At 49.6% G+C, this 138,209-nt stretch overlaps 6 protein-coding genes across 20 annotated transcripts in view; 5 read left to right on the top strand and 1 right to left on the bottom strand.

Annotated features, from left to right (window-relative positions):
• WDR81 (WD repeat domain 81) overlaps window positions 1–8,160 on the bottom strand; it is an 11,637-nt gene extending 3,477 nt beyond the window's left edge. For 2 of the 3 annotated variants that reach the window (XR_010318426.1, XM_023556263.2), the window contains exons 1-7: window positions 4,260–8,160; window positions 3,371–3,478; window positions 2,932–3,122; window positions 2,615–2,805; window positions 1,950–2,115; window positions 1,695–1,860; window positions 85–788 (exon numbers count right to left, since the gene is read on the bottom strand). Coding sequence is in view for 2 of the 3 variants with exons in the window: in XM_023556263.2 (XP_023412031.1) it covers window positions 85–788; window positions 1,695–1,860; window positions 1,950–2,115; window positions 2,615–2,805; window positions 2,932–3,122; window positions 3,371–3,478; window positions 4,260–7,920 (5,187 nt within the window). In the remaining variant the exon portion in view is untranslated. The remainder of the gene's footprint in view (window positions 1–84; window positions 789–1,694; window positions 1,861–1,949; window positions 2,116–2,614; window positions 2,806–2,931; window positions 3,123–3,370; window positions 3,479–4,259) is intronic. The other variant, XM_064271515.1, reaches the window with a different exon arrangement.
• A 6,529-nt stretch (window positions 8,161–14,689) lies between these two features.
• On the top strand, window positions 14,690–23,104 carry TLCD2 (TLC domain containing 2). Its single transcript, XM_003416812.3, has 4 exons — window positions 14,690–20,160; window positions 20,370–20,452; window positions 20,663–20,745; window positions 21,293–23,104. The coding sequence occupies exons 1-4, from the start codon at window positions 19,985–19,987 to the stop codon at window positions 21,743–21,745; spliced, it is 795 nt and encodes a 264-aa protein (XP_003416860.1). The 5' UTR covers window positions 14,690–19,984; the 3' UTR covers window positions 21,746–23,104.
• Window positions 23,105–34,602: 11,498 nt separating this feature from the next.
• Window positions 34,603–64,307, top strand: PRPF8 (pre-mRNA processing factor 8). Of its 2 annotated transcripts, none has more exons than XM_003416811.4 (43): window positions 34,603–34,701; window positions 34,882–34,992; window positions 35,533–35,701; window positions 36,794–36,958; window positions 37,045–37,263; window positions 37,389–37,601; window positions 37,691–37,816; window positions 37,907–38,012; window positions 39,019–39,209; window positions 39,374–39,493; window positions 39,581–39,770; window positions 39,919–40,038; window positions 40,149–40,283; window positions 40,624–40,753; window positions 41,163–41,359; window positions 41,487–41,693; window positions 41,807–41,970; window positions 42,122–42,248; window positions 42,370–42,562; window positions 42,807–42,994; window positions 43,132–43,370; window positions 43,551–43,697; window positions 43,856–44,066; window positions 44,250–44,366; window positions 53,600–53,847; window positions 53,947–54,126; window positions 54,332–54,467; window positions 54,583–54,752; window positions 54,923–55,052; window positions 55,162–55,308; window positions 55,503–55,663; window positions 55,945–56,136; window positions 58,440–58,677; window positions 58,815–58,943; window positions 59,840–59,953; window positions 60,036–60,209; window positions 60,507–60,700; window positions 61,408–61,647; window positions 61,746–61,887; window positions 63,074–63,214; window positions 63,383–63,522; window positions 63,600–63,802; window positions 63,972–64,307. In XM_003416811.4, the coding sequence occupies exons 2-43, from the start codon at window positions 34,893–34,895 to the stop codon at window positions 64,124–64,126; spliced, it is 7,008 nt and encodes a 2,335-aa protein (XP_003416859.1). In that variant the 5' UTR covers window positions 34,603–34,701; window positions 34,882–34,892; the 3' UTR covers window positions 64,127–64,307. The 2 variants fall into 2 exon arrangements, with proteins under 2 accessions (XP_003416859.1, XP_010594787.1); XM_010596485.3 differs by having other exon boundaries at window positions 34,606–34,708.
• Window positions 64,308–64,426: 119 nt separating this feature from the next.
• Window positions 64,427–69,209, top strand: RILP (Rab interacting lysosomal protein). Of its 11 annotated transcripts, none has more exons than XM_003416976.4 (8): window positions 64,427–65,309; window positions 65,381–65,474; window positions 65,569–65,675; window positions 65,770–66,015; window positions 66,306–66,451; window positions 66,807–66,929; window positions 68,335–68,418; window positions 68,678–69,209. In XM_003416976.4, the coding sequence occupies exons 1-8, from the start codon at window positions 65,082–65,084 to the stop codon at window positions 68,805–68,807; spliced, it is 1,158 nt and encodes a 385-aa protein (XP_003417024.1). In that variant the 5' UTR covers window positions 64,427–65,081; the 3' UTR covers window positions 68,808–69,209. The 11 variants fall into 11 exon arrangements, 9 of the variants coding, with proteins under 9 accessions (XP_003417024.1, XP_023412026.1, XP_023412024.1 ...); XM_023556258.2 differs by having other exon boundaries at window positions 68,335–68,414; window positions 68,678–68,915; XM_023556256.2 differs by having other exon boundaries at window positions 64,427–65,675; window positions 68,335–68,414; window positions 68,678–68,915.
• A 398-nt stretch (window positions 69,210–69,607) lies between these two features.
• On the top strand, window positions 69,608–81,094 carry SCARF1 (scavenger receptor class F member 1). 2 transcript variants are annotated; one of them, XM_064271516.1, is made up of 11 exons: window positions 69,608–69,714; window positions 70,051–70,112; window positions 70,342–70,443; window positions 70,982–71,507; window positions 72,680–72,898; window positions 73,326–73,454; window positions 74,463–74,566; window positions 75,002–75,122; window positions 76,080–76,201; window positions 76,282–76,428; window positions 77,107–81,093. In XM_064271516.1, the coding sequence occupies exons 1-11, from the start codon at window positions 69,614–69,616 to the stop codon at window positions 77,964–77,966; spliced, it is 2,493 nt and encodes an 830-aa protein (XP_064127586.1). In that variant the 5' UTR covers window positions 69,608–69,613; the 3' UTR covers window positions 77,967–81,093. The 2 variants fall into 2 exon arrangements, with proteins under 2 accessions (XP_064127586.1, XP_064127587.1); XM_064271517.1 differs by lacking the exon at window positions 70,051–70,112 and having other exon boundaries at window positions 77,107–81,094.
• Window positions 81,095–92,419: 11,325 nt separating this feature from the next.
• SLC43A2 (solute carrier family 43 member 2) lies at window positions 92,420–136,407 on the top strand. The gene is made up of 14 exons (XM_003416810.4): window positions 92,420–92,496; window positions 93,362–93,569; window positions 102,588–102,795; window positions 104,070–104,125; window positions 104,942–105,018; window positions 119,277–119,369; window positions 120,879–121,012; window positions 121,101–121,303; window positions 121,961–122,107; window positions 124,905–125,043; window positions 126,430–126,559; window positions 128,763–128,836; window positions 130,084–130,207; window positions 130,940–136,407. Exons 2-14 carry the CDS (start codon window positions 93,410–93,412, stop codon window positions 131,099–131,101), a joined length of 1,707 nt encoding a protein of 568 aa, XP_003416858.1. The 5' UTR covers window positions 92,420–92,496; window positions 93,362–93,409; the 3' UTR covers window positions 131,102–136,407.
• Window positions 136,408–138,209: the final 1,802 nt, after the last annotated feature.

Here is a 138,209-nt window from a genome sequence, read left to right as displayed (position 1 = left end):
TTATAGCCCAACCCTCCCCACCTTCAGGCCCCATTCCCAGAGGCCTGGCAGGGCACAAGATGGCAGCAACAGAACAGGCCTCACCTGGGCCGGCTCACCTGTGAAGGGGTCCCAGACGTGCACAGCCCCGTCACAGCTCACCACATACTGTGGGGCCTCGAGCTGGCCCACGTAGAAGACACTCTTACGGTGTTGGGCATAGACCAGGCGTGGGGCTGTCTCACTGGTACCGTCCCCATAGTTGTAGAGTGGCCAGAGTCGCACCGTCCGGTCTTTGCTGGCACTCAGGAAGAAATCCTCGCTGTTCAGGGGCGCCACACATTTGATGGCCCCCGAGTGGCCAGGGAAGCTCTGCAGGCGGATCTGGTGGAAGTGGAAGTGAGCATCCTGCTGGCTCACGCCGATCTCATACTGCCAGTAGGCCAGCCAGTTCCCGCTTAGCCCATGCGCACTGCGTGGCAGCTCCCGCTTCAGGGCATTGTCCTCACTGCCGCTACTGAGGCCCCTACTGCCCACCCCGGAGATGGGGCCCAGAGGGCCAGGGCTCTCAGGCTGTGAGTCTGTGGGGATCTGGATGCGATTCCCAACGAGGACACTCCCAAAGGTCCCCGAGTGGCTGTCATCCTGGGGGCAGCCCCCGCCCTGGGCGTCCCACTCAGGGCCGGTGCTGGGCACGGAGGGCTCCACACTGGCAGGGCTGCAACTGCTCAGGCTGATGCTCTCCAAATACAGCCTGGCCAGCTCCCCGACCAGCTCATGGTTGGGGACGATTTTCTGGATGATGTCACCTGGATGGCAGCAAGAGAGGGCCTAAGATTAGGGAAGCCAGCAGGGAGCTGCCTCTACCAGGCCAACGGCTTGGGAGCCACAAGAGACAGGGCAGGTACTGGCTGTGTAACTGGCTGAGTGACTTCATCTCTGAGCCTCCCCAGTAAATGTGGCTCCAGTCATTTCGTACAAGTAAATACAGAAGTGTCTTCTATATGTGCTGAGTACCATATTAGTCACCAAAAAGAGAACAGGGAACAGGACAATTGGTTCACTACCCTCACAGAGTTACTTTTAGCAGGCGGATGAAAATGGTACCTGACCACATAAAAAACCATATATGGGGCACATAAATACTCAGCAGTGTCTGGCCTGTATGAAAAAAAACTCTTTGCCATTGAGTCGATTCTGACTCATGGCGACACCATGTGTTACAGAGTAGAACTGCTCTATGTTGTTTTCTTGAGTGTATTCTCTACAGAAGCAGATTGCCAGAACTTTCTTCCACGGTGCTGTGTGTGGGTTCAAACTGCCAACATTTAGGCTAGCAGTTGAGTGCAAACCAGTTGCAGTACCCAGAAACCTTAGCCTATACAAGGTCTACTACATGGTAGCTAGTATTAAGGGGCTACTCATTCCCTCCCAGACAGCTCCTAGAAACTGTCATTCATCTACTGACTCCCCTGCCCCGCCCCAAGGAGACTCAACACTATAGGCTAGCTCTTGTGTCTTTCTTGCTAGCTAAACCTCAGTCCTTGTTTATGTCACCTTTGGACTCAGAATGTGAGGTCAAATCCCTTTGCTCTGACCCGGAAAATTATACTTAACACCCACTGCTGCTTCTGGGGGTAGGGGAAGCCTTGGGCCCTCCCAGGGGAAGAGAGGGAGCCACAAAGGCTGTCCAAGGGAGAACAATGGGGCAGTACCCAGCAGGCAGGAGAAAGGCACGTAGATTGTATACGCCATCTCCAAGGTGAACACTTTCTGCAGCTCATCCAGCAGGCTAGGGTCCACTGGCCGCTGCTGCCCATCAGAGAAGGTCACCTCTGGCAGCTGGCCCTCAGTGCTTCCCACAGGATCCAGCTTCAGATCCTGGTGGCAAGAAGCCCAGGGAGTCAGCCAAATGCACCCCTACTGGCCCCGCCCTGCCCCAATGCAGCCAGGCAGGCAGGTCTGCCCACCTGGTGCCGAAGCTCATGCAGCCAGGGGAAGACTTGAAAGAAGGTGGCCACGGGTTCACTCAGGTGCTGCTGGACCATCTCCTGGCCAATGCGCAGGCAGATGAGGGCAATGAGGCTGATAGTTTTCATACACAGGATGGTCCGGGCCTGTGCTCCACCTGGGAACCTGGAAATAGAGCTCATGAACTCAGTGCCCACTCTGCTGGACTTACCCAGTAGCTACCAAAATCTTTACAAGACCACCTAGTCTAAACCAGATGAAGAAACTAAGGCACAGAAAAAAAGGGGTAGGTTGCTCAGGGTTGTATGGTCAGAACCAGAATCTGGGATTTCTGATACCCTGAAAACAACCAAGCCAAGCCTGTTGCTATCAAGTTCATTCCGACTCATGGGAACCCCCTGTGTTACAGACTAGAATTGAGCTCCATAGGGTTTTCTCGGCTGTAATATTTAGCCAGATCACCAGGCCTTTCTTCCATGGCACCATTTAGTGGGTTGGAACCACCAACTTTTCAGTTAAGAGCCAAGTGGGAACTGCCTGGGCCAATCAGAGACCCTCCTGATACCCAGTCTAGTGTTACTTCCTTTCCCCTAAGCTTCCCAGCCCCTCCCGGGGAGTTCCCCTGGCTGGCTGCTCCCGCCACAGGGGCTGGGCAGAGGCCTACCCCGTGATGAGGGAAGTAAGGAAGCTGAGCACGGGCAGCAAGACCTCATGGCTGATACGAGGCAGGATGTCCATGAGGGTGGTGTCCGAGAGGTACACAATGATCTTCTGAGTCAGTGTCACCGCTGCCAGCAGCCCTGCCTCCTTGCGGCTGTTCAGTCGGCTGGGGCCTGAAGTGCTGCCCGGGGCCACCTAGGGCCACAGAGCAGATGACAACTAGGCTGCCCCAAGGTCCCTCTTTGACCTCCAGAGGTCCTGGGCCAGCCCTGAGGCTCCTCAGCCGCCCCTTCCCCCGGGCTTGCCTGATTGGTGACTGACCAGGTAGCTGATGTAGGGCAGGTACTGGTAGGTGAGGACGGGCTCCCCATACAGGTAGGCAATGTGGAGGAGGCAGCTGAGCACTGGCCCCGACACCATATCACCCAGCACCGGCCTCTTCTGGTAGATATTGCCAGCACTCAGTGGGATGCTCTCATCACTGCTTGCCATGAACTGTTGCCCGGTGGGCCCTGCCAAGGAAGAGCCAGCAGCCTTGAGTAACTAACAGAGGGCAGGAGGGAGGTTGACCTTCCAGGGACTGTGGTGGCTGCTCCTGCTCGCTCTAGCCTAAGGTCTGCCCCACGCCCCACCCAAGGAAAGAAGGAGTGCACACACTGGGGCCCAGGACCTGGGAGAAGGAAAGAGCCCCTAGAGGAGGCTGAAGATGAACAGAGGGCCTGGGAGGAAGCCCGTCTCTAGCACTAACCACAGGCCTTACCAACATAACAAGATGTCAGCAGGCGGAGCAGGTTCCGGGCCACGTGGCGAGAGGCCACAGTGGGGCCGAGCTTGGCAGACAGCCAGCGTACCATCTTGCAGGCTGTATCTGCAGGGCAAGAGCAGACCCTGAGCTCATAGATAACAGTGGCTCAGCACTCCCCCCGCTTCACTACTCCTCACCCAACATCTCTGGCTGCAGCTCACTGCCCAGGAGCCCCACCTAACCCTCATCACCCCACACTACCACCCTAAATTTTGCAGTGGCAGAAGGTGCCCCAGGCCCTGGCCTTCGAGACTCTGGGTTGAGGCTGCTCTGGGCTCCTGTCCTCAAGCACACTTGCAGGAGGATTTCCTTTCAGGGAAAATCCCCACATTCTTTCACGAGGCCTGGCCTGGCCTGGCCCTGGCTACCTCCTCCTATGGCCTCTGCTCCCTCCTCTCTTCCTTCTGCTTTCTCAAGTCTACCCATGCTGACCTTTTACTGATTCTATCATGGGCCCAGGACAACCTCAGAGCCTGGCACATGCTGTTTTCTCTGCCTGGAAGCCTCCTCCCACTTCAGACCCTGCCATTTTCACCTGGCTGCCTCCTATTCCTTAAACCTTAACTGATTCTATTTTCAGGGAGACCGTCTATATCCCTGAAAACTACAACTACCCATTTTACATCCCCTCCTAGTAACCGAGAGTAGTTCATCATAGTACTAACCCAATCTATACTGACACACTACTCTTTCACAGAGTTGCCTACAATGTTACATCTCCTCTGTGTTCCAGTCTACTGATGGGACTCCAGTCAGCGTGGGAGAGAGCAGGTGGTCAGCAAATGCTGCTGTGTGAAAGGGAGGACCCGCGTTGGGCCAACATCTCCCAGGCCTGAGGACTCACCAAGGAGGATCTTCTGTTCTTTGCCCTCCGGCTGCTCAGTCAGCGGCTCCTCCTCTTCCTCCCCGTCTGCCCCACTGCTGGCCACCACCGTCTCCATGGACAGCACCGTGTCGGACAGAGTGAGTTCAGATGCCCCAGTGACCTCATCCTGCTCCCCCTCCTCCTCCTCCAATACCACACAGCCTTCCCCCTCCTCCTCTTCCTCCTCTGAGTCCTCACTTTGCTTCAGGTCCTGGCTGCTGTCCCCTGACCTGAGGCTGCTCTTGTCCACAGGGGCACCCCCCTCGTCCACAGCCTGCTCCTCGCCCAGGGAGGTCTCACTGGTACTGCTCTTGTCGCTCAGCCGGCCCAGGCTCACAGCCTCCGCCTCCTGGGACTGTGGTGACTCAGCCACATAGAGCCCGGCTTGGAAGTCCTCGGTTTCGGGGAGGTCAGCCTGATCGTGGAAGCTGACACCAGACGTGTAGTCTGGCAGCCCTAGGCCTGAGGATGCGGCAGGCTCCCCATGCATCTGAATCTCCTCCCCGAAGGCACAGGAGCCCGGTCCAGCCCCTGGGAGCCCGCTCTCCTCATCCTCCACAGCCCCTGCCAGACCCTTGCTTTCCTCCTGGGAGGCCTCCACACCAGCCAGCACCTGCAGGACATGGGGCAGCAGGTGGACGAGGAAGGCCTGTAGGCCCAGCCGTACTATGAGCTGGGCCACAAAGCAGTCTGTGTACAGGTAGAAGCGGCCATGGAGCCGGCAGGCACTTTCATAGGCACCGATGAGAGGCTTCAGTAGGTACTTATTGGCATTTTTGGGACCCAGTGCCTTAGCAACAGGTTCAAATAAGTACCAGGCTGCGTAGACAGCCGTGTGCTCCTCAGACATGAGGGACAGCACAAAAGGTAGCAGGATCTCCAGGCCCTCGGGGGTAATATCACTCAGCACCGCGCCCAGCTGCTGCCACAGAGCAAACACCAGCTCACGTCCCTGGGCCTCGTCCTCCACGCGCCTCGCCTGGTACAAGAGGATGAACTTGTGTAGCGCTGGGAAGTACGGAGGGAAGGGAACCATGGAGCTGAAGGGGCTGAGCAGCTGGGCCGGGCAGGGTGGGGGCAGCCCCTGGGAGATAGGCCTGTACTCAAACAGCAGGTCCAGCTTGCCCTTCTCCCCACCCACAGGGCTTTCAGCCCCACTCAGCTGCAGAAGCGAGTCCAGCACAGGCTGCAGAGACACAGGGATCTCCTTGGGGTAACGTGTGCAAAGCCCACGCACAGCCTCAAAGCGTACCCACAAAGGCGCATCTGGCTGCAGCGTCCGGACCCTGGTGGCAAAGACCATCTCGGCCAACAGGACCCCCAGCGCCTGCATGTCCCGATGGAAGAGGTCCCGCAGCTGCACGGGTGGCCGGGACTGGGGCTGGTCAGGCACCTCCAACTGGCCACCTAGGCCTTTGGTCAGGAAGTTGCCCAGTTTCTCCAGCTCCTCCAGAGCCTGCATGGGGTTGAAGCCCTCAGGGAGAAGGATCTTCCCCTCCTCACTCTCCCCAGGGTCTATCCCAGCAGCTTTGCTCCTGCGGCCTGGGCGAGAGGCTGAGGTTACTGAGAAAGACAGGAGGCCAGGAGGCACCTGGCTGGAGGCGGAGGAGCCCAGCTGGTCACCTGCCTTCCCAGCGAGGGAGATGGAATCCAGAGCTTCCGTGGCCTGCTCCAAGTCATCTTCCCCCGCAATGGGTCTGTCCCTGGGCCAGCCAGCCTCATAGGGAGTGGCCTCCAAAACCATCCTACCCACCCCATTTGTCAACTGTCCTAACAAGTCCTCCCGGCCTGTGGTCTCCTGGATGGGCTGGACCAACAGCCTGGGGATGAGTGGAGGTTCAGGGGTAAGGGCAGGTGCACCAGCCAGGCGCTGCGGGTGTGGCTGGTCAAAGAGCTGCACCACGCCGTAGCTGGTCAGGTGAGTGTGGGCATCCACCAAGTGCAGACACACATTCTTCTCCTTGACAGCCTCCTTGCCCTGGAGTTTGTAGCCGAATGTAAGGTCGATCCAGTGATGCAGGTCCTGGGATACCTCTCGGCTCTCCAGCAGTGCCCGGTGGGCAGCCACGAAGTCCTGGCTGGAGCTGCACCAGGCCGGCACATCCAGGTCAGGCATGTCAGGGTGGATGGAGCAGAAGATAGAGGGGTCAGTGTAGAACTCGGGGATGCACTCATCAGGGGTCCAACTCTGCATGCGCTCCATGCTGGCAGGGTATTCATGGGGCTCCCACTGCGCCCGGACATGTCCACAGAGCACCGACCGGGGTGTGCGCCGAGCCTTGTACACGTAGTATGTGATGTCGGAGAGCACATCTGAGATGTGGTGAGGCACGTGAGGTGGCTCCCCGCCACTCGCACCGCCTGCCACGAACGCCTGCCGTGTCATCTCATACGTAAAGTCCAGCTGCTTATCCCCCTTGTTGAGGCGGAACTTGGACTTGCGCAGGTCTCGGAAGCGCCCGTGGGGCATGGTGAAGTCCACTACCCAGGGCAGCACTGGGTGGTAGTTGGGATCGCCCTGCCGCCGACCTGCCAGTCGATTCAGCTGCATGAGGTAGTGGAAGTTGCTGATGCGGCCGTGGACCCAGTCTAGCACAAGGTTCCTAAGTTCCTCCTGGCAGGTGAGACACCCAGGCCCCTCTCTCTGCTCTTGCCCAGGCTCAGTGCCCACCCCATCCCCTGCTGCAGGGGTCTCTTCATTCTCATCCTCCTCAGGCCTCTGGTAAGCACTCAGGTCCAGCCGAAGCTCGCTGCAAAGCTTCTCATCCACAGCAATATGGTGCAAAGATAGGGCCCCGCAGGCCAGCCCCTGGCGGTGACAGGCATCCATGGCCTGCAGCACACGGAAGAGAATGAAGAGCACCTTGGCTTGGCTGTTGGTCAGCTTGGCAGGGCTGAAGGTGACCACATCATGCAGGGAGAACTGTACATAAGGATGTACTATGTAGAGCATCTCTGGCGACTCCAGCAGGGCTTCAGCTTGCAAAAGACTGGGGCAGGGTGGGTTGCCTTGAAGGGGACAGGGACCATCTCTGACATAGAATGGGCACTGGGTAGCTTCACCCACTGGCATGAAGGAGCAACCATAGACCTTTTGCAGAGCCTGCCTTACTGAGTCCAGAGCAGGGACAGCTGAGGGGGCAGGGCTATGACTATAGGGCTGTCCATAAGTGTGATATGCATGGCGCCACAGGTTGCGATAATTCTGGGCAGCCACATCCTGCATGAAGCCAGTGAGGGTCTCAGGGCTGTAGGACTCCTCCTCAAAGGGCAAACCCCCGCCCAGAGGGTAGGAAAGTCTCCGTTTCTGCAGCCCGTGCACCTCCACGCGTGTCCAACCTGGGGGCAGCCTCTGCACCGAGCGTTGCAGGAGGGTCCTGACTTCCGTCTCGCCCAGGCCCTCGGCCCGGGGACAGGATCCCAGAGGCAGTCGGCGCTCGCGGAGGCTGGCCAGCCAGCGCACAGGAACTAAGGCCACCACGTGGGTGCCCCCCGGGGCGGGAGCCAGCTGCCGTGCATCGATATTCAGGTCCCTCTCCACGCTCCGGAGCAGTCCCTCCATGTCGGGGCGTGGGGGCGGGGACCAGCCCTCAGCCGGGGTGGTAAGAGCGACTTCCCGCTTCCTGCTCCCCTGGGGCATCCCCTCCGGGCCGCCTGGGGGCAGCCCGGGGCTGAGCCCGGCCACGACCCTTCTCGCGACGGCTTCCGGGGTGCCAGGCCGGGTGGAGTGGGATGGGCGAGGAAGAAGGGGTGGGGCGGAGGCGGCTGGGGTGGGCCAGGGGCAAAGGAGGGCAGGGCGGGGGTAGCTCTTACCCCTCACAGGATGCTGAGCTCCGGAGCGGCAGGGCGGGGGCTGCGGGACGCTAGCACCCGGCTCCACCGTGACCGGTCAGCTGACGCGGATCACGTGATCGCCCCGGCACGGAAACAACCGCACGTGGCTCGGATGGGACGGGCGGGACCCGCCTCCCGCCGACCTCAGCGCCCTCCCTTCCAGCTGCTCTGGCCTGGTCCCGGCTTCACTTCCTTCTTGGGCTGGGCGGGCCTCCAGGTGGCCCCGATGGGTTCAAGGGAGGGAGATGCTGAGCACCCCACGAGACCTCTCTTCCCTTCCCTGGTTCCTCCTGCCGCGCGCCAGAAAGCGGAGCTAGGGAGACTTTTCCTAGATATCCCAGCCTGCAGAAGGCTGATCCCCACCCTCTGGTTTTGTGATAAGAAAACTGAGGTCCAAAAAGGGGACGGGTTAGCCATACAGTCAGCGGCAGCGCTGGGACTTCACACATTGAGTCCGCTCAGCACCTCCATGCTACCTTCCAAAACGAGCTTTTAATTTTCCAAAGCATCTCATCGGTAGCGTTCCATTTGGCCCTCACAACACTGTGTGAGGTAGGGAGGGTGGTTATTATTGTTTATCTTTTACAGCTCATAACCAAGAGATGCCAAAGAGGCTTCCCCAAGTGGCAGATTGGAGGCTAAAACATTGGTGCCCAAACTTTTTGCCCTGGGAGCCCTGCCTCCTGACAGCCTTCTCACAGTCCTTTAAAACAAACAAACTGGAAGATCTGAGGGAGAGAAATGGCCCAGGCCCAGAGTCCTGGGGTTCTTGGAAGGCAGTGTCCCCCCAAGGCTTCCTGTTGAAGGTCTTCTGTCTCTGTGGTGCCACAGAGCCTGCCTGCTGCGGTCAGAGCCTTGCAGATGCCACGGTGGCTGGGGAAGGATGCAGCACAAGATAGGGAACGGAAACCAGAAAGTTGGCACCAAAACTACAAGACTCCTTCAAGGGGTCTTAATTGGGACTCATTTCCAGGACAAATATGCCATTGTCTGCAGTGAAACTACTGGCTCTGTTTTTTGTTTGTTTTTTTGAGTCTTCTAGGAGTGTTTGTCTCATGTAGGAGTTTCATGTAGAGGTGTGGGGGTCCCAGAAAGGCACTTAAGAAAAAGTCAAGACTGAAAGAAAACCTAAAGGGCAGTGATGGTTCAGTAATAGAATTTTTGCTTTCCATGCGGGAGACCCAGATTGATTCCTGGCCAATGCGTGTCATGAGCAGCCAAACCTGTCTGTTAGTAGGGGCTTTTGTGTTGCCATGATGCTGAACAGGTTTCAGAGGAGCTTCCAGACTAAGATGAACTAGGAAGAAATGCCTGGCCATCTATCCCACTGCTGTCAAGTTGATTCTGACTCATAACAACCCCACAGAACAGAGTAGAACTGCCCCAAATGGCTTCCAAGGCTGTAATCTTTATGGAAACAGATTGCCACATCTTTCTCCCATGGAGCTGCTGGAGGGTTCAAACCACTGACCTTCCAGTTAGTAGCCAAGCAGTTAACCACTGTGCTACCAGGGCTCCTTGCCTAGCCATCTACTATCTGAAATCAGCCAGTGAAAATCTTATGGAACACAACAGTCTGATCCCCAACCAATTATGGGGACGGTGCAGAGCTGGGCAGTGTTTTGTCCCATTGTGCATGGGGTCTCCATGAGTTGGAGGCTGACTCCAGGGCAGCTAAGAACAAAGACCTGAAAAGAAAAAAGACAGGAATGGCTTAGCCATGATCTGTTTCCTCTTCAAGGGACACCTGAAGCCTCTAATGTGTTTGGTCACATGACCTTGGGCTGTTATAACTTAAAAACATCCTTTATGGAGCACTTACTCTAGGGTCACTATGAGTCAGATTAGATTCCATGGCAATGGGTTTGAGTTTATGATACCAGGAGGCAGGCACCACACTAAGCACTTTACATACCTTGTTTTGTTTAATCTTCACCACGAGAAGATACTTTTATACCCATTTGGTAATGAGGTAGCAGACTACCTTAGGTAACCTGCCCCAGGTCACATAGCTAGTAAGTGTTATCAGCCAGTATTTAAACCCAGGCCTATCTTATTCTAAAGCCAGTGTCTTCTGTATTCTTTGGCCATGTGATGGCTATGCACTATTGTTTTCTCACCTGGGAAATGAGGTGCCCTGTGATAATTCCTCATCTCTAGCCTTGGTCTGAGTATTTGAGACCAGGGGGTGGGTTTTGATGGTCAGGAGGTAGTGCCAGCTTCAACTGAGTGTCAGTGTGATTGGGTTCACATGGTCCTTTCTCTGGTCTCAGTTTACCTAGATCGAGTAAAAGGCACTACCTTTTATTTCCGCAAGTCTGCGTGTGCCCTGCCCTCTAGCGGTTTTGGCTTTCACTGCAGCAGTGACCTTGGCTGTACCTGGCCTTACTTACCGCTTGAATCCTCTTTTCCCTCCCTTGAATAGGGGTGTCCTTGCAATGCAGGGTACACTAAGATTTCTGGAACACCAACACCCTCTCTGGTCCAAACCCTGGAGCAGTGGTTTTCACAAACTTCAGGGTGTACTTCTGATTCAGTACTCTGGGGTAAGACCCATGAATCTAATGTAGGCAATCTGCAGGCCACACCTTGAAAAGTAATGCTCTATAAAATCCCTATAATTTCCCTCTCCCTCCCCACACAAAGGTGTCTGGGTGGCCCAAATGGTTTGCAGTTCAAACCCAACCAGTGGGGCCGTGAAAGAAAGGCCTGGCAATCTGCTGTCATAAGGATTGTTGTTGTTGTAATTGGGTGCCTTCAAGTTGATTTTGACTCATAGCAACCCCATGTGACAGAGCAGAACTGCTCCATAGGGTTTTCTTGGCTGTCATCTTTACAGAAGCAATTTGCCAGGTCTTTCTCTCGCAAAGCCCCTGCACGGAGCTCGATTCTACTCTATAACACATGAGGTTGCCATGAGTCAGAAGTGACTCGACAGCAATGGGTTTGTATTTTTTCTGTCCCCACAAAAGCTCCTCCTAGATTTTAACCCAGGAATCCTTGGGCTTTGGGGAATCTGAGACCAACTCTTTTCACCACCCTCAATACTGGGTTTCGTGGAGGTCATGGCTTGGTTAGTCAGGGAGGGAGGCTGCAGCTGCTCCGGCAGTCAGCCCAGGCTGAGTGAGGTCAGCTCTTGCTGATCTGGCAGGGAGAGAAGTAAAGGATACTAATATTTACTGCACCAGCTCTGGGCCAGTGTGCCAAGTACTGTGCTAGGTATTTTCAAACAATCTTTTTAAACCCTTAAAACAAACCGTGAATGTATTATGCACTCAATTTTATAAATGAAGAAATTGAGGCTCAGAGAGGTTAAGTATGTTTAAAAAGTTCACAGCTGGGATTTAAACCGAGGCTGTCTAACTCTGTGGTTCTCAACTGGGTGTGGATTTGGCCCCCAGGGGATATTTGGCAACATCTGGAGATAGAGATAATTAATTGTCCTGTCTGGGGAGGAGGGGTTGTTTCTGGCATCTACTAAGTAGAGGCCAGAGATGCTTACTAAAGATCCTACCATACACAGGACACCCCCCACAACAAAAAATTATCAGGCCCAAAATGTCAATAGTGCTTGAGTTGAAAACCCCTGAGTCAAAAGCCTGTGTTTTTTGGAAGGGAGGAGGAGAGTGGGCAGAGCAAAATGAGGAAGGGCCTACCCTCAGGGCCTTGGTTGGGAAGGGGATGGGATTTCCATGCTAGGATAATGGGGAATAGGGGCAGCTGGTGAGACTTGGCCAGGGCCCTGCTCAGTTTCCCCCAACCTTGCCAAGTCAGTCCTGGGACTTCACACTAAGTTTGTCCTGGAGTGACCCTGACGCCTGGCTCAGGGCTAAGGGAAAATATTTACCTGAGTCTTCGTGCAGGAGTTCCTAGTCAAAGTCCCTGGCTCCTGGGGCCAGCGTGTCCCACCTGCAACCCCTGGGAAGCACCACCTTAGCACGTTCACTATAGAGGAGGGAGGGTTGGTGGGCAAGGTATCCATGAGAGTAAAAAATGGAGCAGCCAAGGGCCAAGTGGCTTCTGAGAACAGTTAGAAGTGGAGTGAATGGACAAAACCAGGAGATCCCCTTAGCAGGCCTGTGAAGAGGAAGAGGGGAACTTGAGCAGATAGTAGGGGGCAGCAGGGTTCTTGCCCCAGGGCTTGCTTTCCACAACCATTCCTCTCCCCCAGCTAGGCATGGTCACCAGCTTCATTGTAAACCACCACCCCCTACCCAGTCCTGCAGCACCCACACACTCAGCCAGCCATCTATGTGGGCCTCCCCACTACTGGCCGGCCCACTAGACCAGGGAGGGCAGATCTGAGTTGACCATACCGACAGGAAATACCTCTTGTTCCAAGCTCATGAACCTCTGAAGAACTAATAAGCAGATGGGGCAGGAAAGAGAAGGAAAAACTATCAGGTCCTTCATATTTGGGGTCCCATCACCTTCCTTCCCTCACCATTTATGGTGGGGGTAGGGGGAAGGATAAAAGGATGGAGGAGGGAAGACAGGGAGGAGGATGTGGTAACAGCTGATTCGTCCCCTGAGGTCACACTTTCCAACAATCAGCTGTTACTGGGGCGGATGGCAGGAAGTTTCCTTAAAGGCACAATGCTCCGAACGCCGGCTCAGAATTCTGGAGCTTCAAGGAGCTGTAGCCACAACTGGGTTGGGGTTTTTTAAGGAGCTGTAGCCATTACCTAGCAGAGCCGGTATTTAACCCAGAAGGGACTCTCTCACTCTAGGCTCCATCCCTCTGGCTAAGTCAAGCTCACAGCCAATTTCGAGCTTATGTAAAAGTCATGGATGCTCGTCTACACTTTCTTCCTAGTTGATGGAGGCGGTGGGGGGGTATGGGGGAGGGCAATGATGAGGGAGGACCCAGAGTTTCCCCTTTAAGTAAGCAGTTCCGCAGCTTTTGCTAAGTCATTGGGTTCATTTCAGTTTTTGCCCATCCCCCGCCCCTCTAGGCTCTGATTGGTCCCTGGGGAAGGAGCACCCTCCTCATAGGTCTCCACCTTTGAAATCGCTTCCCTAAGTAGGCTTGAGTCAGTGAAAAGCTTCAGGAGGGCGGGACCGAATGGGAGGCTAACCATAGGATGGGGTTACTGACCAACAGCACTTTGGCACCGTCCTTGCCTGAGTGACCAGAAGTCTTCCCTCTACCCTCAGGTGAGGACTGTGCTATATATCTTAAGAGACTCTGGGCTGGGTCGTCTTCGTCTGGAACGAGACATCTTCTACAAGAAAAGGCTCCTTTGGCTAGGAAGGGGTCCCCTGGAGGAGAGGACTAGGACTCTCCAATGAAAGCTGAAGCTGGGCGAGTCGGGCAATCCTTTCCTTCCCCAAAAGCCCTCAGAAGTTCTCATCCAGTGGAGGTGTCTCTGCCGCCCTGGGGGCCGATTTCCACCTACTACTCTCCCCACTGCTGCTGCTTCGCCTGCTCCGCCTTTCCGTTACAGAGCTCGCCTCCTAAGGAGGCCAGCGAGTCAGTTTTGGGGTCGTCTAAAAGAAGCACTCACAGCCCCAAAAAGGAGGGGCCGTAGCCCTTTAAGGACTTCGCCGGGATATACCCAGAGCTCCGTTTAAAAATGCCAACTCACATAGCGCGCTGGATTCTGGGAAAGAGGCTGTCAGACCGAGAACTACACTAACCAGTATGCATTGCAAATACACACGCCTTTACTTCCTTCTACTCCTCAGAGCTCTGGTTTGACGTAGCGCTCTTCAAAGCAAGTAGCTTAGGCGGAGGGCTCGGCCACACCCTTTCACCTATTGGTCAGTTCGTGAATTGATGGGCGTGGTTTAGCGTAACTCCACTAGGCGAAGGGGTGGCCTCCTTGCCAATCAGGCAAAGACAGCCGGAGGGGCGGGACCAAGGCGAAGTACTGGTGCCCCCAAATGGGTGTGGTCATGCTGCCCAACAGTGGGCGGTGATTGGCCCAGGGTGGTGCAAGCGCAGCTCGTGCGTCACGACGCCGCCAGCTGATCGGAGACTGGAGCCGGTGTGTTCTGGGCGCTGGGAAGAGACAGCGCCGCCGACCGTGGGGAGTGGACGTACTGGTTTGCTCCGTAACCTCAGCACCCCCCCACCCAGCACCAGGTGGGTGTGAGCTGGGGACCCGGTCGCACAGGGGGGAACTGGGGTAACAGGATGATGGGGGAAAGTAGGGTCCTGGCGACCACACCCTGCCCTTCTGGGGGAGGGGAGAGGGGGCGGCGGGGGCAGGAGCGCTCCCGGGGAGGGACCTGGGCTGGCTGGAGTAGTGTGTCAGGAGGTTGAAAGAAAGAGTCCGGGACATGAGTCGTGGCAGGCGGTCTTGCAGAATAGCTGGGAGGAAGCCGAGGGGCAGGAGGACTGGGGGAGGCTAACCCCGGCCCCCTCCGGCCATAGGCTTCAGGAATTAGCCTCCCAGCCTGGGAGAATCTGGACTGGGTGGTTGGGGGGAGGTGCTTTGCCTCTACCCGCGCTCCCTGGGTCAGGGCCAGTTTAGCGCCCTGGCAGGGAAGGGGTCGCTGGGCGGGCCGGCCCCTCCTCTCGTTCTCTCCAGGGGATGTTATGTAAGGGGGGAGGGGAGAGGAGTAGGGGGCGGCGGTGCGGGGGCCTTATGCAACCCAAAGGTTAGGGTTTCTCGCGGTTGAGGGGGGGAGCGGGCAGGAGGAGGGCCTGGAAACTCTAACCCCCTTTCCCCAGCCTAACTGGCCGTCTTGGGCTGAGGGAAGGTCACCTCTGCACCTCCCCCCAGCCTGTCCGGTTGTGGGGCCCCTAGTCCAGGCCTGGCCCTGACGGCCTGTGAAGCCGGCTGGCTGGGTGGGGCGCCTGGGTTAGTCATCACTGGGCTTTCATTCTCCCCCCCCTCGGCCAACTCTTGGCCCCTCCCCACGGCCGCCGGCTAGGCTATCCCCCTCTGCCCTCCAGCTTCCAACTCTTTTGGTCTGTCATCCCGGTTGTCAGACTGGGCTAAGGGCTGTCAGGATGCCAGCGGGTTGATGGAGCAGCTGGTTAGAGGGTCAGTGCCCTGGACCCACCCCGCCCTGCAGCCAAGGGCACCTGCTTGGCACAGACTTGCCAGCCGCTGAGTCCTGTGGGCTGAACAGAGCTGTCTTAGACAGGGGAGTCAGGCAGAGTTGGACCGGTCACCTGAGGGAAGAAAAATACCACAAAGTTCATCCCTCCCAAGAGGGTTTTGGGATTTGAAAGTCCCCACCCCCACCCCCACCCTAGTCTTTCCTCCCCTCTGAGTATAGAGATTCCAAGGCAGGATCACATTGGCCCCTCACTCTGGCATGGGCCATGCCCTTGGACTGAGTGTCAGCATAGATCCGCCCTCCCTAGCTCACAGCCCTCAAGCCTGCCACGCCCCCAGCCCCCTCCCTGGGCCATGCTGCAGGGCCTGGCTTTTCCTGCTGATTCATGCGTTGGAACTGTGGGGGCGGGGCTTGGAACTTGGAACAAAGTTCAGACATGGAGGGGACGGCAGACAGCCTGGAATTCATACCAGATGTACCCGGAATGCGCAAGCGGAATGCCTGGCATCTGAGAGTCCTGGGGAAGCTGCCCAACCACCCTACCCATACTTCCCTCCCTTCCAGCCCTTGGTCCACTGTCCTCTCCCTCACAGTCCCAGGAGTCTCTGCTGACCATCTTCCAAACTCTAGACCTCCTCCCTTCCTCGCTCCTTCCCAGATTTAGGCCCCCAAAACTCTCCTTCCAGCTGAATTCTCTGGGAACAAGTCAGCTGGGCTGATCACTGAACTCAAATTTCTGGACCTGAAGTATAACTTCTCACCTACTGTCTGGGTAGCTGGTGATGTCCAAGGTCTCAGGTCCTGCCCTCTCTGGCTAGGAACACTGAGGAGGCAGGGACCTTGGTGAATTGCTGGGGCAGTGGGGTGAGAGCAGGCCTGGGATTCTGTAGCCTCCATTTCTGGGAAGAGGAACAAGGGAAGTATGCTTAAAGCTTCCTATTGCTTCTCCATGAAGCTTAACAGCTCTTGCAGGCCCAGGTCAGAGCCAAGAACCCTCATTACCAGGTTGAAGGTCTGCTGGGGTAGGCTTTGATAGGCAGTGGGACAGTGTCCCTGTGACATGCCCTGCTCAGGTCTTTCGCATTTGTCTTCTCCTTCCTTCTAGGACCCACTACCTCCCACATCCTCACCTGGCTGAGCCGCAGTAGTTCTTCAGTGGCAAGCTTTATGTCCTGACCCAGCTAAAGCTGCCAGTTGAAGAACTGTTGCCCTCTGCCCCTGGCTTCAAGGAGGAGGAGGAGCTTCTTTTCCATCATCTGGAAGGTGACAGAACTGGGGCTGAGAAGGTCTGAGCAGTGGGGGTGATGATATGTTTTGAGGATGGAAACTCTACTCATTTGAGGAGCCTTCACCCACATTGGCCCTGTAAGAGAGCAGTTTGAGATTGGAGACCCTAGCTGAATTGGAGAGTAGACAGCTCTAACTACACAAGGTTAGTCAATCTTTGGGTAACAACAGGAAGAAGTAGGGAGAAGAAATCTGTCTACTCCTTTACCCAGATTTCCTTCTTGACCCTCCTCCCTTATCCCTCATTCTTCCCCACTGGCCTTTCCAGTGAGGTCCAAAAATAAGTGTATGCTTCAAATAAAGGTGATTCTGAAACTCTTATGTTACCTTTTTCTGTATTTCTTTAGACTGACCCACATTAGATTCAGAGGTACTCGTATACACCTGGACCCTTGAGATGGGGAATCACACAGATGAGTATGCATGAGAGAATCAGAAGCCCAGTTGTCAGACTCAGAGCCTGGGCTCTCCTCCCCCTGTGGATGGGAATAAAATAGCTTTTCATGTAAGCTATTACCCTCCGCTGCCCCTGACCCTGACCCCAGGAGCTCTTAGGGCAGTGGTGCCCAGGAGTAGAACAATGGGGCTAATGGAAGCTCCATCACTATGCTGACTTCCTACCCTGCAAGGGTGGTCCCAGGTTTCTCCTGCTACCTAGAGCACGACCACAGCCCCAGATGGGGTTCCAGTTGCAGCTGCTCTGTTTCTTCCCTCATGTTCCTTTCCAGGATTGTGTGTGAAACTCAGCGTAGGCCTGTGCAGGCAGGAAATTCTCACCTCCCTGCTGCCCCCAGTTCCTCTCACTCTCAGGCTCAAGCTCTGATGTGATTTAGCCTTAGCCCAGTCCCCCTACCTGAAAGCGGCCAAGTTCAAGGGCTACAGGAAGCTTTGTTCTGTTTTGGGGGAGGGAGGTTGGAGGTGTGCAGGGAGCTGGGTCCTAATCTTCAGAAACTGAGAAGTTGAAAGGTTTAGGGGAGAGTAGACCATTGAACTCACCCTAAGCTGAAGGAGAAGGACCTGTGTGTGGGACTGTGGGAGAGTGGGTGGGTAGACTGAGGCTTAACAAAGATTGCTCTGTCCCTGGACATTGCTTCTGTCCTTTCTTCCCCTCCTCACTTCACTGGCTGCAGCGTCTTTCCAGCCCTGTGCATGTGGCCCTGCCATCTTGACGCATCGTGGAGCAGAGGTGTGGAGGGGCAGCCTGGGAACACAGAGGCAGGCAGAAAGCCAGTGAAGCACCAGACCTGGAGAGCACAGGGTCCTGCCCAAGCACCCCACAGAGGGGGCCCTTTAAGGCCATAAACACCCCAGGAGGGTCTTCCAGTCATCTCCTACTTCATTCCCCACTTCTCTCCAGTCTTTTTGCCTTCCTGAGGCATGGAACCAGATTAAATAAAGTGTTCTCTAGCTTCACCTTCCTGCTTCTACCTCTTCCCTGTAATTTTTAAATGAGCAGCTCAAAGAGCAAGAGCCAGCTGTAAAAGGACATGTACCAGAAATTCTTAAAAGAAATTCAAATGAGTAAAACCACAGGGAAAAAAAAAAAACGTATGCTTCATTAGTGATTGAAGAAAGGCAAATCGGCTTGAAAGCATTTTTCCCTCAGCAAACTGTAATAGAAAAAAAGGAGACCCAATGTTGGCAAAGCACTGCTGAAATGACACTCCTTTACATGTCATATGGGAGTAGAAACTGGGACAGCCTGCTTGGATAGAGGTGTGGTAATATGGATCAAACGCCCTAAAAGTTCCCAGGGTCTTTGACCTAGTAATTCTACACTTGGGAATTTAGCCTAAGAAAATAATGAAGGTTCTAGGTATAAGGTGTTCATCTCAGCGTTGCTGTAGAGAAAAATGGGAAGCAACTGTTTGGGAATTCATTTCTGTAATGAAAATTTGCAATAGGGATTGCTTAAGTAAATTATTGTATATATATCCAGATGGTGAAGTACTGTGCAGCCATTAAAAGTCATGTAGAAGAACATTTGTCTAGGAAGAAAAATGTTCCTTGAATATTAAAATGGTTATAAAAATAGGGTGTATTATGGGATCTAAATTTGTTTTTAAAAATACTTGTATAAATATCAAAAAAGACTGAGGATATGCTCCAAAATGTTAATTGTGGAATAAAGTAATTGTAATTTTCTTCTTTGTGTTTTTCTTTAATTTCCAAATTTTCTACATTAATCATGTACAGCTCTTGTATAATAAAATTTTTACAAAATCAGTGTTAATTTTTAAAACCTTTGAAGAGGTGGGTTTAGAAAAATGGAGGGATGCCCCTGGCCTCTTGGTCTTATTGAGTGTTGATGGAGGAAGGAGGTTATGAGAATGTTGGTCTTAGTGGGTTTTGATGGAGGAAGGAGATTATGAGAATGTTTTTCGGGGCGTGGCTATTGGTTTATGCACTTAATTCTTTTGGAGTAGCTGGAACCCACCCTCTCACAGGAAATAGCTTTCTGAATTGCTGCCTGTCAGCCAGCTAAAGAGGTGTAGAGGAAGAAAGGAGGAAAACATTGAAAACTTGCCACCCTTCAGGGGGTAGGGAGTTGGGAGAGGCTGAAGGGTTCTAGGATCCTAACTGTCCTACTGCTGAAGGCAGTGTGGGCCTTTGTTTTTCTCTCCTGATTCTGCCCCCACCTGGTGACGCTGTGCAACCTTGCCTTGCCCCCCTTAAATTAGAAGAGAGATTTCTCTTACCCACCTAACAGGTACCAAACCGTGGTGAAAGGGGCACCTTTCAGGACTATGGTTATGAGTGATTTCCTTTTGCCTTCCCCTTCCTCTTAAAGCACCCCTGTAGGACAAAAAAAAAAAAAGATTGGGGGAGATCCCCAGTGGGTCTCTGCTCCAAAACAGGGAGCTGTTGTTGCATTTCAGAGGTAAAAAAGGGTAGAGCTCCTGGAATTGTGGAGTGTATTGTGGGTCTGGAAACGTCGGGAGGCCGGTGACTGTAGAACTGAGGTGCCACTTCCCCCAACAACTGGCAAGGTGATGGGGGACATAGGATGGCGAGATTTAAGCAAGTGGGATGGGTTGCTCTCGCCTCTGCCCTCGGGGCTGTAGAGTAGGATGGGAGGGACGAGCAGCAGGTGAGAGGTTAGGAAGTGAAGAAAGAAAGTGAAAAGTTGGTGGTGTGGGGCCCTCGCAGCGTCTGGCAAAGCTAGACCAGTGATCCATTTCTGGAACTCCATGGGGCTCCGGACGCTTGGATTTGCGGGGAGACCCCTATCGACAGCCCGGGAGTCCCCCTGAGCCCTGAAGTTGCACGGCTGGGGCCCCTGGAGCCCCCAAACCGATCCTCCGCTAGGGCGGGACGCGATCAGTTGCCGTGGCTCCAGGGGTGGTGGCCCCACTGCTGCTCCAATCACCGCTCAACAGAGGCATGGGGGCGTGGCTGATCCCCGTAAAAGTTACCGCAGATTCCGAAGGCGGGGCAGGCGGGGGAGCCCCGAGACGCACCCCTGCAGGGAAGCGAGCGCCCACTCCCTGCGGGGGTTGTTGGATGCGCCCCGGCGGAGAGCTCAGGGACAAACGGGAGTGGTCCAAACCTAACCCGGCCGCCACGCCATGGCGTCCTCGGGGCTCCTCGTGACAGGCGCGTCCTTCGCCGCTTTCCGGGGGCTCCACCGGGGGCTGCAGCTGCTGCCCACGCCTGGATCAGCTGCTCAAGACCGTTGGAAGTGGCAGAACATCTGTCTCTCTCTGGTGCACAGCTTGCTCGTGGGGGCCAGGGCGCTGCTCGGGTGCGGAACTTGGGAGTTTGGGAGGCACCAGGGCGGGGATAAAGAATGGAAGACTGAGATTAGAAGACCCGGCAGGCGCTTGTAGAATTGATGCAAGACCTTGAGAGTCAGACGAGGGTGGAGGAGTGGATGGGTGGGAGGGCGTGCACAACGGGAGAATGGGGTCAAGGTTTCCGCAACACTGACCATCGCTTCCCCATCTCCCCCAGGCTGTCGCTGTACTCTCAGATGGCCACCGACCCAATTCATAGCCACCCGCCCTGGGCCCTGGCGCTAGTGGCTGTATCTGTGGGTGAGTCTTCTGGGAAGGGTGGCCTGTGGGGGTGCGGGGGCAGAGGGCAACCTTCCAGTGGTCATTTCAGATCCCCTTCTTCCTCTCCTACTGGTGTTAAATGGTTTTTTTTTTTTGGCGGCTTTACTGAGGAAAACTGAAGAACCAGAAAAAGGGGAGTGGGAATTCCTCTCCGCGCCTGATGCCTTCCCCATTCTCTCATGCCCACAGGTTATTTTCTGGCTGATGGAGCTGATATACTGCAGAACCAGACCTTGGGCCAGGCCTGGGACCTGCTCTGTCACCATTTAGTGGTGAGACTCTGAAGGGAGAGGCAAGACAGGAAGGGAGGCATGCCCAGCTTGGGGCCCCCAATCTCTCTTCAGCTTTCTGCCCTCTGGCTTCCCAGAGAGCCTCTGACCCTAGCGGAGTTTGATTCTTACCATCTTGGGCTGAATTGGGTGAGGGAGAGGGGGTTGTCTGCCAGCCACAGCTGGGAGTCTGAGCACTGCCTAAGAAGCCTGGATCTGGCACAAGTGTCCAGCCAATTGCGGAAGCATTGAATATAAAGTTTTTTTTCTGAAAAGAGGTAGCCCCAGGAAGTGGGGATGGGACATGAAAGCCAGAAATGGAAGTTAGGGGGTACTGAGCAGGTGCTACAGCCTCAGGGCGAGGCAGCCCCTTGCTGCTTCCATTCTATGCAAGGATTGTTCCCTGAAGTGAGAATAAATAAAGGCTACATACTTTGGGGGGGGGGTCCCTCAAAATGCTTGGGAGCCCCTTTCATAAAGGCTTGTGATATTGGGATACAATGGGTGGCAGGGCCTGAAAGATCGTCTGACTTCTGACCTCGGCTCCCAGGTAGCAAGCTGCCTCAGCACCACTGTTCTCTCTGGCCACTGTGTGGGCTTCTCCATGGTGTCTCTACTCCTGGAGCTGAATTCTGCCTGCCTGCACCTGCGCGAGTTGCTACTGCTTTCTCACCAGGCCCCATCCTTGGCCTTCAGCGTGGCCAGCTGGGCCACCCTGGCTACCCTGGCCCTCTTCCGCCTGGTGCCGCTAGGGTCGATGAGCCTGTGGCTGTTCCAGCAGCACCACCAGGTGCCTTCTGCTCTGGTTGTCCTTGGTGGAACTGGTCTGGTCACTGTGGGCGCCATGAGCATCACGCTGGGTGTCCACATTCAGGTCAGTGATGACCTGCGGTCTCAGCCCTGCCCATCCACCCCTGGGCACAATGAAATCAGAACATATTGTGATGATGAGCCTACCAGCCCTGACCACAGGGACAATTCCACTTTCAGCCTGAAAGACTAGAGAGAAGCCACAGGCCTCTCTTCTGCTAGCCCTGGTGGAGGAGCCACCAGGACAAGGAGGTGGTGGTCTTTACTGTACATTCCCCCATTGGGGTAAGGGCTGGGCTGGATTTTCAGTGTCTCAGTTCCTCTTCCAGCTAACTCACACCCTCCCACATTCCTAGGATCTGAGAAGAAAAGCTAATGTTTGTAGGTGGGCAGGAACCTGGGATTTTGTTCACGGGATTCTGTCATCAAATGACCACTCTTTCCGGCAGACTAACTCAAGAGGTACAGCCAGTGCCACCACTAACGGGTGGTGGGAAGCATGAAGCTGGAAGAAACTGCCAATGGGAATGGAAACCTTTGCATTAGTATAGGGATAGATGAGGGAAGATGAGGTTTTGCTAGGATCAGACACTTCTGGTATAAAGGGGGAGGAGTCAGAGGGAAGAGAGACCTCGCCTATGGCCAAATCCTGGCAGTGGGAGGAGGGCACAACTAGTGCCATCTGCAGCCAGTAGAGATGGAAGTAATAGTTGCCAAGAGACAGAAGAATCTGGGCCACAGTAATTGAGGGTGATATTTCTGGTCCTCAAAACCATGCTATTGTGTTCGTACTTAACCCTAGTCCTACTGTGTCCAGCAACTAGCTTTTTCTTTTTCTTTTAGCATTATCTGGCCATTTCAAAGAAAATACAGATTCTTAGAGAGGTGAACATGAGGCTAGGCCTGCCCTCTTAGCATAGTATCGAACTCCAAAGCCATAGAAGGGACTTAAACACCCATCCTGGGTGCCCAGTGTAGGATCTTTCTAGTCCTGGGATTTCATGGAAGAATGAGGGCAGAGGCAGAAGCTGTTGAAGGAAGACTCCCTCTTAGTTTCGGAGGGATTAAGGAATAGCTGACCCTCTTCTGGGATTTACCCAAAAGCTCTCCTTCCCCCCTGCCATTTCTACTACATTCTTTCTTATGGGTGAGACCCCACCTTCTTTAGGCAGGACATGGAAGGTATAGAGCAGATTAAGTTGCTGTTCTACTGAACAATGGATAGAAAAGGATAACCCTCAATCCTCCACAGAAAAGATACATGAGCAAAACAAGACACAGGAGGATTAAAACACATACACACAAAACCTGCCAAGGAGCTGAGGCAGAGAAAGACAAAGGGAATGACAGAAACAGACAGACATAGATTGAGGGGCAGATAGAAAAAGAAGGATTAATTGCATAGGGGAGACAGGGCAAAAGAGAGAGAATCCTGGGCACAAGTATCAAGAAAGACTGTCATAAATGCTGAGAGAAACCAAAGTCATAAAATTGGTAAAATCGTCATAAACAAAGATGACAGGAAAAATAAAAATAAAGATTGACAGGAAGGGGCCCCCAAGGGTGGAAGGCACAGATAGTCTATACAGTGCAATAATGAGAGTGAGCGACAAGGAAGAACAGGCAGGCTCAAGAGAGATGGAGGTATAATGGTGGCAGATAGAAAGATTAGCAGAGTGAGAGAAGAGAGGAGGTGGAAATAGAGACAAGGTGGGATTAGTCAGAGGAGCTAAGAAGCAGAAGGCGGAGGCGGTGGTCAGGGGAAAGATTCATTGACAGAAGCAGCCAATACGTGGCGTTAAAGACAGGCAGAAAGAAAGACAAAGGACAAACAGCTACAGTGCAAAACACAAAGACAGAGGCTGCCAGTAGCTGATAGGCAGAGACTGGTAGGAAGACAAGGAAAAGTCAGAATCAGGGATGTAAACTGAAATAAAAGCAGAGGCAAAGGGATTAAAGGAACATCGCAGACAGAAAAAAAGGGGGGAAAGGCAGAATACTTAAATAAATATCCAAATGAAGGAACAAAGAAAAAGAGAGAACACGGAGGTGAAAAGAAATAATGGAGACATGGGGGAAAAAAATGAGAGAGAGGGATTATGGGGGATCCCAGACATGGAGTCATAAAAACTGAGGCACCAAGGGGAGAAATAACAAATAGAGACTGAGGAGAAACTGCAACAACTAGAAATAGATAAACCCTGGCAGAAAATAAGACCAGAGCCTTAAATGTAATGAGACTAAAACTACAGAGGCAAAGATTGGAAGTTGAGTTAGAGTAACAAAACAGAATTTTGTCAGAGTTTGTTCTTAATAGAAGTAGTATCTTCTAACCTCAATTAGCAATCTTAACTGAATGCCTGGATTAACAAAAATGTTGTCTGTCTTGAGTTTTCAAAGAAAAAGAAATGTAACAAATCCATATCCATGTGAGGAATCTGTCCCATAAGAATGTGTTGAGATCAATATTAATTTATTCCAAGCCCTATACCTTTTCTTTTGCCTCTGTTGTAAATTTATGGTCCAAGTGAAGACCTGTCTTGGAAGTACTTGATGGCATCAATTCCCCCATTAGGGAAATATGGTGGTTTCTGTGCATTAACTAGTAAAACTCATGCAGGAAGGGTGAGATTAGCCACCAGTGGGGGCAAGATGTAAGTGTACAACGGAACATTTTTGGGTCATACCCAAATTTCCATCACCATGACCCAGTGAAATTTCGGGAAGGTAGGATTGGATTGTGCTTATAATTGAGGAAGTGGGAATCTCATTAGCTGGCATGTAGATCAGATAAAGATTATATGAATCAAAGAGAGATGGTCAGTAGGGACCCTAGAAAAGGAAGACTCAAAAATACAGAGTTTCTGGGATCAAAATAGAGGGTCCAAGACAGAGCAGGAGAAAAGTGTAGAACAAAAAAAATCAAATTCATAAGAAAAGACGAGATTTACGGGCCTAATAGAGACTGGAGGAACCCCAGAGACTACAGCCCTAAGACACACTTCTGACTTGGAACTTTAGCCATTCCTGGAAATCACCTTCCAGCCAAGCAATAGACAGGCCTATAAAATAATAACACCTGAAAAGAACGTGCTGCATAGAACAAATAATTATTCGAGAGCAAAAGGGCAACATTTGCTCAAAAGTAAAGATGAAAAGACAGGAAGGAGTAGAAAACCAGACAAAAGGTAACAGTGAAGCCAGGGCAGAAAGGGGTAGAGTGCTGATACGGTATGCGCATTGCAACAATATCATGGAACTCTTTGTGTACAATTTGTTGAACAGGAAACTAATTTGCTCTGTAAACTTTTACCTAAAACACAATACAGAGGTTGGCAGGCACTATATTTGGTACAATGTGTCCGATCACCATGACAATGCTTTGTCAGACCTTACCATGGCCTGGTAAAGTGGTCCTCAAGACCAACTCTATGCCTACTGAGCTACTTGCTGTTGAATTATTTGTCTTCTGACATAGGGAAGGGGTTTTCCTGGATGGGGAACATTGATACTTTATGGTCTCAGAACATTATCTTGGCTATAAATTAATAAATTGCTATTTAAATAACTAATAAGCCTCTTGTGAGTGTGGTTACTTTGGGACAGTTTGCTTGGCTCCAATGGTGTCCTGATTTACAAGGCACTGGATCAGGTATGGAAACCCTGGTGGCATAGTGGTTAAGTGCTACCGCTGCTAACCAAAGGGCTGGCAGCTTGAACCTGCCAGGCGCTCCTTGGAAGCTCTACGGGGCAGTTCTACTCTGTCCGATAGGGTCGCTATGAGTTGGAATCAACTCAAAGGCAACAGACTTGGATCAGATACAGAAGTCCCTGGGTGGTGCAAACAGTTAATGTGCTCTACTGCTAACTGGAAGGTTGGTGGTTCAAGTCCACCCATTGACGCCTCAGAAGAAAGGTCTGGCAATCTATCTCAGAAAGGTCATACCCCTTGAAAACCCTATGCGTAGTTCAACTCTGAAACACAGGCAGTTGCCGTGAGTCAGAACTGAGTTGTTGCCAATTGGTTTTTTGTTTGTTTGTTTACCTAGTTAGCTGGTGGCTGAGCCTAGACTCAAACCCATTTTTTTTTTCTATCATACCACCTGTGGCAAGACTTCTGCCATTTTTGCATGTCCAGCAGTGTGGGAGTTTTCCTTTGAAAACCACCCTTCTTTCACTGTCCCCCTCATGGGCGTGTGACCCAGGCCCAGCCAATCAGAACACTATGTCCTCTTTCCCAGGAAGGAGCTTATGACATAAGCAGAGCCTATGAGCCTTGGTCCCTTGACTTCTGCTAGAACTTGTGGCTAAGATGCTGGCCTTGCTAGCCCAGTAAAATCTAAGAGAGCTTCCCTGACTGTAAAGCCAACAGAGAAAAAGAGGACTCAAGGAATGAAGAGAGATTTCTAACAGCAGTTGATGGCCTGAAGCCAGAGCCTTGTCTGTACCATTCAGTTACAGGAGCCACAAAACTCGCCATACCTGCTTAAGTGAGTATGGGTTGAGTTTTTTACTTGTAACAGTGACTCCTGATTAATACATCACCTTAAAGATTATCCAGTATCATCGTTACATTTTGCAGAAAATGGAAGCCTAGAGAGATTAAGTGACGCATCCAGGTAGTTTGTGGCACACCCAGAATAAGAATCCAGGTCTTTGATTTGATTTGGGGTTCCTTCTTATACACTAATTTGCATCTTTTATTTATAGAAAGGCTGAGGTGTACAGAAACTTCAAGGTAGAAATGTAGGAGCCAGCCGACAACTGAAGATCAATCAAGCCAGATAAATTGCCTCTGAAGTAGTATGTATAAGTCAGGATGCTTCCGTTCGAAAGCCAGACATTTATTCACCAAGTATTGATTTGTGCACTTTTCAGGAATGCAGCAACTGTGGAGGTCAGAGGTTCATTTCAGCTTTCCTCTGCAGATAACAGTGCCACTTAACTTGGCACTGGGGAGAGCGTTCGTCCCCTGTCTCTAAACTGCCTTCACCTGCCACATCTTCCACAGGACCAGGACACAGAAGTGATTCTCAGCTGAGCAAGGTCTGTCAACAGCGATGAGGGTGCAAACCGTGTGGGCATTAGGGGTAGAAGAATGGGAAGTCATTCATGTAATGAGATAGAAGGGTCCCTTAGAAAGGGCTCCCTGCCTGTCATCACCCACTCCCCCAAAACCAGATTCTGAGTGGTATCTGAGATTCCAGGGATAGTAAATGATTTCTCTGGGTTAATCTTTGCCCCATGCCCACTCTGTCCTGCCTGCCAGTGCTCTTAAGAGAACGTTCTCAGGTCCTTGACCTTCCACTGGTTGGCACTGCTAATCCCAGGCACTGAGTGACTGGCATGGTGGCTCTCTCTGCCTCAGCTCCCAAGACAGGGCACTGCTGGAGGAAGACAGAGAAACCCACAGAACTGAGATGCCACAAATTCCTGCTGCTGCCCTGCCCCAGACCAGCACTGCCATTCAGCTATTCACTTTCTCCCCTTAGTAACTATTCCAAACATTTTTTCAAGCCCCTGCCCTCCTTCCTTAACCCTACTCTTTGCAGAATCCAAATGTCTCCACCCTGGCAGTAAGTGGGGGCGGGAGCTTTGTGGGGTACAGGGGGTGGAAGGAGGGAAACAGGGGCACAGTCAGTCTAGGGCAGCTGCAGCAGGCGGGTCGTTGACACATATTGAATCTTAATTCCTATGAACTTTACATTCGACTTCAAAAGCCATTCGTATTTGTTTTAATATAAAATACCATTTGAAATAACTTTAAAATTATATTACCAGATTTTTTTTTTTAAATTTTACAAAATGTCAACTGAAGTTGTCAGTTTTACAACCCAGGAAGATGTGCTGTTTTATTCTGTGTCTCCAGGTATCACTAATATGCTTCATTTTCTTCATTTCTTCTTTCAACAAATATTTACAAAGGGCTTACTATGTGCCAAGCACATAGTAGGAGATACAATAGGGAGTAAATAAACCAGATCCCTGGCCTCAGGGAGTCTGAAGTCAGGATTTTGTTAAAGTGGGAAGTTAGAAAAGTAGGAGTCACCCAAAGGTGGGAAACCAGAGGTGAGGAATCTAGGAACAGATCACCCAATGACCTGCAGCCTAAGAAGAGACAACTTGTACAAGATGGGATTTTTGCATTCTGACATGCAAGGAATTGTCTAAAACTTAATCTGGATCTTTCCTCCTAAACCTTTACCCATTCCAGTATTCTCCCACTCTCCATAGCACCCACTGTGTAATTCAAGAACTTAAGAATCGTCCTTGACCCATGCTTCCTCATCTCCCACTGCATGCATAAATATTCAGTTAATCACTGAGTACCGAATGGCTTTTACACTCATCCCTTCCTTTCCATCTCTGCTTTCCCACCCTGGTCTGAGGCACCATCATCTCTAGCCTGGGAGACATGATGGTGGGCCTATAACTATCTTCCAGCTAGCAGGCAGGATATGATTGTTAAAATGCAAATCTGTTTACATCATTCCCCTACTGATACAGTCCAGTAGCTCCTCCTTCATCTTAAGATAAAGTATAACTCATTGTATGGCTTTCAAGGTATCTGCCCTTGTCTGCTCTACAGAATCATGGCACACTCAGTTTCACTCTTTATGTGACCTTTTCAATACCACATCGGAAACTGAAAGACAGTGGAGCAATGTCTCCAAAATTTGAAGAAAAATTATTCCATACTTGAATTTGATATTCAGCCAAACTATCAATCAAGTGTGAGGGTTGAATACAGGTATTACTAGACATGCACAATCTCAAAGATTCTACCTTCCGTGCACCCTTCTCAGGAAGCTACTGGAATGCATACTCCACCAAAATGGGGGAGCAAACCAAGAAAAAATAAGACACGAATACAGGAAACAGGAGATTCAACATAGAAGAGAGGAAAAGAACTTCCTAGGAAGATGGTAAAGGGTAGATCCTAGGAAGAGAGCTATATGCCAGACAGAGAGGGAAACTGGTATATGCTAAAGCAGGTAAGGACATTGTATGGAAAGACTTCTTTGGAAAGTAAATTTGATAGGTTAACTTATGTGTCTGAACATCTGAAAGGAGATTTAAAATTAGTCAACAGCCAGGGAGTAATTAATAATGACTCCATAGAAAAAGTAAACATAACTATAGTTGCAGGCAAAACAAAAAGTTGTTGAGGAAAGGAAATATAATCACAGTTTACTGCATGAATGAACCATTTGTATCGAGAAATCATTTGTATAGAGAGGCATTATAGTAAAGTGGCTTAGAGAATGGCTTCTAGAGTGAGGCTACCAGTTACCAGTTGTCGTTGAGTTGATTCTGACTCAGGACAACTCCATGTGTATCGGAGTAGAACTTAGGATTTTCAATGGCTGATTATTGCCAGGACTTTCTTCCATGGTGCCTCTGGGTCAACTCAAACTCTTAGCTACTCAGACAGCAGCCAAGCATGTTAACTGTTTGCACCACCAAGGATGGACAAAGGCAAGAATATAGAGACAGTGGAAAGCTTAGTGGTTGCCAGGGTTGCAGGGGTGGGAGGGAGGAAGGATGAATAGGTGGAGCACAAGGCATTTTTAGGGCAGTGAGACTGTTCTGTATGATACCATAGTGGTGGACACATGACATTATGCATTTGTCAAAACCCATAGGGCTGTACAACACAAAAAGTGAACCATTATGTGAACTATGGACTTTAGTTAACAGTAACATATCAACATTGTTTCATCGATTGTATCAAATATACCACAGGAATGCAAGAAGTTAATAACAGGAGAAGCAGTGTGCAGTGGGGAGGGAGTTTATGGGAATTCTCTGTACTTTCTGCACAAATTTTCTGTTAACCTAAAACTGCTCTAAAAAATAAAGTCCATTAAAAAAATGTGTTCTCCAGTTTAAAAAGAAAAAGCTTGGAAATCATTGTCAATAAGATAGAAAGTCAAAACTCAAAACTCTGCTTGATATTCAAGGCCACTTACCACTTGACCTGAATTTTCCCATCCGAATATCATCTGTGTCTCTCAGCATGAACAGGGACGATGATGTAGCAGCATGGTTAAGAGCATGAGCTCTAGAGCCAGCTGCTTAGGATGGGATGGAGATTCATGACTTACCGTCTGTGGGGCCTTTGAGCTTCAGATTCCCTGTCTATAAAATGGGGTATAAAAGGGTGGCGTCAGACCTCATCTTAACTTCAGGGAGAGAATGGAGAATCAACATCAGCACCAGTCCAAGGCTGATTCCTATGAGATGGAGGTCAGTTATACTTCCACTCTTCAACCATTTTAGTAATTCTGACACCTGCCATCCCTCCCATGGCATTCTCTGCTTCTTTGCTGGGTTTGATGATTTGTTGCAACGGCCACACAAAATTCACAGACCATACTGATGATTATGGGGTTTATTAGGGAAGTGATAGCTTACAATTCAGGATCAGGATCAACTTGGAAGTAACAGGAACAACTCAGGATACAGTTCTTTGATCAGGACAGCTTCTTGGCCATGCCCACTGGTAGGCCTCTGCCAGCCTGACCTCTGCCCTGCCAAGCAAGTGCTACGGCTCTTCAGCTTGCTGATAAATGCCCGGAGGCACCCCACTCTGCCAGGAAGCCTCCTGCCTGAAGGTGCTCAACTCTCTCACTCTATGCATCAGCCAGCCAACTGCAGCAGTCTGCCGGTCCTGTGCTGCTGCCATCTCATGCCACTGCCATCTCATGCCACTGCCATCTCCAGTGTTACAGCTCTGTCTCCTGGGTCTAGGAGGTTTTCAGCACAGGTATGCTTAGAACAAAGGATGGACTCTGCTCCTGGCTCTTCTTGATGGTAGTGAGGCCTCCCCTCAACCTTTGGGATTGGCTCTTTTCAAGCCTTTTTGTTTTTAGGATGACAAAACTGACCAATTCCCTCAAGGTTTCCATGCACTTTATTTGCATTAGCAGGCTGTCCAATATCCGCAAGGTTTCCATACACCTTATTTGCATAGTCCCAGCCAATCATTTTAATGGGATTTACAAGTCCATGGCCAGAAGACCATATAAAAGCGATTCATTGCACCGCATGAGGTAATAGTAAGACCAATCTCATTGGATTATTGTAACCATAAAATGAACTAATTCATGTAAAGTTGTTAGAGAGAACCTGGCACACAGTTCATGTAATTAGGCATGTTATTCACTTTTTGAGCTTGGGTTTCTCATCAGTAAAATAGGGATAGTAATAGTACTTACCATGTAAGATTGAGGATTTAATAAGCTTATTTATTTATTAACTTTTTACTCTGAAATAATTTTAGCTCACATAGAAGTTGCAAAAATAGCATGGAGAGCCTAAAGATAGGCAGAAAGATTAATAGAATAGTCCAGAAACAAAAGGTCAATTGATTTTCAACAAAGGAGCCAAGGCAATTCAATGGGGGGAAGAACAGTCTTTTCAGCAAATAGTAATAGGACAACTGAATATCCACATGCAAAAGAATGAATTTGGACCACTACCTCACACTATATACAACAATTAACTTGAAGTGAATTATAGAACTATATTTAAGAACTAAAACTGTAAAACTCTTAGAAGACAACATGAGCATATGTTCCTGATTTGTGTAACACAATTATTTCTAAGATATGAGGCCAAAACCACAAGTGATAAAACAGAAGATTGACAAGCTGGGCCTTATTCAAACTAGAAACTTCTGTGCTTCAAAGGGTACCATCGAGAAAGTGAAAAGACATTTAATAACCAAATCTCAGAAGTGCCATCCCACCACTTTTGCCATATTGTGCTGTTAGAATTGAGTCAGTAAGTCCAGCTACTTCCAAGGGAAGTAAATACTAAGGGGCAGGGAATACAAGGGGATAAAACCACGAGGTAGGAATCACTGAGAGCCATCTCCAAGGCTGCCTACTACACTGGAAGAGGGAGAGGGGAGTGGGGTGGCCATAAGGTTTATGAACAGACCAAAGTTCATGTTTTGGAGTGTCTGGGGATCTAAAAAGCTGCTGTTGGACAGGTCAGCACGAGGCAAGGATAGAGAAGCCAAGAGGTCAAATCACGCCATGTCTTGGCTGCAAAAAAAGAAAGTGAAAAGACAATTCACAGAATGGGAGAAAAAAATTTTCAAAATGTGTATCTAGAATATATAAATAAGTCCTAGAACTCAATAATAAAAAGACAATCAAATTATAAAATGGGCAAAGGATCTGAATGGACGTTTCCTGGAAGAAGATATACAAACGGCCAACAAAACACAGAAGAAGATGCTCAACATCGTAGAAATTAGGGAAATGCAAATCAAAACCACAATACGATACAACTGCATGTAAACCGGAATGGCTACAATATAAACACAGATAATAACAATTGTTGATGAGGTTACAGAGAAATCACAACCCTCATGAACTGCTGGTGGGTATGTAAAATGGTGCAACAGCTTTGAAAAACAGTCTGGCAGCTTCTCAAAAGGTTAAACATAGAGTTACCACATGACCCAGCAATTCCACTCCTGGATACATATGCAAGAGAAATGAAAACATATGTCTAAGCAAAAACTTGTATAAATATTCACAGCAACATTATTCACAGTAGGCAGAAAGTGGAAACAACCTAAATCCTCATTAACTGACTGGATAAATGTGCTATATCTATACAATGTAATATTATTTGGTAATACAAATGAATGACCTACTGATAGGCTACAATATGGAATGAACCTCAAAAGCATTATGCTAAGTGAAAGAAGCCAGTCATTTATATGAAATGTCATGAATAGGCAAATCTATAGAAATAGAAAGTAGATTAGTGGTTGCCTAGGGCTGAAGGGTATGAGGGGAAAGGAAATGGAAGTCAGTGCTAATGGGAACAAAGGTTCTTTTAGGGATGATGAGAATGTTCTGGAATTAGTGGCGGTAATTGCATAAGTGTAAATATACTAAAAATCATTGAATTGTACACTTAAATTGGGTGAGCTTTATGGTATGTAAACCGCATCCCAATAATTTTGTTAAAAAATAATAGAGAGAATTCCTGTATACGCTTCACCCAGCTTGATAACTTCTTACATAACCATAGCAGGGACAATCAAAACAAGAAAAGAGCAACTACAGGAAATTGATATTGGTACAATACTACTGGTGAAATTACAAACCATATTAGATTTCACCCCTGCTTAGAACAATGCCTGGCACATAGTGAACCTTGTACGGGTGTGAAGGACGTCACTGCAATGATCATGATGAAAATCATAACGATGCTGGACCAGTCACAGCCAGGTTGGTCTGCTCGCTGTTCTCAGAGCATGCCACCTTAGTTCTGTTTCTAAGTGCTTAGTCTACTGGTAAGGGTACAAATCACCTGGGACTCCCTTTTCCTTCCCCTTTATTTCCCCCATCAAATCATTCACACAGTGGCATCTCCTAGGGGGGTGGGGTGGGTGCTGACCGCACCTGGTGACACTGTCAAAGGGGGTGACACCAAAATGACTGTCTATAAAATTTTTGTGCAGGGTTTCAGCAAAAATTTATGATTTTTTATAAAAATATCTCTGTAGTTAGTTATAACAACAATAACATTTTTCATAAGTCCAGCTTACATGTATCAATATACCTACAAGGCTAAAATTCTTTGCTAATTTACTTTTTTAATGCCCTCGGTAGCACTGGGGGTTCATGCCCTTGGTCAGCGCTGTCATTATTACCCAATCACAATGATGATTCGAATCACGTGGACTGCACATGCTACAAGAACTGCTGTTTTTTGTTGCTGGTGTTTTTATAGTTCCTGGTTTTGTCAAATTTTCTGGTGTTTTAGCTACAATATTGTGGTAATTAGTATTTGTGAACCTATACAAATAGCTTTTTTGAGAACAAAGTAGTAATAAAGGGAAAAGAGGGAGTGATACATGGGAATGATGATTTACAAGTATCTCTAGTACAAAAAACATTCCTAAGGATTCCTTGTGGTCTGGTATGGGGGGAGGTCCATGGCAGGGGTGACACTGTGAGTTACTGCATTGGGTGACACTGACCCTAGTGACCTGCTGGATTCACATCCATGATCTCTGTAAAAACTTCTTTAATAATTCTCCCTTCTCGGAATGTATGAACACCCATACCGACCAGCACTTGCCTGTTCTCTAGCTTGCATTTTTCTCTAATTATTTCACATTTGAGTTCTAAGTTTCCATTAGACCGAGAGGGTGTGTAGGCTACACTACCTTCAAATCCCCCACAATAAGCTCGGTGGGAATTCCAACAAACTTGTCTATTGACTGAGTCAGATTCAAAGTTTTTACAGAAACAGAGCTGCAAAGGGCGGAGCAAGAGGGACGGAATGTGAAACGAGGATGGCAGGAGATGGAGAGCAATTCAGGCAGCAAGACAGAATCTGGGCAAGTCAAGAAGCATTTATAGGGTGTCCACTGTACTCCATGGGGTGCCCATTACACTCCATAGTGTAATGAAAATCATTGCCAGAGAGAGAAAAGAGGAATAGAGAGGGAGGGGGTAAAGACACCCAACAATGGAGTTCCCCACGGTATCTTCTGCAGTCAGGGTGAAACGCCCTACTCCGGGACTCTCATCACACAGCATTTGTTAACAGCCTGCGTTCTAGTCTGACTTCCCCGCTAACCTGTGAGCTCTGTGAGAGCTTGCGGTTCGCTCTTCCCCAGTGCCTGGTACTTTGTGGGGACTCTATAGATGGTCCAATGAACGAACAAAGGACTGATGGACCCGGAACTAGTCCTGCATCTCAAATCTACATTTATGAAAAACAGACTCAGAACAATGTGCAATTTTGACAAATTGATTGAAACTCTGAAGCTCTAGTCTCTCCTTCCTCACACTAGAACGCGAAGCGCCAACTAGACGAAGTCTACCACAGGCCCCAAAATCAACCTCTGAAAATACGGGAGGCGGGGCTTGTGCCTACCCCTCCACAACCCCTTGAGTTCAAGTCCTTTCCGCATATGCACCCGCCCCCTTAACCCGGCGCGCAGTTCTAATTGGTGAGTTCTCTAATCCATCTGAGAATCTGGTCGCCTATTGGGTTAACTGCTAAACCCGCTTGCGCATCTTCCGGCGTTGGGAACGCAGAGCGGACGTAGCTTTGCCGCCATTGCGCTGCGGGAAGAGCGGCCGTCTGAGCGAGGGGGCTGTGGGGGTGCGTGGTAGGCTTTAAGGGCCGGACTGAGCGGCGGGAGGTGTTGGGCCGGGTTGGGTGCACTCTGCACAAGGCGGGGCTGCAGGGGCTGGGGAGCAGTCTCCGGGACGCGTTCATGTTGCGCCTCTTCTGGGCCCAGGCCCTATTGCTCGTTGATTGTTCACCCCCTCCGTCCCCCAGATTCTCCAGGCATGGCTGGAGTATTTCCTTACCGGGGACCGGGTAACCCGGTGCCCGGCCCTTTAGCCCCGCTGCCGGACTACATGTCGGAGGAGAAGCTGCAGGAGAAAGGTGAGGAAAGTGTGCCGGGATGACGCGCGCGGGCCCCGAGACTTAGGGGCCGGTGTGCGCGCGTGCGCGCGGGGGGTTTGGAAAGCCTTTCCTGGGACAACCTAGAAAGTTTCCCCGCCACCGCTTGTCAGGTCATTACCGGTAGATGTGGACTCCCTTTTTAGCCCTATTTATTTTTCAACTAGTGAAGTATTTTTAAGCGTTTGTTATTTGTAGGAGCTGATCTAAGTAATGGGGAATATAATAGCGATGAGGACAAAGCTGTGGCCTCTACGGATTAAATTGCAGTGAGGGAGATAGACAATAAAAAACTTAAAAGTCTGTAAAACATAAGTCGAAAGACGAAAAAACAAAAGATAAAGCACAATGAGTTGACAAAAGAATTGGTGGAGATTGTTCTTTCTAGATGGGGAAGTCACCTTCTCCACATCTGGGTGCCCCGCCCCCCTCACAGGCCCGGACAGGTGCTTACCCTAGGGCAGGAGATGGGGATCATTAGGCTAAGGGGGTGCAGTTTTTCAAACTGAGATGCCTTTGTAGCCCGAAAATGGCAGCAATTGCAGGCCAAGCGCTATGCAGAAAAGCGGAAATTTGGGTTTGTGGATGCTCAGAAGGAAGACATGCCTCCAGAACATGTTAGAAAGATTATTCGAGACCATGGAGACATGACCAACAGGAAGTTTCGCCATGACAAAAGGGTCTACTTGGGGTAAGGAACATCTGGAATTATTTCATTTGGAGTTTAGCTCCTTTACTTTCTCGCCGCCCTATAGGTTGCAGTGCTAGATAGCTGCTCTATCATTTGGGGACAGGACTCTACAATGACAGCCATCTTGGCGTTTGTAGAGAAAGAAGGAAACCACTAGGATTCTGTTACAATTTGCAGGTTTTCCAGTTATGCTCTTTATTGCTCTGATTTTTCTTCTTTATCTGGGGCTGGGGCTTTAATTTGTCTTTTTGGTGCTTTGGCTTTTCTTCATATGTTCCTGTCATTGAATGGATTGAAGTCCAGAGTGGGACACTTTGTACTTTTAGCTGTCTTAAAACCTCAATGACCAAAATTCTGAGGTTTGAAATACTTAGTGGCACAATGATTAAGAACTGGGCTGCTAACCAAAAGGTGGGCAGTTTGAATCCACCAGCTGCTCCTTGGAAACCCTACAGGGCAGTTCTAGTCTGTCCTATAGGGTCACTATGAGTTGGGATTGACCCGACGGCAGTGGGTTTGGTTTTTTTGGTTTGAGGTCTGTATATTCTCAGGTACAAATGCCTTAGCAAATTCCTGTCCCATTTGGACATAAAAATGTTAGCCAGCTAATGAACTGGTCTGAGGCAAAAATATATATATATTTTAAATTATGCTAGATTCTAAGGGTGTAACGGTCAAGAAGGCAGTAACGATCTCTGCCTTCATAGAACTAACAGTCTAGTGGCATGACAGACGTGAAATGGTTACAATGAAGTATGATGAATATTTTATTTTTGTTACTTGTGGGAAGGTACAGAAATAATAAAATGTGAAAAGCTGGACAACAAAGAGGGTGTTGCTTTGTTGCTTTAAAGGGACTACTATCCAATATTGCAGGACCGTAAAGTTTAAGGGGGAAGGTGGTATAATGTGAGGTTGGAGAGAGTAAGACATGTTTCTGATCCTGGAGGGCTTAGGTGTGCTAAGTTTGGGAGTTTGGACTGTAAGGCAGTGTTTTCTGTGGAATGTGGTACTGTGATACCATGTGGGTTCTCTGCTGACTGGCGGAACACCTTGTCATGCTTGTTAATTTTTCTTTTCCTAATGCCACAGTGCCCTAAAGTACATGCCCCATGCAGTCCTCAAGCTTCTGGAGAACATGCCCATGCCTTGGGAGCAGATTCGGGATGTGCCTGTGCTGTACCACATCACTGGAGCCATTTCCTTCGTCAATGAGATTCCCTGGGTTATTGAGCCTGTCTACATCTCCCAGTGGGGGTGAGAAGGGCTGGAATATGGTGTGTGGTGGTGGTGTTGGCTGAAGGGGCAGTGAGTAGAAGTTGTGTAATATTCTTGACTTCCAGGTCGATGTGGATTATGATGCGTCGAGAAAAGAGAGACAGGAGGCATTTTAAGAGAATGCGTTTCCCCCCTTTTGATGATGAGGAGCCACCCTTGGACTATGCTGACAACATTCTAGATGTTGAGCCACTTGAGGCCATTCAGCTAGAGCTGGACCCAGAGGAGGATGCCCCTGTGTTGGACTGGTTCTACGACCACCAGCCATTAAGGGATAGCAGGAAGTGAGTGATGGTTGGAGTTACTCTATAAGAGTTCTAGAAGCCTCGGAGTCCCGGGTGAGCAGTAGGTGGTATGGCTCTGCTAGCTGGTATACTTACCTGACTTGGTCCCCTTTTTTTAACCCTAGGTATGTGAATGGTTCCACTTACCAGCGTTGGCAGTTCACACTGCCCATGATGTCCACTCTCTACCGCCTGGCCAATCAGCTCCTGACAGACTTGGTAGATGACAACTACTTCTATCTGTTTGATCTAAAGGCCTTCTTTACCTCCAAGGCACTCAATATGGCCATTCCTGGAGGCCCCAAATTTGAACCTCTTGTTCGAGACATCAACCTGCAGTAAGTTGGAGAGAGTGAGGATTTTAGCCCTTTAGGCCTAGTAAAACCTAATGCCAAACTAGTCTGCTCATCCTTGATTTTGTGCCTAGGGATGAAGACTGGAATGAGTTCAACGATATTAACAAGATCATCATCCGGCAGCCTATCCGCACTGAATACAAGATTGCTTTTCCTTACTTGTACAACAACCTTCCACACCACGTCCACCTCACGTGGTGAGAGAGGGGAACGTGACAGGGAAGGGCGAAGGCTGCAGTTAGGTTGGGCCAGAGCAGGAAGACTGGCTGACACTTCTTTCATTTTAGGTACCATACTCCTAATGTTGTGTTCATCAAAACTGAGGATCCTGATCTGCCAGCATTCTACTTTGACCCTCTGATCAACCCAATCTCCCATCGCCACTCAGTCAAGGTGAGAGGAGGGGCAGAAGGATGTAGCAGGGACACTTGACCTTGGTCTTCCAAGAGAAATTCCCTGGAACGTGGCTGAGGTGTTACTAGATAAAAATTCAGTTCGAGGGAGACATGTTTTCCATCCTGTTAAGTGTTCGCCTTGAGCTATAAACTCATTGGAGAGTTCAGCAGTTGGCTCAGACATGGTTATTGGCATAACCTTGGTTTCTGCGATTATCCATTTGGGCTTTATTATTAATCATCTTAGGTTCTTTATATAGTCTGTTCTGACCTGTTTCTATTGTAGCGTTCTTTTAATGAAACAGCTTTATTGAGGTATAATTCATATACTTTACAATTCAACTATTTAAAGTATACAATTTAATGTTTTCCCCCCAGTGTTTTTTTTTTTAATATAGTCGTAGAGTTGTGCAACTATCACTACTATCAATTTTAGAATATTTTACCATCCCATGAAAAAACCCCATACCCATTAGCAGTCACTCTCTGTTTTCCCCCAAGGCCTCCAGCCCTAGGCAATCACTAACCCATTTTCTGTCCGTATGGATTTGCCTATTCTGGGCATTTTATTTAAATGGAATCATACAATACGTGATCTTTTGCGACTGGCTTCTCTCACTTACAACAGTGTTTCCAAGGTTTGTGCATGTTCCCTTGTGTTCTGAACGTGAGCTGATCTTCTTTCCCCAAGCCCAGTTTTTGGAGCTTGGGCAGGAGGTGGTTGCAGTGTTTACCTCCTAAGGTATTGGGACTCCTTTGGGAGGCTTTTTGATGGTAAGCCAGCTGGGGTGTGAAGAATGATGCTTGCTCTCCTGGTTGGCCCTGGCTTGTTCCTCTGCTCCCTTGGCCCCCTTTTGCCCTGGCCCTTCAGGGCTTCTCTTGTCAGGCAGCCTAGTTTCCATGGTACATGTAGCCACTGTGCTTGGCCCCAGTGAGTTCCCCTGTCATCCGAAGTCTATGCCCAGTTCAGTGGGAGCTGAGCCCTTGGGGCTTCTTCTTTGCAGAGCCAGGAACCGTTGCCGGACGACGATGAGGAGTTTGAGCTCCCAGAGTTTGTGGAGCCCTTCCTGAAGGACACACCTCTCTACACAGATAATACAGCCAATGGTATTGCTCTGCTCTGGGCCCCACGGCCCTTCAACCTACGCTCTGGTCGCACTCGCCGGGCCCTGGACATACCCCTTGTTAAGAACTGGTAAGTGTTAGCATGATTTAAAAAAAAAAAAAAGGACTGGTAAATGGTTCTGTCTGGGGAGGTGATAGCGGGTCATAGGAGAAAAGACTCCAGTGGGGTGGGCATGCAGCCTTCACCAGAGTGGCTGAAAGGGTAGGCCAGGCTCTAGTAGGCTTGTTTTCCAGGTATCGGGAGCATTGCCCTGCTGGGCAGCCAGTGAAGGTGAGGGTCTCCTACCAGAAGCTGCTTAAATACTATGTGCTGAATGCCCTCAAGCACCGTCCCCCTAAGGCTCAAAAGAAGAGGTAAGGTGCCTGAGAGTCCCTGCTCAGACTCCTTCTGTTCCAGAGATAACAGTAGGCTAACTCCCACTCTCCTTATTTCAACTACAGATACCTGTTCCGCTCTTTTAAAGCCACCAAATTCTTCCAGTCCACGAAGCTAGACTGGGTGGAGGTGGGACTCCAGGTTTGCCGCCAGGGCTACAACATGCTCAACCTTCTCATCCACCGTAAAAACCTCAACTACCTGCACCTGGACTATAACTTCAACCTCAAGCCTGTCAAGACACTCACCACCAAGGTGCCTGCACTAGGACCTTACTTTAGGGGTCTTCTGGACTCAAGGGATGGGTGACTAGTTTTCCTTCTGGCCCCTGAGCAAGCAAGATACACATCCAGTCAGGCCCATTGCTGATAATTATTCTTTGTGCTCTTGGCATCTCCTCCAGGAAAGAAAGAAGTCCCGTTTTGGGAACGCTTTCCATCTGTGTCGGGAAGTTCTGCGTCTGACTAAGCTGGTGGTGGACAGTCATGTGCAGTATCGACTAGGCAATGTGGATGCCTTCCAGGTGAGGCTGGGTACTGCCGACCCCTGCCAAGGTGGGAAGGCTGGGTGGAGCCTGGGCTGAGCCTGGGGCTGGCTCAAGCTCAAAGCCTGATGAGGGCGACTGTGTTGTAGCTGGCTGATGGATTGCAGTATATATTCGCCCACGTGGGGCAGCTGACGGGCATGTACCGGTACAAATACAAGCTGATGCGACAAATCCGCATGTGCAAGGACCTGAAGCATCTCATCTATTACCGCTTCAACACGGTAGGACCCTACCCCACAGGTGCACCTCCTCGGACCTGTTCTTATTCTACGCGCAGTGAAGGAAGGGCTCTTCAGGGGCCTTTAGGGGCTCTGAGTGTGTCATCACTTCCCTGTCCTTTTTAATCTAAACATTTCCCCCAAAAAATACAACTTTAGATCCAAGTAGGGAATCTGAGTTCCTGGTTTCTGCCCTAAAGCTTCCCATTTATCACTTGTTTCAGACGTTGAGACCCCAGAGTTTTTCCTTTGTTTTTCTCCACTGCCCCGCCACTGCCCAGTTTTCTGTTCTTGTCTAGATAAATTGCCAATTTGCGTTCTTGATTTCTGCTTGGGATTGTAGGGTCCTGTAGGGAAGGGCCCTGGCTGTGGCTTCTGGGCAGCTGGCTGGCGGGTCTGGCTCTTTTTCATGCGTGGCATCACCCCTTTGTTAGAGCGATGGCTGGGCAACCTCCTGGCTCGGCAGTTTGAAGGTAAGTGGTTTTCCCTATGCCTACCTTCTTGCTTATCGTTTCAAGGTAGACTGTGTGTGTTTCTACTCTGTCTCTGCCCTTTCTGAGTCTCTGAGAACCCCTGTCTGCCGGATTTCCTCTAAATCCCATTCTTAAATGAAGCTCATCTATTGTCCTGTTTCTTGGGCTTTTTTTCTGGGACCTTGAGGCTATCATGGGTCTGCAGGAGTGGAAATTCCTCAGCAGCCTAGTAATGAGTATCTGAGGTAGGCTATTTCTCGGCATGTGGTGGTTACATAGATGCTTCATTAAAACTTAATGACTTCACTGAAACCATGGTTCCTGATGAAATGGAGCATAAAGGTAGAGACCCTTATTAAAAGCAAGAGTTCTTGCTTTTACTTGCCATGGGTCATTCCTTTACTTCTAGGCCGACACTCGAAGGGGGTGGCAAAAACAGTGACAAAGCAGCGGGTGGAGTCCCATTTTGACCTGGAACTTCGGGCAGCTGTGATGCATGACATTCTGGACATGATGCCTGAGGGGATCAAACAGAACAAGGCCCGGACGATCCTGCAGCACCTCAGTGAAGCCTGGCGCTGCTGGAAGGCCAACATTCCCTGGAAGGTGGGTGTCTTCCCTACTCCCAGGAGGCATGGGCAGCCATCTGACTGGGATTAGGATTACGACATCTGGACTTCTAGGGGATGGTCTGTCTCCCATCACCTTCTTCCTCTACTGTTCATGCTTTTAGGTCCCTGGGCTGCCGACACCCATAGAGAATATGATCCTTCGATATGTGAAGGCCAAGGCTGACTGGTGGACTAACACTGCCCACTACAACCGAGAGCGCATTCGTCGTGGGGCCACCGTGGACAAGACTGTTTGTAAGAAGAACTTGGGTCGCCTCACCCGGCTCTACCTGAAGGCGGAACAGGAGCGGCAGCACAATTATTTGAAGGTGGGGCATAGTAGGCTGAGCTGGATTTGTTGGGGGGTGGGCAGGACAGTGGACTGTAGAGTTGAGACCATTGGGCTTCAGTAGAAAGCTAATTATCATGTCCTCCTGTGTAGGATGGGCCTTACATCACAGCAGAGGAAGCGGTAGCAGTGTATACCACCACTGTGCATTGGTTGGAAAGCCGTAGGTTCTCTCCTATCCCATTCCCCCCACTCTCCTACAAGCATGACACTAAGTTACTCATCTTGGCCTTGGAGCGGCTCAAGGAAGCTTACAGGTGAGGAGTAGGGTAGACGGGTTCCATCTGGGAACGTGACAGGAGGGAATGGTGTTATTGTCAGAGTACAAAGGAAAAAGGGTTTTCTCTGTCCTTTGTGGATTTGGCTTTCTCTTGGTTTTCCCGTTCACCTTTCTTGTTACTTTGTCAGTGTGAAGTCTCGGTTAAACCAGTCTCAGAGAGAGGAACTAGGTCTGATTGAACAAGCCTATGACAACCCCCATGAGGCATTGTCCCGCATCAAGCGTCACCTTCTCACACAGAGAGCCTTTAAGGAAGTGAGTGAGATGCCCACCCCAGATTTTGTTTTTGGCTATGGTATTTATTCATAGCACCCAGGGCGGCAGGTTGTCTCAAGTGATTGGTGGATTGGTGTGAGCCAGCTTCCCTGTCCCACAGGTGGGCATTGAGTTCATGGACCTCTACAGCCACCTGGTGCCAGTGTATGATGTGGAGCCGCTGGAGAAGATAACCGATGCCTACTTGGACCAGTACCTGTGGTATGAAGCTGACAAGCGCCGCCTTTTCCCACCCTGGATCAAGCCTGCTGACACAGAACCACCTCCTCTGCTTGTTTACAAGTGGTGCCAAGGTAACACTTTTCTAAGATTGTCCCTGAGGAAGGGGGGTGAGTTGGTGTCCACATCAAAATTCTCATCCGGGCAATGCGATCAGTTTACTCTCTTGCTGCACAGTAACAAGGAACTTTCATTGACATTAAACTGAGCAAAGCTGACACCTAGCAATCCAGATGAGCGAGTGGAGTGGTAGCGGGATTGGCTTAATATGAAAGGCAGTTATTAACCTTATGGAGACCTTCCTTTCCTATTCTTCAGGCATCAATAACCTGCAGGACGTGTGGGAGACAAGTGAAGGGGAGTGCAATGTCATGCTGGAGTCACGCTTTGAGAAGATGTATGAAAAGATCGACTTGACCCTGCTTAATAGGCTGCTGCGACTCATCGTGGACCACAACATAGCTGACTACATGACAGCCAAGAACAACGTCGTCATTAACTATAAGGTGTCTCTTGGGGCAGGATAGCAAGGAGTTGTGGGGGAGGTGTCTGGCTCATTGGGTTAGGATCTGCTGAAGATGGGCTCTGGAGAAGCCTGGGACATGGCCATGAATTGTTAAGAGTTGTAATTCTTTTTTTCTAGGACATGAACCATACAAATTCCTATGGGATCATCAGAGGCCTGCAGTTTGCCTCCTTCATCGTGCAGTACTATGGCCTGGTGATGGATTTGCTTGTACTGGGACTGCACCGGGCCAGTGAGATGGCTGGGCCCCCTCAGATGCCAAATGACTTCCTCAGTTTCCAGGACATAGCCACTGAGGCTGCCCACCCCATCCGACTCTTCTGCAGATACATTGATCGCATCCATATTTTCTTCAGGTGAGGGCTTGCCTGCATTCTCATCTCTGCAGAGCATTGAGGCGTATGCCCTTCCTCTGAAAATGGCTCAGTTGGCTTGCTGCCAGGGTTGGGGCTGTGGAATGGAATGGAATGAAACCAAACCCTATGAGCATGGGGTTCCAGTCTTTGGGTCTCAGCTATGCATCTTGCCTGGTGTAGATTCACAGCAGATGAGGCTCGAGATCTGATCCAGCGTTACCTGACAGAGCACCCTGACCCCAACAATGAAAACATCGTTGGCTACAACAACAAGAAATGCTGGCCCCGAGATGCCCGCATGCGCCTCATGAAGCATGATGTCAACTTGTAAGTCAAGCCTGGGGCTGTGGGCCCAAGGAGCAATTAGAAGGGATTTATGACGTGGTGTCCTGGGTGGGTGGAGTAGCTCTGTGGGGTGTGATCAACCTGGCCTTTGAAGGGAAGTTCCTAGGAGACTTATGTGACCACATGTTCCTTGTGGGCAGGGGTCGGGCAGTGTTCTGGGACATCAAGAACCGTCTGCCACGGTCAGTGACGACAGTTCAGTGGGAAAACAGCTTCGTGTCAGTATACAGTAAGGACAACCCCAACCTGCTTTTCAACATGTGTGGTTTTGAGTGCCGCATCCTGCCTAAATGCCGCACCAGCTACGAGGAGTTCACCCATAAGGATGGGGTCTGGAACCTGCAGAATGAGGTAGTGCCTGGGAAGGGGGCTACGACTGGCATTACCGCCTGTACCCCTGGGGTTGGTGGGGGTGAAGCACACTTTTTCATTATCAGTCAGTTGAATCTTGTTGGGTGGGCAGGGCTTGGTGGTCAGATAGTCCTTGCTCTATGGCAGTTCCAGAGACGTGTTAACCTTGACCTTGTGGTTTAGGTTACCAAGGAGCGGACAGCTCAGTGTTTCCTGCGTGTGGACGATGAGTCAATGCAGCGCTTCCACAACCGAGTGCGTCAAATTCTGATGGCTTCGGGCTCTACCACGTTCACCAAGGTATGGAAGGGCCTCCTCGCAGCTGCTCTCCTGTCCTGCCTGTCTCACATTCCTGTCAACTCTGCCCCTGGTTTGCTCTCCTTCCCAACTTTCCTTAGAGTATCAGTCTCCATGCTTTGTGATGTGACAGCTTAGAGTATCAAATCAATTCAGTTATTTTCAGAGCATTCCCTGTAGGAATTCTGCAGCCTACTTCCGTGCAGTCATGATGACTATAAGTTGGATTCTTTAATTTGAACCAAAAAAAGAAAAAACCATCATTTTTGCATCTTCCCGGAGACTTCTTGTCCAAGTCATATAGCTCATCTTAAACAGTGGTGTAGAGTACCGTTAAAAAGGGAAGTATCACTGGTCACGTCAGTTCCCATTCAGTTGGTTCCAAAGGCCCAGCTGAGGACATCCAGAATTTAGAATAGTCTGAGGACTTGTTAACTGTCAAGAGTTTTTGCACAATTTAGAGAGTCCTCACCCTTGTTTTCCTTAGCACAACTCTTGGTTGTAACATTTTCCTTTTGTTCTGACCTTCATGTTCCTTTAACCCTATGCAGAGTGCTTTATAGTTTTTAGTAATAAGGTTTCTGTTGAGGATACATTTTATGATGTTAATATTTCTAACGGAAAATCTCTCATATGTTTTCTTGTAGCGCTAGGAAAAAGTTGGTTTTCTTAGGTTGGTTTATTTCCCCAAGGGTCAGTTATTCCATTAGCACTTGCTGATAGCCACTATGTCGCAGCATTACGTCCACGCTAGATGTCAGATACAGTCCTTGACCTCATTGAGCTCACTGTGTAGTTGGAGAGACAGATAAGTATAATAGAATGTGGTGTTTGTGAAGCTGTTGTGTTACTGGGGGGTTGATGAGTACTAGACTCTAACCTTGTCTAGGAGAGGAAGAGGAAGGGCTTTCTGGAAGAAGTGGCATGTGATGAGGAAGGGCATTCCTTAAGCCAGAAGTATGGCGATGTAACTAGTGTGGTAAATGTGGGGCCATATAGAAGTTCAGGTAAAATTTTGAAGTTAGGAAGGCCAAAAAGTGAGGCTGGATAAAAAAGCAAGAGCCAAATCATGGGGGGCATCGCATGCCTTGTTAAGAATCCTGTTAAGAATCTTATACTGAGGCATGACTTTTTCAGATTTCTGTTAGGTGGTTCACACTTACAGCTGTGGAGAAGATGGATTTAGAGGGGTAGGATGGGAGACCAGGTTTATGGACTACTGCAGATTTGATTAGCTTGTGGGTAAAAATCAATCGAACTTCGTTTTGGTGGATGCTGGGCGGGGGAAGGAGGAGTCAAGTATATGTTCAGGTTTTGGCACAGGTGGCTAGGTGCCACCAACTGGAAGACTGTAGGAAGAAGAGCAGGTTTAGGAGCGAAGATAATTTATTTAGGATCTATAAAGTTTGAGGTTCCTGAGAACATCTGAATGGGGATGTCCAGCAGGCATTTATTTATATCGTATTTCTTCAGTTCCAAAGTGTACGGTATGTGTGTGTATTACCTTTTAATATAGCTGAAATTGGGATGTGTCTTAAAATCAATGGTGGGTCACACTTTAATTGGTGGTGCTTTTTAAAAATTTTTCTTAGTGGTATTTCTAAAATTGATCTCTAAGATTTGATGAGAAGTAGTATGAGTAAATAAGCACATTCATGGGTAACTTAGGTTTCTGTAGGATGTCCAAATGAAGGTACTTAGCAGTCTGAAGCAGGGAGGGGAGGCCTGGGCTGAAGATACAGATTTAGGTCTCTGTCAGGATAAACGTGATGGTTGAAATGTCAAGAGTGAGCAAGATCACCAAGGGAAAGTGTGAAGAGTGAGAGGAGCAGAGGGACAATTTGGAGCCATGGAGAACACCAAGAAGTAGTCGGGCCAGAACCAGGAGAGTGCAGGGTCATGGGAGCCAAGGCTGTCAGGAGTGAGTGTCAAGAATTGAGGCAAGTGTTTAATGGTGTCCGTGGCCTAAGCAGTTCACTTAGATAAGGACTGAAAAGAATCCATTGGTTTTGGCAGTTAGGACGTCACTGGTGACCTTAACAAGAGCTGTTTCAGAAATAGTGGGGATGGAAGCCAGATGGCAGTGGGCGAGGCTTGTGGGAAGTGAGGAAGTATAGACAGTCTATTGGCTAATTTGAGTAAGAGGAGGAAGGACATTAGATGCCACCTAGAGGGAAATACAAGTCAAGGCAGGTGTTTTTAGAGTAGAAGTGACTTGAGCATGCTTAAATTAAGAAGGAGCCAGTAGCAGTTGAAAGGACAAGAGAGAAGTGTAGTAATTGATGGAGCCGTGTTCTGGAGGAGTTCGGCAAAGATGAGGTTAAAGGACAGGCAGAGGAAAACAGCCTCTGAACTTAATAGAAAAACGGTCAGGATAGATGTGCGTGTAGATAAGTTTAGTGGGAAGTTATAACAGTGTGTCAGCTTTGCCTTGGCTGGGTTAAGGGGTATAGTGGATTTGAGGACAGTGAGGAGGGCATGATAGGATTCTTGAAGGAACTCGGGATTGGCAGGTGCACCAGAGTCCAGGTGGCCTTCAGGAAAGTGAAGACAACTAAGTGAGCATGAATTCTCCCAGAAGCACTCTGCCAGACAGTGACAGGTTGGAGAAAGCAAACAGATTACAGTGGTGGTTTGAGATTGGGCATTGTCAGAGGAATGTAAGGGAAGTGGTAAGTGGTCGGGCACAAAGGAATCAAGGGTGCCACTGGGGTCCTGGATGATAGAGGGGAGAGAAGAATAAGGTCAGTGGCTTTGAGAGGAAATGTGGGGATCAAGGGAAGAGTAGATGTGTGAGGTTTAAGAGCCTGAGTAATGGGGAAACGTCTGAATGAGAGGCTGGGGGACAGTTGACTTTAGTGGTTAGACATACAGGCTCTGGAGTTAAGTTTGGATCATAATCTCTATCACGTTACTAGTTGGGACCATAAGCAAGTTATCCACTCCGGGCCTCGTTTCCTCATCTATAAAATGGGACTCTCTAGCTCGGGGGGCTTTTGTGAGAATTAAATAATGCATGTATTAAGTTGAACCATATAACTCAATAAATTGCTTTATAAAAGTTTGCTCTCATTAATTAGAGGGACTAGGGTTATGATCAGATAGTGGGTACTGGAATTTGTTGCCTGTGGCTTAAAGTTAGGCAGTTGTTCTTGTAAAATACCTTGGTCCTTCAGTAGGGCTGGCTGGATCTTACGGCCCCTACTCTTGTCCTCTAAAATTCTCCTTCCTCTTGGAGTTTCTTTATTCACTGCTGCCACCAGCACTCTTGCCTTCAGTGTATGCTTGTTCCTCCTTTAATAAACTAGCCCAAGCTTGGACCCAGGACCCTTCCCTTCATCCCTAGTAACAGCTGTGAAGTGAGGCTGGAACATTTAAATAAGACTTGGATAAGGGCCAGGAATAACAGAAGGGAAACAGGCCTGCACAAAGTTAGATAATCTGGTTCACAAGGTACGGCTCATGTAGCTTTAGCTTGTGAAGGACTGTAAGGCTGCCTGCCTGCCTTTCTGCCTGTAAATAGTTAAAGCTCTCTGTCCCCCTCACCAGGGAACGCATTTAATTGTGTCTGTTATTAGGTACCCTAAAGTCGTAAAACTCATGAGAGTGGAACTGCCCCATAGCGTTTTCTAGGTGTAGTCTTTACAGAGGATCCTTGGTGACACAATGGTTAAAACTCTCGGCTGCTAACCAAAAGGTCGATGGTCTGCTTCCATAAAGATTCACAGCCTTGGAAACTCTGTTCGGCAGTTCTTTGTCCTATAAGGGTCACTGTGAGTTGGAATCGACTCTATGGCAGTGGGTTTGCTTTGGAATCTTTATGGGAGCAGATTGCCGGGTCTTTCTCCCATGGAGCTGCTGGGTGGGTTTGAACTGCCAATCTTTGGGTTAGCAGCTGAGCCCTTAGGCACTGTGCCACCAGGGCTCCTTTAGGTATGTCTAGACCTCTAGAAGTCTAAAGCTGAGACAGACCTCAAGAGAACATTTTTGCATGGCAGTATATGTATTTATCTGTTCTTTTTCGATTATTTTTAATTTTGTGTTTACTTTTCCAATGGAAAACAATTTATCGTATAATACACTGTAACTCAAAAGGTTATAGTAAAAAGTTCCCGTGAATTTTTTGACCAGTTTTTTGTTTACCGTAAAATTACATGCTAACAAAATCAGGAAAATAGCCATGATCCCATCCTCCTAACACTGTTTTTAATTTTCCGCATTCCACTCCAAGTTGTTCATATGTACACGTAGCTCTCTATTAGATCTGTTACTTACAAGCTGTGTGATGGGCAAGTTATATAAACTGAATTTTATAGTATATGTAAAGTTCTTCCCGTGGTGCCTAGTACACGGAGGTGCTCATAATAAAACGTCATTTTCCTTCATGCCTCCCCTTGTCCCTAGGAACTTCTGCAATTCTTAAAGGAATGTTGGGCTCCTTGGGAATTCATACTCTCTCACCTCCAGGAATAAAGCACTGTGGACAGGACGGTTTTGCCATACAAACCATACAACTGGCAGTTCCAAGCACCAAGTACAGTCAGTAGGACAGTCCCCAGGCTTATTACTAAAGTCTGTTTGCCTTTATCCTCAGATGTACCCCGTTCTGGCCCCTGGCCTTCCTTTCTGTAGATCTGCTGCCTTGGTTGTCTTATCTTGATTGCAGGCTAGATGGCTGCTCAGCCCAGTTTTATGATTTGGTCCTGGCTGTTGCCTCATTTCACAGCCCCTTCTCCCTGCCCGTCTAAATACTACAGCTCAAGGCAATTTCCTGCGATAACTCTGGCCAACTTGATCTTTCAGTTCAGTAATTGTCGAGAAAACGTATTCTTTATATGCTTAATGGATTTTTGTCTACATCTTCTATCAATTAGGAATGTTGGAAATACCAACTAAAATTATGGATTGATTTGTTTCCCTTTGTAGGTCTATCATTTTTTGCTTTCTGTATTTTGAAGCTCTGCATACATATTTAGAATGTCTTTTTGATGAATTGACTTCCTTATCATTATGAAATGTCCCTCTTTATTCCTGTAATAATGCCCGTTCTGAAGTCTGCTTTGTCTGATATCAATAGTGCCACTCCAGCGTTGTTTGGTTTATTTCTTGGATATCTTTTTCCATTCTTTTAACCTATCTGCGTCTTTATAATTAAACAGCATTTTTTGTAGATAGTATATAGTTGGGTCTTGTTTGTTTTTAAATCTATTTTGACGGTCTTTGCCTTGTAAGTGATTTAAACACTCAAGCTAATTAATGTAATCATCAAGCAATATGATTGGGTTTAAATCTGCCATCTTAGTCTTTGTGTTCTATTTGTCCTGTCTGCTTTTCTTTTCCTGCCTTCTACTGGATTGAGTGGTTTTATGATTCTAGTTTATCTCCACTCTTTGCTTATTAGCTGTATTTTTTTTTTTTTTCAATTGGCTGCTCAGAAGTTTATATGTTGTTGTGCGCCTTCGAGTCATTCTGACTCATAGTGACCCTGTAGGACAGAGTAGAACTGTCCCATAGGGATTCCTAGGCTAAAATCTTTACCAGAGCATATTGTCAGGTTGTTGTCATCCCCACCCCTCACTCCACCCTTCCACCCCCTTCCCTGTGGAGCGGCTGGTGGTTTCAAACCACCTACCTACCTTACGGTTAGTGCCTCCAGGGCTCCCGAGGGTTTATATAAACATCTCTAATTTACCACAGTCTGTCTACTGCTAACGTACACATATAATGCAAGGACCTTACAACATTATATTTCAGTTTTCATTCTCCCATCCTTTGTAGTAATTTTTGTCATACATTGTAATTGTACGTGTATAATAAACTTTATAATACCTTACTATTTTTGCTTTAAACAGCTTTATCTTTTATAGAAATTACAAGATGAGAATGTCTTTTACGTTTTACCCCCATACTATTTCCCATGTACAATTCAGTGACATTACATACTTGAAGTTGTGCAACCATTCTCACCCTCCTTTTCCAAATCGTTCCTTCTTCAGTAGCATAAGCTCACTGCCCCTTAAGTTTTCTGTCTGGTCTTTTGAGTTGCTGTTGTCAGTTTGATCCCATATAGGTATATCTTAAAAGAGCACAATGCTCAAGGCCGACATTCTTTACTAGTTTAAGCTAAACTATTGTTTGGTTTAAAGAAGACTTCATTTTAAAGACTTCAGGGAATATAACGTTTCTTTTAGTGTAGGTCTGCTGGCGATGAATACACAGCTTTTGTTTGTCTGAAAAAGTCTTTCTTTTGCCTTCATTTCTATTGATATGTTTTCAAATTCACTGATACGTTATTCTGCTTTCTTGTGCAGTTTCTGTTATTAATCCCATCCAGTGTATTTTTTTTAATTTCTGATATTATGAGGTTTTTGTTTTTTAATCTCTAAAAGGTCCATTTTGGTCTTTTTAAAATCTTATTTTTCTTACTGTGCTCATCTTCTTTGCATACCTAAGCATATTATAAGATTTATAATAGCTGTTTTGTGGTCCTTGTCTGCTGTTTCTATCATGTGTGTTGTCTTATTCTGTTTCTGTTGATTGATTTTTCATCTCATTATGAATTGTCCCTACTTCTTTGTATGCCTGGTAATATTTTATTAGATGCCGGACATTGCGGGTTTTATATTGTTGATTGCTGGATTTTGTTATATTCCTCTAAAGAGTATTGTGTTTTATTCTGATGTGCTGTTATTTGTGAATTAGTTTGAGGATTGCTTTTCAGTTTGGTTATGGTGGATCCAGAGTAGCCTTTGTTCTGGCATTAATTTTCACTACTAAGGGATACCTTTCTGGGGACTGCCCAACTCCCCTGTATTACAAGGCCTCTCCACTCTGGCTGGTGGGAATATTCCCAGCCTTGTGTGAACTGCGGAAATTTTTCAGCCTACTGGTTTCCAGGGGTTCTTTCCCTCGCCGCAGGGTGTTTTACCCCATACAGATTGAAATTCAGCCGAAAACTCAAGAGGACCCCTTCATAGATCTCTGAAGATCTTTTTCTGTGACCTTCTTTTTCTCCAGTACTTCTACCCCACAAATTCTAGCTCTCTTGGCTGCCTGGTGGTGCAGTGGTGAAGCACTCGCCTGCTAACCAAAAGGTCAGCAGTTCAAACTCACCAGCCAGTCCATGGGAGAAATATGTAGCAGTCTGCTCTCGTAGATTGTTGTTGTGTGCCGTTGAGTCAGTTCTGACTCAGAGCTACCCTATAGGACGGGGTCGAACTGCCCTGTAGGGTTGACAGGGAGTGGCTGGTGGATTCAAACTGCCCGCCTTGTGGTGAGGAGCCTGAGCTCGTAACTGCTTCGCCACCAGGGCTCCTCTGTAAAGACTGGAGCCTTGTCAACTCTGTGGGGCAGTTCTTCTCTGTCTTACAGGGTTGCTGTGAGTTGAATTCAACTTAACAGCAGTGATGTGGTTTTTAGTTTTTTTTGGCTCCCCAAACTTAGTCTCTGGGATTCGGTGAGACTGTTGAATGCTGTTGGTGTTACCCACTCCAGCTGCTGCAGCGAGGAACCTCCCATCAGGCAGGAAGCTGCGGCAGTCGTAGGGCTCACTTCTTTCTTTCCCTTCTCTCAAGGGTCAGAGTCTGTGCTGCTTGTCACATGTCTGAAAACCATTGTTTTTATGTATTTCATTCAGTTTTCTAGTTGTTTACAGTGGGAGAGCAATTTCTGTAATTCACCCCCCGTAAGTTTTTAATAGTTTTTCTCATCCCTTCTCTCTCCTACCCCAACCCGAGCTTACTTAAATTTGATCTTATTTTATTAGAGTGTTTATATTTTCTCAGTTCACATTTTTATTGAAATAGATTCATATACCATGTATTTTACCCTTTTAAAGTGTATAGTTCAGTGTTTTTTAGTATACTCCTAGAGTTAACTATCACCACTGTCTAATTCCAGAACATTCCGTCATCTCACAAAGAAACCCCATACCCATTAGCCGTCCCTCCATGTTCTTCCCTGATCCCCTTAGCCCTGGTAACTACTTAACTATATTCTGTCTATATGGATTTGTCTATTACGGACATTTCATATAAATAGAATCATACAATATATGACTTTTTTTTTTTTCAACTTCTTTCACGTAGTATAATGTTTTCAGGTTTCATCCAAGTTGTAGCATGTATCAGTACTTTAGTCCTTTTTAATGGTATACCACATTTTGCTTATCCACTCATCATTTGGTAGACACTTGGGTTGTTTCTACTTTTTACGGATAAATCTATGAACATTTGTGTACAAGTTTTTGTGTGGACATGTTTTCACTTCTCTATGGTAACTATTTTCCAAAGTGGCTGAACCATTTTACATTCCCTCCAGCAGCGTATGAGGCTTCTGTTTTCTCCATATCCTTGCCAACACTTATCATTATCTGTTGATTGTACCCATTCTAGTGGGTGCGAAGTGGTATCTGATGGAGGTTTTGATTTGCGTAGTGGTTATGAGCTCAACTGCTAACCAAAGGCCAGCAGTTCAAATCCACCTTGGAAACCCTATGGCACAGTTCTACTCTGTCCTACAAGGTCACTATGAGTCAGAATCGACTTGATGGCAGTGGGTTTGGTTGGCTTTTAATGATTGAACAAGTGACTGTGGTGGTGCAGTGGTTAAGCGCTTGGCTGCTAACCGAAAGGTTGGCTGTTCAAACCTACCAGCCGCTTCATGGGAGAAAGATGTAGCAGTCTGTTCTTGTAAAGATTTACAGTTTTGGAAACCCTGTGGGGCAAGTTCTGCTCTGTCCTGTAGGGTCATTATGAGTAGAAATTAGATTTGACAGCAGTGGGAATTCCTAAACTTGTGGAGGTCAGTTCTCTGTCTCTTTTTAAAAAAATATTTCATTGTGTTTTAGGTGAAAGTTTACATAGCAAATTAGGTTCCCATTTAACAGTTTTTATACAAATTGTTCCATGCTGTTGGTTACAGTTTTCGCAATGTGTCAGCATTCTCATTATTTCCTTCTGTTTGTTCTGTTTTCATTGATCTAGTTTCCCTCCCCTTCCTCGCCTTCTCATGTTTGCTTTTGGGTAAATGTTGACCATTTGATCTCATAAATTGATTGTTTAAGGGAGCACATTACTCATGGGTAATGTCGTTTATTTTATATGCCAATCCGTCATTTAGCTGAAAGGTCAATTCTTTTTTGAAAGCTAGGGAGAATGTAATTGACTATCAGTAGTACTCAGCCCCCTTTCTGACATGGATCCACCTGTAATTTCCTTCTTGCCCTCTATTTTCAGATTGTGAATAAGTGGAACACAGCTCTCATTGGCCTCATGACGTACTTTCGGGAAGCTGTGGTGAACACCCAGGAACTGCTGGACTTGCTGGTGAAGTGTGAGAACAAGATCCAGACCCGTATCAAGATTGGCCTCAACTCCAAGATGCCGAGCCGCTTTCCCCCTGTCGTGTTCTACACCCCTAAGGAGTTGGGTGGCCTCGGCATGCTCTCCATGGGCCACGTGCTCATCCCCCAGTCTGACCTCAGGTAAGGCGGGGCTGCTTAGACCCTGAGGGAAGAGGTGCTTCTTTATTTTTAGGCTGTTTTTTTTTTCTTCTTCTTAACCTTGGTTGTGCCCCCAAACAGGTGGTCTAAGCAGACAGATGTAGGTATCACACATTTCCGTTCAGGAATGAGCCATGAAGAAGACCAGCTGATTCCCAACCTGTACCGCTACATACAACCATGGGAGAGTGAGTTCATTGACTCTCAGCGGGTCTGGGCTGAGTATGCACTCAAGAGACAAGAGGCCATTGCTCAGAACAGGTGGGCATCCAGGAGGGCATAGCATTCCTGATGGGGGAAGAGAATGATGAGTTTTGGAGCCCTGTGTGAAGGCTGGGGGCAGCGCATGTCATATCTTCAGGGAGACATGGAGGCAGGTTCTCCTCCTGACCCTGATTATCTCTGAAGGAATGCTGAGTGCTTCGTATGAGACAGTGTTTGACTTTAGACTTTTTTTCCATGGCAGACGGCTGACTTTAGAAGATCTGGAAGATTCGTGGGATCGGGGCATTCCTCGAATCAACACCCTTTTCCAGAAGGACCGCCACACATTGGCTTATGATAAGGGCTGGCGTGTCCGAACTGACTTCAAGCAGTACCAGGTACATCGAGGGGGCAGTGGGAGAAATGTTCCTGAATCAGAAGTATCCATGGCCACGATGGGATACCTGGGACAGGAGGTGCCAGAAGCTTGACCGTGACTGCCTCACCATCTAGGTTTTGAAGCAGAACCCTTTCTGGTGGACACACCAGCGGCATGATGGAAAGCTGTGGAACCTAAACAACTACCGTACAGACATGATCCAGGCCCTGGGTGGTGTGGAAGGCATTCTGGAACACACACTCTTCAAAGGCACATACTTCCCTACCTGGGAGGGGCTTTTCTGGTAAGGATTCTTTTTTTCTCCTCTTATAGGTCTTATCACGACCGTCTGAGTGCATCCCTTGTGTGTCTGTGAGGCCTGCTGTGGTGCTTCCTAGACAGCCACTCTGGGAGGTCAGCGGTGCTCTGGGAGATGGCAAGGGATGACCTCACCTGGTCTCTTCTGCTTCCCAGGGAGAAGGCCAGTGGCTTTGAGGAATCTATGAAGTGGAAGAAGCTAACTAACGCTCAGCGATCAGGATTGAACCAGATTCCCAATCGGAGATTTACTCTTTGGTGGTCCCCAACCATCAACCGAGCCAATGTGAGTGCACTTGGTAGATGTGGAAGCTGGGAAGGCAAAAACAGAAACGTTTCTGCTGTCTTAGTTACGTGCCTTAATCTCTGGTGTCTTATTCTCTGTTTCCTGTCAGGTGTATGTAGGGTTTCAGGTGCAGCTGGACCTGACGGGGATTTTCATGCACGGGAAGATCCCTACGCTGAAGATCTCGCTCATCCAGATCTTCCGGGCTCACCTGTGGCAGAAGATCCACGAGAGCATCGTCATGGACTTGTGTCAGGTGGGCTAGGCTCCAGGGGAGAGGGCGCCACACAGTCGGGCCAGCGCTTTTTGGCGTGGGAATTCCTCCCTGAAGGCTCTGAGGACAAGACTGCTGTTGTGGTACCTGGTACCACATTACCCTGAATTCTACAAGCCATCATTCTCTGTGGGCTTCCCTGACAACAATCTTAATCTTCCCACTTTGGCCTTTAGGTATTTGACCAGGAACTGGATGCATTGGAAATTGAGACCGTACAAAAGGAGACAATCCATCCCCGAAAGTCCTATAAGATGAACTCTTCCTGTGCAGATATTCTGCTCTTTGCCTCCTATAAATGGAATGTCTCCCGGCCCTCACTGCTGGCAGACTCAAAGTGAGTGCCTTATCACTCAGTTTTATTGTTCTAGCAGTACTGCTTTGGGAATTGTCCCTTGTTTTTCTAAACTCAGAGCCAGGACTACCTCTAGATCAACACCTCAGCAGGTCTGCTAATTCTCCGGAGGTCTTCCTGCTCTGAAAAAGGCAGAGGGATTACTGTTTTGAGATAATTAGGAGTAGCCATTGGGGCGGGGGGAGGTTAATGTCCTTCTGGGGATGTTGGCTGCACCTGTGGCTTCCTAGAAGCTTGGACCCGTGATCCCTCTCTACCCTCAGGGATGTGATGGACAGCACCACCACTCAGAAGTATTGGATTGACATCCAGTTGCGCTGGGGGGACTATGATTCCCACGACATTGAGCGCTACGCCCGGGCTAAGTTCCTGGACTACACCACAGACAACATGAGTATCTACCCTTCACCCACGGGTGTGCTCATTGCAATTGACCTAGCCTATAACCTGCACAGGTGAGTTGGGGCTCAGAGGCATGTCTTTTTCGTCACTCCCGTACTTGAAGGTAGACAGCTTTCTTTTTTATTAACTTATTGAGCTTCAAGTGAATCTTTACAAATCAAGTCAGACTGTCACATATAAGTTTATATACACCTTACTCCGTACTCCCACTTGCTCTCTCCCTAATGAGTCAGTCCTCCCAGTCTCTCCTTTCGTGACAATTTTGCCAGCTTCCAACTCTCTCTATCCTCCCATCCCCCCTCCAGACAGGAGATGCCAACACAGTCTCAAGTGTCCACCTGATATAATTAGCTCACTCTTCATCAGCATCTCTCTCCTACCCACTGTCTAGTCCCTTTCATGTCTGATGAGTTGTCTTCGGGAATGGTTCCTGTCCTGGGCCAACAGAAGGTTTGGGGACCATGACCGCCGGGATTCCTCTAGTCTCAGTCAGACCATTAAGTATGGTCTTTTTGTGAGAATTTGGGGTCTGCATCCCACTGATCTCCTGCTCCCTCAGGGGTTATCTGTTGTGCTCCCTGTCAGGGCAGTCATTGGTTGTGGCCGGGCACCAACTAGTTCTTCTGGTCTCAGGATGATATAGGTCTCTGGTTCACGTGGCCCTTTCTGTCTCTTGGGCTCTTAGTTATCGTGTGACCTTGGTGTTCTTCATTCTCCTTTGATCCAGGTGGGTTGAGACCAATTGATGCGTCTTAGATGGCCGCTTGTTAGCATTTAAGACCCCAGATGCCACATTTCAAAGTGGGATGCAGAATGTTTTCATAATAGAATTATTTTGCCAATTGACTTAGAAGTCCCCTTAAGCCATAGTCCCCAAACCCCTATCCTTGCTCCGCTGACCTTTGAAGCATTCAGTTTATCCTGGAAACTTCTTTGCTTTTGGTCCAGTCCAGTTGAGCTGACCTTCCATGTATTGAGTATTGTCCTTCCCTTCACCTAAAGCAGTTCTTATCTACTAATTAATCAGTAAAAAAAACCCTCTCCCACCCTCCCTCCCTCCCTCCCCTCCTTGTAACCACAAAAGTATGTGTTCTTCTCAGTTTATACTGTTTCTCAAGATCTTATAATAGTGGTCTTATACAATATTTGTCCTTTTGCCTCTGACTAATTTCGCTCAGCATAATGCCTTCCAGGTTCCTCCATGTTATGAAATGTTTCACAGATTCGTCACTGTTCTTTATCGATGCGTAGTATTCCATTGTGTGAATATACCACAATTTATTTAACCATTCATCCGTTGATGGACACCTTGGTTGCTTCCAGCTTTTTGCTATTGTAAACAGAGCTGCGATAAACATGGGTGTGCATATATCTGTTTGTGTGAAGGCTTTTATTTCTCTAGGGTATATTCCGAGGAGTGGGATTTCTGGGTTGTATGGTAGTTCTGTTTCTAACTGTTTAAGATAACGCCAGATAGATTTCCAAAGTGGTTGTACCATTTTACATTCCCACCAGCAGTATATAAGAGTTCCAATCTCTCCGCAGCCTCTCCAACATTTATTATTTTGTGTTTTTTGTATTAATGGCAGCCTTGCTGGAGTGAGATGGAATCTCATCGTAGTTTTAATTTGCATTTCTCTAATGGGTAATGATCGAGAGCATTTTCTCATGTATCTGTTAGCTGCCTGAATATCTTCTTTAGTGAGGTGTGTGCTCATATCCTTTGCCCACTTCTTGACTGGGTTGTTTGTCTTTTTGTGGTTGAGTTTTGACAGAATCATACAGATTTTAGAGATCAGGCGCTGGTCAGAGATGTCATAGCTGAAAATTCTTTCCCAGTCTGTAGGTGGTCTTTTTACTCTTTTGGTGAAGTCTTTAGATGAGCATAGGTGTTTGATTTTTAGGAGCTCCCAGTTATCTGGTTTCTCTTCGTCATTTTTGGTAATGTTTCGTATTCTAGACAGCTTTTTTATCTTGCTCGACTGTCAGTGTAGATTGCATGTTCTGGACGTTTTATGTAAGTGGAATCAAACAATACGTGACCTTTTTTGTCTGAGTTCAGATTTCATTCAGGTTGTAGCAGGTATCAGTACTTCAATCCCCTTTATGGCTGAAAAGTATTCCGTTGTATGGATATAGTACATTTTGTTTATCCATTTGTCAGTTGACCCTTTCCTCCCCTGGCTCACTGACTTTCTTTCTTGCCTATATATACACAGATAGACTTTCATCAGCCATCAGCCTGGCCAACAGCTTGGTTTTGCAAATCAGTATTTCTTTTTAGAGTTTATTTGCCTTGTTCCTGGGGCTGCCAGCCTGGTCTTAACTTTTTTTGCGCCCCGCCCCCCCGTTACAGTGCCTATGGAAACTGGTTCCCAGGCAGCAAACCACTCATACAGCAGGCCATGGCCAAGATCATGAAGGCAAACCCTGCCTTATATGTGTTACGTGAACGGATCCGCAAGGGGCTGCAGCTGTATTCATCTGAGCCTACTGAGCCCTATCTGTCTTCTCAGAACTATGGTGAGCTCTTCTCCAACCAGATTATCTGGTTTGTGGATGACACTAATGTCTACAGAGTGACAATCCACAAGGTGAGTGTTGAAAGCAATGAAGGGGTTGGGACCTGTATGTGCCTATGGCAGGGTAATAGGGCAAATGTATGTACATATTGAGATGAGAGTGGGGTGCTTGTATCTAGGCGATGCTAACTAATATAATAATTCTTTAGACTTTTGAAGGGAACTTGACAACCAAACCCATCAATGGAGCCATCTTCATCTTCAACCCACGCACAGGACAGCTCTTCCTCAAGATAATCCACACGTCTGTGTGGGCTGGACAGAAGCGTTTGGGACAGGTGAGCAGGTTAAAGGACAGAGGCTGTAGAACCTTGCTACCTCTTGTTCTTCAATGTGTGTGTGTGTGTGTGTGTGTGAGGGAGGGAGAGAGGACATATGTATCTGCTGTTTTTCTCTGTGGAAAGATTGAGGACATCTCAGGTGAACTTTTTCCTAAACTTGGAAAGCGTTCTCCTATAGGAGGCCGAAGACCGTGTGAGGTTGTTCATTACCTATCACCTGGTCTCTGTGCTTCCTCAATCTCCAATCTCTAACCTAGCTTGAACAAGACTAAAATCTTTCTGAAGGGAACAAATTTTCTTAAACCATCACTTCAACCAAATTTCTTCTCTACCTCAAAACCTTTGGTAGCATCTTCCTTCTTAGTGAATTGCCGTAACTTTTTGGCATCTTAGATACTTGAGGCCTCACTGTGCTGTACCTGTCCAGCCACATTTTCTCTTCCTTTATAGCAAACTTCCTCTTCCAGTCAGTCCAGGGTCCTAGTATCCCAAAAACATGATGTTCATTTCTACCTTTGTGGCTTTGCTCATGTTTCTTTCTAGAATGAATTCCTCTTTTCCCTCTGTTAATCATAGTCTTACTCATCCCTTAGGATCCATTTCTTTGTGCAGCTTTTCTTGACCTGGTGGCCTTAATTTCTTTTGTCTCTGAACTCCTGATACATAATTTAGCAAATAGTCATACACCAGCTTGTGATATTTTTTTGTATGAGTTTCATCTGGTTAGCTAGATTGAAAACCCTTTTGGGAAGGCCATTTGACATTTCTGTATGTCCTGCATGCCTGACACTCAATAACAGGTAGTTTGATTATTTCAAGAGTAAAATCTTTTGTTTTGGCTGATCTAGGAGGGTAGAAACACAATTTCCATACTCTTCTCTGTTGCTTTTTAGTTGGCTAAGTGGAAGACGGCTGAGGAGGTGGCTGCCCTGATCCGATCTCTGCCTGTGGAGGAGCAGCCCAAGCAGATCATTGTGACCAGAAAGGGCATGCTGGATCCATTGGAGGTGAACAGATGGAAAAGGTTGAAGAAAGGAGGGCGAAGACCTCTAGACTCTGTTTGTAATCTTGGACTTGATCTTGTCTTAGGTGCACTTGCTGGACTTCCCCAATATTGTGATCAAAGGGTCGGAGCTCCAACTCCCTTTCCAGGCTTGTCTCAAGGTGGAGAAGTTTGGGGACCTCATTCTTAAAGCTACTGAGCCTCAGATGGTTCTCTTCAACCTCTATGATGACTGGCTCAAGACTATCTCATCTTACACGGTATAAAGCCATCTTAGGAAGAGGGTCACTCTAGGAGGACTGGGTGTGGAGTCAGGAGAAGATTCTGTGTCTTAGCTTTTCCCAGGAGCCCCTTAATGAGGCCATTTTCACATCTTCACCCTGCAGATGGGAAGAGAGACTGTGGTCTGCATAGGAGGTTGACTCATTCATGGGGGATGGTTGAGTCTTACAGCTTGAAATCAATTCTTGGGTCCCCAGGAAGGATAGGATAAAGAAGGGGATGGGGTAGAGCCTTAAGTGGCTGACTTCTATCCAGTCTACCACATTTCTTCCCAGGCTTTCTCCCGTCTCATCCTGATTCTGCGTGCCCTACATGTGAACAATGACCGGGCAAAGGTGATCCTGAAGCCAGACAAGACCACTATTACAGAACCGCATCACATCTGGCCCACTCTCACTGATGAGGAATGGATCAAGGTGGAGGTGCAGCTCAAGGACCTGATTTTGGCTGACTATGGCAAGAAAAACAAGTGAGCAGGGGTGCCGGGGAGACATATGGGAGATCCAGAAGGGCGAAGCAGCTGGCTCAGTAGGTGGTTTCTGGGGTTTTTAAAAAACATTTAGGCTCAGAAGTTTTTCAAGAAATGCTTAAGAGATGCGTACAGAAAAGAGGTAGACAGTGTAGGAGATGTCTGTGTTGCAGGCCTTCAGTATGATTCTCCGGCGTTGTTTCTCAGTAGAGGCATTGTTCCTATTTTGAGCAGGGCATCTTTTTACAGTCCATACATGCCAGGAAGTTTTAACATTCCAGACCCCCGGGTACCACAGCTCATAGTGTGCACACGCACCCTTCCTTCCCTCCACAACCTCCCTGTCATTGTGGCAACCAAATATGACTGTACATTTCCGAGTACCCCTAGGGTGACAGTGTCAACTGTGATTGAGAACCAGTGTTTTTGAGAATCGTCCTGTGCCAGGGCACCTCTGTGTGCAGGAGAAGTGGGAGGGAGGATGCTGAGCAGCTTTGAGCCGAGCTGAGAGGTACACATGCACAGTGGCCCCTGCCCGGGGTATGAGGAGCCCTAGATCAGTACATCTCCGCTTCTACTTCCTCCTTCACAAGTATCTCTTCAGGATTGTCTGGGGCAAGGTAAACCCTTGCCATTGAGGTAGAAGTGACCAAGGGATCCCAAGGGGGAAAGGGATCCTTGTGGTGCGACCCATGCTGTCCCCACAGTGTGAATGTGGCATCGCTGACACAATCAGAAATTCGAGACATCATCCTGGGGATGGAGATCTCAGCACCATCACAACAGCGGCAGCAGATAGCTGAGATCGAGAAGCAGACCAAGGAACAGTCACAGCTGACTGCAACACAGACGCGCACTGTCAACAAGCACGGTGACGAGATCATCACCTCCACCACCAGCAATTATGAGACCCAGACCTTCTCATCTAAGACTGAATGGAGGGTCAGGTACTGAAAAGGGCAGGAGGGGTAGGGAAGGAATGGGATCCTGGTGGTGCTTAGGATGCTCAAGCTGAGGAGTGCTGACATCCTCTGCTTGTGTTCAGGGCCATCTCTGCTGCCAACCTGCACCTAAGGACCAATCACATATATGTTTCGTCTGATGACATCAAGGAGACCGGTTACACCTACATCCTTCCCAAGAACGTGCTTAAGAAGTTCATCTGCATATCTGACCTTCGGGCACAAGTGAGTGAATGTGGTTAACTTGCCACACTGTATACCCAACACTTGATGTGCCCAAAACTCACTTGAGATGCTGGTTTCAAAATACATGGAAGAGTAAATATACAAGGTTAGGCAAAACAGGAGAGTTTTTGGTCCTGTCAAATATCAAAACATACTATAAAGCTATGGTAATTAAGAGATTACAGTAGTGGCCTAGAAGTTATTGAAAGAGAATAGTACATAGTCAGAAACAGATTCATATGTATATATATATGTGCGTGTGTGTGTATGTATATAAATGTGGTGTATCAAGTCTGGGGGATTAAGGATGTGATATTAAAACAGTTGGAAAAAGGAGGCTAGATCTCTGCCTCACACTACTCAATAAAATCTAGGAGTAAAGATCTCAGTGTAAACTACTAAACTGTAGGGTATTAGAAGAAAATATTTATGACCTTAGTGGTTTTTATTGGTTTAGTGTTGGCATGGCCTTCTTAAACAAGGCAGAAAACACATAACCATAATTGTAATTAATAAGTGTGACAAGGAGTACTACGAAAGACAAACTAGGAAATGGAAAGAAAATATTTGCATAACTAAGAGATAATGGCGTAGCATCTTGAATAGAGAATTCTTTGAAGTTGGTAAAAGAAAGATAACTAGAAGAATGGGCAAAGAATATGGAAAGGTAGTTCAGAAAAGGAACAACAAATGGCAAATACAATGTGGAAAGATGTTCAACTTTACTAGTAATCGGGAAATTTGTATTTTTATAAAACACCGTTTTGTGGCTGCTAGGTTGGTGAATTCGAAGATTGTTAACACCCTGTGTGGTGAGGTTATAGGAAGCAAGTACTTGCTTTGTTGGTGGCGGTATGAAGTGAAAACACCACCTGGTGCTGGGTGCGCAGATGTGTTCGGCTTGTGCGAAGACACTGAGCTGTATGCTTGTGTGCTTGTTTCTTCGCGTGTACTGCGGTAATCTGGGGAGCTGTGGACCCCACTCGGGGTTCAGATGTGGTAAGCCTGAGATGAGGTCTGTGTTTGACATTTTAACAAGCACCCAGGCGACTGCTACAGAAGGTTCTGTCCACATTCTGAGAAACTCTGTCCTTGTTCTTGAGGGAGGGAATGAAGCACAGAGCTGATGGTCAGCATCAAGACTCTGGGCTGGTACTTAGTTTGGCCCTGGCCCTCTTGTCTCCAGATTGCAGGGTACCTGTATGGGGTGAGCCCACCAGATAACCCTCAGGTGAAGGAGATCCGCTGCATCGTGATGGTTCCACAGTGGGGCACTCACCAGACTGTGCACCTGCCGGGCCAGCTGCCCCAGCATGAATACCTCAAGGTAAGAGGTGACGGAGCTTGGGGTAAGAGGTGACGGAGCTTGGGGTCAGAGAACTGGGGCTTTTTGTTAATCAGGGGGGTGGAGGGAAGGCAGGCATGTTACTCATGGATGGAAATTCTTGTCTGCAGATGGGATTCTAAACTTCTTTTTACTGCTCTTGGCCTATAGGAGATGGAGCCCTTAGGGTGGATCCACACTCAGCCCAATGAGTCCCCCCAGCTGTCACCCCAGGATGTCACTACCCATGCCAAGATCATGGCTGACAACCCATCTTGGGATGGCGAGAAGACCATTATTATCACTTGCAGGTGGGCTTGGGAGGAAGTGTGGTGGTGCAGGCATTGTGGGCCTGGCCTGAGCTCTGACTCTGTCATCCTTCCCCCAGCTTCACACCAGGTTCCTGCACCCTCACAGCCTACAAGCTGACCCCTAGTGGCTATGAATGGGGCCGCCAAAACACAGACAAGGGCAACAACCCCAAGGGTTACCTGCCCTCGCACTATGAGAGGGTCCAGATGCTGTTGTCGGACCGCTTCCTTGGCTTCTTCATGGTCCCTGCCCAGTCCTCATGGAACTACAACTTTATGGGTGAGTAGGGGCCAGCGTGTTTGTAGGGAGCACAGGGAGCGGGGATGGGTTTATGGTCATCATCCTTAAAACTTGGGGCCTGGCTCTGGCTTGGAGATGGCCCAGGGGCCCAGGCTGGGTGAGGCAGGTGGACTGCTTGTTAACATTGGATGTTTCCTTCGACCCCAAGGTGTACGGCATGATCCCAACATGAAGTATGAGCTGCAGCTGGCAAACCCCAAGGAGTTTTACCACGAGGTGCACAGACCTTCGCACTTCCTCAACTTTGCCCTTCTGCAGGAGGGTGAGGTCTACTCTGCGGACCGGGAGGACCTCTATGCCTAGTTGTTGCCTCACCTCCTGCTTCAGACTCCCCAGAAGCTGGAGCTTTTTAACCCCCACAGACAGCTGGTGACATTCAGCAGCTTGGCCCCCTTCTCTATTTTGTGCTTGTTTTTGTGTTGTTGACCTCTTGGTGACTTGTAATTCTGAACAAAGTGTAACAATAAATTTTGTATAAATAGGAGTCTTTTTTTTTCTGAGCTCAAAATTCTGCATGTAGGGGTCGTGGGAGGCTGGGCTGTGGCCCTTGTTCACAGCCAGATGATGGGCTCAGCCTTGGGGGCCAGAGGCCCTTTAGTCAGGGCTGTGGGGCTAGATAACCTCTAGATTCAGTGAACTGAGGTGGGCTTGGCTTTCACACTCCTGCTACCCTAACCACATTTGCTAGTTTCCCTCCAAAATACTTCCAAACCATCAGCCTGTTTTCAGCATCTCTTTGAGCAGTTGCTTTCTGTGTTTTGAGCCTGGGAGCTCTGTGGCTTGGTGCAGGCTGCAGCTATGATGCTCAACCTAGCTCCTTCAGCTCTCTGTGACACTCCTAGTTGTAGAAACAGGCACACAGGTGGCCAGTTTGGGTGGCCAGTGACAGCCCTACCTCACCTCTTGGCTGGAGTACTTGGCAGCCAAGTCAGGCCCATGACTCTGGACTCAGGGGTGGAGCCTGGCCTGGGCCCTGTGGGGAGGGCTCCACTGAAGTGACCACTTGCAGCCCTGAGTTTCAGCTCTTGGACGCCTGGGTGGAAGTTCACTGTCCTGTTTCCTGTGACCTTGGGTTGAAATGGACAGGGTCGAGGGGGCCTAGGGCACTGCCTCCCTTCTCCACGCTCTTAGGCTTAATTGCTCCTCCCCCGCTGCTTCTCCCCCTCCCACTACAGCCCAAAACCGCTTCCTGGGCCGGAACTGGTTTTTCCTGCCCCAGTTGGGGGGAAGCGGGCGAAGCCCTTGGCCTTCGGGGTACATGGAGCCCCAGAAGGCGGCACCTGGGGAGCATGGCTGGGGGTCTCGAGTGGCCGCGGGGTCGGAGTCGGTCGCGGAGCTCGTGTACCATCTAGCGGGGGCTCTGGGCACTGAGCTGCAAGAGCTGGCGCGCCGCTTCGGGCCAGACGCGGCAACCGGGCTGGTGCCGCTGGTAGTGCGGGCCCTGGAGCTCCTGGAAAAGGCCGCGGTGGGGCCCGCCCCAGACTCGGTGAGTCACTGCCCCACCTCTCGCCACCCGCGAGCGGGCAGCGGTCTGACCCTGAGCCCTGGACTCCCCAGCTGCAGGTCTCGGCGCAGCAGGCCGAACAGGAGCTCCGGCGGCTGCGGGAGGAGAACGAGCACCTCCGCAGGGAGCTGCGCTGTGGGCCGCAGGGTGAGTGCAGGCCTCCGCCAGGACAAGGGGGGACTGGGGGCCAGTCTAGGGCCTCTCTCCGACCGGCCGCCGCTAAGAATGCCCGCTTCCCCAGAGGAACGCGCTCTGCTGCGGCAGCTCAAGGAGGTGACCGACAGGCAGCGGGACGAACTTCGGGCGCACAGTCGCGACTTGCTACAGCGCAGCCAGGAAACCGAGGCGGTGAGGGCAGGGCGACGGGCGAGCGGCGGGCTCTCCCAGCCCTGGCGCCCCGCCCACCAGCCGCCACCTCTTGACCCCTCCCCCCGCCCCGCAGTTGCAGGAACAGCTGCAGCGCCTCCTGCTGGTGAACGCTGAGCTGCGGCACAAGCTGGCGGCTGTGCAGACCCAGCTGTGCGTGGTGCGAGACCGTGAGAGAGAGAGGGAGCTGCAGCGCGAAGTGTCCCCGGGGCTGGCGCAAGAGCAACCGCTGGGCCAGGCCCAGGGGCCCGGGTGCGAGCAGAGGCAGAAGCCCGAGCGGGCAACTGCTGGGGCAGGAGCCCCGGGGACTCCTGAGGACCCAGTGAGTGCCTGATGAGGGCAGGGACCCACTCGAGTACCTACTCACAGCGCCCGACACTGGCTAGCACTGAGGAAAGGTGTGCTGTGCTGCATGGCCGATCCATCCAGAAGTAGGAAGGTGGCACACAAGTTTGCGCCCCCAACCGGCCTCTGCCCTCACTCCCAGCATTGGTCTGTCATCTGTTGTAGCACCTTCGCCCCCCAAGTCTCCCTGCCAGTCACTTCGTAGTGTTTTTGTGATCGCCCTGTGCTGGCTGTGGTGGCCCCCTAACCAAACCTGTCCATGTGCAGGCGGATGTCCCGCAGCAGCCAAAGCGCCCCCTGGAGGTAGGCCAGTGCAGCTTCAGTAGAGAGGAGCTTGAGCAGATCCTGCAGGAGCGGAATGAGCTCAAAGCCAACGTGTTCCTGCTGAAGGAGGAGTTGGCCTACTTCCAGCGGTGAGGGAGCTGGGCAGGCGCTGGGGCGCCGAGGGGGCTCCACTCACATCTGTTCCTGGGCCTCTGGTCACCCTGCTTCATTCTTCAGCTCATTGATTATCCACTGGGAAGACATGAGTCAAGGAAGCTTCATCCAAACTGGGGAGGGGACAGTGCAGAAGGTCACGGGAGCCACAGCAGCAGCAGCCAGGGTGGTGTTCCTAGGAGGGGTGCCACCTCAGCTAAGGTCTGAGGGGGGTTAGCAAGTCAGAGTGTTTCAAAAAGGGGAAACAAAATGCACAGGTGCTTGGCGTGAGGCCTGTTGTTGGCATGTCCATCCTCATTGCTTTGCCCTGCCCCTCTCCCTCCCCTCTAGGGAGTTGCTCTCAGACCAGCGGGTGCCAGAGCTTCTGCTGGAAGCCATGAAGGTGGCTGTCCGGAAGCAACGGAAGAAGATCAAGGCAAAGATGTTAGGGACCCCAGAGGAAGCAGAGAGCAGGTAAATCCCTACCCTCTGTCCCCACCGGAAGGAGCCCTGATGGTGCAGTTGTTAAAGCTCTTGGCTGCTAACCAAAAGCTCTGCAGTTAAAACCCACCAACTGCTCCTTGAGCTCCTCAGGAGAAAGATGTGGCACTCTGATTCCATAAATATTTATATCTTTGGAGACCCTGTGGGGCAGTTCTACTGTGTCCTATAGGGTTGCTATGAGTCAGAATTGACTGGATGGCAGTGGGTTTGGTTTTTGGTTTTATCCCCAATGAGCCAGCCCTTTCTCCCTCCCTGGTTCTGCTGAGCCTACTGACCTAGACTGGTAACCCTCCGAGTCTGTCATTCAGCCTGAACCTGTCACCCCAGCTTGGTTACCCCCTAAGCCTGCTGGTCTGGTCTGGTCACCCCCTGAGCCTGCAGCTCTGGCCTGGTCACCCCCTGAGCCTGCTGCTCTGGCCTGGTCACCCCCTGAGCCTGCTGCTCTGGCCTGGTCACCCCCTGAGCCTGCTGCTCTGGCCTGGTCACCCCCTGAGCCTGCTGCTCTGGCCTGGTCACCCCCTGAGCCTGCTGCTCTGGCCTGGTCACCCCCTGAGCCTGCTGCTCTGGCCTGGTCACCCCCTGAGCCTGCTGCTCTGGCCTGGTCACCCCCTGAGCCTGCTGCTCTGGCCTGGTCACCCCCTGAGCCTGCTGCTCTGGCCTGGTCACCCCCTGAGCCTGCTGCTCTGGCCTGGTCACCCCCTGAGCCTGCTGCTCTGGCCTGGTCACCCCCTGAGCCTGCTGCTCTGGCCTGGTCACCCCCTGAGCCTGCAGCTCTGGCCTGGTCACCCCCTGAGCCTGCTGCTCTGGCCTGGTCACCCCCTGAGCCTGCAGCTCTGGCCTGGTCACCCCCTGAGCCTGCTGCTCTGGCCTGGTCGCCCCCTGAGCTTGCAGATCTGGCCTGGTCGCCCCCTGAGCCTACTTACCTGGCCTGGTCACCCCCTGAGCCTACTTACCTGGCTTGGTTGCCCCCCGAGCCTACCATCCAGCCTGCCCTGCTGAGCCTACTACCCTTCTCTCTGGATCCAGGACTCCTCCCACGTGCCCTGCTTGCCATACATTCTGCTGAAGAAACCTGTTCACAGCGCTTCTCTGCGTGCATTTTTTGGTTTCCTGCCTTGGCTGAATCTGTTTATCCTCAAGTCTACAGCCACAGCCTTGTCAGGAGCCTGCTGTCTCTCAGGCTATGAATTAAAAACCTCACAGTGTCCTTCACCTCCCCAGTGTCTCTTTCTCTCCAGCCTTGGGGGCCCTGCTGCCACACTGTCCTCCCCTGTCTGCTCCTGTGGACTGCATAGCGGGCTGATGTGAGCTGGACTCCCATTGCCCCTCAGGGCCTTAAGAAATGGCCCTGATGTCGCCTCTCTCTCTGCCTCAGTGATGATGACGATGGCTCATGGCTCCTGCTCCCCAGCAATAAGGGAGACCAACCTCCACCCCCTGAGTCCAGAATACAGAGTTCGTATGTTAGGGGAAGGGGAAGGACAAGGGGCAGGAATGTGGGGTTGAAGGAGGGAACGCAACTGAGTTCTTCTGAGCACCCCCTATCCCGCTTACCCTGCTGTTCTGAGCTCTAAGCATGACCCTATGTCTTGTCCCTGAGCCCGCTCAGCTCCCCACTACCTCATGCTGCCCTTTGTTCCCTCAAGTACTCCTTCTCAGCCCGTATCCTTGACCTCTCTGGCTTCTGAGCTCAAGGCACTTCTTGGCTCTGCCCCCAGCTTTGGCTTGTGGTATCGTGGTGAAGAAGAGGCCCCTGGAGCTGGGACCAGCAAGCAACAGGGAGAAGAGGAAGCCCCACAGCAACCTCACTTGGAGCCTGTGGCCAGCCCTACAACCCCCAGCTCCTGACCAACTCTGCTCTGCTCTTGATGAAGAGCTTTGTTTTGGGGACCTCAGCTACCCCAGGGGCCTGACTCTGGGGTCTGGCTGTGGGTGGATGTGTGACCTCAAGTGAAAGCAGAGCTCCTTCCTTCCCAGTTCTCCCCAAGGCTCTTTTGCCGTCCTGGTCAGGGTTTGACAAGGGCGAGCTCAGCCTGCTTCCCTTTCCAACACCTCTGCACCAAGCCTCTGGGGCCAGATCAAAGTGCTTCCTCTGAATCCATGAAAGAGAACTGACTACCTACCATGAAAGAGAACTGACTACCTACCTCCCAAGAGTTCGTGCAGATGGCCTGAGCTCATATGTAATAAAGCAACTGCCCAGAAATTGCTCCATGTCTATATGTCAGTGGTCTGTTTCCAACCTCCCGGCTCTGTGAGAAGTGAAAGCAAGCCTGAGGTTTCCTTGGTTGGTCTCTTTGGTTGGTCACTGGGTGGAGAAGCTTCTTTCAGCTCCTGCCTTGCTCTGGGAGTATGGCCTAATGGAAAGCTGGGGCTCCCCAGTGGCTCCCACCCCCACAGGGACCTGTGGCTCTGTGTTTCCGTCCCTCTCCCCACTAAGACCAGCCCCTTAAGCCCCTGCTCAGCCCTGGCCATCGGCCTTCCTTCCCTTCAGTTCACATTTTACAAATGTCCAGATTTCCCAACAGGGAGGTGCCTCATGGTTGCCCGCCCCTCCAGCCTGGTTTCCTCAGGAAAAGCCTTGGGAGGAAACAGGGAGGGGGTTGGGAGCTGTGGGGCTGACTAACCCAAGCCCTTCCGCTGCACTGGCCGCCATGGGACTGAGGCTACTGCTCCTGCTGCTGCTGTTCTGGACTCAGGGGACCCAGGGGTCCAAGCTGGACCCCAATGGGCGGCACGTCTGTGTGGCCAGCAGGTAGGTCTTGTGGGAGCCTGGGAGATAGTGGTTGAACTGGTGCTGAGACACTGAGGAAAAGGAGGGTGTGGGGCAAGAGTCACAGGGCTGAAGGAAGGGACTTGAGGGGCAGCCTAGAGGGTGAGGGAAAGTCAGGGCAGATGGTGGGAAGGCCAGGGAAGGAGAGGGAAGGGGTTGGGGACATTGGAATTGTGACACTCAGCTAGGTCTCCTTGATGGGGCTGAAGCAGCTTCCCATAGCTCAGCTAGAGACAGTGACCCACCCTGAGGGGCTAGGTAGCCCTGGGCCCAGCTCCCTCCCTGGAGCTGCCCAGCTGACCCCTCTCTGCCCCACAGCCCCTCTGCTGAGCTCCAGTGCTGCCCAGGCTGGAGACAGGAAGATGCAGAATGCACCATCCGTGAGTAGCCAGGAGGAGACCCCCAGCTGTGGAGAGGGAAGAACAGCCCAGTGACCCTTTCTCCCTACCCTCCTGGGGCCTCTTTCCCTCCTCAGCCCTAGAGCTAGGGTCCCTCCTGGGACACACACCCCTAGCTCTGAAGGGGCAGGGCCCCAGGAGCCAGTGAGAAGAGTAAGGGTGTCCCCTGGTCATGCCTCAGTCTTTCCAACCTGAGTGGGATGTTTTTCAGCCATCTGTGAGGGGCTGGACGCCTGCCAGGAACACGAGGTGTGTGTGAAACCAGGCCTCTGTCGATGCAAACCTGGATTCTTCGGGGCCCAGTGCAGCTCCCGTGAGTCTCCCACTGGAGGGTGGAGTCACTGGGCAGAACTGGGACGGGTAGGGGGGATGCAAAGCAGGTGGGAGTGTAATTTTAGAATAACAGGGCCAGAATTCTTCCAAGCTTCACCGGTGACATTGAGGTCCAGAGGCAGGAAGTGGGGCCCACTCAGAGATGCCCTGACTCATCTGCCCACAAGGTTCAGCTCTGGGCCCTTCACCTTCCTTTTCAACTTCTCAGAAACTGCCAGTGATCCTTGTTAACTGCAAGATGGATGTTTATTTCCACTCACCTCCCTACACACTTTATACACTCGAGGATGTATGGAGAGTGGAAGGAGGCCCCCACTGGGCAGTGGGTCCTCTGTGGTAGGGTTGGTGGGCAGGATAGCCAGAGGCAGGCAAGCCCGCGGCCACCAGGAACCACTAGGTTGGGAGCAGAGGGCTCTCAGCTCTCAGAGGGCCGGCCTTTTTCTTGTGGATGGGATGGATGGCGGGACGAGGATGCGTGCCCAGCCCTGAGCTCCCTGTACCGGTCTTGTCCTCCGCAGGCTGCCCAGGCCAATACTGGGGCCCCGACTGCCGTGAGAGCTGCCCGTGCCACCCGCACGGCCGGTGTGAGCCGGCCACGGGCGCGTGTCACTGCCAAGCCGACCGCTGGGGCGACCGCTGCGAGTTCGCGTGCGCCTGCGGCCCCCATGGGCGCTGCGACCCTGCGACGGGCGCGTGCCACTGCGAGCCAGGTTGGTGGGCGACCACGTGCCACCGCCCGTGCCAGTGCAACCTAGCGGCGGCGCGCTGCGACCCTGTCACTGGCACCTGCCTGTGCGAACCGGGCTGGTGGGGCCGCCGTTGCAGCTTCCGCTGCGTCTGCCACGGCTCGCCGTGCGAGCAAGGGTCGGGCCGCTGCACCTGCCGGCCGGGCTGGTGGGGCCCCGGGTGCCGGGAGCGGTGCTTGTGCGTGCGCGGCCGCTGCAGCGCCACCTCGGGCCAGTGCGCGTGCCCTCCCGGCTTCCACGGCGAGCGCTGCGAGCTGCAGTGCCCCGCAGGCCGCTACGGGGCGCAGTGCGAGGACAGGTGAGCCGGGCGCGGGGCGGGAAAGGGAGGAGGAAGGTAAGGGAGGGGGAGTGGGCCAGAGAAGGTGGGGGAAGAAAGGAGGGAGGGATAGGGGTGGGAATGAGAGAAGGAAGGTGAGAAGGGAGTGAGAAAAAGAAGGAAATAACAGAGAAAAGAAATGGGGAGGGGACAGGTGCGGCACAGTGAGAAGAGCAGGAGAAGGCGTAGGATGCGTGGTGTGCTCCACAAAAATATTCAAGGCAGGGATGAAAAAGGAAAAAAAAAATGCCTGATACTCCTAGGTCCAGGCCACCCCGCTCCTTTCATTTCCTTACTGTTAAACAACAAAAATACTAGTACTAACTAGCAAGCCACAGGACTTAGAGGCAGAATGAATCACGAGACAAAAGGGTTGCAGGGTCCGTTTAAGACTCGGTGGCTTTTAAACTTTGGCTGGCTCCGCCCACAATAGGAAATACGTTTTACATCACCTTTTGTCACAGGTCACTGAAATAAAAGTTTAACAAGACAATACATACTTGACCTTTTGCTACATATGACGAGACACTGTAATGGGTTCTATTCTATTTCTTTTTTTTAATGCTAGTTAAAAAAAAAAAAAAAACCGTTGCAATCGAGTCCATTGATGTTGGGATATGGTAAACTGATTTTATGAATTCCCTCCTCCACCCCAGCTAATGGGTCTGTCCCAAGTATTTGATTCCAGGTAATTAAGTATCCAGAAGGAGAAACTTCAAGTTACTGCTAAGCACCAGTGAGAAATTAAGATAAAGAAATTATAATGGCGAAAAGAGATATTTATATTTTTATTTGTATGCATCTTCATGTTTTGGGAGAGAAGCTAAAATATTGAGTCTCAGGCACGTTTGGAAAGGAGGGAGGGAAAAGGGATAGGAGGGGAAAGCTGTCATTTAGTGGGCGTGGCCCCAGGTTCAAGCGGATTAGAAGGAGCCGGATGGAATCCTGCAAGAGCCCTCAGAGATCACCTGTTCAGTCCCTTCATTGTACAAGATGGGGAAACTAAGGCTCCAACCTGCCTGAGTGGCAGGAGCTGGGTCCTGGTCACTCTCCAGTGCCCTGGAAGGCCTGGGTGGGTGGGCATAGTGCCAGTAGGAGGGATGGGCCCTGTCCATCCACTCCCCAGTGCTCCCTTGAACCCTTTCCTTTCCTAGCTGTGGCCACTGCAAGCAGAATAAGCCATGTGCTCCAGACACGGGCAGCTGTGAGTCCTGCAAGCCAGGCTGGAATGGAACCCGGTGCCACCAGCCCTGCCCACCGGGCACCTTTGGCGAGAGCTGCAGGCAGCAGTGCCCCCGCTGCCAGTTTGGGGAATCCTGTCAGCCAGATACGGGGCACTGTCACCGCTGTGACCCTGGCTGGCAGGGCCCCAGGTGAGGAGGCCAGCCTGCTCAGGGTGGGGTATACCTTCCTCCAGGATTCCCATCTCCACCCCGATGCTCCCTCTGGGGATAACTGCCCCACCCTCCACCCAAACACACATTTATGAAGCCCTCTGGGGCCTGCCTCCCTGGTGAAGGCTGCAGGGAGAGACATGGGTGCTGAGGAGGCCTGGGCAGGATTCTCTTCCAGCTCCCTCTCTACCACTCAGGCTTTCCACCCTCTTCCCCCTTTAGGAATCCCTGCTCTGTCACCTACTGGGTGTGGCCCCAGATTCAAGGCCCTGTTTACATCTGAGCTTCACTGCTGAGGAGTAGCCAGTTGGGCCCCTGACTCCAGGAGCATGGGGGAAGATGGGCAGGGCCTGTGGGGGCCAGGCCTGCTCTGGCCTCCCATTCCCCAAGTCTTGCCTCATCTCAGGTGTGAAGAGCCCTGCCCACCTGGCACCTTTGGGAAGGACTGTGGCTTCACCTGCCCCACCTGTATTCAGGGGACCTGTGATGCCGTGACTGGGGACTGTGTCTGCAGTGCCGGCTTCTGGGGGCCCAGGTGAGAATGGGGGCCCTGGGAGGGGGAAGCATAGGGGGCCTAGGTAAGGCCCCCATGCAATCTGTTTCCTAAACTTTCCTTCTGGGGACTTTCCTGCCTCCCAGATGCCCCCTGTGCCATCAGTTATTCCTCCTGTGTGGGGTCTGCATCAGCCCGGGGAGGGCCAGGGCAGAGCTTCATCTAAAAGGCTCTCAAACGAGAAAGCCAGCTGCCCTCAAGTCCATTCTGACTCATGGCGCCGCCATGTGTGTCAGAGTGGAACTGCGCTCCGTAGGGTTTTCAGTAGCTGCTTTTGTGAAAGTAAATTGCCAGGCCTTCTTCTGAGGTGCCTCTGGGCGGACTTAAACCTCCAACCTTTCGGTTAGCAGCCAAGTGTGCCAACCATTTGCACTACCCAGGGGCTCCTCCCTAACTAGGTAGGGAGCTTACTTAGGGGCAGGGCCCCGAACCTGTGTCATTTCCCCAAGATCTTAAGGTGGTAAAACATAATCAGTGTACCCTGTCAGGTTTTCCACCTGTAGAACAGAATGGAGCATCAGAAGAAGGAGACTTCATTTTACAAAGGAAAGGACCGTATCCCAGAGAGTCAGGGGCAGGGCTGGTCCTGCTTCAGGCCTCCAGACCTAGGCAGCCTTTCCCTGATGCCGTTGGTATCTTGCTCATTTCACATTAGTGCTGGATGGGCATGGAGGTGAGGAGAGTCAGAGGGAGACCCTGTCCTGAGGATTACACATTGGAGGCTGGGGGCCAGGGAGCATCTGGGCCGCTTATGGGTACTTTCCCTGGAAGATGGGCTGAGGGGCTGAGGGGTTCTCCCAAACACAGGGAGTGGCACTTGCAATGTAGCTCAGAGGTCAGAAGGGGTCCATCTGGGCATCATCTAGGGAAGTCTACCTGGCCAGGGGTAAGTGTGGTGCCCAGAAATCTACCATCTACCTTCCCCCTCCCATGTCTGCCTACCTCCCTTCCCATCTAGACTTCAGCCTGCCTCTCTTTATCACCCCACAGCTGTAACACTTCCTGCCCATCCGGCTTCCATGGAGACAACTGCTCAGTCCCTTGCCAATGCCAAGAGGGGCCCTGCCACCCTGTCTCTGGGGCCTGCCAGCATGGTAAGGTGGAGGGGGGGTACGGGGTACAGTGACCGTGGCCCTTTAGATGGGCTTCAGGTGCCTGTCACTTGTCTGGGAAGCTGGCCCACTTCAGAGACATCCCCTACGCTTGAAGTCTATGTGGATGTTTTGGGGCATTGCCCTCTGAGAAACCAGACTAGAGCCTAGGCTATGAGTGGGCAGGGCTGGACACCGGGATGTGCATCAGGCACCAGAACTGGGGGCAAGAGCCTATGGAATAGGCCATGGCCATGAGGAGGGGGCAGACCAGAAAGGAGGCTGCCTGGAGGAGGGGGCCTCCAGGCTGGGCAGTCTATATGTCACAGAGGTGGAAGAAGGACCCACAGGGAGGGGGTGCCCACAGCTAAGGATGAGATATACTGTGTGGAAGGCAGGACAGCCCTGGCTGTTTGACCTCCCCTCCTGCTCCCCCAGGCCTTCACGGTCAGGATGCTGCCCTCATCGCGGGCATCCTGGTGCCTCTGTTGCTGCTCCTCCTGGGCATTGCCTGCTGTGCCTACTGCTGCTGGGCTGCCCGCATGGACCCCAAGGACAGGTAAGCACTGACTTGTCCCTTCCCCACCCCACAGCTCAGGCTATGGGATGGGTGCAAGGTGGCATCTGGTTGCCTGTCTGGGTGGGGAAGGGCTGGCCTTGTCCCACACTCAGGTAAGGGGTGATGGAGGTCGCTGGCAGTGGCAGTGGCTTGGAGACACCAGGTCAGCCTCCTGCCTTCCTTGGAAAACTTGATGGGGGAGTTTTTGAGCTGCATGGGCAGGTGGGACTGGTCAGCAGGCTGGTGAGGCTCAGAGCCACAGCAGGAGGCTGAAAGTTTACTAATGGAGACTCAGGAGTAGGGGCGGGGGCACACAAAACCAGCAGGAGGGTGATGTAAAAGTTATCACAGAGGAGCAGACCCACTTGCCCTCCTCTGGGGCATAGAGCCTGGGGATGGAGGGAGGAGCCCCTCACACAAACATGAACACAGGACACGTGTAAAGCTGTCAGAGGAATGGCATGGAGTGGAGCAGTCACCTGGGGGTGAGGAGACTGGGGCAAGGGTAGGCTTCCTGGAGGGGGTGTCATTTGAGATGGGTGAGCTAGGGCTCAGTTATGATGATAATAACAAATAGCTGCATTCCAGGGACTTCCCACTAGATGCCTGGTACTTTGCTGGGTCTTGTAGGAGTTGTTCCCATTTTCCAGATGAGGAAACTGAGGCCCAGAGAGATTAAGTCCAAGCCAGAGCTGGAACCCTGGTCTGTCTGACTCTAGGGCCACACTGTCCTCTGTGACAGGCCTGAATCTCAGGCTCAGTAGTTGGGGTGTTATTCTGTAGTCAGTAGGAGGGAACCATTGAAGGTCTGGGGGGCAGGAAATGATGTGGTAAAAGGTAGATGTAGTCACCCAGTCACTGTGCTTCCCTCACACTAACTCCAGGACCCTTCCTCCTGCCCCCACCTCGCCCCCACCAAAAATACCCCTGGACTGACCACCCTCCCTACACCCTCAGGTCTACAACAGATGGAGCCACCGTGTCCAGGGTGAAGCTGCAGGTGTGGGGGGCACTGACCAGCCTGGGCTCTGTGCTGCCCTGTGGCTCCCTCAGCAGCCACAAGCTACCTTGGGTGACAGGTAAGTGGCAGCTGGGGATTGGGGGCTGGACGGGAAAAGATTTCTCATTAGGCTCTGCTCCTGACCTGATGCCCCTACAGTCTCACACCACGACCCTGAGATCCCCTTCAACCACAGCTTCATTGAACCACCCTCTGCCGGTTGGGCCTCCGACGACTCCTTCTCTTCTGATCCTGAGTCTGGAGAGGAGGATGAGGGTCCTGCCTACTGTGTGCCACCCCAAGAAGGTAGCCCCACAACAACCCACTCAGCCCCTGGGCAGCCCTGCCCACCACAACCTTTTCCTCAAATGTTTATCAATAGCGTGTGCGTGATTCTATGCCAGTCTTTACCTGGCTCTCAGAACACAGTAAAGAATAAGATAGACAGATCCCTGCCCTCACCAAGCTTATATTCTGGCAGACAGAAAGAGAAGCAGTCAGTTATAGGACAGAGTGATGCAGGCTTTCATGGGGGGCATAAGAGCAGGGGCTCATAATCCAGGCATTTCAGGTTTTTTGGGGTCAGGGGAGACATCCCAGTGTTAGTGCTAGACTGAGTTGAGTCTAGCAAAATCAGTAGGAGTGAGCCAAGTGAAAGTTAGGGCAAGGTGGGAAGGGTGTTTCCGGAAGAGGGAACAGCATGCACAAAAGCTCAGAGGTGTGAGGGACAAGACTCTGCTGCACTGAAAGAATTTCTGCGTGGCTAGACTGTGGCCTTAATTCAGTGTGGAGAGGGGCGGGAAGAGAAGAGGCTAGGAGTAGCAGTGGTTACCTGAGTAGACCCTTCCCCGGCCTCTCTCTGCATCCTTACCCTCTTCCTCCAGTCCTGAGGCCCCCTGGAAGATGCTGAGCTGGGTAAGTAGGATGGGTTGGGGTAACCAGCCCAGCTCCAGTCAAGCCCTTCTCTTCTGCTTCCTCCACCAGGGATGGCCCCTGTGGCCCAAGTAGAGTCACCAGAGGCCAGCCTGGCTACAGGCCCCTTCCCTCCCCCTGAGGATGCCTCCACACCATTCGCCATCCCACGCACCTCCAGCCTAGCCCGGGCCAAGCGGCCATCAGTCTCCTTTGCTGAAGGTACCAAGTTTGCGCCACAGAGTCGCCGGAGCTCAGGGGAGCTCTCCAGTCCCCTCCGAAAGCCTAAGAGGCTCTCTCGGGCAGCCCAGCCAGGTCCTGAGGGCCAGGAGGCTGAGGAATCCACAGACCCAGAGCCAGCAGAAACGGACAAGGCCCCTTCTGGTGCTGCCAGCCCCAGGGACTCAGCCATTGGCCGCCGGCAGCATCCACTTGGAGGCCGAACCGTGGCTGAACGTGTGGAAGCCATTGAGGGCAGTGTGCAGGAGAACTCAGGCCCAGTGACCACCATCTACATGCTGGCAGGGACACCTCGGGGATCTGAGGGGCCTGTCCGGTCTGTCCTGCGCCGTTTTGGTAGTTTCCAGAAAGGCCAGTCAGAGCCCAAGGTCAAGAGTGCCATCCCCAAGCCTCCACGCAGAGCCCTGAGTCGGAACAAGGGCAGCCCTGGGCTGGCCTCTGGCTGTGCTAGCCAGAGTCCTGGCTCAGCCCCGTATGAGGAGCTCACGGGGGCCTTGGAGTCTGTGAGAGCCAGGCCAGGAGAAGTGGCCAGGGGGCTGGGAGATGGCATTGAGAGCCCGGGGAGGACCCAGGAGCTGGCCCCTGCGGGTGCCCTCCCAGAACAGGCTCCCCAGAAGCTGGCTGAAGAGGAAGGGCAGGAGGAACCCCAGTATGAGAATGTTGCACCCATCTCTGGGCCATCAGAGCCCTGAAGACCTTGAACTTGGGGAGTGGGGGGACTACAGAAGGGGGACACCAGGACTGCCACTGGGTCATATTACATATTGTGCTGGGAAATGATCACAGGGTAGGGACAGACCTGCCAGAGCCTCTGTCCCTTCCATAGGGACAAGTCAAAGATTAGAGGCCAGGGTTGGCTCTGGAAACTGGAAGAGCTCCTGGAGTGGGTCTGGAAGGCCCAGGCAGAGAGCTGCAGTGTAGGGTCACAGAGGAGAAGAGGAGATGCTGCAGGGACTTTTTCTCTGTTGTTCAAAGGGATATTCTTTCCTTTATTTGCAAAACATTTCTTTTGAAATGGGAAACAAACTAAAAGTTTGACTATGAGATTGGTTAAATAAATATTTCTTATGACAGTTTACTACACAACCACTAAAAATCGCGTTATGCAAACATAGTTCATGAAGTGGGAGAATGTTCATACTGTCCTGTTAAGTGCAAAGAGTACAAACTAGGAAACACAATATAGCACCATTTTCTTTTTATAAATTTTACTTCTTTATGCCTCAGGATACACGTTTAGGATTCTACGTTTTTTCTGTATGTTTTGTTAATATTTTAAAAGCGGAAGTGTTTGTTTTTTTTAAAGGATATATGTACATAAAAAGCAATTTGAGGGAAAGGCATAAAATGGTCATTTCCTCTGAGCGATGAGATCATGGGTGATTTTATTTTCTTCTTTAAATTTTTGTGTCATTTACAGATTTTCTACTTTTTTCACTAGATTGAACTTTTTAAAAATTATAAAAGTGGTAATAGTCTTTGTTAAAAGTAAAAAAGACTACCCTCAACAAAATACTAGTGAATAGAATCCAACAGCATATTAAGAGTCATACACCACAACCAAGTGGGATTTATTCCAGGAATGCAGGGATGGTTCAACATTAGAAAATCAATCAACATAACACACCACATCAATAGAACAAAGGGAAAGAACCACATGATCTTCTCTATGGATGCAGAAAAAGCTTTTGATAAAATCCAACACTCTTTCTTGATGAAAACCCTAAAGAAGATTGGAATAGAAGGGAAATTCCCGAATAGGATTCAGGGCATACATGAAAAGTCAACAGCCAACATTATGCTTAATGGAGAAAGGCTGAGAGCTTTCCCCTTGAAATCAGGAACAAGACAAGGGTGCCCACTCTCACCACTTCTATTCAATATTGTATTTGAAGTCCTAGCCAGAGCAATAAGGCAAGAAAAAGAAATAAAAGGTATCCAGATTGGAAAATAAGAAGTAAACTTATCTCTTATTTGTGGATATGATCCTATATGTAGACAATCTCAAAGATTCCACAATAGAACTTCTAGAGCTAATAGAGGCATTTAGCAAAGTTGCAGGGTACAAGGTCAACAAACAAAAATCATTTGGGTTTCTATACACGAGGAATGAGAAGTCTGAAAGGGAAATTAAAGAGACAATTCCATTTACAATAGCATTGTCTTACTTACCTAACCAAACCATTGCCATGGAGTCGATTCTGATAGCGACCCTATAGGACAGAGTAGAACTGCCCCATAGGGCTTTCAAGGAGCACCTGGTAGATTTGAACTGCCAACCTTTTGGTTAGCAGCCGTAGTTCTTAACCACTACAGCACCAGGGTTTCCCTTACTTACCTAGTGGTGCTCTAACAGATATAGCACAAGTGGGTGACTTTAACAGACAGAAATTTATTTTCTCACAGTTTAGGAGGCTAGAAGTCTGAATTTAGAGTGCCGGCTCTAGGGGAAGTCCTTCTCTTACTGTCAACTCTAGAGGAAGGTCCTTGTCTCTTCAGCTTCTGCTTTCTGGGTCCTTGGAGATCTCCATGTGTCCTGGCATCTATCTTACCCCATCTCATCTCTGCTTGCTTGTTTAGTCTCTTTTATATCTCAAAAGAGGTTGACTCAAGTTATATGCTACACTAATCCTGCCTCATTAACATAACAAAGACAACCCATTCCCAAATGGGATTATAACCACAGGCATAGAGGTTACGATTTAAAACACATATTTTTGGGGAACATAACTCAATTCATAACAAGCATCTAAGAGGATAAAATTCCTGGGAATAAGTCTAACCAGGGACATGAAGGACTTATACAATGAAAATTATAAAACACTGCTGAAAGAGATTAAAGAACAGTTAAATAAATGGAAAGACGTTCCATGTTCATGGATTGGAAGACCTCATATTGTTAATATGTCAATACTACCCAAAGTCATCTATAGTTTCAACACAATCCTGGTGTCATAGATTGAATTGTGTCTCCCAAAAATATCTGTCAATTGGCTAAGTCATAATTCCCTTATATGATTGTCTACCGTTTTATCTTTTGATGCGATTTCCCTATGTGTTGTAAATCCTATCACTATGATGTAGTAAGATGGATTAGTGGCAGTTATACTGATGAGGTCTACAAGATTCTTGTTGTTGTTAGGTGCCGTCGAGTCGGTTCCGACTCATAGCGACCCTATGCACAACAGAACGAAACACTGCCCGGTCCTGTGCCATCCTTACAATCGTTCTTATGCTTGAGCTCATTGTTGCAGCCACTGCATCAATCCACCTCGTTGAGCGTCTTCCTCTTTTCCGCTGACCCTGTCCTCTGCCAGGCATGATGTCCTTCTCCAGGGACTGATCCCTCCTGACAACATGTCCAAAGTATATAAGACGCAGTCTCACTATCCTTCTTTTAAGGAGCATTCTGATTGTACTTCTTCCAAGACAGGTTTGTTTGTTCTTTTGGCAGTCCATGGTATATTCAATATTCTTCGCCAACACCACAATTCAAAGGCATCAGCTCTTCTTTGGTCTTCCTTATTCATTGTCCAGCTTTCACATGCATATGATGTGATTGGAAATACCATGGTTTGGGTCAGGCCCACCTTAGTCTTCAGGGTGACATCTTTGCTCTTCAACACTTTGAAGAGGTCCTTTGCAGCAGATTTGCCCAATGCAACGCGTCTTTTGATTTCCTGACTGCTGCTTCCATGGCTGTTGATTGTGGATCCAGGTAAAATGAAATCCTTGACAACTTCAATCTTTTCTCCGTTTATCATGATGTTGCTCATTGGTCCAGTTGTGAGGACTTTTGTTTTCTTTATGTTGAGGTGCAATCCAAACTGAAGGCCGTGGTCTTTGATCTTCATTAGTAAGTGCTTCAAGTCCTCTTCACCTTCAGCAAGCAAGGTTGTGTCATCTGCATAATGCAGGTTGTTAATAAGTCTTCCTCCAATCCTGATGCCCCGTTCTTGTTCATATAGTCCAGCTTCTTGGATTATTTGTTCAGCATACAGATTAAATAGGTATGGTGAAAGAATACAACCCTGACACACGCCTTCCCTGACTTTAAACCAATCAGTATCCCCTTGTTCTGTCCGAACAACTGCCTCTTGATCTATGTAAAGGTTCCAGATGAGCACAATTAAGTGTTCTGGAATTCCCATTCTTTGCAGTGTTATCCATAGTTTGTTATGATCCACACAGTCAAATGCCTTTGCATAATCAATAAAACACAGGTAAACATCCTTCTGGTATTCTCTGGTTTCAGCCAGGACCCATTTGACATCAGCGATGATATCCCTGGTTCCACGTTCTCGTCTGAAACCGGTCTGAATTTCTGGCAGTTCCCTGTCGATATACTGCTGCAGCCGTTTTTGAATGATCTTCAGCAGGATTTTGCTTGCGTGTGATATTAATGATATTGTTCTATAATTTCCACATTCGGCTGGATCACCTTTCTTGGGAATAGGCATAAATATGGATCTTTTCCAATCAGTGGGCCAGGAAGCTGTCTTCCATATTTCTTAGCATAGACAAGTGAGCGCCTCCAGCAATGCATCTGTTTGTTGAAACATCTAGTTGATATTCCCTCAATTCCTGTAGCCTTGTTTTTTGCCAGTGCCTTCAGAGCAGCTTGGACTTCTCCCTTCAGTACCATCGATTCCTGATCATATGCCACCTCTTGAAATGGTTGAATATCGACTAATCCTTTTTGGTAAAACGACTCTGTGTAATCCTTCCATCTTCTTTTGATGCTTCCTGCATCATTTAATATTTTCCCCATGGAATCCTTCACTATTGCAACTCGAGTCTTGAATTTTTTCTTCAGTTCTTTCAGCTTGAGAAACAGCGAGCGTGTTCTTCCCTTTTGGTTTTCCATCTCCAGCTCTCTACACATGTCATTATAATACTTTGTATTGTCTTCTCGAGAGGCCCTTTGAAATCTTCTATTCAGTTCTTTTACTTCATGAATTCTTCCTTTTGCTTTAGCTACTCGGCGCTCAAGAGCAAGTTTCAGAGTCTCCTCTGACATCCATCTTGGTCTTTTCTTTCTTTCCTGTCTTTTCAGTGACCTCTTGCTTTCTTCATGGATGGTGTCCTTGATGTCATTCCACAACTCATCTGGTCTTCAGTCACTAGTGTTCAATGCATCAAATCTATTCTTGAGATGGTCTCTAAATTCAGGTGGGATATAGTCAAGGTCATATTTTGGCTCTCGTGGACTTGCTCTGATTTTCTTCAGTTTCAGTTGAACTTGCAGATGAGCAATTGATGGTCTGTTCCACAGTCGGCCCCTGGCCTTGTTCTGACTGATGATATTGAGCTTTTCCATCGTCTCTTTCCACAGATGTAGTCAATTTGATTTCTCTGTGTTCCATCTGGCGAGGTCCATGTGCATAGTCGCCGTTTATGTTGGTGAAAGAAGATGTTTGGAATGAAGAAGTTGTTGGTCTTGCAAAATTCTATCGTTGGATCTCCGGCATTGTTTCTATCACCAAGGCCATATTTTCCAACTACTGATCCTTCTTCTTTGTTTCCAACTTTCACATTCCAATCACCAGTAATTATCAATGCATCTTGATTGCATGTTCGATCAATTTCAGACTGCAGCAGCTGATAAAAATCTTCTATTTCTTCATCTTTGGCCCTAGTGATTGGTGCGTAAATTTGAATAATAGTCGTATTAACTGGTCTTCCTTGTAGGTGTATAGATATTATCCTATTACTGACAGCGTTGTACTTCAGGAAAGATCTTGAAACATTCTTTCTGACAATGAATGCACCACCATTCGTCTTCGAGTAGTCATTCCCAGCATAGTAGACTACATGATTTTCCGATTCAAAATGGCCAGCACCAGTCCATTTCAGCTCGCTAATGCCTAGGATATCAATGTTTATGCATTCCATTTCATTTTTGATGATTTCCAATTTTCCTAGATTCATACTTCATACATTCTAGGTTCCAATTATTAGTGGATGTTTGCAGCTGTTTCTTCTCATTTTGAGTTGTGCCACATTAGCAAATGAAGGTCCCAAAAGCTTTACTCCATCCACATCATTAAGGTCGACTCTACTTTCAGGAGGCAGCTCTTCCCCAGTCATCATTTGAGTGCCTTCCAACCTGGGGGGCTCATCTTCCTGCACTATATCAGACAATGTTCCGCTGCTATTCATAAGGTTTTCACTGGCTAATGCTTTTCAGAAGTAGACTTCCGGGTCCTTCTTCCTAGTCTGTCTTAGTCTGGAAGCTCAGCTGAAACCTGTCCTCCGTGGGTGACCCTGCTGGTATCTGAATACCAGTGGCATAGCTTCCAGCATCACAGTAACACACAAGCCCCCACAGTATGACAAACTGACAGACACGTGGGGGTCTACAGGATTAGGGTCTGTTTTAAGCCAATCTATCATGAAATAAAAGAGAAGCAAGCAGAGAGACATGGGGACCTCATAGCACCAAGAAAGCAGTGCCAGGAGCAGAGTGCATCCTTTGCACCTAAGGTTCCCGTGCTGAGATGCTTCCAGACCAAGGGAAGGCTGATGACAAGGACCTTCCCCCAGAGCCAACAGAGGGAGCTAGCCTTCCCCTGGAGTCGGTGCCCTGAATTCAGACTTCTGGCTTAGTGGACGGTGAGAGAACAAACCTCTTTGTTGAAGTCATCCACTTGCGGTATTTCTGTTACAGCAGCACTAGATGACTAAGACACCTGGTCAAAATTCCAACAGCCTTTTTTACAGAAATAGAAAAACTAGCCCTCAACTTTATATGGAATGGAAAAAGGCCCCAAATAGCTAAAGCATTGTTGAAAGAGAATAGCAAAGTAGAAAGACTCACACTTCCTGATTTTAAAACATACTGTATAGCTATAGTAATCAAAACAGCCTAGTACTGGTATAACAATAGACACATAAACCAATGGGAATAGAATTGAGATTCCAGAAATAAACCCACACATCTATGGTCAACTGATTTTTGACAAGGGTGCTAAGTCCATTTCATGGGGAAGGAAGAGTCTCTTCAATAAAGGTGCTGGGGAAAATGGGATTTCCACATGCAGAAAAATGAAACAGGATCCATGCCTCACAGCATACACAAAAACAAATTCAAAATGGATTAAGGACCTAAATGTGCAAACTAAAACCATAAAATTCTTAGAAAACACTAACTAGATAGTAGATAAGAATTATGTTAGGTGAAGGGAAGGACAACACACAATACAGGGGAAGTCAGCACAACTGGACTAAACCAAAAGCTAAGAAGTTTCCTGAATACAACCACTCTGAGGGACAGAGTAGCTGGGGATGGGGTCTGGGGACCATGGTTTCAGGGGACATCTAGGTCAATTGGCATAACAAAGTTTATTAAGATATTGTTTTGCAACCCATTTTAGTGAGTGGCATCTGGGGTCTTAAACACTAGTGAGTGGGCATCTAAGATACATCAATTGGTCCAACCCACCTGGAGCAAAGGAGAATGAAGAACGCCAAAGACACAAGGAAAATACTAGTCCAAGAGACAAAAGGGCCCACATAAGCCAGAGACTACATCAGCCTGAGACCAGAAGAACTAGATGGTGCCCAGCTACAACCAATGACCGCCCTGACAGGGAAAAAACCGAGAGCTTCTTCTTTTTTTTTTTTTTTTCTGACAGAGCAGGAGAAAAGGGTGGTGCAGAACCCAAATTCTAGTAAAAAGAGCAGACTCAGTGGTCTTACTGAGACTGGAGGTACCCCAGAAGACATGCCCCCCGGACTCTCTGTTGGCCCAGAACCGAAATCATTCCTGAAACCAACTCTAAAGACAAAGATTAGACCAGACTATAAGACATAAAATGATACTTGTGAAGACAGTGCTTCTTAGCTCAAGTAGATATATGAGACTAAATGGGCAGCTCCTGTCTAGAGGTAAGATGAGAAAGGCAAAAAAAGGGACAGGAGCTGGTTGAATGAACATGGGAAATACAGGTTGGAAAGGAGGAGTGTGCTGTCACATTATAGGGAGACCAACTAGGGTCACATAACAATGTGTGTATAACTTTTTGTATGAGAAACTAACTTGAGCTGCAAACTTTCACTTAAAGCACAATAACAATAAAAAACATCCTTAGAAGAAAAAGCAGGGGCAATGCTGTCAGGCCTAGCTTTCAACAATGGATTACCTAATAGAATAACAAAAGCACAGAGAGCAAAAGACAAAATAAATAAATGGGACCTCATAAAAATGAAAAATCTTTGTTGATCAAAAGACTTTACCAAAAAAGTGAAAAGACAAGCTACTGGCTGGGAGAATAACTTTGGAAACCATATATCTGACAACAATCTAATAACTAATATATGTATAAAACATCAATAACTTAACAGCAAAAAGACTACCCAATCATAGAATGGGCAAAGGACTTGAAGAGACATTTTACCAAGAGAAAATGCAAATGGCTACCAAGCACATGAGAAGATGCTCAGCACCATTAGCCATCAGAGAGATGCAAATCAAAACCACAGTGAGATTCCATTTCACTCCCACTAGTTTGGGTAGGATGGCTAAGATTAAGAAAAACGGAAAATAACAAATAATGATGAGTATGTGGGGAAATTGGAACCCTTATCCATTGCTGGAATGCAAAATGGTACAGCCATTGTGAAAAACAGTGTGGTGATTCTTCAAAAAACTACCAAATGATCCAGAAATTCCAATCCTAGATATATACCTACAAGTCGTGAAAGTAGAGATTCAAAAAGAGACTTGTACACCAACGTTCATTGCAGCATTATGCACAACACCCACAAGGTGGAAACAATCTAAATGTCCATCAACAGGTGAACGGATGAACAAAATATAGTACATACATACAATGGAATACTACTCAGCCAACAGGAGAAATAAAGTCTTGATATGTGCTACGGTATGGATGGAGCTTGAAGAAATTATGCTGAGTGAAATAAGCCAATCTCAAAAGAACATTGTTATGACCTTACTTATATAAAAAGACAAGAAAAGGCAAAAGTACAGAGACCAAAGTTTATTAGTGGTTGCCAGGGGCGGGAGGGAGGGGAAAAAGAGGGGTTAATGGTGATGGAAAATCACATCGATTAAGGGTAGAGTCATACAACTAATTATTGTAATTACTGTCAATAAGTTGTACACTTGTAAAAAGTTGAATTGGCAAAAGTTGTGTGATAAATATATTTACAGCAATTACAAAAAAAAGAGTAGCTGCTGAGGTTGCTTACATACAACCTCATGGGATCTGGTTCCTTGGTTTGGAGGTTTAGGGTCATAGTTTCATGGGACATCCCAGTTAATTGGCCTAATAACATGTTTAGTACTTCTCTTCTACCTCCTAGTTTGTTGTGTAGTGCCTGGGGTCTTAAATGCTTGCAAACAGCCATCTAAGGCACAACAATTTGCTCTAATCACCTGGAGCAACAGAGGAAGAAGGAAAGGCAGGAACAGGAGGAGGATATGGAATATGTGGTTAATAGCCTCCATGAACAACTGCCTCCTTTGCCCTGAGTCCAGAAGAACTGAATGGTGCCCAGGTGTCATGACTGAACATTTTGATCAAAGATCGGAGATCAAAAGGGGAAAAATGCAGAACAGAATTTCAAATTCTCATGGACTCTGGACTTTTCGGAGCCATGGTAAGTGACTGAACCCCTGAAACTTTTGCCCTGATATAATCTTTAAACTTTAAAGCAAAAATATCCCCTGAAGTCATCTTAAAACTGAATAAGAGTTTAGCTTAACTAGTAAAAAAGGTATGCCTTGAGCATTATGCTCTTTTAAGAACTATCTATATGGGATCAAAGTGACAATAGCAACTCGAAAGATTAGATAAGAAGCTTAGGGGGCAATGAGTTTATGTTCATGATGGAGGAACAACTCAGAAAGGAAGGTGAGAATGGTTACATAGCTCAAAGAATGTAATCAATGTTAGTAAATCGTACACGTAGAAACTGTTGGTGTATGTTCTGTTGTGTGTATTCTCAACAACAAAACAAACAAAATAAAAATAAAAAAAGGTTGATATTACAGAAAGGAGCCCTAGTAGCGCAATGGCTAAGCACTCGGCTGCTACTGAAAAATCGGTGGTTCGAATCCACCAGCCACTCTGAGAGAGAAAAGACCTGGCGGTCTGCTTCCATAAAGATTACAGCCTTGGAAACCCTATGGAGCAGTTCTACTCTGTCATATAGGGTCACTATGAGCTGTAGTCGACTGGAAAGCACAAAACAACATTACCAAAAAAAGAAACAAACCCATTGCCGTCGAGTCAACATTATAGACACATATAAAGTAAAGCTGAGCGTTCTCTTCTCCTCAGAGGCAGCCTGGGTGACAAAGGAGGGACAAGACTTACTTTTCAATGCCCTTTGGTCTTGTCTGGATTCTTTCCTCACACTTGTATTACTCATTAAAAAAGAAAGTTGTGCCCTTCTATCCCAGTCCTCAGAGAATCTCATTTACAGTTTAGGTGCTTCTTAGATGTTTTTCTGTGAACATATAAACAAATATTTAGAACAAAAGCATACTAAACATATAGTTCTTCAACTTGCTTTTTTACTTAGTGATATGTGATGGATATCTTTCGATGTCAATAAATATAGAGCTACCTCTTTTTATAAAAACTGGCTACATGGGGCTTCATGTAATACAGGTTATTTAAACCATACGCTTCCTAAGAAAGGAGTTCCTAGGTGGTACAAAAGGTTACGTGGTCAACTACTAATCAAAAGGTTGATGGTTCTAACCCATCCAGAAGTACCCTGGAAGAAAGACCTGGTGATCTGTTTCTGAAAGGTCAGAGCCTTAAAAACCCTATGGAGTGTGGTTTTATTCTGCAGACACGGAGTCTCCATGAGTCTGAATCCAGCTCATAGCAACTAGTTTGTTTTTTTCCTAGGAACACTTGGGTTGTTTCTAATTGTTTTGTTACAATAAACAATGATGCAATGTATATACATATTTGCAACTTTATTCATATTTCTTTTCTTTTTTTAACTGTGGGAGTTTTTCTGTAGACTAGATCCCTAGGAGTAGAATGAATTATGGGGTAAGAGCATTAACCGTTTTTTTTTTTAATTGTGCTTTAGGTGAAAGTTTACACCTCAAGTTAGTTTCTCATACAAACGTTTATACACACATTGTTATGTGACCCCAATTGCTATCCCAATCATGTGACAGCACACTTCTCCTATCCACCCCGGACTTCTTGTGTCCATTCAACCAGCTCCTATCCCTTTCTGCCTTCTCATCTCGCCTCCGGACAGGAGCTGCCCATTTAGTCTCCTGCATCTACTAGAACTTAAAGAGCACACTCTTTACGAGTATCATTTTACGTCTTATAATCCAGTATATTCTTTGTCTAAAAAGTTGGCTTCGGCAGTGGTTTTAGTTCTGGGTTAACAGAGAGTCTGGAGGCCATGTCTTCTGAGGTTCCTCTAGTCTCAGTCAGACCATTAAGTCTGGTCTTTACACTAGAATTTGAGTTCTGTGCCCCACTATTCTGCTCTGTCAGGGACTCTCTGTTGTATTCCCTGTCAGGGCAATCATTGATGGGCACCATCTAGTTCTTCTGGTCTCAGGCTGATGGAGTCTCTGGTTTATGTGGGCCCTTTCTGTCTCTTGGGCTAATATCTTCTTTGTGTCTTTGGTGTTCTTCATTCTCCTTTGCTCCAGGTGGGTTGGACCAATTGATGCATCTTAGATGGCCGCTCGCTAGCTTTTAAGACTCCAGACGCCACTCACCAAAGTGGAAGAACATTGAGCATTTTTATACTTACTCCAAATTGTTCTCCAAAAAAGTTGTACGATTTGTAGTCTTACAAATATGAGAGTTCCTGTTCCCCCACACCCAATCTGATAGGTTAAAAATGATATTTCATGATAATCTGAATTACTAAGATTATTCTGAAGTTGAGCTTTTCCTCCCCAATCTTTAATAACCATTTGCATTTTTCCTGTAGATTATTGGTTATATTACTTTCCCCATTTTCAACTGAGGTGTTCATCTTTCATTGATTTATAAGTGCCTTTTATGTAAAAAAAAAAAAAAAAATTTTTTTTTTCTTTTTTTATGTATCCAGGATGTTAATTCTTTGCCCAGTTTGTGACTGGGCTTTTAATGCAGGTTATAATTTCTTCTCCTTCTTCTTTTTTTTTTTTCCTCTCTCCAGAGTTTACATTTTAAATGTAGGCGATCTTTTTCTTTTTGACTTCTGGGTTTCTGTCATGTTTAGTGGAAAAGTCTTCTCAATCCAAAAATCAGGAAAATAATCTAAATTTTCTTCTAGAACTTTAGTGCTTTTATGATTTGTCAGTAAAGCTGGTGTTGGAGCTTTAGCACTCCTGCCAAAAAGACTAAGAACAAAGAAACAAACACAATAACAGAATTTCACTCAAATAGACCTGGTTTTGAATCCCAGCCCTGACATACTTGTTTTGTGACTTTGAAAATGTTATTTAGAGCCTCAGTTTTCACATCTGAAAACAGAGATAATGCTCATCACCCAAGGTTATTGTTGGGGATTAAGTGACACATAGTGTGTCTGTCTTATAGGGTCGCTATGAGTCGGAATCGACTCGACGGCACTGGGTGTTTTTTTTGGGTTAGTGTGGAAAGCACCTCGAATAGTTACTAGCTCCCAATAAAGGATGATTATTATTGGCATGGAGTCTGTGGGTGGTACAAACAGTTAACGCCTTCTGCTGCTATCCAACCTTTTGGTTTGAGTCCATCAAGAAGCACCTCAGAAGTAGACCTGGTGATCTACTTCTAAAAAATCAGCCACTGAAAACACTGTGGAGGACAGTTCTACTCTGACACACAGGGGTTGCCATGAGTCGGAGTTGATGGCAACTGGTTTTGAATTATTGGCATTACCATCATTCTCCCTGCTGTGAATCCTTTGTCCTAGAACCTGGTACTTTTGCTCCCTTACTTTGTTCATGTTTTAATTCAATAAATATAGTCTGCGTCTGCTTTGTGTTTGCTTCTGTATAAAGGGTTGGTTATACAAAGTTGAATATGACACAGTTCCTGCTCCCAAAAAGTTCATACACAAATGGGAAAATGGGGAGACAAACAAATGAGTGGACAATTATAAAACGATGCAATCAGTAGACAAAGACAGGGATATGTGAAGGGTATTGAGAGAGGTTAGGGAAGGCCTCCTGGAGCAGGTGCAGTCCAAGAAGGGACTGTTTGAGGCCAGAGGTGAGAGTCACAGTACATGTGGGAACCATAAGTAATGCCAGGTGGTTGGAGTGTCCAGGACCAGGCAGGCCAACCAGCTTCCAGAGGGAGGAAGAGCTGGTGGTGGTGGCGTTCCGTGGACCAAGTTTGGGAACTTGGACTTCATCCTGCAGGACAAGGGGTAAGGAGTTTCTGAAAGACTTTAGCAGTTGGTGTACCAAGGTCAAACTTGCATTTCCTAGCTAACTGGGGCGGAGTGGGGGATGGATTTGAGAAGCTGAGATTGGAGGCTGGATGCACAGATAGGGAAGTATGTAGGAGATATAACTGCACTGGGGTGTGGGTATGTGTGCAGGAATCACAGTAAATATGCCTAATTAATATTTGTTGGAAGGATGGTTCACGGTATCTAACTTCAGTAGATAGTGGTGCTATTATCTGAGACAGAATGGGGGAACAGTTTCGGGGAGAGAAAGTGAATTATTCTAGGTGTGAGATGTGTATGGAGTCTTTCAAGCAGTTGGCTCTAGGAGGAAAGCAAGGAAGGACTAGAGATTTGTCAGGTGGCAGCGGAAATCTTGTGACTGTCTGAGATTCTGCAGGGTAAGTAAGTTAACCGGCTAGAAGCCCCAAGCCGGCAGCACAGGTCCAGTCTGGGCGAGGCTGCCCTTGAAGGGTGGCCAGCCGGTTTTCGGCGCCAGGGGGCGCGCTCGGATTGGGGGACGTGGAGCAGGAGACTGGGGGGCTCCCGAAGCCCTGGGGTACTAAGTTTGTTACCGGAGCTGCCAGGGAGACCAAGCAGAATCTGGGGGAGACCTGGGGCCCTCCGAGGTGAAGCTGGTGTCTCCAATCAGGGAGGTGCCACCGGGCAGCTGAAGCTTCAGAGCCCCGGCTTCATCTCCCCTACCCTGGCTTTTCCTACTGGCAGATCCAGCTCTGCTGATCAGACTGGGAGCCCGAGCCCTCCTGACCTCGCGCGTTCTCCCGGTAGCCTGACTTGTGCTCTGAGTTTGGAGCTGCCCGCGGGCGTCACCCTGCAGACAGGGCCCTCACCTTAAAAAGACGTCCGGAAATAGGGCGGAAAGGGATGAGGGTAGTGCAGGACGCCAGGCATGGAGTGGTCAACTGGGGCAGGGAGCACCGAGATGACCGGTCGGGGTGGGATTCCTGAGGGGACCGAGGACAGCGGGAGCGGGGAGGTCAGTGTCTGAATGGGGGACCAGAGGAGACATGGTCCTAGGACGGGACGGACATTCCCCAAACTCCTGCCTGGGGAACCCCAAGGGGCACTTTCCAGGTACCGGGCAGATGGCACCTAGGACAGGGGAAGGGGTCGGTGAATCCGTAGAGCAGGGAAGAGGCAGTCCGTGCCTAGACGGGGGTCGGGGGATCTCTGACGGGGCAGACAGCGCCTGGACGCGGGACGCCGGGGGCAGGAGAGCGAGGAACCAGAACACAAAGCCCGAGGCAGCGGAGATTGCAGCGCTAAGTGGGAAGGAGGCAATGGAGGGTGGTGGGAGCCGAATGACCCGGGCACCCCGCGGAGGCAGAGCATCGGGGCATGGCGCCCAGGACAGAGGGAAAATTGGGGCTTTGTAAGCCGCCGCTGGAGAACCGAGTGCCGGAGCCGCGCTGGGTGCACGAGGGGGCCCGGGGTGCAGGTGGGGAAGCCCGGGGAGCGCCGTGCTGCCGAGCCGGGGATCCAGCCCAGGGGCCAGGCTCCGGGTTGGGGCGCTGGAGAGGCGATGAGGCAGCACCTCCGGGGGTTCCCGGCCCGAGTCAGGCTCCAGCTGAAGGCGGCAGAGCCGCGGCACTGCCCGCAGCTACCTCGGGCCCCCCCATCTCTCTTGTTTGTCTCCCAGTCCGGCCGGAACCGGCTTCTGCTCGCCGCCGAGCGGGCGGGGTGGCTGCTGATTGGCCAGAGCCTGTTTCCAGCTCCCCCTCAGCCAATCAGCATGAGGCAGTGTTTTCATCTCGGGGTCGGAATAAAAGGGCTGGAATAAAAGGGGACAGAAAAGGCGGCGGGCGGGCCCGTAGGAGTCTGGTAAGCGGGACACGGGGATCAGGGCTCCTAGGAGGGTGCGGGGGACATTAGCTGCACGAGAAGGGGTGTACGGAGAAGATGTGTGAATAAGGGAGGAAAGAGACCGGACGGATGAGGAACCGCCAGGAGAAAGATGACAAATAGGGGAGGGAGCTGGGGAATGGAGGGGCCGGGGTCCGCTTCCATAGGAACGGGCTAATTGCCGAGGTAACGGGCCGGGGTGGGGGTCGCGCGGGTGGCTCGCGCCGCCGGTTCAAACCGGCTTCGCCTCTCGCATGCGGGGTTCGCGTGGCCGCAGCGCCTAGCGACCTAGACAGAGGCCAATGGGGCGGCAGTTCCTGTGCGGTCAGGCCAATGAGCGGGCCGGGGGCGGGCCGTTCCGGGGCTAGGTGTGCTGAGCTGCTGGAAAGAATCAGCTCTGGGGAAGGGTCTTGAGTGCGAGCGCGAGGGCGCCTGTCAGGGTCCGAGGGGGTGACAGCCCTCAGGTATGTCCCTGCGCAGATGGCTGGACCTCAAGCTGCTTCCATTGCCGGCCCCCAAGCTGTGTCAGTCCCGCTGGCGGCCAGGACTAGTTCCAAGTCCCTGAGCATGCGTTAGTCCTTTCCTGCTTCCATGCCTCAGTTTACCTCTGTGTTGCCCTGCCTGTCGGGGGAGGCTCTAGCGTAGCCGAGAGCAGATGTAAGAGCTAGTCGCGGGTTCGGGGTGGCCCAGGTCCGGGCAGGGCTGACTGGGGCTTGCTTCCTTCGCCGCGCGCACCTGCAGCCGGCCTGCGGAGGGGTGACATGACCAGCGCCCTGCGGCGGAGGCCTGGGGCGGACGCGCGGCTCAGGCAGGGCCGGGCGCTGACTCCGAGGTCTGTGCGCAGGTGGCTGCAGAGCCGGAGCCGGGCCACCGCTCCCTGCTGCACCGCACCATGGCTCCCACCCTGGCCACTGCCCATCGGCGCCGCTGGTGGATGGCCTGCACGGCGGTGCTGGAAAACCTCCTCTTCTCGGCAGTCCTCCTAGGTTGGGGCTCGCTGCTCATCATGCTCAAGTCGGAGGGCTTTTACTCCTACCTGTGTACTGAGCCAGGTGAGATGGGAGCCTTGGGTTGGGGTGGTTCCTGGAATGGGGGCTTTGGGAGGAAGCGGGGTGGCCGGATGGCTGTGAAGACCTGACTTGTGCAGTGCCTCCCAACTGGCAAAAAGCCATTTGACCTTCACCCAGGTCTGTTGAGTACATGTCATTGCCCCTATTTTGTGGATGAAGAAACTGAGGCTCAGAGAGATCTGACTTGTCCAAGGCCGCACAACTGGGGACTGTGATAGCGCCAGAACCCCCAAGTCAAGTCCAAGGTTCTTTTCACTGAGTAAGAACATCGCTAGATTCTCTCTTCCAAGTACCTGCCACATTGCCTTGTATGAAGTAGGCCCTCAGTAAACGTGTTGCTGGCCTGATTCTAGAAGTATGTAAGTTGTACGAAAGAGGAACTCCAAATTCAGTGGCTGGCTGCAGCAGAAGAAAGGAAGTGGCTTGCCCTCCACCCCAAGACGGTTCATCTAGAATCAAGATGTTTTTCAGTCAGGCCCTACGGAGTCTCTTCAGGCTTGCGGGATACAATTTCTTGTCTATTTTTTGCTGCTGTATGATTCTGCAAAGGATATTTCCTCCCAAAGGCTGTGAGAACATCTCAGTGGCCTTCCACCCTCCCCCCCATGGGCGTAAGGGGAGGAAGAAGATGGAGGTTTGTGGAAATGATGATGCTAGGTCTGTCTCCTTCCCTTTGCTACACCTGAAGGCAGGCGGAGTTACCTGACTACATGAAATGTACCCCCCATGCCTGGCCTTCCTCCCCCTTCACCACTTTTGAGAGTCCTAATTGCTGCAGGTCAGTAGGTTCAGCTCAACAGTAGAGCCCAAGCAGCTCCCAGCCTCCACCCTGTCACCCCTCATAAGAGGCAACCTTGATAGGAAACATTTTCCCTCTGTCCTCGCCCTGCCCCCAACAGCGACTCACGTTCTCTTTCTCCCCAGAGCCTTTCTTTGTCTGCCAGCCACTGCCCGAGCCCACCTAGGTGGACATAGTCTAGGCTTGACCCCCTGAATCACCACCAGCACGCCTTTTCTTTTTGGAGTTCTTATGCTGGAGGAAAAACAAGCTTTAGATCAGCTCATGCTGCTTGTAACTCCTGTGTAGAGTCCACCCCCATTCCTTCCTCTCATCTGTCCAGGGGATTCCTGAGTGTCTCGGTCTCTAGGGAAACATAGCCTGAGACGTTTAGGGCGGAAGAAAGGGAGGCGACAAGGAGGCTGCCTGGGAGAGGGCAGAAAGTATATCATTTATAACCTTTAGCCTTTAGCCACTCAAGGATATTTCCTAATAGCCTAAGGGTTCTTGGCAGGCCTTTCCCCACATCAGCAAGAAATCTTGGGAGATGAGAGTCAGACCTTGTTCCCTGAACAAGCTTTCCGCTTTGCCTAAGAGATGTTAGACTAATGGCTCTTCCGAAAGAAACAGGTTGGGAGTGTTTAGCTGCCTCTCTTCCCCTCTGTCTTCTCCCTTCTATAGCAGGATCCTTCCTGGTGGGCTTTCAGGCTACACACAAACCCAAAAACCAAACCCATCGCCATCCGTTTGTTTCCAATTCATGGTGAACACATGTGTGTCAGAGTAAAACCGCGCTCCACAGGGCTTTCAAGGCTATGACCTCTCAGAAGCAGATTGCCAGGTCTTTCTTCCAAGGCACCTCTGGGTGAATTTGAACCACCAACCTTTCGGTTAGTAGCTGAGCGCAAAATTGTTTGTGCCACCCAGGGATTCCTTCAGGCTACGCAGAGGGGTTTAAAAAACAAACAGAAAGGAGCCTTATCATTCCTGGATGAAGTTTTAAACATCGCGTCCAGACCCGAGCAGTATTGTGCTCAAATTTTTTTTGGACCTGCCACGGTGTTGGGAAGGTCATATTCTAGGGTTTCTTCCTGGGTTGTCCACTGATTTAGTTTATTTAATGGTATTGACAGCCTTGGGGCTGGTCATTTGGTTCCTGCCTCAACCTTGGTTTCTTCCTTTGTGTAAGTGGGAGGAGTCCTGGGGCTGCACCAGGTTGGATCTGACTTGGTGTTTAAGCTCTTGAGAGGCTTGATGGATCTGTCCGTAAACCAAAGTGAAGGTGAAGGGTCAGGATAGCGGGTTGAACATCAACTCCTTATCTTGTGCCTTTGCTCCTGTCTCTGATTTTGGTTTTCCGGATTAGCTGATCAACCTGCTGACCCAGAGTCCTGGGTGGGAAGGCCTGCTGATTCCACACAGCTTATCTCTGGCCTCCCTGGTCCTTGCTTCTTGGAGGCTGTGTACCCTGCTGTCTTTAAGCGCGAGAAATGCCCATGCCTTGCCTGCCCACGAGTGCCAGGCAGATTTAGGGTCAAGGTTTCTGCATAGGCCTCACATTTTCAAACTTGGCGATGGTTGAATTGCAGAGAAGCAGTTAGGCTATTTATTGAATTTGACTTGGGAAAAGCTGACCAGTCCACAACTGATGGAGATGTAAATTTTCAGCTTTTTGTTGCTTTTAGGACGATGCTTTGATCTGTTTTCTAAAGAAGATTTACCTGAACCTGCTGAAAGGTTCATCTTCCTCAGGACTTTAGCCAGACCCTGGCCACAGACATGGAGCTGGGTTCCAGCTTGGGGAGGTGGAGAAAGAAAGAAATAGCCCATTGCTTTGCCGCCCCTCAGCTTTTTTGCCCTGTCTACCAGTAAGTCATGAGAGGGGACAGGGGCAGGGTCTGGGGAGCTAGCTCTGGGTATACGGTGGGCTTTGGATGTCCACCAGGTACCAGCTGCTGGACTCTTCCCCAGTCTCCCATGGGCCCAGGTAGAAGCCCTGGTGTGGACAGGAAACCAGCGGGTTCCCAGCCTGGGAAGAGCAGGGATTTCCCAGGGCCGTGCCCTTTTGGTCTCTGAGGTGGCTGCTATCACCACCCACGCCTGACTGCTTTCATTTTCTCTGTTGTCCAGTGGCCGACTTTGACAGGGTCGCCTCAGGGGCATGGTGGTACCTGTGGATGTTTAATCCCTTCTTCTAACCTGTTGCTAGTTGCTGTTGAGTTGGTTTCAGTCATGGTAACCTCATGTACAACGGAATAAAACTTTGCCTGGTCCTACAGCATCTTCATGATTGTTGGTATGCTTGAGTTGCGTAGTTGCGGCCACTGTGTATCTCAAGTGCCTTTCAACCTACAGAGCCCATTTTCTAGCACTATATTGGACAATATTCTGTTTTTATTTGCTAATTTTAGGAAATATATCACCAGGCCGTTCTTCCTAGTCTGTTTTAGCCTGGAAGCTGCTGAAACCTGTGCACCATGGGTGATCCTGCTGGTATTTGAAATACCAGGGGTTTGCAGAAATGGAAAAGCCAATCCTCAAATTTATATGGAAGGGCAAGGGACCCTGAATAGCTGGAGTAGTCTTGGAGTAGGAGGACTCACTTCCTGAAACACCAGTGGCATAGCTTCCAGCATCGTAGCAACATGCAAGCCACCACCACACAGATGGGTGTTGGTCAGCTAGCCTAGAGTGCAAGAAATATTTACCAAGGTGCTGCACTGAGGATGCAGAGCCCCTCAGGGGCTCAACAGCCTGCCAGTCACACACAGACCTGTACCACTCCAGGTGGTGGTCTGAGCTCCATGAGAGTCTGGTGCCAAGAACTAGAACAACGGGGGGATCTGGTTCAGCTTGGGTAGGGAGGGCCTTGCCGATGTACAGGCAGAAGCCTGGAGGGTAAGAAGAAGGGGTGAGTCTGGAGAGGAGAGGCGAGGAGGACAGGAGGGTGACTCCAGTAGCTGGCGATGACTAGAGAGGTGGGAAGGGGCTGGGGCCTGCAGAGCCTGGAAGGCCACGTGGGGAGATTGGATTTTATTCTCAGGGCAGGAGGAAGTCTTGGAGACAGTGGACAGCTATGTTCAGATTTGCCTTTGGAAGACTTAGGAATTGTTGAGGGATTGGCACATGCTGGAGTCCCTGGGTGGTGCAAATGGTTAAGCACTCGACTACTAACCAAAAGGCTGGCAGTTCGAACCCACCCAGAGGTATCTCAGAAGACAGGGCTGGCCACCTGCTTCCAAAAGGCCACAGCCTTGAAAACCCTATGGAGCACAGTTCTACTTTACAACGTATGGGGTTGCCATATGTTAGAAATGGGTTTAGTTTTTTTGTTTGAGCCACATGCTGGGCGTGGTGTGGGGTTATAAAGGTGGGAGGTCCAGCCATGGACAGGCAGGCAGACCCCAGCTCTGGGCTCTTGACTGCTGTAATCACTCGGCCTATAGGGTGGGGAGCTATAGCCCTCACCCTGAAACAAAGCAGAAAGCTGGTCCTTGCTCTCTGGATGCGGAGAGAGGCTGCCATTACATGGGGGAGCAGTGCCAAGCCTAGTTCCCACCATTGTGGGCCTAGGTTGCAGGTGTGGACAGGAGACATTGACCACTGCTCTGAGGCCCTCCCTTTTATGGTCCCTCTCACACCCCAAGCCCAGTGGTCTCTAGCTTTTGAAAGTCTACCCTTTTACTTTTGTTGCTGTGAAAATGACTTTTGCACTTCCCATCCCACTAGTTTATTTTAAAAAAAAGAAATAAGAAAAAGAATTCTGTAGCTGGGCTAGAGGGCCTACAGGCTGGTGTCCACAGGCTCAGGTGTGTCACAGAGTGGGGCTAGTACTCTTGGCTCTCTGCTCCAACCCTGCCTGCTTTCTTCACATTTTGTGACCTAATTTTCCTCCCCCGCATCTGTAGGCCCCACCTGGCTTCTTAGTGTCCCTTGCAGCTCTATCCAGCTTGGACTGGCTTCCCAGAACCCTGTGGAGGGCCTTGAGTCAGTCCTGTTCTCACAAGACAATCTAATGGCCACCTGAGGTAGCCCCCCACCACACTGTGGGATAGCCTTTTGCTGTCTTCATTCTATTGGCATTTTCTTGCTGAGACACAACATGCATTAGCAGGGTTGGCCTCTAACTAGGCCGTATAGTGTCAGGTCAGCCTGAGTGAGCTTTGGGATACACAGCCTGGATCCAGGTCCCAGCTTCCCATGTACCATCTGTAAGAGCTTGGGCAAGTGACTTACCTGCTCTGGGCCTCCCATATTCTCACATGTACAGTGGGAGGAGGGCTAAATGAAACCAGGGAATAGCATTGACCGAATGCAGGGCCCAGCTCACACCAGGCACTCTGTCAGTGGGACCAGCTGCTGCTGGGACCACACCAAGGGGGTGGGATCCAGGAGGGCACTCAGACTGTCTGTGTCCTGCTGCTTGTTTGCGCTGGGCGTGAGGCTGACCTCTCACCCACATCTCCCCTGCTGGACTGAGATACTGCTTCCTGTTGCCGGATAGACTAAGGGTTGGAGAGAGGCAGGAGATCCTGGGGACAGACCAGCAGCCCCCTGGGGGGCTCAGTATGCAGCCACTCACAGAAGGGGAGCTGGTTGGGAATTTAGAGGAGCCCCAGCCAGGTGCCCCACCCTTACACCCTCAAGCATCATCAGGCCAGCTATTCTGCAGGTTCCCCGTTTCCTTTGTTTCCCTGGGGCAGTGGCTGAGTGGGAGGGGAACCCCCCTTTGTCCCAGGGAGGCTTCCGAGCCTGAGTGGGGTCCCAGCACCCCTTTCCCTCCCTTGCTTTCTCTGTACAGTGTGTGTGTGAGTGTCCTGTGAGTGGGGCAAACAGTGCAGGGTATTGTTTTCCTTCCCTGCCCTGGGTCTGCCCCCAAGCAGCTGTATTTCTGTTCTCCACATACTCCAGCCACACCAATTCCTTGCCTGTCTTCTTGTTTCACCTTCCCTGGCTGGGCCGCTCTGGCTGCCCACGCTGGAGGCATCTGTTTAATAAACAGGTGCAGGTGAGAACAGGGCAGCTTTGGGTGAGGGCTGAGCCCTAGGCTGGGAACAGCCGGGGGCCCTGGGCACTTGTCTGTTTGTAGTCTTTCCAGACCTGCAGTGGCCCAGGTGGGAGCAGAGAGACCAGGCTGGATGGGCCTGTATTTGGGCATCTACTGGCTCTGTAGTTATTTGTGTGGGCTGTGTACTGCCAACAAAGCTCCGGGCACACCAAGGACTTGGTTTCCTCCAGGAGCGAGGGACACTTTCTCGATCATGTTGCTCAATGGCCAGACAAAAACAGTCGCCCAGTGGCTGCCTGCCTCCCTCCCCCTGGCTCATCTGCTGGCGGCCATCACTGTCCACGGGCTGGAAGGCAATGGGCCAGGTGGCCCTGTTGGCAGAAATTTGTTTAAGGAGAGAAGGCTGATGGCTTGAAATGTAAGGTCCCTGCTCCTGTGTGTAGTGGCTCCAGAGTGAATGAAGGAAGGACAGATACCCTTCCCTCTACCTCGATCTCTCTCCTGATAAGCACCCCCTCCCCATCTAGTTACAGGGATGACTAGATCTCGAAACAATTTAAAACATTTCCATCCCCATCCCCACTTCTAGCAAGTTAGTGAGATTGCCTTGGGTACGTGGCCTTGGGATTTTATCTTCTCTCTCTCTCCATGAGTAAAGTTACAGATTTAGGCACCCAGCTGTGATTGTTCTCTGGGAGACTTGGGGGGACCCATAGGGCCTCTACACATAGACAGTGGTGCCTCACTCTCCCCATTCCCCATCCTGGAAAGTCCCTGCACCACTCCAGCCCTAAGTGATTTCAAGCCCCTGAGGGCAGTGACTGCTCCAGACCCAGACCAGCACGGCTGCAATCAGGTCTCATACACCAGCAATCCGGGACCTGGGGCGCCCCTTACACCCATCCCGTCTGGGCTGGTTTGATTCTGTCTGCATGCCAACCTGGAAATGGCTGTTGCTATGCCAAGACTCTGTCCCCCACATCAGTGCCAGTTCCTGTTGCTGCTGGCAGAGCTGACATCTGAAACCAGCTCCAACCTGTGAAGCAACTCTCCTTTCCAGAAGTGGCCTGGAGCAGACGAGCAGCACAGGCCTGCCGCCAAGGCAGGATGTGTGACAGTCCCGCGCTGAATCCACATGGGCTCGAGGACCCTGTTTGCCGTGTGATTTGGCTGACGGCATGGCAGGGACCTCTTTTGGAAAACCAAAAGGAAGTGGGGGAAATCTGGCTTGTTAAGGTTTTGTTTTTGTGGCTTCAGGTGGTTAACCTTGTCTCTATAATCTCCTTAAATTCCCTCTATCTTCAACTTGGTTCCACATGTTCTGTTTCCTTTACTCTCTTGATTCTTCTGGCCATTGTGATTTGGTTCCGTTGTTTTTATTCATTCAGTGAACAAGTACCGTGGGCCAGATGCTGGATGAGGTACTGGGGACACAGAAGTGTCTAGAATGCAGCCCTTGTCCTTAAGGGCCCACAGCCCAAAGGAGACCACACAGTATCATTGCTACCAAACATGCAGGTGAACAGAATTGTGCTTCCAGGTACTGCCCCTGGCTGTGCTGCCAGCCAGTTACACCGTTATCCCCATCTCAAACCTCCAATATTAGTGATAATATTCACTTTGAACTACCTATTGGGCACTGCGCATGCCTGTGAGCTCTAGAAATATTATCTGGATTATCTCATTTATCGTCCCCAGAACTCCAGGAAGTAGATACTATTGTTATATGAAGCCCATTTTACAGATAAGAAAATGGAAGTAGAACGAGATTAAGTCACTTTTCTAAGGCTACACAAGTAGGAAGTGGAGGAACCAACTTTGGAACCGGGAAGCTAGGTCCTAGCACCACACGCTCAATTAGCGTGTTGTCAGCAGGGCTTGCTGGTCAGGGGTTGCACGTGGGATGATTCACCCAAAGTGCACCCCTTTCTGTGACCTTGGGGCAGCCCTGGGAGGCCCAGGCTTTGCAGACCTCAGCTTTATAGCCCTGGCACCAGAGGGCCACAATCGGGAGGCACAGTTATCTGAAGAGAAGCACTTCATCCCCGGGTGACCTCGCATCTAATCAGAGGCTGCTCCTGTTTCTGCAGCAGGGTTAGTCAGCATCTCCTGACTAGCAGCCCAGCGTGAGGAGAGACTTCTTCAGCTGAGCTGCCGGCTGTGCCCCACCCTCCCATTCTCGGCTGCTGCAGCACTTTTTCCTCCCCTTTTTTTGTTGTCATGGTGCTGGGTGGACTTTGGAGGGGCCCTTAAGGCTGGGATTGCAACACCCAGCACAGCTGACATACCACACTGGAAGGCTCAGCACCTGACGGGGCCTGGGTGTGGCCGCAGAAAGCAGCAATGCAATGATCCCAGTGAAGAAAATAAGAAAGGAGCACCTCAGCTAGTGAAAACAGATAACTTTGAGCTACTAAAAACAGAAATAAAAATACCCTTTCCAAAAGGGGTTCTAAGGCTCAGTATCTGTGGTGGTTGATGCTATACAGTTACTGGGGGGAGGGGCGGCATGTGGACTGTGTGTTGGAGAACTGTATGTACCCGTAAAGGAGGGAGGAGGGCCTCGAACTCTTTTACAGGCTGACCAGGGGGCAGGGAGGCGGGGAAGCAGGGCACTGTAGTGAGACCAGCAGCTTGTCCTTCCTGAGTGACCAAGGGTCTTCGTCCATCCTGGCTGCAGTCTGTTTCCATGGACAAAGCTGCGGAGAAGGCTCTAGACAACCTGGGGCCCCAGAGCCAAGGCTGGACTGTGAAGCCTACTATTCTAGGCCATAGGTAATTCTCACATGGGAATTGCCACCGTGGGGCCCAAGGGACAAACCCATGAAACCCCTGAAAGTGTGGGCAAGACTGTGTGTGCATTTTCTGGAGAGCAGAAGCACAGCTTTCTGCTGTAAAAATGTAGATAACGCAGCATTTGCCAGTGAAACATTTTTCAGTTGTACAGTTTAGTGGTATCAATTACATCAATCATGTTAGCACAGCTTTCTTCGTTGGGTTTTCCCAATAAAGGGTCTGTGACCACCCCCCGACAAAAGTTAGGCTTGGGCCAAATGGACACCCATGCCTGCTGGGGGCAGTCTGAGCCCTCAGGTGCCCAGAGCCAGCCCTGGCATCCCCGTTAGGGTGACTCTGAATGCACACCTGCCCCTCTGACCTTTGGGGACCCTTCCCATGATGCCGGGGTCATGTTTGCCTTCCCCTTCACATACAGAGAATGTCACCAATAGCACCGTGGCGGGTACCGAAGAGCTAGAGCATCAGGAGGTGAGCTGGATAAACGGCTGGCTCAGCTGCAAGGCCCAGGATGAGATGCTGAACCTGGCCTTCACTGTGGGCTCCTTCCTGCTCAGTGCCATCACTCTGCCCCTGGGCATCGTCATGGACAAGTATGGCCCGAGGAAGCTCCGGCTGCTGGGCAGGTCAGTGGGGGTGCCTGGGGGATGGGGAGGGCAGGTGGACCCTGCAGGGTGAGTTCCCCACTGTGGGAATCCTGACACCTGCCTGTAGGTACACTGTGGAGCTCCCCAAATGCCTGCCCAGAATGGGGTTCCTATCCCACCTCCACGGAATCAGTAGGTACTGTAATCCTCACCAGGTGCCAGTTATGCATAGAGAAGGCACAGGACCCCAGCCCTACCTGGGAGGATCTGGAGTTGTTTGTCATTAAGAACACTGGTTTCCAAAGCCCCCCCGCCTTTTTTTACTGACTATAAAAATATATATAGTACACCATTTGCCAATTCAACATTTTTCACGTTTACAATTCAATGACACCAATTACATCAGTCATGCTGTGCACCTACCACCAATATCTATTGCCATCCAAAATCTTTTTGACTTGACAGCTTTATCAGAATAAAAGATTTCAAGCATGTACCTTCTGTATAAATAAATACATGAAATGACAAGTTATATACATATGCCATTTTTAATGCTTCATGTGCTTTATAATGCATATGTAAGAATATAAACAAAAATGGATGAGATTTTAAAAAATGATAAAGTAGGAGTCTAAATATTTGCCCTACCCTTGGCACCCTAGTGGAGTATCTTGTGCACCCCCTGGGTGTGTGTCCCTGGTCTGTACGGCTGCAGTCCACTGGGCCCAGGGTCACTTCACCAAGCAGCTGAACCCCTTAGGCCAGGGTCCCCCAACCCACTTCTCATTGGCATTGATCATCCTTCAGGACAGTAGGTTGCAGTGAGCAAGACCTATGTCTTGTGAAGGGGAGGGATGGGATCAGTTTTATTCTTCTTTGAAGCTGAGGAGGCCTTAGTTCCCAGGGCAGAGCTAAGAGGAGGGGGCTGAGGAGTAGCCGTTCATCTCCTGGTGCCCAGTGGGGCTCTGTCATCCCCTGGCTGAGTGGGCAGAGGAACCCGAGGAAGGAGTGATACCCTTTCTATTCTGGGGTGAGAGGGACAGCACAGTGTGGTGTTTATAAGATCAAGCTTTGGGGTTTGAATTCCCGCTTAGCCACTTACTATCTAGGAGACCTTGAAGAAATTCATTAATCCTTTTGAGTTTGATTTTTCTCATCAGTCAAATGGTGCCAATTATACTCCTTAGAATTGTTGTTCAGTTATATAAGATAATGCGTGTAAATGTGCTCCAAACATCTGGACATATAATAAATACTCAAATGATAACAACAACAACAATAATAAATAAAGAACTATTTCTGCTTATTTTTAGTGCCTGCTTTGCAGTCTCCTGCTTGCTGATTGCATATGGAGCAAGTAACCCAAACTGTGAGTACACTTTTCCTCTAGCCTGTTGTCAGGGGCTGGGGACGGGTTACCCAGCAGTGCTCCGAGGCCCACCTGCTCTTGGAATCTGTGCCAGGCCTGGTGTCCACTGCTCAAGTTAGAAGGGAACCTGTTAGACCTTTACCCAATTACTTATCACAAACGGACAGCTGGGTAAGAGAGCAATTGCCCTGACAGAAGTCTGAGAGAAGCTCCCAGCGTGTGTGAAACTCCCCTCTCCTCGCCAAGCCAAGCCTGCCCCTGATGGCCTCATTGACGCCGGCCTGAGGGATGAGTTCTCTGAACCGGGCTGGCTGCAGGGGGGTGTGGTCCTCGGTGTGGGCAGGAGCCATGCCCCAAGTCCTCTTGCAGCAGCCTGGGCCAGTAATTTAAAGATTTCTTCCCTGGCCCCCAGCCTGCTCAGGTGGAGCTGTTGCTGCAAGGATTTTTTAAACAAACACCAAAACAGGACTTGAGTTTCACCAGAATCTTTGCCAAGCTCATTTACTGATTTTCAGGTACCTATATTTTTGGTTTGAGTCAAACAGCTTCTTTAGGCCTCTTGCTGTTGAGCTTAGTAGACAAAGGAGAACAGGGATGTCCCTTTGCAAGAGCCAAAGCTCCATGAAATAGGAGGAGGAAGAGGGTGAGGAAGAGCCTGTTCCACCTACTCAGGTGTCAGACACTAATCCCCAGTGGCTTGCCATTCGTTCAGTCTACTTTTATTGGGTGCCTGCTCCATGCGAGGCCCTGGGCAGGCCCTGGCCTCCCTGAAGCTCATCTGTGGTCTCCCATTATGAGCTTTCTGTTTCCCTACAGCTCTCTCCGTGCTCATCTTCATCTCCCTGGCTCTGAATGGCTTCGGTGGGATGTGTATGACCTTCACCTCATTAACAGTAAGTGTCGATTTTCTTCAGTTCTCTAGTTCAGTAATCTACTTGTGTGAATTTGAGGCAGATTTACTGCCTTCGGTTTCCTTGCCTTCTGCTTCCATATGCGTGGGCATCCCAAGTGGTCAAGGGGCTATTAGTGGAGTGGCCTGGCAGCAAAGCCAGTTGCAGCCCCCCAAGCTAGGCAGGCTAGCAGGCAGGCTTGAAGGCAGCAGAACACAGCTTTCAGAGTAGCCCCATCCCTGCCCAGCTCTAAGCTCAGCTCAGCTGCCAAGGAAGCCAGCTTACTAGCCATTGTTTAGAGAAGACGGGAGCAGGGGGAAAAAAGCTGCCACCCACTTTCTGTTCTCTGTTTTCCATGGCAGCCATCACCAGGGTCTCCAGGAACTCCGGCTAACAGTGCAACGTAAAAACAGGTTTTGGAATTCCTTGGAGTCACCCCAGTCCCTAACCTTTGCCTTTGTGCAGAATGAATAGGAAGGCTCAGGGAAGGACATGTGCCACCTCTCTTCTTGTTTTCTAAATTCTAGGGCACAGAGAGCCCTCCTGGGAAGGGAGATGTTTTTCAGGAGGCTGAGCACCTCCTTACTGGAAGCGTCAGGAGGCCACACAATGTGCTTCCTCTCAAGGTGGGAGAGGCTGAAGGAAGGTGCCGTTTGAGAGGAATAAAGTCAAAGAAGGCCAAAAAAGTGCTGGCTCGGTGGAAAGGAGAGCACTGTCTACAGGCTCACCCGGGCAGGCAAGGGTGCCCTTCAGAGCTGGGTATCAGGAAAGTGCAGAGTCGTAGGCTCTTCAGAGAGACATCTGTCCAGCAGGAAAGTCTGGCCTGACGTGGTTTCCCCACAAACGCGTTTCTATAACACACCATTATATTTGCAGTGCACTCCGGTTTCTGATTCCCCTTTCCACTAATGAATCAGCAGTCATGCTACTCGGGGGCCCTTATTCAGCTTTAAGGGAGGCCCGGGAGCGCCTGGTCTTCTTGTCAGGAACATGAAGAGGTCTTAGCATCTCAGGGACTGTGCGCCTGCAGGTTGTGAGCCCGAGGCCAGGCCGTGCCAATGTCTTTCTCTCTGCCCTTCCTATGATTTGCTTTGTTTTGTGCTGGCAGGAAGGATTAACTGTCTGGGTCTAGATCAGTGAAAACGGGAAGTTCAGTGAAATATATGTTAGGTGAGAAAAACAAGGCACAGGGTGTGTATGTGGGATGCTCAGGGAGTGGGTGGGCACACAGGTGTGGGCAACACACAGAACTGGGACCCCAGCTGCCCTGCCTCTGGTGGTACCAGGGAGTTTGACTTCATTCTCTTAGGTGCATTTTTAAAATGTTTTTAATCAGGTAGATTAAAAAGTATATTAAAAAAAAAAACCCAGTGCCGTCAAGTCAATTCTGACTTATAGCAACCCTATAGGATAGAGTAGAGCTGCCCCATAGAGTTTCCAAGGACCTCCTGACGGATTCGAACTGCTGATCCTTTGGTTAGCAGCCTTAGCATTTAACCACTACACCACCAGGGTTTCCAAAAAGCGTATATATCTGCACATATGCATATGTCTATATCTATCTATATATACTTATATACACTTATATGTTCTCCCTTCTCAAACTTCCAGGGGAAAAAATGTTGAAACTGTGACAAATATGTGAGAACTGTCAAAAGTATATAAATTCCAGTAAATTGTGTAAATTATAAAACATGAGTCATGGTTCTATTTGTTCTCTGACAGCATGAAAATGGCAAAATTTTTTCATCAAAATAAATAGAAACCTGTCATCGTTCCCATCATTTTAGTCGTGCTATGCCTATGTCATGGCAGTTTGAATTTCAGGAATAAAAGAAAGAGATGGTCTATGAGCTTGAGAAATGTTTGTCCTGAAGTGCAGAAAGATGGGTTGTTGTAATCAAGCCTGAGGCAAATGGATAAAAACCACCATATCCTGAATCCCCTTTAAGAAAGCCTTTCAAATGAGCTCTATAGTTGCTGTCTGAGAAACTTTTAACAAGGCTAATAGAAGCATGGAGTTGCTGGGTGGTGCAAACGGTTAACACTCTCTGCCAACTGAAGGTCTGGTTGATGGAGGTGGTTGAGTCCACCGAAGAGGCACCTGCCTCAGAAGAAAGGCCTGGTGATCTACTGCATCGACTCAACAGCAACTGGCTAATAACCCGTGGCCGTCCAGTTGATTCCGACTCAGAGTGACCCTATAGGACACAGTGGAGCTGCCCCATACGGTTTCCAAGGAGCGCCTGGTGGATTTGAACTGCCGACCTTTTGGTTAGCAGCTGTAGCTCTTAACCACTACGCCACTAGGGTTTCCAACTGGCTAATAGGGCCATTAAAAAAAAAAAATTTAATTAATTTAATAAAAACCCAAACCACTTGCCATCAAGTCGGGTCTGACTTAGGGCAACCCCCTCTGTGTCAGAGTAGAGCTGTGCACCATTGGATTTTCAATGGCTGACCTTTCGAAAGTAGATCACCAGGCCTTTTTTTGAAATTAGACCCTAAGGATTCTTTTTCTTTTTTAGGATTATAAAACAAAAAAATGTTTTTATTTTAAAAACTCAGCATTTCAGAAATATAAATTGTAGGCTATAAAATTCTATATAAGCCTATCTTCGTTAGTTTGGAATATATTTCTCCAGCTTCCTTTTTTTTTAATCTGTTTATATCAGTGTTATTCTCTTTTTTAAATACTGTTACAGTTTGCCATTTTCAGTTAACAGTCTATCTTTGACATCTTTCCCTGTCAGTATTTAGTGATCTACCTAATTATTTTAAACTCTAGAGCCCTACCTCCTTATTACAGTTCCGTATAATTCTGTAATATAGATGTACTGTGATTTATTTAACCAGTTTCCTACTAATGGACATTTGGGTTGGTTTCCAATTTTTCTGATTTATGAGTGCTGCTGAAGTGAACATCCCTGTACATACGTTTCTGCAAGATAAATTCTTGGAAGTGGAATTGCCAGGCCACGGGATCAGCATGTTTTCATTTTTAATATATACTGTCAAATTGTCTTCCAAAAGGGTTTTATGCTGATACAGTCCTACCAGCATGCATGAAAGTGCCTTTTCTCCACACCGTCTCCAGTACTGTATCATCAATATTTTAACCATTTGCCAGCCTGACCTGGTGATATAAGATATACCCTAATTTTCTGTATTTCTCTAATTATTAGTGAGACACAACATCTTCTCACCTCTTTGTTGTTTGTTTGTGTTTCTTCTGCAGGTTGCTTCTTTGTGTGCCATTTGCCCATTTTTCTGCCGGATTGCTCATCTTTTTTATTATTTTAACTGACTTGTAATTTACGAGTTCTTTCATACACAAAGAAATTAGCTCTTTCTTTTTTTTTCTGAGAGAGCAAGTGGCCTTGCCCTAGAGTTTTTAAGCCTCTAAGTGGTTCGTGAATAAGCTTTAGGAGGGCTGTGCACCCCTGTTAAATTATGTGCAAAAAACTGTGTGTGGTGTGTGTATTATGTGTGTGGTGTGTGTATGTGGGTGTGGGTATGTATGTGTGTGTGGTGTGTGAATGTATGTGTGTGTGGGTGTATATCTGTGTGGTGTGTATGTATGCATGTGGTGTGTGTATGTGTGGTGTGTGTGTATATTCATGTATGTATGTGTGTGGCATGTACACATGTGTTCATGGGTGTATATGTGCATGTATGTATGTGTGGATTTATGTACTTGTGTGGTGCGTTTGTGTATGTATGTGTGTATGTGGGTGTGTGTGTGCACACTGTGCAGATACGTTTTCTGGGGAGAGGGTCCATTGCTTTCATCTGCCTCAAGTAGGTCTGTGTAGAGGCTAAAAACCACTGCAGCAGGTGTGCTCCTATAAGCTCCTAACTCTCCCACTGGGACTAAAACAGACAGCTGGGCTGGAGAGTGACCAGGTGAGAAAATCACCTAATCACATTAAAAGTATTTGGTTACCAGTCATCTGCTTAAGGGAGGCTGGTGGCTTGTCCTCAGAGGTCCCAATTCTTCTAGGCTCTAGAGCGGGGATCAGCAAACTCCTGTCCCCAGGCCAAATCCAGCACACTGTCTGTTTTATTGGGATAGAGCCAAACAAATTTATTTATGTATTAGCTATGGCAATTTTGTGCTACAATGGCGGAGTTGAGTGGTTTTGACAGAGACTGTATAGCCTACAAAGCCTAAAGTATTTGTTATCTGGCCCTTTACAGAAAAAGCTTGCTGACCCCCGATCTAGAGGTTCCACGAAGTTGCTAAAATGACTACTTCTGTCGGTGAGCAGGGGCTGACACCCACCCACTCACCCCGACATCCTGCCGCCCCGCCCTGCAGTTACACAGGCCAACTCTCTGAGCACTCTTTAAGTCATCACATCTTCCAGCCCACTCCTGGCATCTCCTTGGGCATTCCCCTGTCCTGTGAGTGGGGCTCATAAGGGCTCTGGTGGCTGTCCCTCCCTAGGACAGACTCTGAAGGGAAATGAGAGGCGAGTCAGCCAGGACAGGGTGAGGCTATTGAGCAATGTTCTTGGGCTGGCCGAGGCTTCTGCTGAGCAGAGCTGAATCCCGTTCTGACACAGCCCAGGCCTTTAAAAAGCAGAACTGTCAGAATCAGCTCCCGAAGAGGCTGAGTTCGAAACACAATGGCACTTTCTGTTCGTGTCTCCCACCCATGTTCTAGTTTTAGGGACAAAGGAGTCTTCAGGGTTGCCTTTAGGAGGTTCCTAAATCAAATCTCCTTACAACTGCTTGGGAAGGGAAGGTGGACAATCGCTCCATGATGACCTAGGAATCTGGGCAACATGTTGCCATGGAAACCTGAATTTGGAGACTGTCTGAGTTCCGAAGAGTTTTGTGTTGCATAGGCTGTGGTCTAAATCAAGATGGCCAGGGGCTATGAGCCGCTACCCGCCTCTTGGTGGAGAGGGGGCCCCAAGTTGGCAAAGTGCCTTTCCCTCTCTGGCCTCCCTACAGAGCCTCTGAGGTTTGCACTCACGGGCGAATCTTTAGAGTGGAGGCTCAGAGGGGCAAGGATGGGTCTAGGCCAGGTGGGCTGCCCAGCACCAGTACCAGTTCTTCTATGCCCCTATGGCATCCTCAGGAGGAAGGTCCCTCCCTGGGCTCAGAGCACTCCCTGCGGTGGGGAGCACTCCCTGGGGTGCGGAGGCTCAGCCTCCCTGCTGGACATCTGGACAGTGCACGTGGGTCTGTTTGCTCCATGCCTTGTGTTTGTACAACACTTTTTAACGCGCTTCAGTGGCTGGAGCGCAAACATGGGCCAGTGGCAGAGGTGGCGTCTTTGGGCCGCCACCCCACAATCCAGGGCCTGGGTTGCTTAGAGATGGGAGCAGATGCAGCCAGCGTTTTGAAAATAACTTTTCCACTTCATTACTCTGACCCCTGTCAGTGGGTGGAACAGGGAGTTCTGAGCTGAAACCCTCTCAAGCAAAGGGGTTACAAAATGTTGCCAGGTTTCTTCACAAAAAATTTCTCTGGGGGCTTTTCCCATTTGATTCATTGAAGTCTGACTTCAAAGGAGGAAGAAATGATCCTGTGGGAGCTGGGATCTGCGTTTGGAGAGAACAGAGTAAATATCCCTTTTTAAATACCTGAGAGCAGGGGACGGAAGGATTCGAGGTAGAGGAACGAAGCCAGTACCTCCAGTGAGGGGTGACGGTCAGCATTCCTGCCCAGTAGGCCCCCAGTAGACCCCTCTTTCCCTGGCCAGTGCCCCCTACAGTGCTCCTGGGGAGTCCTGTTGCCCAGGTGAGCAGGATCTCCCCGGGCCCAGAGCCAGTCTACCTCTCCGCTTCCCTGGGTTTTCTGCTGAGCCTTGGAAGCCCAAAGCAGTCAGCTGATTCCATTGGCCTGGGAAAAATTAGCCATCAGAGGGTTCTGCCTCGTCAATTTGCTCCAGCACGTGACATGGTCAGGGCTGGACAAAGTGCAGTGGGGACATCAGAGCAGGGCTGGTATGTGAAGCAGAAAGGTGAAGCAGAAAGGTGACCACAAGGACTTTCTCCTCAGGAGCGTGTGCTGGGAGGCTCCCGGTTGTACAGGGTTGTTAGGAAACAGGTCAGCTTTGCTGAGTCTGCATGTCCAGATTGGTACTTGAATCCTGGCCAACACAGGTAGCATAAAATTCTGGGTGTGTATACCAGTCATCTGAAGATAGGGCTTACCTAGGAAGGGGCTTGAGGACCAGAATGTCAGCTACAACCCACTGCTTTGCTTCCAAGCCCATCCAGGCTGCATATGACACCTCCCCAACGGTCAGGGTTTACTCCCAGGGCTGGTGGACTCTGGTGGACACTGGTGCCAAGGGGGCTACCAGTTGTTCTCTCCCTGCCTGCCAGCAACCCCCAAGGCCTGCCCTGGGGCTCCCAGGTAGGGAGGCACACGCCCTTGGGTGTCTGAATCCACACTGTCCTGGGGCCTAGGTCTCTGGGGACTCTTATCCACAGCTATGCTCTTTGGCCAGAACTCCAGGGGAGGGGCCACTGGCAGCTACTGTTTTCCCTTCTGGGAAGGTCACACAGCAGCCGGGCCTGTTTATAGTGCAACCCAGGGCTCAGAGAATGAGTCACAGGCATCCCTGTGTAGTGGGGCCGAGAGGAGCAGAGCAGCCCAGGACAAGGGAGCAGCAGGCTTTGCCCAGCCAGGCCCACTCCAGCCTCAGCCCTCACAGAGGGAGTGGTGTGGTGGCTGTGGGAAGCACCCCAGAGCCCAGGGTGGCGAGGGGTTGTGCTCCCCAGCTCTGAGTGCAGCTGTGAGTCCAGAAGCAGCAAATAGCCTCTGCTGAGCGTGTCCCCAGGGCTGCACTGCCCTGGCTTTATACTTTGCAGCAGGGCTGGTTCTTCCCTTGCCAATAGGCCCTTGAGGCCCTCACGAGGGCACTCTGCTGAGCAGCCAGCCACCTGTCCATCGCCGTGGTCTCTGAGGAGCTGAGCTGTGCAGGAGGAGCGAGAGAGGGAGCGGGGGAGGGGGACATCCAGTGAGGAGGAGACTCAGACCTAGGCTGGAACAGAGGAGGGCCCGCAGGCAGATGCAAGTCCACTGATGGTGTGGCCCTGGACCATGGGGAGTCAGCCAGGGGAGGCCAAGAGAGGGGATCTGGAATGGGTCTAAAAGGAGCTTCCGAAGTGATGTGGATGTGAGAGGTTTCCTGTCGGGAGTAGACAGGATGCTCACCAAGGAACACATTAGAGGCGTGAGAAGTTCTGGTACTGGCCTTGGGGCCCAAGCTGAATGTGTCAGACAGGGGCCGTGGGAGGTTTCCGAGAGGCAGTGTGGCCTGGTGGCTCTGCACTTCGGCTTGACCTTTTTGAATCCAACCAGTCGGAATCAACTCAGCAGCAGTGGGTTTGGTTTGGCTTGGTATCATCAGTTACTAATAAGGAAAATCTCCAGATCAGGCTGCCCCTGGGCACAGCAAACGGGGGAAATGGTCTTTGGCAGGCATGGCAGCTTTGAGACGGACAGAAAGAAGCAGCTTAAAGGATAAAACACAGTTAGTGTTAATGTTTGAAAAATAATTAGTGTCCACAGGGAAACCTTCTCTTCTCCAGTGCCTGCTATTCTTGTGTGTGACCATGCATTGACTATTGCCAGGATGTTTATGCTTTGGGTTTCATTGTTCAAGGTCATCTTTGGTGTTCTTTTCAGAAAGATTTCATCAGACATAAATACTAGTCCTCCGTAATCCCTAAAAGCTGAAACACAGTTTTGACTACCTATTTAAAAACTTGTGTTGGCCAAGCAACACCATGAGCTAAGGCGAAGGTAAATGGCAAACTAGGAAAACATGCTTGCAGTATATGTACAAACTGTGAATGTCTTTAATATATAAAGTATCTTTATAAAATCAATATTAAAAAATTAGCATCCCCAGAGAAAAGAATGACAAATGAAGAATATAAATAACTAGTTGTAAAAAAATTATAGAAAAATGTTCAAAGTCATTAGTAGTCAAATAAGTGTACTTTTTTTCTGTTTCTTTTTTTAGTCATGGAAAATTTTAAATATACATGGTGTTAAAATATGATAATAAACCGCACGTACCCATCTTGTAGCTTCAGCAGCTACCAACTCATGTTGTTGTTGTTAGGTGCCGTTGAGTCGGTTCCAACTCACAGTGACCCTGTGTACCATAGAACAAAACACTGCCCGGTCCTGCGCCATCCTTACAATCCTTGCTATGTTTGAGTCCATTGTTGCAGCCACTGTGTCAGTCCACCTCGTTGAGGGGCCTCCTCTTTTTCGCTGGCCCTCTACTTTACCAAGCGTGACGTCCTCTTCCAGGGGCTGATCCCTCTTGACAACATTTCCAAAGTATGTAAGACACAGTCCCGCCATCCTTGCTTCTAAGAAGTATTATTGTTGTGCCTCTTCCAAGACAGATTTGTTCATTCTTTTGGCGGTCCACGGTATATTCAATATTCTTTGCCAGCACCACAATTCAAAGGTGTCAGTTCTTTGGTCTTCCTTATTCATTGTCCAGCCTTCACGTGCATATGATGCAATTGAAAATACCATGGATTGGGTCAGGCGCACCTTAGTCTTCAAGGTGACATCTTTGCTTTTCAACACTTTAAAGAGGTCCTTTGCAGCAGATTTGCCCAATGTAATCAGCTTACAGCCAATCTTATTTAATTGCTACCTCCTTCTATCACCAGATTACTTTGAAGCAAATATCAGTCATTGATTTGCTTAATCCATATACACAAAGAAATGGAGTTTAAAAGAACAGGGAAGTATAATTTTTACCTATTGGTGAAGTGGCAAATGTTAAAAATAATAGTAATGCACAGTGTTGGAGTGGTTATGGTGAAATGGACACCGTGCTGCTGGTGGGAGCATCAAGTGGTGTAATTTTTCTGGAAGACAGTTTGGCACAAAGTATCACAAAACTTTAAAAATGTGATTGTCTTTTTGCCTAATTATCCTACTTTTGGGACTTTATCTTGAAATATTAGCTATGTGCTCATATACTTATCCTTAAAAATGTTTATTGAAATATTATTTACAATAAGAATTAAAAAGGACTTAATGTCCAGCATCGTAGACCATCCAGATAAGAAGATACTAGGCAGTCATTACAAATTATGTTGGAGAAGAATACTAAATGAAATTAGAAAACATTTTTAATATAAAAAAGAAAACGAAAACGTTTATAAAACAAATGGATCGTATGGTTCCAGTTATGTTAAAAAAGTTACAGAATTTTTTTTTGATAGTGGTGAAAATATACACAGCAAAACCTTCACCAATTCAACAATTCCCACGTGTACAATTCAGTGACATGGATTACAGGCTTCAAGTTGTGCCGCCTTTTTTACTAATTATAGGTGTTTGACACACATGGGGTCACCATAAGTCAGAATCCACTTGGCTGCAACTGGTGGATTTATAGGAAAAAAACTAAAGGGAAACCTGGTTATCTCAGGGTGGTTTTTTTAAAAATAATTTTTATTGTGCTTTAAGTGAAAGTTTACAAATCAAGTCAGTCTCTCACATATAAACTTATATACACCTTACTACATACTCCCACTTGCTCTCCCCCTAATGAGTCAGCCCTTCCAGTCTTTTCTTTCGTGACTGTTTTGCCAGTTTCTAACCCTCTCTACCCTCCCATCTCCCCTCCAGACAGGAGATGCCAGTACAGTCTCAAGTGTCCACCTGATACAAGTAGCTCACTCCTCATCAGCATCTCTCTCCAACCCATTGTCCAGTCCATGTCTGATGAGTTGTCTTCGGGAATGATTCCTATCCTGGGCCAACAGGTTTGGGGACCATGACTGCCAGGATTCTTCTAGTCTTAGTCAGACCATTAAGTCTGGTCTTTTTATGAGAATTTGGGGTCTGCATCCCACTGATCTCCTGCACCCTCAGGGGTTCTCTGTTGTGCTCCCTGCCAGGGCAGTCATCGGTTGTGGCCGGGCACCATCTAGTTCTTCTGGTCTCAGAATAATATAAGTCTCTAGTTCATGTGGCCCTTTCTGTCTCTTGGGCCCATAATTATCTTATGACCTTGGTGTTCTTCATTCTTCTTTGATCCAGGTGGGTTGAGACCAATTGATGCATCTTAGATGGCCACTTGTTAGCATTTAAGACTCAGGGTGGTTTTTATTTCATTCTTTTATAATGTATACTTTGTTTGAAATATTTTGCAATGAAGATACATTGCTTTTCTAATCAGGAAAAAAAGAAAGCATAATTGGAAAAATGTAGGGGGTGTATGGTATGGTTTGCCCTTGGACTCTGTCCTTCCCTAGGAATGGCCCTGCTTACCAAAATAACATGTTAGGAAGAAGAATTTTGTTGGTGTTGGTAAGGAATGCCCAAGGCAGAAAGAGGCAAGATAGCAAGGAGGACAACTGGAAGGCTGCAATTGTCCAGGCATTAGGGCCTCACCCGTGGGCAGATGGAAAGTCAGCTCTTCTCTGAGGTTCCTGTTCTTCCCTGTCCTGAATCTTGTGCTGGGAGAAGACTCCAGAAGATCAGGGCAGGGTTGGGTGCTAGCCCCAAGACCCTGTTGTCCTGTTGGCCTCTAGCCTGGGTTAGGATTACCTAGCAAGCCGTTTGCTTTTCTGGAGCATCCCCTAGCCCTGTTGAAAAGTTTGAGACCGTTCTTTGTGTCCATAGGCCTACCCAGTTTTGCAGCAACAAAAGGGTTTCCCTGGCTGAAGTCTGCACAAAGTGGCTTTTTCTACACCGGGCTCTATTGGCTTCCATCTGTTCTTCTGGTTGGTTTCTAAGCCCACTTTGGTCATTTTCTTCCTTCACCTGCCCTGGCTGGAGTTGCATCCCAGGCAGGAGCTGGTCCCTCCTTCCACATAAGCAGAGTTAATCTTTGGATTCTCCTTTGGGTGGTTATGGGCCCAGAGATTCCTCCCCTGCAAGGCTGCCTTGCTGGAGTAAGCAGCATGGAGGTGGCCCAATGTGCAGGTTTGGGAACTAAGGCCATGTCGTCTGAACTGCAGCATACCTGGGAGGCAGGTATGCAGAGAGCAACATTGGGGCACCTTTAGTGTTCATCTGGCTGTGCTGGGCACACATGAGCACATCCCATTTCCTCTATTTCCTACTGGGGTGAAAATGCACCTTCTCCCCTTCTGCCCCTCCCGAGAAGCCTGGAAGGTCAGAGGCCTACTCCTGGGGGCTTGGACAAGAGATCTTTGTGTGGTGAAAGTTCTCTGGGGAGCCTGACCAGCCACAGCAGCCAAACCAAACCAAACCCATTGCCATTGAGTCGATTCCGACTCATAATGACCCTATAGGACAGAGTAGAACTGCCCCATAGGGTTTTCAGGGAGTGCGTGGTGGATTCGAACTGCTGACCTTTTGGTTAGCAGCCATAGCTCTTAACCAGTACGCCACCAGGGTTTCTGCCACACCAGCGTTACGCCATAAAATTAGCCAAACACTGTAGGTTTGTTCATGTTTCTTTTCAATCCTAGGCTCTCAAAACATCTTAAGTCCCTTACTAGTTTTTTTATAACAGCTTTATTGAGATATAATTTATGTACCATACAACTCACCTAATAGTATGCAATTCATTGGTTTTTAGTATGTTCAAGGAGCTAAACAACCATCATTACAATCAATCTCATCACCCTCAAAAGAAACCCCTGTATCCATTGCAGTCACTGCCCGTTTACCTCCAACTTCCCCCTGGCAGCCTTAGGCAACCACTAATCTACTTGCGGTCTCTATGGACTTGCCTATTCTGGGCATTGCATGTAAATGGAATCATATAATATGTGGTCTTTTGTATCTGGCTTAGCATAATGTTTTCAAAGTGCATACATATTGTAGCATGTATCAGGGCTTCGTTTCTTTTATAACTGAATAATATTCCATTGTATGATTATACCGTAGCCCTGGTGGTACAGTGGTTAAGCAATTGGCCTCTAACTGAAAGGTCAGTGGTTTGAACCTACCAGCGGCTCTGAGGCAGAAAGATGTAGCAGTCTGCTTCCATAAAGATTTATAGCCTTGGAGATCCTATAGGGCAATTCTGCTCTGTCCTATAGGATCCTTTGAGTTGGAATCGACAATGGGTTTGTGTTTTTTTCTGGGGAGGGGGGCAGCAGTTAAGAGCTACAGCTGCTAACCAAAAGGTCTGCAATTCGAATCCACCAGGTGCTCCTTGGAAACCCAATGGGGCAGTTCTACTCTGTCCCTCAGGGTCACTATGAGTCAGAATTGACTCGACGGCCGTAATTTTTTTGGTTTTTGGATAGTTATATCACATTTTGTTTATCCATTCATCAGTTGATGGATGTGAAGTTGTGTCCACTTTTTAGCTATTATGAAGTAGGCTGCTATAAACATTTGTGTACATGTTTTTGTGTAGACATATGTTTTCATTTCTCTTGGATATATACCTAGGAGTAAAATTGCTGGGTCACATGGTAACTCTACGTTTAACCGTTTGAGAACTGTTTACAAAGTGGCTGCACCATTTGATATCCCTACCTGCAGTGTGGAAACTCTGATGGATTAGCGGTTAAGAGCTACAGCTGCTAACCAAAAGGTTAGCAGTTTGAATCCACCAGGAGCTCCTTGGAGGCTCTATGGGGCAGTTCTACTCTAACCTGTAGGGTCCCTATGAGTTGGAATCGACTCAATGGCAATGGATTATGGGACCAGTAGTGTATAAAGGCTCTAGTTTTTCCACCTCCAATGTTTGTTATCTGACACACCTAGTGGGTGTGATGTGGTATCTCACTGTGGTTTTGATTTGCATTTCTTTAAAGACTAATGATGTCGGGCATCTTCTCACGTGCTTTATTTTAGCCACATGTATATCTTCTTTGGAAGAACTGTCCAGATCCTTTGGCCATTTTTAGAATTTGGTTATTTGTATTTTTATTATTGAGTCTCATAGGAGTTCTTTCTATATCCTAGATACAAGGCCGTTATCAGATACATGATTTACAAAAGTTTTCTTCCATTCTGTACAGTATCATTTCACTTCCTTGAAGATGTCCTTTGAAGCACAAATTTTTTTTTTTTTTTGATGTTCCTTACTCAGTTTGAACTGTGAGTAAAACAGGCATAGATGGTGAGGGGCATGTATGTACCTAAATTAAAACTTGGCACACTGCTAGATCCTTGTTAGCTATCTATGCTGCCTCCTTCAGCAACACTGGATTTGCTTGCAGGCAGCCAGCAGTTGTTACCTGTTTGATAAAACAGAGAAGAGATGAAAGACACATGGGGGAGGGGAACCTAAGATTAGGTCCACATAAAAAAAAAAAAAAAAAAACCACACATAAACAGCCTGAATTCAGTGAAGCAGGTTGTTAGCATCCCTATCCAGAGAGCGAGCCTCAATGTCAGGGACATGGCGGATGTGGATGGGAACCTTCACACATGCGGTGTAATCTCTCTTGATGTTAGAGAAGAGGAGCTATGGCTGGTTGTTTGGGGGATGTACTTTGCTCCACGTTGTTTTGAATGTACGAATGTGTTGTAATATTTTACCGTGTCTGGATTTGTGTGGAATTGCTGAGGGTTTCAGCCATGAGGCCATGTTTGGATGGGCCCTCTCTTGTTCTGCACCCAGCCTGCGCTGATGGGAGATGTGAGAGTGGCCCCATTGGACTTGTCAGATGCTGATCTTTAGGACAAAACTCTAATGGTGGAAAGAGAATTCCCCACTTGAACTTAGAGATCCAAAAAGGGGAATTCTAGGCCCTCTCCTTTGTCAGCCCTGAGGCAACTGTAGAATTCTGATTGGCACCCTCCAGAAACCTACTCTCTCAAAACCCAAAGCAGCTTTTGCTGACATCTGATCTTTCTAGGGAGCTGATATTTTTATTTTTAAAATGATGCTTTTATCCCCAAATAGATTCTTAGCAGGCTTGTTCCCTTTGAGGGGTTCCTGAAGCCCACAGATTTTGCTCCCTGGGATCTCAGGGTAACCCTGGAAAGATGGGAGGGCTCCGACCTATGCCAGGGATGGGGGAGGGGAGGGACACTTGCCAGCCAGGAAGCCAGACAACCCTGTCTCTACTTTTGGAGTCTGATTTCTGCATTGCTCTGCTCCCCTTCCCTCACAGTCACAGTCCAGGAAGGAGAACTTTCAGTGAGCTGTAATCACCCATGGGCTAATCTCTCTATGAATCACACAGGTAGACAATGAGGCCTGGCAGTCCCTTGATTGTCCCTTGATTATCCCTTCCCCTCCTCCCTCAGTTTTGCCTTGTCCATTCTCTCAGCCTCTCCCCCCCTTGCTTAAGTTCCCCTTGTTTCTTGTCTTTCAGCTGCCCAACATGTTTGGTGACCTTCGGTCCACACTTATTGCCTTGATGATTGGGTCCTATGCCTCCTCAGCAGTCACCTTCCCAGGAATTAAGGTAAGGGTGTGGCCAGCAGGTTTCCTACACATTCCTTTGATACCAGTATCTGCATGGGGCCTCCCCCGAGGCTCCTTCAACCTCTTCTGAAGAGAGAAGTCTTTGTGGGCGTTTGAGCTGTCCTCTCCTCACCCCCACCCCCACCCCCACCCCACCCCCACCCCCACCCCCACCCCCACCCCCACCTGGGCGGAATGCACCTGGGAGCCACAGGAATAAGAAAACTAAAACTGTAGCTGTCAGAAAATTCAAGTGTATCACTGCAGGGTGTTACACGGGGTGCCTTTGCATTTCTGGGTTGGGGTAGGGAGAAGTAGTGGGTGAGTTCATCCAGGTCCTGAGTCCAACTCCAGTCTCCCTGCCCCCAGCCCTGTTGTTGTTGGGCTGTTGCTCCCCATTCGCCAAAGTGCAGCTCTCTGCCAAGTTGGTTCAGCTGTTTCCCTCCCAGACAGGATCCTGAGCCTGTAGAAGTCATGCAGGGTCAGGATGAAGCAAACACCTCGTGGTACTTCAGGCCCAGCTCCTACTCCAAATTCACATGCTCGTGCCAGAGCGTCCGAAGGGGCTTCTCCCTCCTCTGGCACCAGCACCAAGTGAAAACCCTTCCTGAGGTATGGGGGGAGGATGCCATAGAGGAAGAGAGCCACAGATGCTGGCTGGCCACCTGGGAATTAAGGAAGGCCTGGGGCCAGCATCCTCGAGCATGCAGGTATCTACAAGTCCCTTCTCCTCTCAGTGTCTGACTGTGGGTCTGATCTCTGGGGAGCTGGGCAGCTTCTGCTAGTATTTTGGGGACCCTTGTTTGGGTGCTGGAAAGAAATGGCACTGGTGCCAGTAACAGCCAACACCTTCTGCCAGGATTACACTGTTAACCCCACCATGCCCCCATGAGGATACATGCCCTTGTCACACCCATTTCACAGAGGAGCAAAGTGAGACACATCCATTTGTCATTTGTCCATTCCCTGAGGCTTTTTTTTTTTTTTTTTTGGTGAACCAACCATAGATACTCTTCTAGGCACTGGAGAAACGTCAGTAGACGAGGCTAGCAAGGCTCCTGTTCTCAGGGAGCTGAACTAGCAATAGAGAAGTCAATGAATAAAACCACAAAAGGCTCAGCCAGGGCTATTCACTTCCACTCAGTGGAACAGGGTGATGTGACGGCAATGGGGGTGGATAGGGAAGGCCTCCCAGAGGACGTGACATTGGATCCCACCTAGATGCATGGGGGTTAATAACATGCCAGGGCCAGATAACTAGCAAGTAGGGGCTAGCTGGGATTATTGGAGGCCGGGTATCTGATGTCCGAAGGCCCCGGCAGGCAGGGCCGGGCCTCCTGTGCATCCCCTGATAGAGTCAGGGTAAAGCAAACACCTCACAGGCCTTCACCCCAGCTCCTACTCCAAATCCGCATGCTCCTGCCAGAGCGTCAGAGGGGGCTTCTTCCTCCTCTGGCACCAGCTCTTTCTCCCCTCTTCTAATTCTGCACCCCCTCATTATGCCTGTCAGGTCATCTATGACTTTGGTGTCTCCTTCATCGTCATCCTCGTGGTCTGGGCCGGCTGCTCCGGGCTGGTTTTCCTCAACTGCTTCTTTAACTGGCCTCTGGAGCCCTTCCCGGGGCCAGAGGACATGGACTACTCGTAAGTGGGCGTGTTTCTCTCTGCCCCCCATACCTGCCCCAGCTAGGGTCCCTGGCAACACTGACAGGTACTCTCCCATGGCCTCCAGGGTGAAGATCAAGTTCAGTTGGCTGGGCTTTGACCACAAGATCACAGGGAAGCAGTTCTACAAGCAGGTGACCACGGTGGGGCGCCGCCTGAGTGTGGGCAGCTCCATGAGGAGCGCCAAGGAGCAGGCAGCGCTGCAGGAGGGCCACAAGCTGTGCCTGTCCACCGTCGACCTGGAGGTGAAGTGCCACCCAGATGCTGCAGGTACCTGCCACTCCCCCCTTGCCTCCCAGGACTGCCCACGACATCCACAGGGCTGTCTGCACCCACACCCGGGTGTAGGATGGCGCAGCCACCCCAGACCTAGAAAAGGCTGAGGACTTTGTGGGTTCCATCTCACTTCATCCCCTCTTTATCCCAAACAAGGAGGTGGCACGACCCACCCTGCTTTACAGATGAGCACACTGAGGCTTACAGAGGCTGAGGGATTTGCCCAACTCTAATTTCACACCCTGGTGGTGCAAACAGTTAAGTGCTCTACTACCAGCTGAAAGGTTGGCAGTTCAAACCCATCCTCAGAAGACAGGTCTAGCAATCACTGCTTCTAAAAAGGTCACAGCCTTGACAACCCTATGGAGCAGTTCCACTCTGCATACATGGGGTCACCTTCAGTCTCCACAGCAACAACAACAATTGCACACAACCGGGAGACCCAGCTTCAGAACCCGCATGGTGTTAAGCTCAGCTGGGCTGGTCCTCAAGTTACATCACCCCTTCCCGTTGCATCCAGCGTTGGGTGATCTGGTCAGCAGATTGGTCATCCCTGCCCCATGTGCCCCGGCCCCGGACGGTGGGTGGGCTGTGGGCCCCAGAGGTACTGGCCGCCATTCTCCCTGAGTGTCTGTGGCCTTCTCCCCACAGCGGCCCCCTCATTCATGCACAGCGTGTTCAGCCCCATCCTGCTGCTCAGCCTGGTCACCATGTGTGTCACCCAGCTGCGGCTCATCTTCTACATGGGAGCCATGAACAACATCCTCAAGTTCTTGGTCAGCGGCGACCAGGACATAGGTAGGTGGCCCCCTGGGCCTCTGTGCACAGCCCCATGGGAGGCCCCTGAGTCTCCGTCGGTCACTCTCGTCTGCCTGAGGTCAAGCCTGCTGGCCAGCGTCTGGGGCACATTAGACTGGGCTGGACGGCAGAATCCCCAGGGCCTGTGTGCATGTCAGAGCCATTTCATCAGAGCCAGCCCGAGCTGTTCTTTCATGTCCTCAGTCAGGGTTTGCCGGTTTAGGAGATAGGGGAGGACTAAAATAACTGCATGTGTTGGGGGTGGGGTGGGGGACACTTTTTTCAGTGCCCGAAGGGGAGGCTTGACGGGTGTGTTTGTAAGTGAAAATGTTGCACAGAACAGTGTACTCCACCTTAGTGCTTGTTGAAAGACAACAAATCAAACCCAAACATGGAGAACAACTCTGGAAAACCACAGGGCTGACATGGGGTGATGCTGGGCCTGGAGGGGAGGAAAGTCTGTGGGCTGGAGGCTTTGGGGCAGTTACACAGCAAGCACGGGGGCAGGGCGGGGGGAGGGGAGACCTGTGCCCTGACCGGGAAACAAGGCGAGGCTTCCCGGTGTGTGGAATCCAGTTGAGGCTTGTTAACTCTGGTAAACAGAACTGATAACCCACATGCCACTTTTTCAAAACAGCAGAGAAGGTCTTCAGCTGATTAGAGGTTTTGATTCTACAAAGAAAAGTCTGTACTTCCTCAGGGCCTGAGCTGAGTCAGCATTAGTCATCCTGGAGGGACAAACACGTTTGGTAAATCCTTTTTGCTGGCAGTCTCCCTGGCTGCTAACCTTTTTGTTGGTTTCATTGTATTTTTTTTTTTTTTTACTTGGGGGAGATAGCTTAGGCAGTGTAAGGAAATCAAATATCAGCCTTTAAAGGACAAGAATTACGGCTTCAACAAAAGGAAAAGATAGCCTGAGGAGCCAGCTAAACGGAGGCCCTAAGCTAAACGGGGGCTCTACTATGGGCATAGAGATCTGTAGGTGGAGAACACTGATTATCTGGGCACCCTTGTGAAAATCTGTAGTGATCATTAACGTACTAAAGGCCGGAAGGAGCCCTACAGAAAAAAAATAATCGATTTAAACTGGTTTAGTACACGTTTCCCCCAAATTCTGTCACTGGGAACCTTTTTTTTACGTAATGCCTGTTACAATCTGTGCAACACATTCGGGGAAAACTGAGCTGTCTTATCTAACCAAACCAGTTGCCCTTGAGTCAGCCCCACTCAGGGCGACCCCATGCGGGTCAGAAGAGAACTGATTTTTCAGCAGTAGATTGCCAGGCCTTTCTTCTGAGGCACCTCTGGGTAAATCGAACCTCCAACTTTTTGGTTAGCAGCCCAGCGGGTTAAATGTTCACACCACCCAGGGACTCCCTATCATGTCTAAGGTCCCTCTTTGTATAAACACTCAGGGCCAGAGAGGTCATGACCCTGGATGAGCAGAGAAAGGGAAGTGGTCCTTACTGGACTAATCTGAGAAATTCTGATGCCTAGGAGAAATTTTTCCAGCTGTTTCCCACATTCGAAAAGTCGGTTTCAAGGAGAGGAAGCTGGGCCAGGAAATTTGGTCTGTGGTGACAGGACGTTGGTTTTTCCCATCCTGCTCTTGCGCACGGTTGTACCAGTACCAAAGCCAGCTGTGCCTAGAGGTGCTGCTTCAGGATGGGGGCAGCGGGGTGCACAAAGGGAGATGGGACCAGCTCTGGACGGGAGACCATGGTGTCAGATGCCTTGGCTGGGTGTCTGGGGTGGATTCTTCCACCTCTGCCTCCTTGTGTGTGCAGAAAGAAGTGGGCCTGACAGAGCAGTGTCCCGGGGCAGGCATGGTGTGAGGGGATCTGATTCTCCCAGACTTCCTCATGCACGCCACTTCCTCATCACGTCCCTGGCCTGATTTACTAAGTGCCTGTGATGAGGCACCAGCTGCACATGACGGGCACCAGCAGACAGGGTACGTCAGCAGGTGCCTGTGCTGGGCCTTCTCCCGCCTCTGCTCCCAGAAGGCTGGCTCACACTCAGCTTCCCCTGAGCTCCCTGAGCATCAGGTCTTCACGGGAAATGGAATCTGTGCTGGGCTAGCCTGCCTCCACTCACCAGCAATCTGTAACAGCTTCTGAGATTTCTGCTGCTAACCTCTCTCCTTTCTGCCTTTTCACCATTGCTTTCTTGATGCAGTGATGGCCACGGGTAAGCTGGGGAGGGGGATTGTCAGTGAACATGGCAACATCCCCTCCCCTCCCAGGCAGCCCCTGTTCTACCAAGAACCACCTCGCCTTGGACTCCATACATCCCTCTTGGCCAGAATTGTGGGGTGGGGGAAGGGCCATCAGCTTTCAGCTTCTATTTATTTGCCCAAAAAAATCCCATCATTTTAAGGCCCTGTGAAGATTGAAGCCCTTACGTCAGAGCCCCTGTGAGTGGTGCCTTCCTGGGATATTTCTAGAGGCAGCAAACCAATGTCCGGTCGCATACAAAGCCTGAATCATACATTCATAATTTTGTGGTTTCCAAGTCACAGTGACTTCCTGGAGCTTTTGAAGAGGACATTGTGACATACTGGATTTCATTTGCTATTTCTTGGAAACCAGCAGGGGATTGGGAGCAGAGAATAAGGTGACCTGCCTCTTGCTCTGGCCTTGACTTCAGAGGTTAAGGTGTCCAGAGTTCCCCCTTAAACCTTGCAGTGACAAAGGGAATCTGGGTCAGACCCCAGATGGGCGTTGAATAGCAAGCGGCCCCTTTCCAGGTCCTCTGCCAAGGGCCCTCTCCTGACACTGCCTGTTTTCCTCCCCAGTCAGTCTCTATACCTCCATCTTTGGCGTGCTCCAGCTGCTCTGCCTGCTGACGGCCCCTGTCATTGGCTACATCATGGACTGGAGGCTGAAGGACTGTGACGATGCCTCTGAGGAGCCTGAGGAGAAAGACACCAGCCAGTGCGTAGGCTGGGCCCATGTCTCTGGCTCCCAGCCCCTAGAGGAATAAGACCACGCAGCCACATGTTAAGCAGGGACAGGGTAATAGGTCAGGTGTAGTCAGTGGGAGGAGCAAGAAAGGAGCATGCTCTTACTCTCAGAAGTCTTTTCAAATACTCATTTGTTCAGCTCAGTGTATGTTTTAGAATTTTCTTATGGAAATTCTTTTGCATGCTAAAGCTTGGGAAGTACAGAACTAGAGGGAGTGGGGCACAAGAGGAAAGTCCGTGTGCAGATGACCGGGCATCAGACCATTCTGCCTTTAAGTCAACCCTCAGACTCGTAGCATGAGTGGCGCACTGGGTAGATGATGATTTTAAAGTGTCCCGTTACACCACTTGGTTTGAATAGTAAGTTGCAGTAACCTTACTATGTGTTCATAGATTTGTTCATGATTCTGAGGATTAAATGAGGTCCTGAGGATTAAATGCCCCGTCTTATGTAAGGGCTGGGCTCTAAAATCGGAGGATGAGTTAAATGCTGTTTTTTGTGACTCCACCTTAAGATAATAAGCTGCTGTTTATTGTATCAGGCCCTGTGCCAAGCGCTTAAAGTACAATATCTCTATACACCCTATGAGGTGTTTACTAGTGTTATACCCATTTTACAGATGAGGGAACTGAAGGTAGGAATTTAAGGAGCTTTCCTGAGGTCACAGAGGAAGTGGTGGGCCTGGCCACCCAGCACTTCTCCAAGCACTTGGCATTCGTTCTTGGAGATGCAAGAACATTCTCCATGTCATCCAGTTGTCCACAGGGGATCTGTGTGGGTGGCGAGACTGGAATTGGTAATAGTGAGTTAACAAGGAAATAATTAACTGTATAGAGAATGCTCTGTTATCTAGGTCAGGCCCCATAGCCAAGAGGTTATTTGTGCCCATTCCAGTTCCATCTGCTGCAAATTTGTTTCTCCTTCACCCCTTCCTGCCCCCTAAGGGGAAATCCACTCATTTCCTTAGACAGCCTATTGTTGGCTTGGCTCCGTGCAAGGTTTGGTGAAGTTGAAGCCAACGGTAAAAGTGAGGCTTTGCCACATCAGATCTTGGGCACACTCTCCCTACCCCTCCCTGTTATTTGAGCTCAGTTTGCACTGAAGGCAATGCAGCATGTTGGTGATCATCTTCCAATATCTGAGACCCCTCCACTGAGGTCCTCGTTTAGTGCTAAATCGAGAGGGAGGAATGGGAGTGTCTCTAATGCTGGTCTAGTCCCAACACAGCCCCTAAGTGGGCTTGGGTGGCATCTGCAGTCTTGCTTTGGTTCACATCTTGTGACTCCCTAACTCCTTGGGAGAACCCACCCTCCAGGGAACCCCCAGCTCCTGTGTCTCTGCTTCATGTCTCCACAGAGGCGAGAAGAAGAAGAGGCGGGACCGGCAGATCCAGAAGATTACCAATGCCATGCGGGCCTTCGCCTTCACCAACCTACTGCTCGTGGGCTTTGGAGTGACCTGCCTCATTCCCAACTTACCTCTACAGGTGGGTATGGGGAGAGGGAGAGGCCAGGTAGGCGTGGAATGACAAGAAGGGATGTTGTTTAGAGACTAAAAGGGGCATGATACATCATGGGAGCCATCAACAAACCAAATGATGACTTCTCGTTCATTTATTCAACCAACCAGTCAGCGAGCTGTTGTGTACAAAGAGCCTGTTACCCAGCAGGCTCTGTGCTCCATACTGGGGTGAGCTGTAATAAAATAAGATTGTCTTTTGCAAAAGAACTCTTCTCTAGGAAGGTATGTGGTTCTTCTTGGTCTTTGGGGCATCTGACATATGACGACGATCACTACCGTGTCATTTCCTGAAACCATGTAGGGTAGATGTGTAGCTATTTGTTTTGTATTTCCTCCAACAGCTGGGATCTGATGTCCCCAGAGGTCTGGCCAGTCTATGGTGTTAATGGGAACATCTGCTCCCCTGGCACAAGAGTGTCTGATGGGTCCCCACATGTGCAGAGTGCTGAGGACTGTGATTGCTTGCCATCTGGGATCAGGAGCTTACTTCTTTGCATAAGACTTCAAATTCTAACAATAGGTATAGCCCCAATCCCTAAGTTTATGAACTTGAAGGGACACAGGAGATGGCATTACTTCCAGATGGCTATAGCCCAAGTCCAGATGGTATCTCAGGCCAGGTCCAAAAGGAATGCAAGATCCCTCCCTTTTTACAAGTGGCCATGTATTTAGGTATGTTGAATATCCAGGTGTGTACCACGCATGGGTGTGGTCACATGTATGTGCTGATAACTGTGTGCAGACAAGAGTAAACCACTGGAGACTTGTACCACTTCCAGTTAGCACTGTCATTGCATCCTTGGCACCCTCCCTGGCCTCTGGGTGGCTTCCCTTTCTGTAAGACTGGCAGACCCTTGCCCTGACCACCTTGCCCACTCGATCAGTGCTCAGCGGGGACAGCCATCTACTTTTCATTTTATTTAGTGCTCTTTGAAAGAAGAGTTGTGAAAAGGAAACAAAGCATCTGCAGGGCAGTCTGCACGAGAATATATGTGTGCACAGTCAGGTGCAGCTGCTGTCAACACCAGAGAGAACAGCCTTTGCCCCTCCACTGCCCACATGCCTGGGAACAGGTCCTGGCCGCTGAGCAGGATGGCAGGGCTGTGTATAAAAGACATCAAAGGCAAACAAAGGGCAGCGGCAGAGTGGACAGCCCTTGTGCCTCTCAGGAATCCTTAACGAGTGCTTCTCAGAGCCTGCCTACAGTGGCCTTCCTGGGAGAGACCTCCCAGAGACGGTGGTGGAGCTTTCCTAGGGGGACAGGGAGGACAGCCACCTGTCAGTAAGGTCTGGGGTGGCCAGGCAGGGAGATCCCTGAGCACAGTCCTTGGGTCAACAAGGCAGAGACCGATGTCATGATTGGTGCCTCCTACTCAGTGCTGGAAGCTGTGGTGGCATGGTGGTTAAGAGCTATGGCTGCGAATCAAAAGGTTGGAAGTTCAAATTCACCGGATGCTCCTTGGAAACTCTATAGGGCAGTTCTACTCGGTTCTATAGAGTCATCATGAGTCAGAATTGACTCGAGGGCAGTGGATTTTTTACTCAGTGCTATGTCTAACAACCAACTCTTGCTGGGAGGCGGGACAGCCCTGATTTGTAGTGTTTGCCAATTTCCCCGGTGTAAATGCTCTCATCATGGCCCATCTCAGGCTACCGGTGTGATGTCACTGAACGTGGAGTTGGGAAGGGATTCACAGTAACACCCCACTCTACACTATTTCCACCATTCAAATATCATAGACTCAAAAGCATAGATGATAATAAAATAACTGGAGTCTCTGGGCGGCACAAATGGTTAAGAGTTTGGCTGTTAGCCGAAAGATTGGCAGTTAAAGTCTACCTAGAGGTGCCTCGGAAGAAAGGCCTGGAAAATTAGCACAGTTCTGCTCTGACACACATGGGGTCACCATGAGTCAGAGTCAGCTTTTGAGTATTTACTACCTTTGTTTTAAAAATATTTAATTGTAAATTTATGTAATTTTTAATACTGGCTGTGCTTGACCACTGGCTAGTCAACCTCCTGAAAATTTCACCAGTTGCCCTGGAGTGCTGGCACAAGTAGTTCCAACACACCACTGCTCCTTTTGCTCAGGACCCCAGGAATGGTGGGGTGGGAGGTGGGTGAGGCCTCCTCCCGGTCTTCCCCTCACACTGTCTCTCTCCTGCAGATCCTGTCCTTCATCTTGCACACGGTTGTGCGCGGATTCATTCACTCTGCCGTCGGGGGCCTGTATGCCGCTGTGTAAGTCCGGCAGCTGCAGGGGACTGGTGGACAAGGATGGAGGGAATGACTTGAGGGAGGTCCGTGGTGGACTGTATCCCTGAGGCTGGGCCAGCTTGCCCTGTGGGTTTCACCTTCTTGCATCAGGGGACAGGTAACAGGGCTCCTGCTGGGTGTCAGAGGACGGCTATACCTGGCAGGAGGTGGGTTTGGTGAACCAAGAGTTGGGTGCCCATGAGCCTCAGCGTTTAGCACGAAGTCAGTCCCCCAGCCAGGGTCAGTGCCCTTTGTGGCTCATTACTGCCTCAGGGCTATTGCTCAGCCGAGTCCGGGCTTCCCCTGGCTACTCACCTGGGAAAGACAAGGGTAGGTTCTGGCCGCCTGAAGCTGGATGTTTAAGTTTCAGTGGCCCTCAGCAAGGGCAGTGACACAGATAACTGAGCCCAGAATGGATCAGTAGTCCTCACCCAGAGCCTGAAATGGCCCACTCCTGGCCAGAGCCTGCAGGCTTCTCAGGCCCTGGCTGAAATAAAACCTGCATCTTTCTCCACAAGGCCACATATCCATAAGGGACTACAGTTGGTCCTCCTTCTCAGGCTGGGGCTCGCCCCGCAAACTGGAATCCAAGCACCACCCACTCTCTCTGACCCCAATTCCAGCTTATTCCTTTCTGGGATCCCTTCCTGCCTCTTGGGCAGCAGAGTGATGTTCGCTGAGATTTTGCCTAGAACTTTCTCCCCCGTCCAGCATTGTCCCATGCGGGTCATTCCAGGTCTGCTTGCCCCACCCCCAGGCCTGAAGGAAGTTGCGGGCGGCCCTGGCAGGGTCTAAGGGAGCCAGGCTGAGGACTGTGATGCTGAGTTTCCGTGATTACGCAATGTCCCTGGATGCAGGCACAGCAGCGCCACCTGCCTCCAACCGGCTCCAGGACCTATTTCCTAAGCCACAGACGCCCACTGGCACCACACTTTCCACTCGCCCTGCCAGATCCCTATCGTCCCAGGGCACACCTGGGCTAGGTGTGGCCTTCCTCAAGTCAGGCTCATGATGGCCCTAAAGGGAACCTCACTTTGCAGAACTGTTCAGCAGGAAGTAATCCAGGGACCAGCACCCCATTATTTTGGGGGGCTGCTCCTTCCCCTTCCGTCTCTGACACCAAATGTGCAGCCTGGGGTACCACCACGCCTGGGGCTGGACTGGGGCCGAGGAGGTGTCTGGGAAGCCTGCAAGTGGCACCGCAGTGACGAGGTCTCAACTGCCCTCCACAGGTATCCTTCCACCCAGTTTGGCAGCCTCACAGGACTGCAGTCGCTGATCAGTGCACTCTTCGCCCTCCTGCAGCAGCCCCTGTTTCTGGCCATGATGGGCCCCCTCCAAGGAGACCCTCTGTGGGTAAGAAAGGGCAGGGGGCTGCTATGGGGCTGACTCAGAGCAGAAAAGTCACTCAGGGGCTTCCAGAGTATCAAGGTAGGAGATGAGAAGGTCCCTGGGCGGTGTAAGCAGTTTACAATTGGCTGCTAACTTAAAGGTTGGCAGTTTGAACCCACCCAGCAGTGCCATGGAAGAAAGACGTGGTGATCTGCTTCCATAAAGATTACAGCCAAGAAACCCTAAGGAGTTCTACTGTGTAACTCGCGGGGTCACCATGAGTCAAAATCGACTCACTGGCAATGGGTTTTGTTTTTTTTGGAGGAAAGGAGGTGAGAAGTGTCCTCTCTGGCCCTGATTTGGGGTAAACTGAAGAGAATTCCTGCCCGGCCCTTCCTGCTAAGGGTCCAGGATTCTTAATTGAGCACAGTGACCTTTTTCCCAACCCTGTCTCCAGCCCTGAAGATTCAAATCAGTAGTCTGAGGTAGGGGACCGAGGCCCTGAGGGCCGCTGTGTGGCCCTGTGGAGAACTATGGCTCTGGGAGCTCTTGGGCTGGAATGTGGAATGACAGGCCCTCAGACGGATTGAGACTTCCTGTTTCAGTTTGTCCTTTTCTCTCCCATAACCTTCTCTCCTTTCCCAAACGTGAATGTGAGGGAGGGTCTTGAGCCTGGCTCTGAGAAGACCACAGCCCACCGCTCAGCTCTCTGTCCCCATCCTCCTGTGACAGCAACTCTTAACCCTGCCTCTTCAGGTAAATGTGGGGCTGCTTGGCCTGAGCATGCTGGGGTTCTGTCTCCCCCTCTACCTGATCTGCTACCGGCGACAGCTGGAGCGGCAGCTGCGGCAGAAGAGGGAGGATGACAAACTTTTCCTCAAGATCAACGGTTCATCTAACCAGGAAGCTTTCGTGTAGCACCCACCACCTCAGAACTGTGGTCTCCCGCCCTTGCTTCAGTGACTGAGCAACGTCCTCCTCCCCACGCAGAGGAACCCACGCGCCCCTAGGATCCTCTGCTTCACCACGTTGGAGTCCACGCTCTCTCCCAGGGTCCTGGTCCTGCCTCAGAGCTCTTCGGTGGAAGGGCGGGAGAGGACCAGGACGGGCAATTTTCCTACTGCTGGAGACAGGGGCTGCCTTGAGCTTTGTTCTGCTTCCCTCGAGGGGCCTTGCAGGAGGAGCCAGGAGGACCCCCAGCAGGCAGGCTCTCTCCTCAAAGCGTCTGGATTCTGCCTCTTGCCAAAGCAGAGGGGTCTGCCATCTACTGCCTGCCCCCCTCCTCTCGGCTGCATACCCACCAAATCACTCCTGCCTGAGGACAAAGGCTTGCACTGTCTGCAGCCCCCTCGCCTGGCCCCTCGCCTCCTCTCCTGGCCAGTCAGGCTGCCTGAGGAAGGAAGGACCCGCTTCCTGTTGGTGCTAACTCCTTTGTAATTCCAGCCTGTGGCCTATCCTCCCGTTAGAGGCCTGTGGAGAAGCCCCACTGGCTTAAAGTCTGGGGAGGGCATGGAGGGCAGGTGGTCACACTAAGCCTTCAGGGGCCATGGACAAAGCTGATGGGTCACTCCCTTACTTCCTCCTTCAGGGCCAAAGGGGGAGCAAGTTTCTGCTGTCACCCTTTATCCAGGCTGAAGAGAATTAAGGGGGTACCACCAGGGTGTGCCCCCCACCCCCAGCCGCAGCTGTTTTTGTGGGGGTGAAAGCGAGGCTGTGGCTGACAGACCTGAAAGTCCAAGCCTTGAGGAGAAAGTGGATTTGCGAGGGGCCTAGGGGTGTGTGTACACGTGAAATGTGTGTGTGTGTGTGTGTGTGTGTGTGTGTGTGTGTGAAATGTGTGTTGGAGGGGAATGCTGGTGGGGGTGTGCGGGCTCTGGGTGTCTGCCCTGATCCTCCCAGACAGACCAAGAGCCAACGCGGAACCCAGGAGCCAGCCAAGCTCAGGGCTAGAAAAGGTCTGAAGCCTCCTAGCTGCAGGGCCACAGTGTCCCCTGCTGGCCAGCTGCTCCACAGCTGCCCTTCCTCTGCTGGGTGGCCTGGCTCACCAACGATCCCCTTTGACTGCCCCCGCCAGAAATGTGTCTGAGACTTCCTGGGATTACTGAGAAGGATGGGTTGATTTTTAGTTGTTTGTTTGTTTTCCTTTTAAGTTTTATCAGATTCCTTTTTATAAAGCAATAAATTCATTTTCCTCCTGGTAAGGGATGCCCCTTCGAACATAGCAGTTAATGGCTCCTGTGCCTATTTTGAGGTAGAGAAGAAAAAGGCAGAACAAGACTTTCTGCCACTGACCAGCCCTAGTAGTACCCAGTTGCTCCCCGTCTTTCTGGATGACCACCCCTCCTTGAGAGGGGCTGGGGGCCAGGAAAACACCTTCTGCCCACCTGCCCCAATAGAGTTGTTGTTAGATGCCATGGAGTCAGCCCCCGTCGTGGCGCCCTTAATGTGTAACAGAACAAAGTGCTGCTCAGTCCTGTGCTGTCTTCGTTATCGTTAGTATGTTTTAGTCCATTGTTGTGGCTATTGTGTCAATCCATCTCATGGAAGATTTCCCTCATTTTTGCTGACCCTCTGTGCAAACATCCTAAAAGTGTGGGCCACCTCCTCCTCTGCCACTTACACCAGGCACCCAGAAGAATCTTGACCCCTTTTCATTTCTTGTCAGATTTCCCGTCACTGTTCAGCAATCCTGGAGGTTCCTCCTGAGTCCCTGATACGGGGACCTACCAATGGCCCCAGGAAGCTGCCAACTTAGAACAGAGAAGCAGGATTCTGGTGGGGGCGGGAGGTGTGAGGGGACAGCAAACTGAAACAGGAAGAGGAAGACCCAGGCTCTGCATCAAGAGTTGAGCCTCTTTAACACACTTGATCTAGGCTTCAGTCTGCTTCACTATAAAGCAACAAAAAAAGAGCTAGATCAACATATCCCAAACTTCCTCAGAAGGCTAGTTCTGTGAGATGTTAATGGTTAATTAAAAAAAGTTTTATAGTCAAATTTGGGGAATGTTGAGTCAAAGTCAAACATGTTTCTTTATAGTGGGCACTTGTGACGCATCCCAGGGCAGAGATTTGTGGCTTTACAAGAGGAGTGTGGTATGCTGCTGGGGAGGGGGTTTCCTATCTAGAGCCACCCTCTACCCTGCCTAGCCCGAGGACCACCTGCGCTGGAAGCTGCTGGTGTGCTTGTTTCACAGGTAGACTCCAGGTCCTGCCTCTGACCCAGAAGGAATGGAGTCTGCATTTTGCTCAGCCCCACCTAGTGTTTCTGGTGCACCTAGAGTTTAGGACCCATGGATGAAGAGGTGTGAATTTTTGGAAACACTGACCTAGGGGATTAGCATGGGCCCTTCCGGTTGGGAAGATGTGCTGAGGTTCCGAAGCCACAGCCTGTGCTGTCCCCAGCAGCGCCTGGGCCCAGCCAGAGTGGGAGCTGCTGCCTGTCTCCCACCCACCCGCAGGGTGTGGGCACCTTGTGGGAAGAAGCAGGCACCAAGAAACTAGAATTCAGGGTGGAAAACAGTCCAGAGCCAACAGTGCATGGGAAGTGGAGGCATGAGAATGGGAGTAGGTGCAGAGGCTGGGGTGAGCCAGATGGGTTTGGTATCCCCTGTTCCCCCAGCCCAGTCAGAGACCAATCATTCTGCCCTGGCTTTGTGCAGCGGATGGATTACATACTTTTCCATTATTATCACTGAATCATGAGAACAACCCGTAAGTTACAGAGATACTATCATCCCTATTTTACAGTTGGAAAAATTGAGACCCAAAGAGGTGGAGTAACTTCCTCAAGGTAGAGCCAGGACTCACATGTGGGTCTTGAGTCACTGGAGTGCTTGGGCCTAAAGACCAGGACATTTGGTTCAGAGAAGCAGTACTAAGGCCATCAGGCTTCCAGAGCAGGGTGGTAATAGGCTGAGGAGGGGAGCTTCCTCTGGGCAGTGGGGTGAGCTCTACTCGTTAGTTATTTGACCCTGGAGGTTGATTGGTCCTTGGGGACCAATTCCCTAGTCATCCCAACCCTCCTGGTGCCCTGGGATGGGCAAGGGACCACAAGCTGGTCAAAAGGAGTGGATACCAAGTCGCCACAGCCCTCCCATCTTCCCCCTTGTCCTCCGTGCTGGGGCCAGTGGGGTAGGGGGGAGAAAGGAGCAGGAAGTGATGCTGGGCCTTGTGGTTCAGAGAGCGAGGAAGGGGCTGGGCCATGCCAGGAACTGCTTTCCTCTCTAGTCTCTCTGCCACCCTGGGGTCTAGGCTTCCTTTGTGGTTGGTTTCCCCAAGCCCTCTGGGCTTTTGCCTGAAGCTCCTGCTGCTAGGGCCTGAACATGGGAAGCTTCCAATCCTCAAAGGCTGTGGTTGCTGGTGCTTGTGGATTCCTTTCTGGTTTGCTCCATCTCCCCTCTCCTTTTGTACCTAGGATCAGCCTGGTGAAAAGAACCACTCAAGCCATCATTGTCACGGCCCTGGGCTGTGCCAACTGAGGAGGGCATCTCACTGGCTCAGGTCCCAAGGACACTGAAAATGGGGAACACCCAATACAGGTGCTAGATGGTCCCAGACAGTAGCACAAACACATTGAGCGAAGTGGAGTTTCTGGTGCATTACATGTCAGCCTGTGGAGATACGAGCAGATCTGCAGCCAGGGCTGGGTGATGGCGGGGGTCGGGGGGGAATCCATGGGCATCCTATAGTGAGGGCTCCTCTTAGCAGAGTGGGGCCTCAGGCGCTCTGAAGTAGCAGCACCCCTCCCTTCGAAGGGTTTCATGAACTCTTGGGGGCAGTGAGATTTCTCATCACTGCAAATTACTGGGACCCAACTCAAGTGCGGTAGTGCATCTTCTCCAAATATACCAAACTAGTTGCCGTTGAGCGGATTTGGACTCATGGTGACCCCAAGTGTGTCAAAGTAGAAGTGCCCTCTGTAGGGTTTTCATGGCTGTGACCTTTTGAAAGTAAACTGCCAGGCCTTTCTTCCGAGGCGCCTCTGGGTGAGTTCAGACTGCCAACCTTTTGGTTCATAGCACAGAGCTTAACTGTTTGCACCAAATATACCGTGGGATTATGAGGATTAGGAGTCCAGGGCCACCAAAGTGGGGGGGTTTTCCACAGACTAGGCTCTCCCCTGGGGCAAGGGGGTCCAGTGGTGAGCAGGCACAGTATGTGAGCCTGTTGCCCCCCTCCGCGATGCCTTGACTCATCCCAAGCCCTGAACTGACAACAGAACTTCTCAAGTGCCACAGAGAAAGTGTAGCATCCTCCACGTGGGTGGCCTGCACAGCTCAGGCCTCTCCCTGCCATCCGGAAACTACCACCCACCTCCCACAGCCCTGCCTCTGCTGTGCCCCTGGTCTGTACATGTCCAGCTCTGAAGTTAGTTGTTCTTAGCCCCCTGGAGAGCTCAGAGACTAAGCCAGGGCCACTGGCAGCTCCCGGCCCCTGACCCTCTTCAGAGTGGGGCTCCATCTCTCCATGCCCAAGAAGAAGTTGGGGGAGGAACAAAAGGTAGAGGCTTTAGGGCCACACAGATACCTGTTTAAATCCCATCCCTGCCTACCAGATACTCTTGGTGACCTTAGGCAAATCTTGAGTCTGGGTTTCCTCACCTGTAAAATGGAGGTAATAATACCCTGGCTGTGAGGCTTAGTGAAAATGTACACAAAGCATTTGCACAGTAGTATACCTGACACTTGATAGGCACTTAACAAGTGGTAGCATTATTTTTATTACTCTAGTGGCGTGCAGATAACACAGGGGCCGAGGAACAACCCCTACCACCACCCATGTCATTAGGATACCGGCTTTAGGCAGCTCTGACCAGGAAAGACTCGTGGCCAAGTAGAGAAGGAAGTGAAGGCCATATCTGCTGACTCCTACCCCTCTCAGAACCCCTACCTTCTCTGATAGTAGATGTGCCGGTACTCTGGCAGGTGTATGTAGACAAGGGTGTCCTGAGTCACGGCCACATCAGCAGCACCTCCATGCCATCTCCTTGTGAAACTGCTTGGCTGGGTGTGTGTGTGTGTGTGTGTATTCTGGCCATGTCAGGGAGTGCATGTGCATAGAGGCGGGTGAGTCGCTGATAACCAGGGTCAGTCCAGTGTGGCTGATAAGTCTGCAGCTGGTCCTGGCTCTTCTCTACCCCTTTGCTGTTTCTTGCACCTGGCATACCTCCTGGCACACAGTAAGCACTCAATAAATGTATGCTGAGAATGACTAAGAACTTCTTCCTCCTTGCCTCCTGTGTCTCTTTTGTCCTTTATCTGGATTTCCTGCCACCTGTCTGGAATGTGCTCCCTGACCTCCACACCCCCCCCCAGCCCCCCGCACCCACCATGTCTCAGCTTTGCTGGTTTGGCCTCTGTGCTCCCACTTGTGGAGGCAGGGGAGGGACAGGGTAAGGGACTTTTCTGGGTGGGAGACCAACACTTTTGGTGATTCTGGTTCTAATGGGAACTTGCCGTTGCCCCTTTTCTTTTGTCCCAAAGCAACGTCTTAGGTGTGGCTGCTCTTCCTACAGGTCTCCCACAGAAGCCAGCCACCCTGCCACCAGAGACCTGGGCAGTGGAGCAGCAGGACAGAGACAGTCACTGGGTCTCTTCAGAGAAGCCCCAGGGAGAAGAGACCCCCGCCTAGTCAGGGAAGGGAGAGGGTTGTCCTGATTGCCTGGGACCTAGCCCCTGACCCTGACAGAGTGGAAGGGGCTTGAGGCCCAGGGAAGGGAGCTAGGTGGCCAAGTGGATACGGAATGATCAGCCAGGGGCAGAGAGGTATGTGTGCTTCTTGTCAGGCTTGCAGACTCTAAGCCAGCAGGGGCCAGGCAGGTAACTGGCTAGGGCTCTGCCACACCCCTTTGTGGCCTACCTTTAATTCTCCCACTTTTAATGGAGACAGCAGAGAGCCAGAGACGTATTTCTCTGATATCAGTAAAGTCACAGTGTAAGCTCTACAATGATAAAGGGGCAACTAGACTTTGACCTCCATGTCAGGGACACAAAAGGGGACTATAAAGACCTGGAAGCCACAACCCCCATCTAAGGGGACAGCCTTGAGGCAGCTCTGACCAATTACTGTCATGTGGGAACGAGGACCCGTGTTGCTAGATCTTCTGATTTTTGCAAGAGAAGCTTGAAATCCCGATTTTTAAAATTTTTTGATTGTTGCAAAAATATAGATAACACAACATTTGCCGATTCAGCATTTTTCACATGTACAGTTCAGTGACCCCAATTATATCAGTCATGTCATGCAACCATCACACTATCCATTGCCAAATGTCCTATTGCCATAAACAGAAACTCAGTGCTTCCTAAGCAACGATTTGTCCTTCCCCCTCCCTCTCACCCCTGGGAACCACTAAGGAACTCTGATCTCTACATATTCGCCTGGTCCATGTATTTCATATTAGTGATATCATACAATACTGGTCCTTTTGTGACTGACTGACTTCATTCAGCACAGCGTTTTCAAGGTTCATTCATTTCCTATGATTTTTCCATCCCCCTTTTAAAACGTTGGATCAAAAAAATTTTTTTTAATATAATAGCTAGTTTGAATTGTTTTTAGCCCTCTGCAGGCCCTCTTGTCAGAGGTAGGAAGAGAGATGAGAAGGAGGTAAAAGGCTTCTTCACCTCCTTTGGGCTCCGGAAGCACCAGCTGTGCACTTCCTGAACCTCAGCAGATCCTGTATTTACCTCCTCCTGCATTAGCTTGTGGCCCTATGCAGGCTGGGGCCTTATTCCGTTCACCTTTGTCTCCCCTGCCCCACCTGTGCACAGTAGATTCCTAATGAATGCTGTTGAGTGAGCAAATGGGTAAACACCCTAGTATGGCTTCATCCTAGTATGGCCCACAGCTCCTGTTTAGGAATGGGGAACTGCAGGCGAAGCTCAGCGCAGAGCCAGCTCGTCCTCCCAGGCCTGAGCCCCTCCCCACGGGAACAACCAACCAGCCATGGGTCATTTACCTGTCCGGTCTTCTGTCTGATGTGTCTCCCCGGTTGAATGAAAGCTCCTTGCAGGCTGGCCCCTGC

The sequence above is a fragment of the Loxodonta africana genome, chromosome 18 (assembly GCF_030014295.1).
Source record: "Loxodonta africana isolate mLoxAfr1 chromosome 18, mLoxAfr1.hap2, whole genome shotgun sequence".
In the NCBI taxonomy this organism is placed as follows: Eukaryota; Metazoa; Chordata; class Mammalia; order Proboscidea; family Elephantidae; genus Loxodonta; species Loxodonta africana.
Note: the sequence above shows the minus strand (reverse complement) of the source record. Positions and strands in the feature narration are given on the sequence as shown.

Coding starts and splice junctions, on each gene's coding strand:
- TLCD2 (XM_003416812.3), top strand. CDS start 19,985: ATGGCGTCCTCGGGGCTCCTCGTGACAGGCGCGTCCTTCGCCGCTTTC. Junction 20,161..20,369: donor GGGGCCAGGGCGCTGCTCGG/GTGCGGAACTTG, acceptor CATCTCCCCCAG/GCTGTCGCTGTACTCTCAGA. Junction 20,453..20,662: donor GCTAGTGGCTGTATCTGTGG/GTGAGTCTTCTG, acceptor TCATGCCCACAG/GTTATTTTCTGGCTGATGGA.
- PRPF8 (XM_003416811.4), top strand. CDS start 34,893: ATGGCTGGAGTATTTCCTTACCGGGGACCGGGTAACCCGGTGCCCGGC. Junction 39,210..39,373: donor ATACCCCTTGTTAAGAACTG/GTAAGTGTTAGC, acceptor CTTGTTTTCCAG/GTATCGGGAGCATTGCCCTG. Junction 43,698..43,855: donor ATGAAGCATGATGTCAACTT/GTAAGTCAAGCC, acceptor CCTTGTGGGCAG/GGGTCGGGCAGTGTTCTGGG.
- RILP (XM_023556256.2), top strand. CDS start 65,082: ATGGAGCCCCAGAAGGCGGCACCTGGGGAGCATGGCTGGGGGTCTCGA. Junction 66,016..66,305: donor CGGGGACTCCTGAGGACCCA/GTGAGTGCCTGA, acceptor GTCCATGTGCAG/GCGGATGTCCCGCAGCAGCC. Junction 66,930..68,334: donor CCAGAGGAAGCAGAGAGCAG/GTAAATCCCTAC, acceptor TCTCTGCCTCAG/TGATGATGACGATGGCTCAT.
- SCARF1 (XM_064271516.1), top strand. CDS start 69,614: ATGGGACTGAGGCTACTGCTCCTGCTGCTGCTGTTCTGGACTCAGGGG. Junction 70,113..70,341: donor AGATGCAGAATGCACCATCC/GTGAGTAGCCAG, acceptor GATGTTTTTCAG/CCATCTGTGAGGGGCTGGAC. Junction 74,567..75,001: donor CTCTGGGGCCTGCCAGCATG/GTAAGGTGGAGG, acceptor CTGCTCCCCCAG/GCCTTCACGGTCAGGATGCT.
- SLC43A2 (XM_003416810.4), top strand. CDS start 93,410: ATGGCTCCCACCCTGGCCACTGCCCATCGGCGCCGCTGGTGGATGGCC. Junction 119,370..120,878: donor TCACCTTCCCAGGAATTAAG/GTAAGGGTGTGG, acceptor TATGCCTGTCAG/GTCATCTATGACTTTGGTGT. Junction 121,304..121,960: donor GTGCCACCCAGATGCTGCAG/GTACCTGCCACT, acceptor TTCTCCCCACAG/CGGCCCCCTCATTCATGCAC.